This window comes from Sus scrofa, chromosome 5 (genome assembly GCF_054392235.1).
Source record: "Sus scrofa isolate SSC_HxYL_T2T_F1_AM1 chromosome 5, Sscrofa_HxYL_maternal_Yorkshire_Landrace_v2.0, whole genome shotgun sequence".
Lineage (NCBI taxonomy): Eukaryota > Metazoa > Chordata > Mammalia > Artiodactyla > Suidae > Sus > Sus scrofa.
Window position 1 is genome coordinate 24,873,055 of NC_139387.1, and position 135,871 is coordinate 25,008,925.

Consider the following 135,871-nt stretch of genomic DNA (forward strand, 5'->3'; position numbering starts at 1 on the left):
GGTTTGATCCCTGGCTCCACTCAGTGGGTTAAGGATCCTGCATTGCCATGAGCTGCAGTGTAGATGGCAGACAAGTCTTGCATCTGGCACGGCTGTGGCGTAGGCTGGTGGCTGCAGCTCTGATTTGACCCCTAGCCTGGGAACCTCCATGTTCCACATCTGTAGCCCTAAAAAGAAAAAAATGCTTCCCTGAACCCCACTGATGTTCAAGCTGCCAAGTTCCCCTTGCTTGGCCCTCCAATAAAACTTTCTTCAGTCTGACCCCTGACTTTTTGTTTGTTTGGCCTGATTGCACATTAGGCACACAAACTTGAGTTGGACCATATACAGAGGCAGAAAATTTACAACTAAAACAGCCCATGCCTTATACTAGTTAATAAATAATGGAGACATTTTCAGAAATTATTGAAAATGTAGCAGCTATAAAGTTTGGCATATGTATCTCACATATTGAGCTGCATGTTAATAGGTAGAAGCATGAAGATAACCCATTTTCTGAGTCCATTTTCATTCTAAGGGAAGAAACTAAGCACGCAGATTCTTTGGCACTAATTGGGGCCCATCATTCATGTTAGATTGTAAGCAATTCTGACAGCAGGTTATAGTTTCTAAAAGCTATTTCCTGTTGAGAGGGAGCAGGGCTTCTTGGAGAAGAATTTTCCAGGTTAGGAGTAGGAGGCACACAAACTGAGTCTGAAACATCTTTACATGTCAGAAGAAAAGGAAATTTAAAAATTATGATACTTATCCATCGGTTCAATCTCTGTTCTCGCTCAGTGGGTTAGAGGATCCAGTGTTGCCATGAGCTGTGGTGTAGGCCGCAGACATGGATCTGGCATTGCTGTGGCTGTGGCGTAGGCCAGCAGCTGCAGCTCTGATTCGACCCCTAGCCTGAGAGGTTCCATATGCTGCAAATGCGGCACGAAAAAGAAAAAAAAAGGAAGAAGAAAAAGTCAGAAAGCAGCGGTGTGACCATAGTTACATAAGCTGATACCACTGAGGACTTGATATTCAGAAGGTAAATTCTATACCTTTCATCTTAGTGGTGTAGGTAAGCCAAGGAACTCTCTCCTGGAGAAAAAAAGCAAAGATTACATCTTAACTAAAGTGTGTGTGTAAATAGGTAGAGAGATGATAGATGATAGCTAGCTAGCTAGATAGATAATCGTAGATTTAAACTGGATTAGTAGCATAAATTAGAGCAGAATCACAGAAGCTCAGGAGTTCCCCTTGTGACTCAGCAGTAACAAATCCGACTATTGTCTGTGAGAATGCAGATGAAATCCCTGGCCTTGCTCAGTGGGTTAAGGATCCTGCATTGCGGTGAGGTGTGTACATCACAGATGCAGCTCATATCCTGCGTTGCTATAGCTGTGGTATAAGCAGGCTGCGTTGCTATAGCTGTGGTATAAGCAGGCTGCTGTGACTCTAATTTGACCCCTAGCCTGGGAACTTCCATATGCCACATGTGCAGCCCTAAACAAAAACAATAAATAAATAAAAGAATCAGAGAAGCTAAACATTTTAGAAATATGAAATTAAACTACAGCCATAAGCACAAGGTTAGAATACCTGCCCACATGCTTTTTTTCTGGTTGAAATCTGGAAGGCCACCGAATATTTTTGGTCAGAAGGGGCCTGAACTTGGAATGGCTTTCTTGAGCACTCTTAAGATTTTGAGAAAGTCCTGGAGGACTTTCTAGTGTCTTCATGGACTCACATTAGAAGTCTGTGTCATAGAGAACAGATTAGCACCAAAAAAATTGCCTGAAGCCAGACTATCCTCAATGAGGTTGAAGATCCAAATTATAAGGCCAGCTTATATTTTTCCCTCTACTCTTGCTTTTACTTTATTTTTCATTTTCAGTTGCTCTTTAATTCTGAATATTGGTAATCTTATTTATAATAGAATCATAGTTTTACAGTATATTATTCAATTATAATAATTAATACCACAGGTTATTACCATAGTACTAATATGTGTATAAATGCATTACATTTTAATTTTATCTTTGCACTTTGTTTATGATATGCATCTTGCTTAATTTTAGTACAAGTAGGGGTTGTTTTTCTTTTTAGGGTTGCAGTTATGGCATATAGAAGTTAAGGGCTAGGGGTCAAATCAGAGATGCAGCTGCCAGCCTACACACAGCCACGGAAATGCAGGATCCAAGTCGCATCTGCAGCCCACACCACAGCTTGCCACTTAACCTACTGAGCAAGACCAAGGATAGAACCTGCATCCTCATGGATACCAGCTGGATTCTTAACCTGATGACCCACAACTGGAACTCATACTAGTAGGTATTTCTTGAGCTGTTCCTTGAAATCATCCCGATGCCTCTGGAGAAGCAGATACATTTAGTTGAACAAATAGTTCCTTTCAAAATCAATAAAACGAGTCATAAATCCTGGTTATGCCATTTGCTAGCAATAGCTCACTTTTTTAAACTTTTATTTCTCCACATTTCTCCAGTGTAAATTGTGACTATACATCACTTTTAGGATAATTTTCAGCTTAATTATTATTATGAGTTTTTAATACATTTTGGCTTTTTTTCTATTTTGATTTAAATTTAAAGAAATTTTTTAAATAATTTAATGATACATACCATTACCCCGCCTTTCTTTCATCTTTTGTTCACAGATTAATGCCAAATGTTAACTTTTGTATTTTTTATTTTCACATAAAAATTCTCATTTTGCATTATCAGAAGTATCAAACATCATATCTATGTATGACTGGGTCACTTTGCTGTACAGCAGAAATTGACAGAACATTGTAAATCAGCTATACTTTAATAAAAAATTTTTAAAGTATCAAACATCATGTTGAAAAACTATCTATTGCATAACTAATATTTGTCTGAATGTCAGGCATAAAGCATCCTAGAACCTGGTATACTAGATAGACTTCTCCAAGGTATTTACTATATTAAATTAGAATAAGGATAAACAAACATGAAATTGTAGTTTTGTAAGAGATATGAGAGCATCAGATAAGCGATAACGTAAATGTGGATGAATAGGACTAATCCAGGCTTTCTGGTAGTGTTGGTAGAGGATTAGTAACACAAGGACACCGAAGAGCCCCTGTGGCAATGCCATTTAAACCAGAAGACCCTGAGATTGGGTGTTTGAAATAAGTAGAAAATTCCTGCCTACCAGGGCATCATATGATCAGGAGCCTCAAGTAAGAGAGCAACGATCAGAGGAAGTTTAAATATGCTGGCCTATAAAAGTTCAAGTTGGTGAAGAATTTAACGAGTAATTAAGTGCTGATTTTTCTTTGAGGGCTGTCTCTGGGTGCAAATTTGAACTCTTGAAATGACTGAAGTTTTCATTTTCAAGAAAGATATCATTTCATATTTGTAAACAATAAGACCAACAAGGGATTAATTTCCAAAGAGTACAAATAGCCTATACAGCTCAATTAAAAAAAAATCAAAAAAAGAGGCAGAAGATCTAAATAGACATTTCTCCAAAGACAAAGATGATCAACAAGCACATGAAAAGATGCCTAACATGGTTAATTGCTAGAGAAATACAAATTGAAACTGGAATGAGGTGTTACCTCATACTGGTCAAAATGGCCATCATCAAAAAAAGTCTATAAACAATAAATGTTGCAGAGGGTGTGGAGAAAAGAGACCCTTCATACACACTTGGTGGGAATGTAAATTGGTGTAACCACTATGGAAAGTAATATGGACATTCCTTAAAAAGACTAAATATATAGCTACCATATGATCTAGCAATCGCATTTCTGGACATATATATCAAAAACAGGAAAACTCTAATTCGAAAAGATACATGCACCCCAAAATTCATTGCAGCACTATTCACAATAGCCAAAACATGGAAACAACCTAAATGTCCATTGACAGATGTATGGATAAAGAAAGTGTGGAACATATATGCAATGGAATATTATTCAGCCACAAAAAATAATGAAATAATGTCATTTGCAGCAAGACTGATGGATCTAGAGATTATCATACTGAGTGAAGTTAAGTCAAAAACAACTATCATGATATCACATATGTGAAATCTAAAAATAGTGATACAAAGGAACTTATTTACAAAACAGAAATAGACTCACAGACATAGAAAACAAACTTATGGTTAGGAAAGGGGGAAGGGAGGGATAAATTAGCAAGTCAGAATTAACTGATACACACTACTATGTATAAAATAGATTTTAAAAAAATAAGTACCTACTATATAGCACAGGAAACTATATTCAGTATGTTGTAATAACATATAATGGAAAATAATCTGAAAAAGAATAGATGTATATATAACTGAATCACTTTTATATACACCTGAAATATCATAAATCAACTACCCTTCAATTTTTTCAAAAAAGCAAATCATTCCATTGATATTAGTATTCATATTATAATCTTTTTTCTCCATCTCCTGTATATTTGACTTGATTATTTTAATTTAATACATATCCTGCTAATGATTTTTTAGTAACTTTTGTATTGAATTGGATCCATTCGACAAATATGTAAATTGAGATTCTAAAGTTACCTCATTACTAAATGCTTTTTTGAAATCCTAAATCTTTATACTTATCCCTAGTTTTAAAATATATTTTGGGATTTTGAGAATTTTTTTTCCTTGTTACACTTAAATTCTTTTTAATATTCTTTTTTTTTTTTAACATGCAAACAAACATTTTTTCTTTTTAAAGAATAAAACAATCACCTGGTCAAACATTAAAACCATACAGAAGGATATAAAATAAAAAGCAAGTCTCCCAGTCTCCCAGCTCTCCTTCCCAGATATGATCCTGTGTAAATTACAACTTTTTATTTCTGAAATATTGATTATTAATGTGATGGGGATATTACACAGACCACATTTCTTATAAAGAGTAAGTTTGACTTAGAAGCTGAGGCTAAATTCGGATCTAAATAGATTCAATTTAAGAAAAATACTAATATGTATATATTTTATATATGTTTTCTAAGTCAGATTTCTTTTTTTTCTAATCAAGGCAAAATAAACTCTTGAGAGATAAAAATAGCACAAGTTGGCAGTCACCTGGAAACAATTTATCATCAACTAATCAAGCCTTAAATCCATGAAGAAAAAAAGCACCTCAAAAATGCAACAACCATGATATGAGCACCTAAATACCTGTCTTGACAAATCAATAGCTCCTGGCAAAATTCCTGATACTTAAAGGAGATTTAAAAATAAATGCCCTGTTCATTTCAACATTGCCTGGGAGCAGATCTCAACTGATCCTTAGAAGATAAGGTTAAGATGAATGTAACTGCCCGCTGGCAGGGGTGGTGGGGAGGCTGAAATAACCTGGGAATAGCAAGAGGCGGGAAGTAATCCAATGAACAGAAGCACTGAAAATATGTCATCGTACAACAAAACGAGTGCCACTTTGAAAAAGTAATGTCTGTGGGCATTTTCTTCCCCAAATAGGGAGCAGAGTGAACGGGGGAATTAATTTTTAACAATATTCCTAGGACCTAAGGGCAACGACACGTCTGGGGCTACTACACTCTCCAAAGCATGAACATTAAGAAGTTCTTCACACGGTAATTATTCTCATACTCATATTTTAAATTTTCAAAAACTGATGCAACCTTGCAAGAGCCAACAAACTTAAAGTCTTATTAATCAACCTCTAGTTCTGCATATTCTGTCCACAAAAAGAGAGACATAACTGTGCCCTTTAAAAAGACGCAATGTGCCCGTTGTGCACATGAAGCTCACCTGCTGGCCTCAACAAGCAGCGCCTGTCACGGGGCACGAAACCAAAGGTGGGCAGAAAGGCAGGCGACACAGTCATTTGGCCTGGATGCCTCTTTTCAACTGGAGGGAGCCAGTGCTCTAACACTTAGGACTAACTAGAGAGCCGGCTCATAGGGCTCACGCTAGCAGAGGAAAGGGGCCTTTGGACCTGAGGAAGGGCTGGCCAGGCTGTTCTTTTATCTCTGTTTCTCTCAAGGAAAAGAGTCCTCAGAGGTAAGCCAAGGTCAGTAGCTTATTTTAACTTAGAGCAACTTTCTGCTGCTTTACGCGTTTTTAGCCACCTACTGGGATTCTCCTAACTCAGCTTTCATCCCAGCAGTGCTCCACGGCCTTTAGGGAAGCGCCCAGGGAAGCAGATGGAATTAATTAGGCGAGAGCCCATCAGAGGCAACAAGGAAGTATTCTACCAGCTACGCACAAGGACCTTGCCCCGAGCACGCCAAAGACCATGGAAGGATTTTTACCACAGGGGGTTCCCCGTCCTCGTCCTCCTCGACCCTGTCCTCCTTTCTTTAGCTCTCTGCCCTGACCACTACCTCAGCCTGTCTTTACCAGGTTTCTTCTCCAAAGCACAAGAATTTCTTTTTAGCTTCTTTTTGAGGAAGGCTTATTTTTGTGGTTTACCAAAGCAGCCACAAAATCAGGCCTGTTGGGACAGAAGGTAAAGCCAAATAGACAATCCTTTGAATGTCTGGGAAATGGCTGCTGGGCCTTTCGACTTCACAAGACCCTGGAGCCAACTGTGCTCTTCTAGGCCAGGTCCTCTTCGTCCATTGTCACGTCATCACTGGTATTTGTCTTCGGCTCTTCGCTCTCCTCCACCAGCAGCTGGATCTCAACAGCAGTCATAGGTCTGTGATTCAGCAGCTGAAGCTTTTCAGCTTTGGTCAACTTGTGGTTCTTCATTGCTGTGGGAAATTCTCTTACAATCTCAGGACTCTGGTGCCTACATGGTGTTTTTGATATGTATTTTAATGTTTCCTATGTGATAGTATTCAAGTTCTGCTGCCCAGAACTGTGTTTATTCTTGCTGCTTTCTTTGCGCTGCTCTTTCAGATCAGTCAGTAACTGGAACACCTCGTAGTTACTGAGCAGCGCAGAATTGGCGTCCTCCACTGCCATGTCGTCCCCACCTCGTCGCCTTCAGCCGGACACAGACCCTCACCGCCCAGCCACTGCTCTCGCCGCCTGTGCGAAGCGCCCACTTTAATATTATTCTTTCTTGGAGTTCCCGTCATGGCTCAGTGGTTAATGAATCCGAATAGGAACCATGAGGTTGTGGGTTCAATCTCCGGCCTCGCTCAGTTGGTTAAGGATCCATCGTCCACGAGCTGTGGTGTAGGTCACAGACAGGGCTCGCATCTGGCATTGCCGTGGCTCTGGCGTAGGCGGCAGCTACAGTTCCAATTAGACCCTTAGCCTGGGAAGCTCCATATGCCGCAGGTATGGCCCTAGAAAATTTTGATAGAGACAAAAAAAAAAATATTCTTTCTTTTTAACATTATTTCTCTCCATAAGGAAAAATAATTCCGTAAGTTTTTTTGTTTTATGTTTTTTTGTTTTTTGTTTTTTGTTTTTGAGAAATGATGTGTAATCCTTTCAGCACTCATAAGGAAAGGTTAAGAGTGAGGTCATCCTTAGATTTCCTGAAACAACTGTTTTCATTTTTTTATAAAGGTTATCATTCTCAAAGAGGTTGGGTTATAAGAGGACAATAGGAGTGACTTGATCAAGATCAGTATAGAATGGAAGTCTAACTATATTTCAGAAAGAGACAGGATAGGACAGACACACAAGAAAACGTCTTAGGGATCCTGACTTCAACATTCCCCTAGTTCTTTGAGAGTGATATAATTCTTTGGACTAAGTCGTTGAAGGCTTGTTTCACTTGTTTGTTCCTCAGAGTATAAATAAATGGGTTTAACATGGGGGAAATGGAAGTAGTGAGTATCGTCACTCCCTTATTAATGGTCATTTCATCTTTTGCTGAAGGTTTGATGTAGACAAAGATGCAGCTGCCGTAGGTGATGGAAACCACAATAATGTGGGAAGAACAGGTAGAAAAGGCTTTTGTCCTTTGCTGGGCAGAGGGGAATCCTAGAATTGTTCTGATGATATACACGTAGGACAAAACCACACATACTAGAGTCAGGATAAAGATCAGCACAGAGCCAGCAAGAGTCATCTGTTCAATGAACCTTGTCTCTGAGCAGGCGATCTTCAGGAGTGGATTAACATCACAGACAAAGTGGTCAATGACATTAGAGTCACAGAATTCCAGGGCCAGTCCAAAGCTAAACGGTGGGGAGATGATCAACAAGGTGGCCATCCAACAGCAGAAGACAATCCTTCGGCAGACCCTCTGGTTCATGATGGTCACGTAATGCAGGGGTTTGCAGATGGCCACGTAGCGATCAAAAGACATGGCGGCCAGGAGAAAAAATTCTGTTACTGCAAACATGTATGTAAAAAATAGTTGGCATGCACAAGCGTTATAGGTAATGGCCCTGTCACCTGTTGATATACTGTACAAGAATCTAGGAATGCAGGCAGAAGTGAAGGAGATTTCTAAGAAGGAAAAATTTTGGAGAAAAAAGTACATGGCAGTTTTGAGATGAGAATCCACTAATATGAGGAGGAGGATGATCAGGTTGCCAGTTAGACTCAACATGTAGGTGAGAAGGAGAAATAGAAAAATCAAAATCTGCATGTGTGGGTCATCTGTCAATCCTAGGAGAATGAAACGGGTTAGTGACGTGTGGTTTCTCATTGCTGGGTCCCGAGTTCTGCCCAATCTGCATGTAAAACTGAGGAAGGTAAGATCTGAGAAGAGGGTGAGAAAAACATATACAATAACTTTTGTTTAGAAAAGCCAGGCAATGTATTTTACATGCATTTTTGTTTTACTTGATGGTTTAAAATAATTCATGCTTTCAGCTCTGTTGATATGTCATTTGATAGGTTAGAAAATTGGCTTTCAAACAGTTTTGACCACAACATATAGTAAGATAGACATTTTATGTGACAGTCCAGTGTACATGCACACACACACCAATGTATACTTACATATGTCTGAAATGAAAATGTCAATAAAATTAGACGTTCTGCTTTCTGACATTTTCCTTATGATCTATAAAAATATTAAGTCACAGTGTCATACATCTTTTTTTTTTTATGGCCACACTCGCAGCATATGGAAGTTCCTGGGTGAGGGATTAAACCCGCACCTCCACAGAAACCTGAACCACGGCAGTCAGGTTCTTAACCCACTGCACTACAGTGGGAACTCCTAACAGTTGCATCTTAGATGTCATCTCTTCAAATGTTAAACATCTTCACCTGCTGATTTCACCCTCTCTCTAAGTGAACATGTTCGCAATGGAATGCCTCATCAACTGCTCCTCCTGCCATAACTCCTGCCATACTCCTTGCTCACTACACTAAAACCAAAGTCAACACTGATTGCCCCACATTAACAACTGAGAACAAGCTATCATTCTCTTCTTGTAACAGTATCTTGCAATTCTATTGACAATGCAGGTATTTCACTTAATTTTGCTGTTTCCCTGACTCAAACAGGGGGAGGTTTTGTCTGTTGGTTGGTTGGTCGGTCGGTCTTGAAGTTATGGAGAGTAGCTCTAAAAGCACACCATGGGGAAAGTCAGGTATTGTAGTCATCTTACATGGACTACCTGTCTGGAAAGTATTGTCATCTAACCATTTGTGTCTCTCACTCCCCCTGCTGATTCTGATCTATACCCAGCATCCAGGGACTTGTTCCTCTGTTTTCTATTTAGACTTCAGAGGAGTCTCCAAATCTCCCAAACCACATTAAGACCTTTCTATGTGTTTTGTCACACCTTATGCTCTAGAGAGGATGTAAAAAAAAAAAAAATTATTATTTGAAGTTCCTATCATGGCTCAGTGGTTAACAAATCCGACTAGGAACCATGAGGTTGCGGGTTCAATTCCTGGCCTCGCTCAGTGGGTCAAAGAAATGGTGTTGTCGTGAGCTGTAATGGACTCAAATGTAGAAGAAGATTGTATATACAGCCCACCTATCTCTCTTTGCTTCAGTCTTGAGACTTCTAGACTTACACAGCTCTGAAAACTTCAGGCCCTGTCCCTGCTCCTAAATATATTGAAAATTAAGTTGACACAATTGTTTGGTATGTTTTACTTCCCTTGCCTTTTAGACTACTGAACATTTTAAAGAGGCAAGGTTCTTAATCATATCGGCAGATAATTTCCAGTTCAAGGCTGCTTCTAGAAGTCCCTCGCTGCACTTGCTTTTAGGTTGTCTGCTATTTATTAATGCATCAACCCAGCCTTAGTCGCCTCAATCAATTCAACATTATGAATTATTGTTTCTTATAATCAAAATTTGATTAACTATCCACATCTTTCTAATTTTGGTCATAAACATCAAACCGTTTTTAAGAAATAATCATTTTCAGAGTTCCTGCCGAGGTGCAATGAGTTAAGAATCAGACTGCAGCAGCTAGAGTTGCTACAGAGGTGCAGGTTCCATCCCCAGCCCAGCACAGTGGGTTAAAGGATCTGACATTGCCACAGCTACAGCAGAGGTCGCTGCTGTGGCTTGGATTTAGTCCCTGGCCTGGGAAATTCCATAAGCTACAGGTGCATCCATTAAAAAAGAAAGAAAGAAGAAAAGAAAAAATAATTTTCTAAGTCTCTCCAAGACCACAGACATAATGGTTTCACTTGGTTATTTATTTCTGAGGTTTAGAAGGATGAAAACTATGCATAGGCTTGTATGTGGACTTCTAGGGGTCACTCTTACTCATCCACCCATACTCACCTCACAGGCAACTCTGGGATGGCACTGATTTATCAGATTCTTTCATTTCCACCTTGTGGCCAAGACTTTCCTACCAAAGTATTTGTGTTATTTTGAAAGGTTATTGCGGATGCAAGGTCTGGAGGAATATCGAGAACTCTCTCCAGTTTGGAGAAACACAATAACTGAACCTTCCTAGACAAAAATGAGAATTTCTGACAGTGAGAAGATTGATGATTGTTTCATGTGCCAAACATGAAACCAAGTGAATAAACATGAATCCTGGGTAAACTGGGTGTTAAAATCACTTATGAATCTTCTGAGCAATCATTTGGCAAAAATCCTGAAACATGCAGCCATAGGGACAGTGTCCTCAGAGAGCTGAATATTCCACGATGAATTCGACACAGGAATTTTACATAAAATAAAACTAAAACGACAAAGAATAAGTCTACATTCTCTTCCTCTTGTTCAAAAACATCTATAGTTACTAATAGCTGCTAACGGAATAATTTTCCCTTCCTTCATTTAATTATTTTTACCTTAAGTAATTGCTATTTATTATAAAGTAGATACAAAATTTTATTTTATTTGGGGTTACCCTCAATATATATTTTTTGGTTTTTGTTCATACTTTCCAGTTCTATTTTTTATAATTGTGGTAATTTATACATAACATAAAATTTACTATCTCTATCAATTTAAAGGTACAGTTCAGTAGTATTAAGCGCATTCCTATTATTGTGTATTACCCTTCATATTTAACACACATATTTTTTCTTGCAATATCTAGTAATTGCTTTTTATTATAAAGAGTAAAGTAATTTCTATTTATTGTTTAAAATTGCTATTTATGGAGTTCCCATTGTGGGGCCGTGGGTTAAGGATCCAGCATTGCTACAGATGTGGCACAGGTCACCACTCTGGTTCGTATTTAATCCCTGGCCTGGGAACTTCCATGTGCCTCAGTTGTGGCCAAAAAATAAAAAAATAATAAAATACGAAATAAATAAAATTAAACTAACAAAAATAGAAAAGGTAAACCCAATATAATAACCACCCATAATATCTCGGATTATACCTTTCTAGAAATTTCCTGTGTAAGATTACTCATATTAATTGGTATATTCACAAATGTGAAAATTTTAAGTTGTTCATCAAACTAATTAATAATTAAAAATTTGAATAAAATTTTTTATCTCAATAATTATAAATTCGCATCATCATTTGGGAAACTAAGCAATATTTCTTTTTTTTTTTTTTTTTTTTGACTTTTCTAGGGCCGCACCTGCAGCATATGGAGGTTCCCAGACTAGGGGTCGAATTGGAGCTGTAGCCACCAGCCTATGCCAGAGCCACAGCAACGCGGGATCTGAGCCGCGTCTGCAACCTACATCACAGCTCACAGCAATGCCGGATCCTTAACCCACTGAGCAAGGCCAGGGATCGAACCACAACCTCATGGTTCCCAGTCGGATTTGTTAACCACTGCGCCACAATGGGAACTCCTACCCTTAATACTTTAACACACATATTTAATTTTGATTTTTCCTGTAATATCTAGGAAGAGTTGATATCTAGGCCCCCATTGCTAATAAGGCAAATCACTTAGCCTTATTTTTTTTTTCTTCTTCCACTTGTTTTGGACTATTTTATTAGAGACTATTAACTGATGTCTTATGAGAGAGATGGTAATATTTTCCTTTTATTACTAATATTATTTTAGTTTTAAGAATAAGTGTTATTCATATCTGTAACTACCCTACTCCTGTTACCCTAAAGATATTTTCCTCTCTTGGGTGAATGCATTTTTTTCTTTCTTGCTGGAATATACCATTACCTAATTCTATTGGTTACAATAAAAGTAAAACATTTTGATTGTTTTTATTTCTTAAGTTGAATTAATTTGGTCTCAAACTTGAATGGTTCCTTTCTCAACTGTATAATTTTCTACGAGAAATAATCTTCCTGGAGCAATTTCATCTTCTTTACTAGGAATTCCAATGATGAACCTATGGCATATATTGATCCATTAATGCAATGAAATACAATACATTGAGAGATAATTATTCTTAAGAAGTATTTAGGGATTTTTTTAATTTTTAATTTTATATTTTAAAAGTGACTTGAGTAGATCACTTAAGGGTGTCTTATAACAAAATTCATCGGCTGACCCCCAGCATTTAGATCACGTAAAAAGAACACTATGAGAATCTGATTGTCATTTTATCATTTGACTTTCTTTTTGCCCTGCAACTGATGCTATTATGATTTCATTTCTCATCTCTGTGGACACTGCCATACAGGTGCTAATTTTTTTTTCTGCCAAAGTTAATTTTACTATAGGTTCATTGGTGGTTTTGAATAGGGTCACCAAGAACATTTTTGTTTGTTCCCTCAATTGATCCCCATGCACTTAAGCAGAGAAAACCAAGAAAACACCTGCCATTTCTACTAATGAAAATGTATAGAGTAATCCATATCTTTGCAAAAAAAGCTCAGCGCATCTTCACTTCACAGCCAGGGAGAGTTGCTAGCATTTATTTACTATTGTTTTCCATTCTTTCGATCACAGAATTTAGAGAAGTATTTATAATAGTCACATGAGAGACAGGCACTCTCATCAGATTCCATTTGCTACGTGGTGATGTTTGGTAGCTCACTGCCCATTACCTTGCATTTGCAGACACTCTTACCTGGAAGAGTATGCAGGGCAAACTTAGCTCAAAATTATAGTCACTAGCACCCAGTATTTCTCAGACTCATGAAGGAACTTTGGGTTAAATGTCCTGAAAAGTCATAGGGAACCATCAGAAAGTAAGTATGAAATGTTTGTCATTTTTGTGCCTAAAAGTTCGAAAACTGGAACCAGGGAAATTGTGTAAAAGCAGCCCTTGGGGAAAGGCACTGAGTTTAAAACTTTCTGCTGGAAAATGTGAGTATAAGAAGTACCTTTGTGTTCAGAGAGGATTTGAAAAGTAATCTTTGAGCTGCCACTTTGTTCTATGTAACATGATAATCAATCTGAACATGACTCTTGGGTTGTGATCTTGGAAGAGATTAGACTTAAGGGTAAGACCAGATACGTACACAGCAGTGTTGGCACTGCCATGGCATAATGAGAGGGGCCAAAAATGAAGCTCAAAAAATATTCCTCATGTTTTCATAGACCCTTACAACATGAGGGTTAGAAACAGCCTCAAAGGGGCAACCACCCCTTTCCATTACTCTGCTAAATGGTTATTTAACTTATCCTTAAACATTTCCAGTGCATCCCTTGGGCTGCCTCAGTTCTGTCCAAATCCATAATAATTAAAGTCACATTAATTAGGTCAGACTACATTTTAGGATTTTAGAGCCTCTGATGTTAATTGTTCTTTTACTAGTGCAACTCAAATAACTCACATAGGTAAATATATAAAAACAAACAAAAAAAGTAAAGTAAAGGAGTTCTCTGGTGGCTCAGTGGGTTAAGGATCCAGCATTGTCACTGCTGTAGCTCTGGTTATTGCTGTGGCCCGGGAACTTCCAAATGAAGCAAGTGCCACCAAAAAAAAAAAAAAAAAGGAATGTAAAATAAGCATGTTTGTTATTAATTGAAAACATCATAAGGTCAGATAAACATAATGGTGATGATTTTGAAGTGAAATGACTATGAATTAGAATAAAGTGGCAAACTTCACAAGAAGAATACCAATTTTAAAAAATCAGGATTATCTTGTTAGTAAAAGTATTGAAAATAATATCCAGGAGTTCCCATCGTGGCGCAGTGGTTAACGAATCCGACTAGGAACCATGAGGTTTCAGGTTCGGTCCATGGCCTTGCTCAGTGGGTTAAGGTTCCGGCATTGCCATGAGCTGTGGTGTAGGTTGCAGACGTGGCTCGGATCCCACGTTTCCGTGGCTCTGGTGTAGGCGGGCGGCTACAGCTCCGTTTGGACCCCTAGCCTGGGAATCTCCATATGCCGCGGGAGTGGCCCTAGAAAAGGCAAAAAGACAAGGAAAAAAAAATCCAAAGCAGTAATGCTCAAATCCCTAAGGCTTCAGAAAATAGAGATTCTCACTTACAAATAGCGGAACTATACATGAGGACAAATTTCCTAAAGGACTGGCTTAGCAGTAAATATGGGGAGCCCTTTATTCAATGTTTCTTTTTGACCAGTTCTTAAATGTGAAATTTGATGAGTTAAAAAAAAAAAAGTTTTATATATAAGAATGCCCACTAAAAGATTATTTTATAACAAATGGAAGAAATTTTGATGATCAATATTAAAACTACTAACTTTATCGTTTTCTCCTTTATATGTTTGGATATAATAAGCAAAGTTGTGTTTTTAAAGAATATTTAATGACATGAGGAAATACATTCTAAGTACTATAAAAACAATTGCATGAATAAAGGTGAGGTTAAGTGAGGAAAATATCAAATGTTATTTATATATGAAATTAATTTCACAAACTATATATAACTGCCTTTGTACATAACTAATATATGTACAAACAGATTGTAAATAAATTCAACAAGATATGAAAAATGATGAACTCTGTACAAGGTGATTTTAGGAAATCTTGCTTTCTTATATTTGTCTCAGTTCTAGGTGAATGTAGAGAATAAATACATATTTTTATTTTATAGTGAGGGATTAAGGTAATGTTATTATCTCAAAAGACAAAAATAATAAATAACAATTCTTCATAATTTAAAATGATTACTTGAGAGCAGGAAGTGAAACAGTCATAGCCTAAAACTACAGAATTAAATATAATTTCTTTCTATTATGATTTTCCTCTTAAAGCAGTCATTCAAACAGTAATGTGAAGTTCAATTGCGAATCTCATTCCACCATGTCCTCTGAACTGAGGCACAAGGTTATATATTTTTATGGTATGCAGCGGTGTACCACCCCGCAATGTTAAGTGGGAGTCAGTGTATTGGGCAGCATGAGCATTGGGGTCCATGGGTAGAAGGAGCTGAGGACAACTTTGGAGGCACTAAGTGGGAAGATGTGTGGCTCTCAGGAAACCATCACATCAGCCTCAGAGAGCAATCCCGGCACAGGCACACCTTATTTAAATGTCGTCAACATGTAGGCAAACCCTTTATGCTGTAAGCAAAGGTCAGCAGACTTTTCCTAGAAAGGTGTCCTATCACATTCTGGCAACCAGCCTAACAGACAAGACAGGATACCTTTCCTGGGCCAGGAGGGAAACAGCACACAAGGTACTTCGTGGGGAATATTTTAAACATCACATAAAAAACGTTCACATTGCAAAGGAATTTATCTCCTAAGGAAATACCATTCTAGTCACTTACTGAAGTAACCCAGATGCCCTGGAGGTACCATTCGCAGCTAGGAAACATTTGAAAAGTTAACATTTTAACTAATTTGTGACTATGAGAATTGACACAGGACGAGCAGTTGCCCCACATCCTAAAATGACAACTTTCCTGGAAACATGGAATCTTTGGATCCAATTTGAACTGGCTTAAATTCCAGCACTGATATTTCTTAGACGTTCAATATACCCTCATCCCTGGGAGAGTGAGTAAATAGATGAGAAATGTGAGAAATGAAAAACTGCTCAAGGGCTTCCTGGAAAGTGATGAAATGATGGCTGCTTGCCATGATCCTCAAAGGAAGCAACACAGGGAGGCAACCTTGTAGGGAAGCGCCTAAGGATGGATTGTGGATTTTCAGCTTTTAAGAATAGTCACACTTAATAGCAAGTTTTATTTATTTTCTGTGTCATATTTAGTCCTTGTTAATGTTAATGCCTGACAATCCCCGTTCTTTGGAGGAATAAGCACAGAATATAAGTCTCTTCTTGGGCCAGGCTGCTGAGAACAGAGATGTCCTCAAGCATTGATAGGGTAGCAGTGATTAAAGCCATTCCCAATAGTAAGGTGTGTCTTCAGTGAAAGAAATCATGGCAAAGAAAGCAGCGCTTCCCCCAAGAAATATCCTCCCTCTTCTACATCTTGGAGGATATAGATTTTATGTTATTAGGGAGCTGGAAAGCAGCCTCAGAAGGCATTTGGGAGCTGAAGTAGGAGGTTCTGTAAGGATTGTGCAAAGCCTAAGGGCAGGACTCTGTTCCCTGGAGAAAACGATCAAAACATTCAATTTGTTAGGGTTCTGGGAAAGCTTAGGACAGGTGGGACCTTAGACAATGGATGAACGTTGAAACAGGAATTCAAGAAAGGACAAAAAACAGAGGCTGGTCAAACTGATTCACAAGAGAAACACAAATTTCACAAGAAAAACACGAATATGCTATTATTTCAGCATGTTATCTATCATGAAAGGAGTGCAAAGAAGTTCTGGAGGAGGATGGGACTCAGGAAATTTCATGATAACTCGTGATACTGCTCCCAAGTCACCCAAACAATAAAAGCTTCTCTAAGATGTTGAGGGATTAAGAAATTATTTGAAGGGGACATGTGTTGCAAAGCACAGAAAATAGTGTGAATAAGCCATTGTTGGTATTTTATGACCCTAAGGTATGAGAATGATACGTTGACAGGCTTTAATAGCAAGTGGATAAAACAAATTTTTATCCATTTTTTTATATTAATGGTCATTTGTGGATCTCCTACTCTACACTGAGGACTGGAGACACCAGGATGGCTGCCAAATCTCCGGGGACTGTGAGATCTACATTTAAATTTGCGGGAGCAGGAGTTCCCATCGTGGCGAAGTGGTTAACGAATCCGACTAGGAACCATGAGGTTGCAGGTTCGATCCCTGCCCTTGCTCAGTGGGTTAAGGATCCGGCGTGGCCATGAGCTGTGGTGTAGGTTGCAGACACGGCTCGGATCACGCATTGCTGTGGCTCTGGCGTAGGCTGGCGGCTACAGCTCCGATTCGACCCCTAGCCTGAACCTCCATATGCCGCGGGAGCGCCCCAAGAAATAGCAAAAAAAAAAAAAAAAAGACAAAAAAATAAATAAATAAAAAATAAAATAAAAAATAAATTTGCGGGAGCAGACATGAAATTTCAGATGAGTATTTTTCATAAACTACAGTCTGAAGAGCAAGGAAGGGAAAACAGACTCCAGGGAAATGAAGCACGATGTGCTCACTTACACCGTGATCATTGATGATCAAGTAAAAGCTCTAAAATGTGCTTCTACAGGCTTCTTTCGCGACTTTTCTATACATAGCTTATTGAGATATTATTTTTATATTTTATTCCTCAGATTCAAAATTTATGATTTATTAATACAGACTTCTTATGTATCTGACGACTGTGATGAAAAATCATTCTGCTATCACTTCCTTCATCCTACTAGGATTAACAGATGACCCACGACTCCAGGTGTTTCTTTCGGTATTCCTGTTTCTGACCTACATTTTCACTGTTGTTGGAAATCTGGTCATCATCCTCCTCACTCTGGTGGACTCTCACCTTAAAACACCCATGTACTTTTTCCTTCGGAATTTCTCCATCCTAGAGATAATATTTACAACTGTCTGTGTTCCTCGATTCCTGTACAGCATGACAACTGGGGACAAAAGTGTGAGCTATAATGCCTGTGTCATTCAGTTATTTTTCATCATCCTCATCGGAGCAACAGAATTTTTTCTCCTAACGGCCATGTCCTATGACCGCTACGTGGCCATCTGCAAGCCCCTGCACTACACCGCCATCATGAATGGAAGGATATGCACCGTTCTTGTCCTTGGCTGTTGGCTGATTGGGTTAATTGTCGTACTCCCACCTCTCAGCCTAGGAGTTCAGCTAGATTTCTGTGACTCCAATCTCCTTGACCACTTTGGCTATGATGCATCTCCTCTTCTAAAGATCGTGTGCTCAGACACTCAGTTTGTAGAACAACTTGTTTTAATCATGGCTGTGCTGACCCTCATGGTCACACTCGTCTGTGTGATTGTGTCCTACACCTACATCATCAAGTCCATTTTAAGGCTCCCTTCAGCCCAGCAGAGAAAAAAGGCTTTCTCCACCTGTTCTTCCCACATCATTGTGGTCTCCATCACCTATGGAAGTTGCATCTTTATCTATATCAAGCCGGCATAGGAAGGAGTGGCCATTAATAAGGCGGTGTCCCTGCTCAACACTTCGGTGATTCCTCTGATGAACCCTTTCATTTATACGCTACGGAATAAGCAAGTCAAACAAGCCTTCAGGGACCTAATAAAAAGGATGGCTTTTCTTTCAAAGGGTTAGGCAATGATTGTAAAAATTTAAAATTTACACACATAAATATTTCATCTTTTACTGTGTTCTAATTCAAATCAAGCATACAGTCCTGAATTTAGAGCCTAACTTGCCACCAAAGCTTCTTTTCTATTACTCTGAGGACCATGGACTGAAGAAAGCACTGTAGCCTTAATTCAAATAGACCTTTCTGAAAAATAATGGCGGTGGGTACATGTATAACTGAGTCACTTGTTATAAGCAGAAATTATCACAACATTGTAAATCAACTTCAATAAAACTTTAAAAAAAATAGAACTTCCATTGTTGTTCACTTTTATAAGTGAGCATGAATATAAATTTCCAGAAGGTCCAAATAATACCTCATCTTCCTTACATCTGAAACACAAAAATGCAGTAACAAAAAAAAAAGAGCTGTCCTTTTCCATTCATTTCTTTAAATTTATGTTCTTCCAGGTCAAAAATTATTTATCTTGGGATTCTTTCCTAGCATCCACTGTTTCAAAAACAAGATAATGTGTAGATGTAATTTGTTTCTCTCTCTTTTTTTTTTAATACAAACCACCTAGCTACAGACTAAGATGGAACTAATTTATTATTAAACTGAAACTTTTTTTTATTTTTGACATTAGAGACCTTTATTTTTTCCAATCTTATTATATATAATTGACAAATAACATTGTATAAGCTTAAGGTGTACTCCATAAAGATTTTACATGTGTGTATATTACAAAGTGATTATCATAAGTTTAGTTAACACCAGTTACCTCTGTTTTCTATAATGGCTGTACAATTTTTTTCCTGTGTGAGAATTTAAGATCTAGTCTCTTGGAAACTTTCATTAAGTACAATAGACTATCATTAACTATAATCATCATACTTTACATTTCAACCTCAGGACTTATTTATCTTGTAACCAGAAATTTGTGTCTTTGACCAGCTTCACCCATTTCCCCCAGCCACTGGCAAACTTCAAATCTGGTCTCTGTTCCTATGCATTTTTTTAGATTCTGTCTTTCTCTGTCTGGCTTATTTTACTTAACATACTGTCCTCAAAATCTAGTTGTGTTGTCAAAAATGGTAGAATTTTCTTATTTTTTTGGCTGAATGATATTCCTTTGTATATACTTCCTCTTCTTTACCCATTTATCCATCTACGACTCAATTGGTCTCCATATCTTGGCTGTTTACTCATGCTTGGTTAATTTACTAAGGCTGCAATAAACATGGGAGGGCAGATATCTCTTTGAAATAGTGATTTTTGTTGCCTTAGAGTATATACCCAGAAGAAATACTGCTATATCATATGAGAGTACTATTTTTAGTTTTTAGAGGAAACTCCACATTGTTTTCTGTAATGGCTGTACCATTTTACTCATTCCCACCAACAGAGTCCCAGGGTTCCCTTTTCTCCACATACTTATGAACACTTGTTATCAACAACTGTAATATTTTTATTGCAGCAGGTGTGTGGCTGTATCTCATTGAGGTTTCCATTTCCATTTCTGTGAATATTATTGATATTCCACATCTTTTTATGTACCCGATGGCCTTTTTGGGGGGAGGGGCTTTTTGTCTTTTTATGGCTACACCTGTGGCACATGGAGGTTCCCAGGCTAGGGGTCTAATCGGAGCTATAGCCTCCAGCCTACACCACAGCCACAGCAACACCAGATCCGAGCCACATCTGCGACCTACACCATAGCTCACGGCAACGCCGGATGCTTAACCCACTGAGCAAGGCCAGGAATCAAACCCATAACCTCATGGTTCCTAGTCAGATTCATTTCTGCTGCAACACAATGGAAACTCCCTGATGGCCTTTTTAAAGTCTTCTCTGGGAAAATGTCTATTCAGATCCTTTGGCCTTCATTTAAATCAGGTTGTTGAGGGGTTTGTCATTCAATTTTAAGAAATCTTTATATATATATTGGATATCTGATATATAGTTTGCAATTATTTTCTCCCATTCCATAGACTGCGTTGTCATTTTATTGATTGTTTCCTTAGCTGTGCAGAATCTTTTTAGTTTGTTTAGTCTCACTTGTTTAACTTTGCTTTTGTTGCTTGAGCTTTTGGTGTCATATCCAAACATAATTATTTCCAAAGCCAATGTCAAGGAGTTTTTCACTACATTTTATTCTGGGAGTTTTATATATTCAGGTCTTAAGATTTGAGTCAAATTAATTTTGAGTTGATTTTTATATATGGTGTAAAATAAGGGTCCAGTTTCATTCTTTTGCATGTAGATATCCAATTTATCCCACCATTTATTGAAGAGACTATTCTTTCCCCATTGTGACTGCCCATCTATTTTAGTCCTAGAGGCAGCATGATAATTTAGCCAACACCAGACATCACTACAGATCAAACCTTTCAACCCTATTGGACACCGTGGCAACCACACTTATCTCTCGAGTTTAAGTGCTGCCACCACCTGGCCCCTACTCTCTAGAGTTCCCTCATCCCACTGAATTTACGGAGCTCTTTTCGAAACCACTGTTTCCCATTGTCATTCCTGGACTTTAAGAATAGTCACTACAGAGCACTTCAGGAAGCCAAGTCTCCTGGTCAACAATGTATTTCTCAAAGGCTGCTGAATGGATTATCCCTTGGAATTTCCTGGACTTTTGTTAAAGAGTAGACAAGCAAGTCTTGCATAATAAATCTTCTCCAGTAGAGACTTTGGATGCTTTCCTCAACAGCATACGGAGAAAGTTCTGGAATTTCTACTTCATTCAGTGTAGGGCACATGTGGGCCAAGTAGGGCCAATAGAAGGATCACAGAGAGGTGTGATGGGACGTGTCTATTCCGTGTGGGAAACCCCTGTAAAGTAATGAGCAGCCTGAGGAGGGGAACAGCAGAGACACCTGCTCCACTAGAGGCCGTTCCTACCTCTGCTCCATCATTTGACACCAGGATCAACATGAGCAGCAAAAGCAAGAACGTTCAGAAATGACAGCAGAGATAGTCAAAGGAAAAGCTTTATTCATATTCGTGGGTCGGGAATAAGGCACAGCAAAACGAGAAACAGATCCTGGAACCAGGCAGGTTTTATCCAGTACATGGGAGGACAAACTTTGCATTAATTCAAATACCAGGAGTAGTTTCTTTGCCTACCTGGAAAGTCATAAGTAGAAGGAGAAAGGGTGAAAATAGAGGTGGGTTAGCACTAGAACATCAAGTTTGAAATTTAAATGCTATGGAGGCTCTTAAATGTTGCAACTGCTGTCTAGGGTAGTATGGAGGAAGAAGCAGGATCTTTGAATTCAGATAAACTTTTGAACAAAACCTGCCACACCCGATGGGCATCTTGACCATTCATTTCTCTGATCCTTAGTTTCCTCATCTGTGAAACGAGGGAGGGGTTTTTATTTTTCATTTTATCTGATATTTACGTCAAAGGTAAATAACATATAGAAAATGCCCAAACTGGCTGATTCTAGGAAACAATAAAGATTCCACAAAGAAATCAAAACGGCATTCAGATATCAGACCACCCGCAGCGTCTCTGAGGACACTGTTCCCATTGCTACCTGTGTTTTTACCTTGTTTATTAGACTGCTGCCAATTCATTAGTACCTTTTGCAACTGGGTCACTAAGGACTATTTTGTTGTGAATTCAGAGGTTCCCTGTGCACGCCTAGCAGACTAAACCTATAAAAGAAATATTGCAATTACAGAATTTGCAGGGAGACCTGCCTCCCTGCCCAGGAAGATCAGCTAGGCCCTCAAAACTCAAGAGAAAGCTTCCTTATCCCTGCGCCATCTTTTTTTTTCCCTTGAGTTAGCAGAAAAACTAGGAATTGTAGTGTCAGGTGTAGTTTCAGGCTTGGTGAAGGAAGAGAAAACGGAGACAGGGCTCATTACACCAGAGGCCTTGAAAATCCAGGAGAATTCTGTCGTTTGTCAAACTTGCCTGTGAGAGAGGTGTGTGTGTGTGTGTGTGTGTGTGTGTGTGTGTGTGTGTGTGTGTGTTCACATGGGCTTGTACGGAGGGTGAGACTGGGAGCTGGGGCAGGTGGACTGTGAAAGTGGAAGCAGAAGTGGACACGAACCTCCTCTCCAACACAGTGCTCCTCAGACTGTGGTTCCCTCAAAAGCCTCTGATAAAAAGCTATCAGAAAAGTAAGTATGTAATTTGTCATGATGGCTTTTTCCATATTCTCTGACTATAGGCAGAGAGTGAGTTCAGTCAGTTTTAAAATGTGAATTTCCGTTTATTATAATTATGCAGAAAGGTAAACCACACTCATTTCTGATATGTTGTTATTCTGAAGGGACATGAAATTAGAATTTTCCTGCCCTGGTCGCTTTAGCCTTTGGAAGGCACAGACAAAACCATCAGTTAGGGAGCTGTTACTGCTAAAGAGACAGAAGAAAAAGAGGTGACGGAAAAGACACCATGACCCAATAATACACAATAATACACTCTAGCATCATAGAAATCAAATAATATCAGTGTCATAAGTTACTTCATCTTATTACCTGTTATTTAAGTCCTTTTGGCCACTGTTTGGTGGAAGTTGCGGGGATGGGGGCACAGATTTGCTTCTCGAATCTCTGTCCCGAATGAAGACTGACTGAGCTTTGTTCCATATGTAAGTTCAAAGTGTCTCAAATATATTGTTTTAATTCACTAAATAGGGAGTTGATGAAGGAAAAACCCAAATCTCAATCACTCTTCTAGGTCCCACAGTGACAGTGAGAGGAGGTAGTTTTGCACAGTTTGTCTTCAAACCCTCCATGTTAATGTTAATTGAAAAACATTAATTATAGGAGGAAGGTAGTAAAATTCATCATGTATTCAATGAAACAGTTACCAAGTTGATCCAAATTAAAAAGAAGTATTCTCATTTTCCCAGGGAAATCTTCCCAACACAATGTAGAATATTGGTATGACTGGGGGTAAACACGAAAAAAAGGCAGTCGTGTAGTCAAAGGATCTGTTACCACAGGCTTGACTGCAATGCCAGAAGCACAGTGCTTCATGAATTATTTGAATGAATAAATGTAGGTTGTTTCATTGGACAATAGGAAATAAGTGGAACCTCGGGTATTTTTTATTCTCTACTCAGAATGCACACATTGGGTCAGTTGGAGCAATTGTTTGCACACATAAGAAATCAGTTCTTCCTCTTATGTAGAAGCATGTAGGGTTTCCCTGCAGACTTTTCCATTATTCCTAAATTTGCTCCTTTAATAATAATAACCCTCCCTAATAAAACTCTAGTGCCTATTACAGGTCAGTATTTTACATTATTGTTAAGAACTGATATCCCCGGTAAGAACACATTTACTCGTTTTCTTTTACAGGATGGAGACCTGAGAGTAAGTTGCTTGAAATATGAATCTCCCATGCAGGTAAATGTTGACATGAAGGAGAGGGGAATTTCCTGAAATAATGGGATTCCTGAAATAATATAAATTAGAGTACAAGGCAGCTTAAAACTCCTGGGAGGGAGTGAAATGGACCGTCATACAGGTCAATGAGAAAGACAGGGTACTTTGTTTACAAAGATTGGCTCATATGGGTCCCTTTGTCTCTAGCTGGCACTTGGTCAAGTTACATATGTCTGAACTCAGAGAACATAAGGGAGCAGGTTGGTAACTTAGGGGGGAGAGGTGATTTGGGGAAGGTGAACAGCAGAAATTGTTCAATCGGGAGGTCACCAAGCTGGACCTGAGACAGACTCTGAGGGCTGCCGGCTGTAAAGAGCACAGGGTTGGTCAGGCTGGCAAAGAAAGCAGCTGCCTCAGGCCATCCCCCTCGGCTCTGCCTGTGACCCAGAGCACCACAGCAGGGTTCGGTCTGCTTGACAGTCACATTCCAGAAATGTTTTCTGTATTCCACTTTAGGAATCCCTCTGCTTAAGCTGTCCCCAAACTGGCATAGAAATACTTTCGTTTGCCTAAATATAGGGTGACTGAGCAAAGATGCACATTTTTTCTCCCTCTTTAGAGATTCTTTGAAGGGCAAAGAGAAGAACTAACATTTTAAAGTGAATGTCCTGCTATTAAAGGTTGGTGTAATCACATGAGATGATCAACATAAAATGCTCATCATACGTTTGTCCAAACCCCTGGACATACAACACCAAGACTGAGCCATAGCGTAGACTAAAGGACTTGGGGTGATTGTGATGTGTCCCTGTAGGTTCATCAGTTGTAACATGAGCCACTCTGGTGGGAGATGTTGATAATGGGGAAAATATGCGTATGTGGAAGCAGGAGGTATGTGGGACATTTCTGTACTTTACCTTCTATTTTGCTACGAATATGATATTGCTCTAAAAAATGCTCTAATTTAAAAGACCCCAAAAATACTAATGAACAGATCCTTCTTGGTTTTGAAATTGGAGTGTTTTGGTATGGTGTGGTATGGAAAACAAAGACAGATGAGGATGGGAGAGAACAAATTTCAAATGTGATATCACTTTCTTCAGAAGGACACACAACATCAAGGCAGTACTGTTGGAAAACTGCATATCAGACACATTATACACTTGTTTCTATATTTGTACATATGCTTTCGAATCAGAGAATTATCTATCTAATTCTATGCTAGAATTATCAATCTCTCTTATAGACATAAGATCTGTAATAGATACTGTCTATAAATGCCTCTTAGTAAGATGTCAAAAGCACTGCTATGTTAACAAATTTATTATTAAGTAAAGGAAGAAAGCGCATGTGAGCTGGCTTGCTGGGATGATTCATTCAGATCCAAATACCAGCTTCTTACAATGCTTCTTTCTTCAGGTGGAATCCCCCTTGACTTAGCAGGAGGCAGTGATGAGAAATCATACGGTAATAACCACATTCATCCTGCTGGGATTGACAGAGGACCCAAAACTCCAAGTTCTGCTTTGTGCATTTTTGCTTCTCACCTACATGTTGAGTGTGGCTGGGAACCTCATCATTATCACCCTCACACTTTCGGATCCTCATCTTAAAACACCCATGTATTTTTTCCTCCGAAATTTCTCTTTCTTAGAAGTCTCATTCACGACTGTCTGTATTCCCAGATTCCTGTATACTATGACAACTGGAGATAATACCGTTAGCTATAATGCTTGTGCCACTCAATTATTTTTTGTTGTCCTCTTTGGAGCCACAGAATTTTTTCTCCTCGCCGCTATGTCCTATGACCGCTACGTGGCCATTTGTAAGCCCCTGCACTACACAACTATCATGAACAACCGAGTCTGCACTACCCTCGTTCTCTGCTGCTGGTTTGCCGGCCTGTTGATCATCCTCCCGCCCCTTGGCGTGGGCCTCCAGCTGGAATTCTGTGACTCCAATGAGATTGATCATTTTGGCTGTGACACATCTCCCGTTTTACAGATAACCTGCTCGGACACTGTGCTCATAGAGAGAATTGTCTTGAGTTTCGCTGTGCTGTCTCTCCTCATTACCTTAGTGTGTGTGGTCCTCTCCTACACATGCATCATCAAGACCATTCTAAGATTCCCCGCTGCCCAGCAAAGGAAAAAGGCCTTTTCCACCTGCTCCTCCCACATGATTGTGGTTTCCATCACCTATGGCAGCTGCATCTTCATCTACATCAAACCTTCGGCAAAGGAAGGAGTGGCCATTAACAAAGGGGTGTCTGTTCTCACCACTTCAGTTGCCCCTTTGCTTAATCCGTTCATTTATACACTTCGAAATAAACAAGGGAAAGACGCCTTCAAAGGCACAGTAAAACGGATGGTATTTCTCACAAAAAAGTAAGAGACTCTTGGTGAGTTTTGAGACTAAGTTAAATTTAAATCTGAAGGACCCAAGAGCAACATTCTTGAACTCGCAAAATAAAAAGAATTTCTTCGGAGTTCCCGTCGTGGAGCAGTGCTTAACGAATCCGACTAGGAACCATGAGGTTGCGGGTTCGGTCCCTGCCCTTGCTCAGTGGGTTAACGATCCAGGGTAGGTAGGTTTTGGTTAGATAAGTTCTCCAATATCCACACTTACATTATTCCTTGATTTAAGGAGAATGTTAGAGATTAGGAGGATTGATCAAAACATCAAAAAAGTTCATAATTTGGGGAGAACGTTCTTTTTTTTTTTTTTTTGTCTTTTTAGGGCCACACCCACAGCATATGGAGATTCCCAGGCTAGACATCGAATCAGTGCTGCAGCCACCAGCCTACAACACAGCCACAGTGACGCCAGATCTGAGCCGCGTCTGCAACCTACACCATAGCTCAGAGCAACATGGGATCCTTAACCCACTGAGCAAGGCCAGGAGTCAAACCTGCATCCTCATGGAGGCTAGTCAGATTTGTTTCTGCTGGGCCACGACAGGAACTCCTGGGGAAGACAATCTAAGGAATGTTTGGTTGCTTAGCCTACCCTGACTACTGAAGATTAAATCCAGGTATTATGTGGGGGGAAAATGAAAGAGTAGCGGGAGAAAGGTGGACAAACAGGTAACAGTCATGCAGGGACCTTGGACCAAATAATTAAAATTGTTTCTTTTCACTGATAGTCTTTTTACTATTTCCTAGCTCTGTAATTATGAAAATAAAGTTTTGTGCTTTCACAGCATTATCTGTGTTTATTAAACCTCATCTACTTTCTCAAATGTACTTTTAATTTTGATATTTACAATTGTTCATTCCAAAGTATGTACAAGTTTCTTCTCTACTTTGAAAATATTTGGGGAAAATAGGAATCTATTCTCCCAAGGCTTTCTTCTTTTTTATTTAAAATTTCTAAAACACAAAAAGCCCATACTGATATAAATAAATGGTTGGATAAATTACCAAAGGCGAGAGAAGAGACAAATCTCTGATGAAAAAGTATTCCGAAAATTTATACTGATACTCCATTCCTAATATCATCAGTTGATTTCCAACTGTGGGGCATCATACAAAATACCTGACCAGTAATCCTCAAAACTGTCAAAGTTCTTTTTTTTTCTTTCTTTTTTTTTTTTTTTGCTTTTTAGTCCTCACCTGCAGCATATGGAAGTTCCCAGGCTAGGGGTCGGATCAGAGCTACCACAGCCACAGCAACGCGGGATCCAAGCCACGTCTGCGATCTACACCACAGCTCATGGCACCACTGGATCCCTAACTCACTGAGCGAGGCCAGGGATCAAACCAGCATCCTCACGGTTCCTAGTTGTGTTCATTAACCACTGAGCCATAAAGGGAACGCCTCAAGGTTTTCAAATAAAAGGAAGTCTGAGAAATTGTCACAGTCAGGAAGAGCCTAAGGAGACATGACAACTAACTAATGTCGTGTCCTAGATGAGAACATGAATAGAGAAAAGACTAGGTACAAACTAAGGAAATCTATGTAAGCTATGGACTTTATTTAATAATAATGCATTAGTTCATGAATTGTAACAAATGTATCATAATAATATAAGATTTTAAAAGGAGAAACTGGGCACACACTATATGGGAATCATCCCTACTATTTTCTCCATTTTTCTGTAAATCTAAAACTGTTCTTTAAAAAAAAAAAAAAAAACCTATTAACAAGTAAACACAATCCTCGATTTAAATGGCAACGATTTTCTCCATGCTGAGCAAAAACCTGTGGCCACTCAAGTGATGGATTTGAAAGAATATTAAAAGATCTCTTTTGCTGGCTGCTCAAAACAAGGATGTCATTCAACCCCATTGTTCCATCTCTCATTCTTCTCCTTAGTCTGCTGATGACCTGTGTTTGATACTCTCATTGCAACTTTCTTACCCGTCTCTCTGGAATGACTTCTCTATTTCACTTTTGTTCTTGGAGATGGCAACAAAGGATCTTTATTATTCCCTCAGAACCAGGGTCCCCAGGGAATGTATTGTTTGTCAGCACAATTGATCCCAAGGTGGCCACTCTGAAGAGAGGGGAAAAAAAAAGTTACTTTGGATATTTAAAAACCTCCAAAAAGTGAATGTGTCCCTTGGGAATATAAAGAACCCTAGAAATCCTCTGGCCTTTAACTCATGTTTTGTTTATAATTTAATAAATATTTAAATATATGTCCAGCATTTTGCTGTATGGTATAAAAAATGCAATAAAGCTGGGAGTTCCCGGCGTGGCGCAGCAGAAACAAATCCAACCAGGAACCATGAGGTTGCGGGTTTGATCCCTGACCTTGCTCAGTGGGTTAAGAATTCGGCATTGCCGTGACCTGCGGTGTAGTTTGTAGACACGGTTCGGATCTGGCCTTGCTGTGGCTGTGATGTAAGCCGCAGCTGTAGCTCCGATTGGACCCCTAGCCTGGGAACCTCCATATGCCGCAGGTGCGGCCCTAAAAAGAAAAAAAAAATGCAATAAAGTTAACCTACCCGAGGGCAACAATGCCATACAAAAAATATTCAACCATGAAAAGTTAAAAATACAATAAATTTCACAAAGGGGCATGTGTAATTTTTTTAAGTTTTGTTGAAGCACAGTTAATTGACAATGTTGTATCAGTTTCAGGTGTACAGCAAAGTGAATCAGTTACACATACACATATATCCATTCTTTTTCTGATTCTTTCCCCATATAGATTATCACAGAATGGCGAGTAGAGTTCCCTGTGCTATGCAGCAGGTCCACGGTGGCCAACCATTCCATATACTGCACTGTGTATATGCCAGTCACAGAGGGGTCGAAGTGCCATATGAATGCACAGATCAAAAGTGCTTTCAATATAGAAGGAAAACCCCTGAGGCAAGTAAAATAATAGTAGCATTCATGATATTTACTATGAGCCAGACATTGCTCTAAGTAATATGTATGGTAATAATAGAATCAAATAAAACTCTGTATGTTCATTATTATTATTATCAACATAGTATTATTAATTAATAATAATATGCTATTAGTGTCATTCTTGTATTGCAAATAGAGAGACTGTGCATAGAGCCTAAGACACAAAACTGATCGAGAGCCTGAGATTTGAACCCAGATAATCTGAATCTAGAGCCCAGGCATGTAACCAGAACACAATAGTGCTTTCTATTCAGGCAGAATCTATGAGGGTATTGAACTCTCCTTAGACTCAGAAAAGATTTAGAAAGGTGGAGAAGTAAGCAGAGAGCCTTTTTTATAAGAAAACTGGATCAAACAAATGTATGAGACTGTCCTTCAAAACTCTTTGGGGTAACTTCTCTATCTGGGCAAAATGTTTAGGGCAAATATGAAAATTAGAAATAATGATATTTACAGACATTAATGTGAGATGAAAGCAAAGTCTGAATTTCTTGTATGGTTTAAGTCTGGATGACTGGAAGTAAACTGCTCTTAACACAAATAGATAATTAACATGGAGAATCAGCATTGTGCTTTTTGAATTTTTATCCAAATTGGTCTTCCTTTTGGATTTCCCGTCATGTCTCAGTGGTTAACGAATCTGACTAGGAACCATGAGGTTGAGGGTTCGATTCCCAGCCTTGCTCAGTGAGTTAAGGATCTGGCATTGCCGTGAGCTGTGGTGTAGGTCACAGACACGGCTTGGATCTGGCGTTGCTGTGGCTCTGGCGTATATGATTTCATATAATCCCATAATAACCCTTTCCCCCTACTTCTATAGTACCCGTACCCCGTTCCCTCTCCCCATGAGTTTGTTCTTTACATCTGTGAGTCCACTTCTTTTTTGTTATATTCACTAGTTTGCTGTACTTTTTTAGATTCCACATATAAGTGATATCATACAGTATTTGTCTGACTTATTTCATTTAGCATAATGAAAATTCCATCCACATTGCTGCAAATGGCAAAATTTCATTCTTTTTATGGTGGAGCAGTAGAGCAGTATTTTTTTTCCTTTTCAGGGCCACACCTGCAGCATAGGGAAGTTCCCAGGCTAGATGTGGAATCAGGGCTGCAGTTGTCGGCCCGCACCACAGCCACAGCCATGCCAGATCCGAGCTGCATCTGCAACCTACACCGCAATGCCAGGTCCCCAACCCACTGAGCAAGGCCACAGATTGGACCCGCATCCTCACAATCCTAGTTGGGGTCATTACCACTGAGCCACGACAGGAACTCCTGGCTAAGTAGTATTCCATTGTGTATATATACCACATCTTCTTTATTCATTCATCTGTTGATAAACACTTAGGTTGCTTCCATATCTCAGCAATTGTAAGTAATCTACTATGAATATTAGAAGGCATGTATTTTTTCGAATTAGTGTTTTTCGATTTTTTTATACTCAGGAGTGCAATTGCTAGATCATATGGTGGTTCTATTTTTAGTTTTTTGGTAGGGCACTAAATGGAGGAAATATTCTATAAAATGTATTGATTAATTTTTTAAAAATAAAAATCTTGTGTATATAATTATAATCCTTCACTCCTTGTATCAATTTTTGTTTGGGATTAGACTGAAACTGACCTTTTTAAATAGAAGTTGCATATATATAACATATATAACACGATGATTTGATACACAAAGTGAAGCTATTGCTACGGTCAAACTAACAAATGTTCTCTTCACATTTATGTGCGTGCATGTTTGTGTGCAAGTGTTCATATGTGTGCGTGTGTGTGTGTGTGGTGAGAACACATGAAATCTATCTTCTTAATGAAGCTCCAGTATTCAGTACAGCCATCATACTGTACCTTAGACTCTGGATTTATTCATCCTGCACATTTGCAATTTTGGACCCTTTGACCAACATGGACAGTAACAGACCTTGAAAACAAACACAGGAAAACTGAACACAAATGCCCCTAATCCTTTGTGATGTCTAATGTGAAGAAAGGTCACCAGAAGAGAAAGCTGCTGAGAAAAGAGGGAGGGACTATTTCCGATGTGACACAGAGGGATAGGCGTTCATCTAAACCTGCCTTCCCTCTGGGAATTCTGAGCAGCTTCCCTCCAGAGCTCAACTGAACGACGCCTGTGCAGTGTGGACAGAAGTGACTTCAGACTCTTCCTCTGACTCCCTCTGTGGTGCACATGACCTACTGTTGCATCTACCTGTCTCCAAAGACACTCCTCCCACTGATACGTGATTAAAGCTTTTATTTTAAAGAATTTCTTCAAGTTAATTACACTGAAGATTAATTAGTGACTTTTGAACCTGAGCTCCCAAGGGAATCTTTTGTTTGTTCAGTCAGTTGATCTCTCCACACTTGTTGCAGACTCTGTGGATATAACTACCGCTCTCTTGCAAATGCAAATTTTAGGGAGAGGCAGGTCTCCCTGTTTGAAAAGCCCAGAATATCAATTTCCCAAACTGGAGAGAGTTCTAATCACTTTCCACAGTCTTTCCATCTTCTCAGGTACCCAGAATACATGAACAGTTTTTCCTACTGATAGAGAAGAAACATATAATGGGATTTTGTTTCTTTTCAACTTCTTAAGAGAAAAGGTGACTGGAACTTATCAAACCTGGTTTACTGAGGAGAACTTTCCCACTCACAGAATTTTTGTGAGTACGTCTGTGGGGATGCACACAAACAATTTGTTGAGGTCCACACCGACTTGCTTCCAGTCATCCATTCCTGCAGCGCTTTGAGTCACACTAAGGACTTTTGTGGTTAAAGCACACTCGGGAGCCATGAAGGACCATCAAGGAGGTGAGTACAACCAAGGTGGCTTTACCCAATATTTACCACCTGAAACTCATAGAATCAAATTTGGGTTCTAAAAAAAGTTGGCAGTATTCTAGAAGAACCAACCGTTCTGAGAAATCACCTTGTTCTATGATATGTGGCATGACTTTGAACAAGATCTTCGAATAATGTTCATGGAAAGGACAAGAGTTAAGAATAGAAACAGGAGTTCCTGTCGTGGCGCAGTGGTTAATGAATCCGACTAGGAACCATGAGGTTGCGGGTTCGATCCCTGCCCTTGGTCAGTGGGTTAACGATCCGGCGTTGCCGTGAGCTGTGGTGTAGGTTGCAGACGCGGCTCGGATCCCGAGTTGCTGTGGCTCTGGCATAGGATGGCAGCTACAGCTCCGATTCAACCCCTAGCCTGGGAAACTCCATATGCCGCGGGAGCAGCCCAAGAAATGGCAAAAAGACAAAAAAAAAAAAAAAAAAAAAAAAAAAAAGAATAGAAACAGATATTTATGGAGGATATAGTTACCAGCAAAGGTTCTGAGAAAGCCCTTTACTTTCAATCCAGTGCAAATGGCTCACTCATTGTTCTCTACTATACAATTTGAATTTCCAAGCTGAGGATATAACCTTCTTTATATTTTATATTTTATAACACATTTGTCCCCAGGTACCTACCTGATCAAAGTATCTGTCAGTTACCTATTTGTACCAGTGTACCAATACATGTAACTATTAGGGCCAGGAGTAGTCAGACAATTGCTCTTAAAAATTAGGCTATTAGTCAATGAACACATTAAGTTAGGACATTTCTATGCTATTGCACAAGGGTTTATTAATTTATTATCCAGGGGACATTGAGATTTGGAGGAAAAAACAGGAACAATTTCAGGGCCCATAAAATAATCCAAGGCAAGGTACCATATGAGGTCTTGATCAAAAGTAAGACATGAAGAGACTTGTGGCTGCCTGATGGGAGGGGGAGGGAGTGGGAGGGATAGGGAGCTTGGGCTTATCAGACACAACTTAGAATAGATTTACAAGGAGATCCTGCTGAATAGCATTGAGAACTTTCTCTAGATACTCATGTTGCAACAGAAGAAAGGGTGGGGGAAAAAATGTAATTGTAATGTACACATGTAAGGATAACCTGACCCCCTTGCTGTACAGTGGGAAAATAAAAAAATTATAAAAAAAAGTAAGAGATGGAATTAGGTATATACGATGGAAAAATAGTTGGGGTCCAGAGACTTGATCTCTCACCTTTAACATTTGATCTCCTATGGTCATTCCCTGAGTGACTCTGTATTACCTGGAATGGCACAAGCTAGAAGGTAACAAAAGCCAGAGGCCATTCTGCTTCCCTGTAATGCTGTCTGAAAAGCAAGGGAGGGGCTATACGGTGCAACTGGACACAGTCCATCCCTCACTGAGAAGTAAAAAGCCATGTTTCCCTGGACTTGGGGGATATCAGGTAGGCAGAGGTAGCATCATATAAAAAAGACTATCCACTCAAAAAATAGAGGCAATGAGGGCAGGGAGAAATCAATTATCCATGTTCTTCCCTTTGCCCAGTCATGTAGAGCTTATATGTAGGTGAAGTAGAAAGTTAAAAAACGATATTTTGAAATGTTTAAGAACTAGATCTCTGGAGTCTAATTGTCTTCATACCCCTGCTTTACTATATGCTAATGGATGGCAGCCTAGATGGATAAGTTTTAGCTCCCCTAATACTCATGAGCCACAGGTTCCTTATCTGCAAAATGTGAATTATAATACAACATGCCTCAGAGAAATGCTGTATTATTTGAGGTACACCAGGTAAAGTGTCAGGCACATATTAAAAGTTTGAGAAATGTTTGCTATTAGCCTAGTAAGATTCAGAAATTACTCTGAAGGGAGAAAAAATGGATTTCCTTATTCAGAAGTATTGAAACACATCATCAGAGATGTGCTTTTCAATTAAAAGCAAAATATCTCTAGAATCTATAGCTCAACGTCATTGCCAACTTTTGAACCTTAGTATTGATCCATTTTCCAATTCTACCACAAGAAAGCTGAGAGCAGCTTTCTGAATATTGTGACACACTCACTAAGTGGTTAACCTTTTGCATAATAAATTATTCACTTCTTAATTTCTCCAGGAGGATTTTAGTGACTGAGAAACAGGAATAAGTGGACTGGCAATCATTTGGAAGATATAGAATACAAGAGAGGTAGAAAAATCTGAAGATCAGAAAAAACAGACTCCTAAAACTTTTACCCCACATTATTATAGTAAAGAAAATATGTAATTAGTATTCAGAGGACAAATTTATTTTCCTGACATTAACAAACCAATTATATATACTTTTTCAGTGATCTATTCTCAGCCTCAGAATTAGGTACAACATTATCAGCTGCATTTAAGATTGTATCAATCTATTCCTAATCTATAGGTAATAATTTTATATAAAGGGGACTGGTGGTCATCAAGCCTCAGAGTGGTTTTTTTTTTCTTTTTATGGCCACACTCATGGCACATGAAATTCCCCAGGCTAGTGGGGAATCAGAGCTGCCGCCACAGCCTAAACCACAGCCACAGCAACACCAGATCCTTAACCCACTGATCAAGGCCAGGGATCAAACCTGCATCCTCACAGAGACAACATTAAGTCCTTAACCCACTGAGCCATAGTGGGAACTCCATCAAGGCTGAGTGTATTTTTAAATAAAGAAAGAGACAAGAGACACAAACTGAGTGTGGAAGAGACAGCTAAGTTAGTAGGCAAGTTTAAATGACATATTCTGAATTGGCACAAGGTTTTGAAGGGTCGGGGCATCAAGGCAAAAGACAATGCCAGAAGATAATTTAAAGGCTATATGCAGTTGGGGGATGAGTTCAAAGAGAGGTGGATGGATTAAGAAATAGTGTCAACATGTTACTCTACAAATTGCAAAGAGTAAATGACAAATACTAAATGGACTTGGAAAGAAGAGAATACTGGGTTTTATATCAATTAAGAGCTCTGTTAGTGAATAGGCTTGTCAAGGAAGCACATCATGTGAGATTCCAGAACTCCTCATAATATCAGAGTAGAAGCTTTTATGGAAGTCTGAGAGATATATTGAGGAGGATAGCTGTGATTGCAGAATGGATGGAAAGGGAATCAAACTTCACTTAACCAAAGAGGAAACAATATTAGGCACCATGGCAGGAACAACTCCTATTCAAGGGAAAAAGAAGAAGAAAGAGTAAAAATAAAAATATTCAGCATTTATTTAGTATTGATAAACTCCCTAAAACTATGCTAAGAACCATAGTATTTAATCTTATTTAATCCTCACCACAATTCAATGAGGAAGACGGATTAATATCCACATTTTACGGAGGATGAAACGAAGGCAGCAGAGTACTGCAGAGCCATTATTTGGATCATTGATGGGATCTGACTGATCAACACTTTTGTCTGATTTACTCTTTAGCCCAGGCAAAGATATCTGCCTGCTGTCTAATCAGGGGACTCACTGGTAAAATGACCTCTTTACTGTTCATGCCAAAAATAGTTTCAAGAAGTTTAGAGATATTGTTGGAGTTAAGTGACTATCTGAAAGTGGATGAATGAGGTTTCAGTAAAAGTGAAATTCAGCAGATTTATTTCCATGTATAAAATGATTGGTCTCATGTATTAACTTAATAAATATGTATTTATTTCCTCCTGAGTGCCAGACATGTTGCTGGGCAGTCCAGTGTGAGTAGTGAATAAAATAAACACAATCTGGGTCCTTATGAGCCTTGCAATCTAGTAAGGAAATAAAGATGAACAAGTTGAAAAGAAAATGTGTAATTACAAAGAGTAAAGTGGTGCCGTAAGAAAAGCAGTGCAGTGGAATACTGAAAAACCCCACGTTCACAGAAGGTTTGTGTGGAAGAACACAGAACCTCCTCTCTGAAGTTGGAGGAACTGAAAAAGGCCACTATAAACAGGGCATTCTGAGCGAGAGAAAAAGTATGAAAGCTGAGGTTGGAGAGATACACAGGGGCCAGATCATGTAGGAATTTTCAGGCCAAAGTAGAGAATGTCACTTTTATTCCAAATTCAGAAGGAAGCTGTTGAAGGGATCGAAGCTGAGAAATGATATCATTCAATGTATCTGTTTAAAAGAACATTATGGTTTTATGTAGAGGATGCTTTGTTTCATTTTTTCTAGTTTTGAAAGAAAAGAGAGTTGAAAGGCAATAGTTATTTCAATTTTTATTTTTTATTTTTTATTAAAGTATGGTGATTTACAACTTTGTGCCAATTTTTGCTCTAGAGCAAAGTGACCCAGTCATACATACATACATACATATATATATATACATATATATATATACGCATTCCTTTTCTTATCTTCCATCATAGTCTATTCCAAGAGATGGGATATAGTTCTCTGTGCTATAGAGTAGGACTTCATTGCTCATCCATTCTAAATGTAGGCATTTGTATCTATTAACCCCAAACCCCCAGTCCTTCCCACTCCATCCCCCAGCAATAGTAATTTTAAATGAGCATATTTGGTTGTGGAATTCAGAAAAGACAGGGATTAATAGGAGAAGTTTTAGGAATTTCACATCTTTTGTTATAATCAACTCTGTTTACATTCCACTGAAAGAAGATATACAGAAATTATGACCAGGTGGATTACCAGCATTAATTCTAAAGACTTGTAGGATTTCTCTAGTGACTCAGCAGCCGCTCAGGTAGAGCAGATGTGGTGCGAGTTCGATCCCTGGCTCTGGAACTTCCACATGTAGTGGGCATGGCCCAAAAAGCCTCATATAGAATAATAATAATAATAGTAATAATAGCAGTAATAACAGCAGAAAACCCTTGTATGGTGTTTATTCTATTCCGGGCAATTTTCCAAGTGGTTTGAATATATTTACTCATGTATTCCTTTAAGGACCCTGTGAAATAAATTCAGTTATTCTTCATGGTTTAAATATGAAGAAATTGATGCACAGATATTAATAATTTGCCTAAAGTCACAAGCTGAATGAATCATAACTTGAGCCCAGACAATTAAGCTCCAGAATCCATGCCCCAAGCCACTGTGCCCTGCTACCCTTCTGGTGCCATTATATGATTCGTGATACATAGCGCTTTTGTTTTTGTTTTTGTTTTTCTACCTGGCTGATATCATCTGAAAGAATTTCATCCCCAGCCTTTGTTTGGGGTTTTTTTTGTTTATGCCTTTCCTTTTTTTTGCAGGGGGGAGGGGGAGTTACTCTAGAAGTCCTCGTACCATAGTCTTCTCATTAACATAATGGTAAGAATGTTTAATACCAGCTTTCTGGCCACGCTATTGTATGAATCTTGGAGTAGCATGAGCCACCCATACGAGCACATTATCAAATAAAGTGATATTGTCCTGCCTGACATTCTCACCTTACTCCCATGTTTAATTCGTGTGAACCCTACTGATGTCCCATTTCTGCCTTATTTTTACCAACAGAATATGCAGAAGCCAGAGGTCAGTGATGACAAATTACACTGTGTTAACAACCTTCATCTTGGTGGGACTGACAGATGACCCAGATCTTCAGATTCTGCTTTTTATCTTTCTGTTGCTCACCTATCTGCTGAGTGTGATTGGGAACCTCACCATCATCACCCTCACCTTTGTAGATTCCCGCCTTAAAACCCCTATGTACTTCTTTCTCCGGAATTTCTCCTTTTTAGAAGTCTCTTTTACCACTGTCTGTATCCCCAGATACCTGTACACCCTTGCCACTGGGGACAACACAGTGACCTATAATCCTTGTGCCACTCAGTTATTTTTTGTTATCGTGCTGGGTGTGACCGAGTTTTTTCTCCTGACTGCCATGTCCTATGACCGCTACGTGGCCATCTGCAAACCCCTGCATTACACCACCATCATGAGCAGCACAGTCTGCATCAGGTTCCTTCTTGGCTGCTACGTGATTGCTCTGATCATCGTCCTCCCGCCCTATGTAATGGGCTTGGACCTCGAGTTTTGTGACTCGAATGTCATCGATCACTTTGGCTGTGATGCTGCTCCCATCCTGAAGATTACCTGCTCAGACACAGCCTTCATAGAGCGATTTGTCTTGGTCCTGGCTGTGCTGACCCTCCTGTTCACCTTGGTGTGTGTAATTCTGTCCTACACCTACATCATCAGGACCATTCTCAGATTTCCTTCTGCCCAGCAAAGGAAAAAGGCTTTTTCTACCTGTTCTTCCCATGTAATTGTGGTTTCTATCACTTATGGAAGCTGCATTTTCATCTATATCAAACCACACGCAAAAGAAGGGGTTGCCATGAATAAGATGGTGTCAGTATTGACAACGTCAGTTGCCCCCGTAATGAATCCCTTCATTTATACTCTGAGGAACAAGCAAGTGGTACAAGCTTTCAAAGACATGATCAAAAGGGTTGCAGCTATTTCAAAAAACTAAAAAAATAGTGAACGTAAAAGATCGAAATGTAAAAGAACGTCCTGTACCTATTTTAACAGTCTTGTTGAGACATAATTTAACTAAAATTTACTACAAAATTTACCAGCTGTAACTGCACTGTCAATTAAATCCTAGTAAGTTAACAGAGTTGTGCCAATCACCACCAAAATCCAGTTTAGAGCATTTCCATGACCATACACATTCTCCTGATGACCATCAGCAGTAGATGACCCCCTTTATCTCCCAGCCCCCAGTAAAACCACTGACTTGTTTTCCATCTCCTATAAATTTGCCTTTTCCAGACATTTGTTATAAATGGAAACATAATATGTATTTTGTGTCCACCTTCCTTCCTTTAGCATAATATTTTTGAGGTTCAACCACGTTGCAGCATTTATCAATAGTTTATCCTTTTTTATAGCAAATAGTATCATTGCATGTTTATTCATTCACTAGCTGATGAGTATTTGTTTCCATGTCATTGTGAGACATTTGTTTTCATTCTTTTGTACCGAAAGTGGAATTGTTGAGTTGTAGAGTATCTATAAATCTGTTTTCTAAATCTGTACCATTTTATTCTTCCCAGCAATGTTTGAGGGGTCCAGTTTCTTCACATACGCACCAACACTTGAATTTGACTCTTTTTAATTATGACTATTCTCATAAGTGTGCAGTGGCACCAGATTGTGGGTTTAATTTGACTTTCCCTTTGATAAGTGACATTGAGCATCTTTTGTGTGTTTAACATCTATTTGTGTTTCTTTGGTGAAATTGCTATTCAAACAATTTGCTCATTTTTTAATTGAATTGCTTGTCCTCTTACTGAGTTGTAAGGGTTCTCTATAAATTTGATTGAAGCCTTTTATCAGATATGTGATAGGTACATATTTTCTTCCAGTTAGTGGTATGTAAATAAATGTGTGAACTGATATCCCTCTAAAGTCATTCATTTCATCACTGCTTGTAATAGCAAAAGAATTACAATATCTTTCAAAAGAAAACTATTCTGTTCAACAGAAGTTCCATTCTATAGAATACCTTACATCTGCAAAAAAATATTTTAAGCTCTTTGACATAGAAAGATTTCTATTATGATGGATAGTAAATGCCAAAAAATGCAAAACTGAGCATATATCCTTCATGTTTAGAAAAAGATGGAAGTTCCCTGGTGGCCTAGTGGTAAAGATTCAGCATTTTCACTGCTGTGACTGATTCAAACCCTGGCCCAGGAACTTCACATGCCTCAGGCATGACCAAAAAAAAAAAAAAAAAAGAAGAGAGAGAGAGAGAGAGATGAGGAAGTTCTCATCGTGGTGCAGTGGAAGCAAATCCAACTAGGAACCATGAGGTTGCGGGTTCGATCCCTGGCCTTGCTCAATTAAGGATTTAGTGTTGCCATGAATTACGGTGTATATCGCAGAAGTGGCTTGAATCTGTCATTGCTGTGGCTGTGGTATAGGCCAGCAGCTACAGCTCCAATTAGGCCCCTAGCCTGGGAACCTCCATATGCTGTGGATGCACCCCTAAAAAACAAAAAAAGATGAAAACATCATCAAATTTTTTGTATGCCTAAAAATGCATAATAAAACCCAAAAATAGTGGAATTATACAACATATTCATCAACAAATGAACATATATATTATATAAAACATTTTTCTATTTAATTTATATTCAAATTTTAAATTCATATTTATTCACAGTTGTATTTAATCCATATTCAAATTCATACAATTTCATTTGTAATGCATACAATTCATAGTATGATGAGTTAATATTCAATGTATCTATCATAAAACTGAATCCCAATAGTACATATTTGAACATGTATCATGCACTGAAGTTATTAATTTGAGGGATACTTTATATCTTAAATGTACATGTTTGGGAAAGATGGCTGAAGTTAAACTTTCAACTTTAGTGGAATTTTTAAAACTCTAAATAAAAGGAGATATTAATATGTAAAGATAGGAGCAGAAATTAATGAAATGGAAAACAAAGATACAGTATGAGGGAAATTAATAGAGCTTCCCCCCCCGCCGAAAAACTAATATGGTTTTCATCTTCTAGTAAAATTGATAAGAAATAATAAAGAGGATACAAAAAATATTAAAAATGGAAAAAGCTACTTGACAGATACAACTTAGACAAGAAAGATAAAAATCCCATAAAAACATTAACTAAAATTTAGCAATTGAACTGCTTCCTCTTTTAGTAAATGAACTACTTCCTCTTTTTAAAATGACCTCTAAAATAAAATAAAAAACTATATAGCGGTTTAAAATTTAAAGAAATTAATCAATAGTTTTAAATTTTCCAGCAAAGAGAACACTAGTCCCAGATATTTTACACTTAATACTTTAATTATCAAGAAACAGATAATTTTTTTAAAAAAATTTAAGGACCTGGAAAAAATGTAATTATTCCTCAATTTATTTTGGGAAACTAATATAACCTCCAACTTAAAATATGTAGGAAAACTGCAAGAAAGGAAATCTGAAAGACGAACTCACTCAAGAACACATATACAAAAATACTAAGTAAATTAACCCCCCCCAAAAAAATACTAAGTAAAATATTAGCAAGTTGAACTTTTTCTAATTTAAAAAAACAATGACCATGGATGTGTTTACACATATAACTGAATCACTTGGTTGTATAGCAGAAATTTTCACAACGTAAATCAACTATACTTCAATAAAAAAAGTTTTTAAATGATGACCAAGTTTTGGTTTCTTCCAGGGATGAAAACATGGTCTAACATTAGTAAATCTACTAATATCATGTCATTACCTCCAATTACAAAAGGAGAAAAATTAATTTATTTTTATAGATACACTAAATTTATTTTATTTTCACTAATTTACTAGTTATAGAAAAAATTAATAAAAGTCAATACATTCATGATAACTCTCATCAAGCTATGAATGGAAGTGGATCTTGGAGTGTCCAAATGGACCTGAAATATTTAGTTTTGCTCCTTTCCACTCAGGTTAATTACTATTAATCTGACAGTAAAGTTTATTGCAAACAGTGGGACAGTGACTGTACAATATCCTGAGTATTCACAGCAATGAGTCATATAATTGAGCAAAACACACGTGAGGTGAATGAGTGCCCCAGGCCAGGGGAAGAGCTCTTTCTCCTAAGGCTTCACCCTAGTCCAGCATCTCAGGGCATCCCTGAGAGGCTTCTTCTCTAAACTCAGCAGAAGCATCCCTTCAGCAATGAGAAGAAAAATGGAAAGAAACCACACTTGTGTACAGCACAGGGAACTATATCCAATTACTTGTGATAGAACATGATGGAAGACAATATGAGAAAAAGAATGGATATATATATGTATGACTGGATCACTTTGCTCTGCAGCAGAAATTGATGCAACATTGTAAATCAACTGTACTTTAATTTACACAATTTTTAAGAAACCATACTTGTGATTGGTCAACAATAAACACTTACTGCTTTGCCCTTATTTCCTATCCTATTTTTGCATCTTCCTTTCTCCAAGGACACAGTCCCAACTGAGAAGTGTTATTTTTTTCTCACTAAGTTCATGGCACAATAGGTTAATTAGCAACTTTTGAACCTAGGATCCCAAGGGGTCCTATTGTCTGGTTAATCAGATGATCCCTACACACCTATTGAGGAGCAGATATAACTCATACCATTCTTGTTAATATATAATTTTCAAGGAGTCTTCCTCTGAAGAGGTCAAGATATCAACTTTGCCAAAACCAAAGAGAATTTCTCACCATGCCAAGAGTCTTTAATTCTTTCAACTATACGGAACATATGAGTATTTTTTCCTAGAATTTGAGTCAGAAAATATTCTTTACTTGGTATCCTTTTCAAGACTATAGAAGGCAAAGGACATTTGGGAAAGACCCCGGGAAATTGTGGGCAATGAAACCCTAAGAGACCTCTGCCCACTCACAGACGTGCCAGTGAGTGCAAGTGTGTGGGTGCCTGAAAAATATTGTAGGACGCACCATCGCTAACAAGCTCTTCTCACCTCTGAGTTATCCTAAGGATCTTTGTGGTTAAATTGCTCACAGAAGCCATGAGCAGCAATCTGAAAGGTGAGTATGATTTATTTAGTCATACCAGTTGCTTACCCTCCAAAACCCAAGTAGTTCAAAGTTACAGGGCAGAAGGCTTTGACCTACGTGTTTCAGAACTTGGGTGCTGAATAATTAGGAAGATGGTTTCACAATAGGAATCAATCGTGATACCCAGATGTTACTCTATTCTCTAACTAATGACATTTGAATTTTAGTAAGACTTCAGAAAGATGTTCTCTGGAAAAATTCCAAGGGTAAGACAGTAAATTTTTAGGAGAAGAAAATGGTCATCCGTGCATGGGATCCAGGGAAAGTCTTCCTGTTCTCCTAATCCAGCAACAATGCTTCCCTAATGTTTCTTTTTTTGCTACACAACTTGAATATCTACCATTAGAGAGACTCCCCAATATTTAACAAGCAGTACCAGAAAGCATACTTGAAGAGTAAAGCAATGAGTTATTAGTAAGCCACCACAATAAATCAATGAACTCTCATATGCTATTCTGCATGAGTTTACCCAAAATGTTCCAGATGAGACTATGCTACCAATGGATTTTTGCAAGGACCAAAGTTAGAATGTTATGGGTGCATGGGGCTTAGCCCAGGTGGAGGAGAGCTTGGTAGACACCATGTGTGGGAATCCAGATCAGAAGATAAGGAAGGCTAATAGGAATGCTACTCAACTTCAACATCTAGTCTGGTGTGGTCATTCCCTGAGTTGTTTCGCTGTACCTGAGAAGAAAGCAGTTAACAGACTAGCCATTTGTTACACATTCAAGTTAGACTCGTGTCCATAAATCCAGGGACAGAAGGCTCTGAAGTGTGATCTGAGCACATTTTTGAAAACGATACTGCACACTCGCTGGGAAGAGAAGAGCCACCTTTCCCCAATCTCAGGGGAAACTCACCTCAAGATCATCATAGGAAATACGCTGAAACATCCAAGAGAAAACCATTCATGTTCCAAACAAATTGAGGTCTCCTGGGAAGATCCTGTTCCATGCCAGTGATGAGAGAAATTAAAGCCCTAGAGATAAAGACTATAAATGGAAAACTTTCCAGTTTCTACAAATGTAATTATTATTGTTGAAGACCATCTATCTCTCTACCATAACCCCTACATTGATCCACTTCATTCCCAGAAGGTTACTTGACATATAGCATCAGAAAGATAATGTTGGTCATTTTCTCAAAATAAAAAAGAGCATAAATAAATCAGTCAAATAAATAGTTGAGAAGGGAGTGTTCTGTAATAGTTATGAGTTGGCATTCTGCGGTCAGGCTACTTGGATCCAGACTCTTGCTTTACTACGTCCAAGTCAATGACTTCGGGCACAGTTCTAAATATTTCTGGATCTTGGTTTCCTCAGTTCCAAGATGAAGACTAATTTACAACCAACCTCAGAGAGTTGATTTGAGAATTAAATGAGGTGATCTAAAGGTTAAACATAATAAGTAACATTTAGTATCTGCCTTAGAAATGTTACCTATTATTACCTTCCTTGGAGAGGTTTGTGAATTAAATTGAATGCACATGAAAGAGGAAACTTGGCCCTAGTATCTCCATTAAAAACCTATTCTTATCCCAGAAGTTTCTTCATTATGGTCTTATTCTTCAATTAAAAACATAACTATACCTGATGTGAGTAACATAAATATGATTCTCAGCTTCTAAGACATTAGGTGAATTTATTTTCCAGATCTCCTATAGCCCTGATGGTAAATTTTCCCCAAAGTAAAATAGAGACTAAGGAAACAACTAGAATTTTCTGGGTGCTCCGGAAAGATAAGAAAGCACATTAGATGTGGCAAAATTCCTAATGGGTGAGTAGAAACCAGGGAAACCAAGAAAAAATTCCTGAAATTCTCTCCTAATTCGGAAGAATGGGAAAAACCATGGAAATCAGATTGAGGAAAGCTTGATTCTTCCCTAGACCTTGCTCCTAATAAGCCTGGTGACCGCTCATCCTCTGATTTCTACCTTTCAACTTAGGGGCTAGGCAAAAATAATTATTAAGGTGCATTATCTCTCTCAATTAATAGAGCTCTCTTAAGGCTTGAATCATTTTATTTATAGTAACCTGGCACCCATTTGACTTAGCTTTTTTTTTTTCTTTCTTGTTCCTTTAAAATAGTTCAAAGAGAAAGCATCAGATGGCACATACAGGGCATAAAAGAGATTTCTTATAAATTAGTGGGGAGAATTGCAAGGAAGTTCTCAAGTAAGGCAAGGGGATGAAAGAAGAAGAAGACCCTACAATAATAAGCTCAGGAGAGACTACGACTGTGGTGACTGAGAGGATATGAAGTGAATATCCCAAAGAACAATGTTCAAACTAAGAGATTTGGGCAGGGAATCAAATTAGAAAGTACGAACCGTGTAGATTATAAATGTAAAAGAAATTCAGGGGATGAAGTCACATGTTGTATTGAATGTAGCTGAATTACATCCATGAAGAACAGACGTTTCAACAAATGTTAGGTTTTTTCAAATGTAAGAGGACCTTATAATTTTGAATTTAAGTTCAAAGATAGCAGAAAACTTAAAATACATATACAGAACGTAGCAAGGAGAGGAGCCCAAATCTAAGGTAAGAGAAAGTGTGAGACAGTAGGCGAACCCTGTTCATACAGGGAGAGGCAGCAGGTCCTGGGGGAAGAAAGAGAAAGAGTAAATAGAACATATTTAATGTCTGTCCTATTCCAGGAAGGATGCTAAGGGCCTAAAAGAATTACTGTATGTAATCTTTATACTAACCCATGAAGAACACACAGCTATTATTTGCATGTCACAGACTAGGAAACAGAGCCCATTCCTGAACTTCCTGAGGTTTCATGGCCATGGTTTGGACCCAAATATCAAGCCCTGGTGCCTATCTTATTCCAGAATCCACATGCTTAACTCCTACCTCCTCTAATTAACCCAGATGGGCTCAGAGGCGACCTAAGAGCTAGGTCTCCACTGGCCCCGGACAAGCTCCTTCTGAGAAAACGGGGCTAAGAGATGAACAAAAATGGAGACCTTACTTCTAGGCCGCCTCTTTCATCTACAGTCCTCCCTCCAGGACGCCGCTCTTATCCCCAACTAGCTTTAAAAGATTAGTTCTTATTTACTCTTAGATAGAAATGAAATTACCCAGTATCATTATAGGGAATTGTGACTGAAAGCAACCATTTATTCTTCTGATTTCTAAAATTGCCTCAGGAGTTCCCTTCGTGGCCTAGCAGTTAACGAACCCGACTAGGATCCATGAGGATACGGGTTCGATCCCTGGGCTTGCTCACTGGGTTAGGGATCCCGCATTGCCATGAGCTGTGGTTCAGGTCGCAGACGCAGCTTGGATCCCGCATTGCTGTGACTGTGGTGTAGGCCAGCGGCTGTAGACCCCTGGCCTGGGAATTTCCATATGCCCCAGGTGCAGCCCTAAGAAAGCAAAAATATAAAAAATAAAAAATAAAATTTCCTCAATATACTGAGGTCCTTAATTGAAAATCTAAAATGTAAATAGACCAAAGATGTAACTTTTCAATTACACGTTTAAATGGAATTAGTCAATCAGTTATCAAAGACAAAATGCCTGGTCTCATTTACTCAAGAAAAAGAGATTGATTATCTGCTATGTGCCAGGTAAAAATTTAGTCCTGTATTTACAGTGGCGGACAAAATAGATAAGCCTGAGTCCTCGTGGCGCTTGCTCTCGAGCAGCAGATGAAGGTAAAAAGGAAATGAATTCATAATTACAAATTATTACAAAAGATATAAACAGAGAATGTGCTCATCACTTTGGAGGTAGAAAGAACACAGATAGGCTTCTCCAGAAACACATCTCCAAGGGGTTATAATTAAGTTGGCAGTTGAAAAATAAGATCCATCCATGCAAGAATGCAAATAGCATTTCTAGGAGGGAGAAAACATTGCAAAAGACCTGGGGTGGAAAAAACTAGGCATCTTCAAGGAGGCCAGTAAAGCTGGATAAGCAAGAGACAGATTAGGAGACTTTCATGGCAGTGAGATCATGAGCTTTTAAATCAGAGTAAGGAGTTTGCATTTTATTCCAAGGGAAATGGAACTCTAGAGAGTGTTTTAAACAGAGAAATGGATCTCATGGAAGGTTATGAAAAATTACTCTGGCTCTGTTTTTAAAACAGGCTTACAAGAATGCTTTTGTGCAGATAGGTGAGAGGTACTTTAAAGGAGATGAGTGCAGAGAGATGAGAGGAGCTTTAAAGGAGAGTGTGTATTACCATCACAAGCTAGGAAGCAGAGGCTAAGAGGAGATAAATTTTAACTTCACAACCTTAACTATAATCACCCCGGCATCTCACATGGGACCAAGATGATGAGCACACTTTAAGGTATTATTTTCATGAAATTACAAACCATGCATATTTTCCTTTGGCCATGCTCTGGCATATGGGAGTTCCTGGACCAGTGATAGAACTCAAGCTGCAGCAGTGACAACACCAGATCCTTAATCTACTGCACCACAGGGGAACTCCAAACCATGCATATTTTTATGATAGTGTTTTTCCATTCATTAACACAGATAGTAAAATTTGGCTTCATTTCCATGAGGTTGTTAATCAAATAATCCCTCTACTATTGAATTAATACTATATCAATATACTAATAAGAATCTTTAATAAGAGACTTCTGGCTGGCATCCAGTGTAATGCTCAGGAGTGGAAGTCCACCAGCAATCAATAATTAACTATCAATTAACTGCCACTCCAATAGCATTCTTGATTAACAGGTAAATAAAATAAAATCTTGGCTTAGGTAATATTTTCATTTCATACTAATTAATGACCACTAAATAGTGCGATCGTCTCTTTTTCTGATCTAATTTCTTTCTCTCTTTTTTTTTCCACACAGACCTAGCCACAGTCAGGAATCAGGGATGAAAAATTCCACAGCAATAACAACATTCATCCTAGTGGGACTTACAGATGACCCAAATCTACAGATTCTGCTTTTCATCTTTTTGTTTCTAACCTACCTGTTGAGTGTTGTTGGGAACCTGACCATCATCACTCTCACCTTGGTAGATTCCCATCTCAAAACACCCATGTATTTTTTCCTCCGGAATTTCTCCATCTTGGAAGTGTCCTTCACAACTGTCTGCATTCCCAGATTCCTCTACACAATGGCATCAGGGGACAATACTGTTACCTACAATGCATGCGCCACTCAATTATTTTTTGTTATTGTGCTGGGTGTGACCGAGTTTTTTCTCCTGACTGCCATGTCCTATGACCGCTACGTGGCCATCTGCAAACCCCTGCATTACACCACCATCATGAGCAGCACAGTCTGCATCAGGTTCCTTCTTGGCTGCTACGTGATTGCTCTGATCATCGTCCTCCCGCCCTATGTAATGGGCTTGGACCTCGAGTTTTGTGACTCGAATGTCATCGATCACTTTGGCTGTGATGCTGCTCCCATCCTGAAGATTACTTGCTCAGACACAGTCCTCATAGAGCGATTTGTCTTGGTCCTGGCTGTGCTGACCCTCCTGTTCACCTTGGTGTGTGTAATTCTGTCCTACACCTACATCATCAGGACCATTCTCAGATTTCCTTCTGCCCAGCAAAGGAAAAAGGCTTTTTCTACCTGTTCTTCCCATGTAATTGTGGTTTCTATCACTTATGGAAGCTGTATATTCATCTATATTAAACCATCTGCAAAAGAAGGGGTAGCTATGAATAAGGTTGTGTCAGTGCTTACCACCTCGGTGGCACCGGTAATGAATCCCTTCATTTATACTCTGAGGAACAAGCAAGTGGTACAAGCTTTCAAAGACATGATCAAAAGCATTGCAGCTATGGCAAAGAACTAAAGGACTACTGAGTTCAGAATGACACATTGTAAATAAATTCCCTAGCTCTATTTTATTTTTCGCTCTTGGTATGTTAGTCATGGTTTTATATATCACAACCCCATTCTGTTACATTTAGTGCCTACTATTAGTACATGTATTAATAATCCTTTTTCGCTCAATCTAGTCCCAGAAATACATGGCCAAAACTTTGCTATAAATATTTAAAACAATATACCTATTACTAGTTATAGAACCAGGAAATGTAAGCAGCATCAACTTACCATTATATTGCTGCTCGGCTATTCCTCTTTTACTGGCTGGTATGTCCTGATTTGAGTCCCAAATCTCCCAGGAACATCAGTGATGATGGTTTCATGGGTGTGTGTCTATGTCCAAACTCATCAAATTGTATACCTTAAATCCATACATTTTTGTATATCAATTATACTTTAATAAAGCTGCTTTTTTAAGGAAAATTATTTTTGAAGACAAATGCACAGATTTATTTCCTTCTAGATGTGTTTCCTTCTAGGATGCTTTCTGTCATTCACCTGCTTGCTGGCCACTTTGATATTGATGACTGTATCTCTAGAAAACATAGTGTGGTGATTAATCATAACACCTCAATGCATTCTCCTTAATAGACAAACCTGAACCTTAAAAAAATGTGAAGAGAAAAATAATAAAGTTTCTAGATGAAAATTAGCAGAGTATTTCCATGATCTTGGGATAAAGAATATTTCTTAAACTAAAAACAGAAAGCATTAATCATTAATCAAAAAAAGACTGGTAAATTGAACTGCTTTACAATTAGGAAGGTTCTTTTCATCAAGAAATTAGAGAGTTCCCATTGTGGTTCAGTGGGTTAACGACCCAACGTTGTCTCTGTAAGGATGAGGGTTCAATCCCTGGCCTCACTCAGTGGATTACGGATTTGCCCTTGCTGCTGCACAGATTGGAGATTCAGCTCAGATCTGATATTGTCGTGGCTGTGGCATAGGCCTCCGGCTGCAGCTCTGATTGGACCCTTGGCCCAGGAACTTCCATATGCCACAGGAGCTGCTGTAAAAAGAAAAGAAGAGAAAAGAAAAGAAAAGGAAGGAAAAGAAAGAGCAGAGTGAAAAGCAGGTATATATGAATCTAGAAGAGCATAAAGATAAAGGCTGGAGTATAAATTTTCCCTAGATTTTTTATGTTTCCTATAAAAGGCCATAGATTTTTTTATGTTTCCTATAAAAGGCCAAGACTCTTCACCTGTCTTAAGAACCAGGTTTATAGCCATTTATCTAGTTAATTGCTCTGGTCCAAAAAGGTAATAATTTTTTTATTATCTCCCCTAGAGAGTCAGATGTTACAGCCAAGAGCAAGGTCCCAAGATTGGTCCCAAGGTGCCAAGAAAACTAGGACTATCTCCCTAATTATTCACAAACCAAGGAAGAATGAAACTCAGGAACTTGGAGACATCTCTACATTGTAAAATCTAAGACTTGCATGGGTCTACCTCTTGGAGATATTTTATTTACCTCCCAAGTGCCTGGAGGAAAGAGAAGACCCTTTCTGGAAGGGAGAGGACAGTTGCCTCCTTTCCCCTTATAAGAAAAGAATCATTTTTCCTCATCCTTTGCCGATGGATGTACGGCTCCTCACACAGGATGTCTGGCTTGGCTGTCATCATGTTGCCCAGTGATAAGACCTAAGGTGAGGGGATCCAATATATTTTTTATTTATTGAGAGGTAATTAATAAGACATCCGTCTCTGATCTAGAGCACTCCATGGGTATACTCAGGATAAAAATTAATAAAGATAAATATTAAACACCCAACAAGAGAATAGTATTAGAGTTTTAATACCACAGTTTCAATTTAAAGTTAGTGTATTTTGTATCAATGACATATCTATATACCAAAACAAACCAGTAGAATATGAAACTGAAAAAGAGATACCATTTAAAAATGAACTAGTTATGAATAAATATACACAAGATTTCTTGGAGAAAAATATAAATTTTTATTTGGAAATTTTTTGGCCATGCCCATGGCATGCAGAAGTTCCTGGGTCAGGGATGGAACTGAACCACGGCAGTGAATTCTTAAACTTTAGGCCACCAGGGAACTCTTATTTGGAGATATTTTAAAGATCTAAATACATGGAGAGACGTATCATACCACAATTATGAGCTAGAAATTTTAATGTCTTAAATATAACAATTTTCACAAGTGTACAATAGATTCAGTGCAATCTCAATAAAAATTCCAATTCTTTTTTTGTAAAATTGATAAGAAACATTTCTGATAAAAAAAAGAAAAATTTCTGGTTAGTTACAAAGGACAAAAAAGAAGGACACATTCTAAAAGAAGGATAACAAAATGAAGGAAATTATTGTACCAGAAGTCAATAATTATTCTAAAACTATATCAATTAAGACAGCACATTACTTTAGCAATTCTGGTTTTTTTGTGGTTCCATATAAATTCTTGGATTGTTTGTTCTAGTTCTAAGAAAATGTCATGGGTAGTTTGATAGGGATTGCATTGAATCTGTAGATTGCTTTGGGTAGTATGGCCATTTTTACAATATTAATTTTTCCAATCTAGGAACATGGAGTATCTTTCCACTTCTATACATTTTCTTTAATTTCCTTGATTAATTGTTTTATAGTTCTCAGCATATAGGTCCCTTGCCTCCTTGGTCAGGTGTATTCCCAGGTATTTGATTTTTTGGGGTGCAATTATAAAAGGTATTGTGTTTTTATATTCCTTTTCTAAAGTTGCTTTGTTATTGTACAGAAATGCTACTGATTTCTGAATGTTAATCTTATATCCTGCTACTTTGCTGAATTTGTTGATCAATACTACTCAGCCATAAAAAAGAACAAAATAATGCCATTTGCAGCAACATGGATGGAACTAGAGACTCTCATTCTGAGTGAAGTAAGTCAGAAAGAGAAAGAAAAATACCATATGCTATCACTCATATCTGGTATCTAATATACAGCACAAATGAAACTTTCCACAGAAAAGAAAATCATGGACTTGGAGAATAGACTTGTGGTTGCCCTGGGGGAGGGGGAGGGAGTGGGAGGGATTGGGAGCTTTGGGTTAATGGATGCAAACTATTGCTTTCAGAACGGATTAAGAATGAGATCCTGCTGTGTAGCACTAAGAACTATGTCTAGATACTTACGAGGCAGCATGACAATGGGAGAAAAAAAATTATGTATACATGTATGTGTAACTGGGTTCCCATGATATACAGTGTTGGGGGAAATTACAATAAAAAATAAATTTAAAAAAAAAGATAGCACATTATTGTTGCAGGAATACAAATAGACTGATGGAATACAATTGATCCTAGAAACTGATTCATATATATGTGAGGCCTTAACTTATGGTAAAGATATCGTTGCAATGGGGAAAGGACAGTCTTAACAACAAACAGTACCGGAAATATTCAATGTCTATGTGGGGAAAAGTGAAATCGGACGTCAATTACAGGAGAAGTCAATTCCAAATGAACTATTGACATATACCTGAAAGGCAAAAAATTTAAGAAGATGATAATAGGAGAATATTTTCATGACTCTGGGGTAGAAAAGAATTTCTGAAATCAGATAAAACAAACAACTGATGAACTGAACTGCTTTAAAATTAAGAATCTGTTCACCAAACAGAACCCACCGTTAAGAGAGTGAAAAAGAGAAAATATCTGCAACTCACATGGCCCCAAAAGTAATTATATTCAGACTATATAAAGAATTCCAACATATCAATAGGAAAAAGACAGACCCAGTGAAAAAGTGGACAAGAGACTGCAACAGGAACTTCAAAAAAAAGAAATATAAATGGCCAGTGTGGGTATAGAACATTCCTCGCCTACGCTAATGACCACAGAAAAGCAAAGAGCACGTGAGTTCCACTGCACACCAGTCAGCCAGGTAACAGTGACGATCAAGTACCAGGTAAGGAGGCCACAGAGCGGAGAGCAATTGGATACACGAGAGGTGGTGATATCGTAAAGGATTCAGCCACGTTGAAATCAGTTTGGCATTACTAGGAAAGTTGAAATTATGTATAGCCAATAACCCAGCAGTTCCACTCCAGGATATATTTCAAAGAGAAAATTTCAGATATGTGTTAGTAAAGCTGCTCATTTCATATTTCCCCCAAAATGAAAACTACATCCCTATCAACTGAATGAATGAAGTGTGGCAAGTTCAAAAATGGAATTCTATAATGTAAATGAACGAGTCACAGAAACGAGATGAATATTTATCCTAAAACTGAATGAAAGAAGCAAGACAGGAAAGAATATATACAATGTAATTCCGTTTTTATAAAGTTTGAAAACAGGCAGCACTAAACGATATTGTTTAAGGATCTGTACTTAGAAGATAAAGTTGTAAATGTAAGCAATCTTATTTGCTGAAATTTTTTTATGTGTAAATATAGATAAAAATAAGACCAGGCTCAGAGTTCCTGTGGTGGCTCAGTAAAAACAAATCTAATATCCAAGAGGACGCATGTTCAAGAAAGTACTTAATAAGTATAGTTATTCACATTGTTCTCATTGGTCTTGCTGTTAATATTCCTGGTGTTAGTATTACCACTGATTTTTTTTTATCTTTTGAAACTTCTGAAAACACAATCTTTATCCAAAACAAAGTTTTTAAGCCACATGTTTTCTCCTTTTTGAGTATAATCTTTGTACTTTATTCTTCTAATATCAAATGAGGAACCAGAAGAAAGGAATGGACAAGAAAGTAAGATAATATTTGTTTATACTTTGGGGTAGATAATGGATGAATGACTTAATCATAATTGGAGAGACAGCTTGATTTCTGATGAATTTGCAAGTACTTTGCAGGGCCACTCAGCTCCCTGCAAATGACTGGACCTCTGATTTTGTGGATTTTACAAAAATAATTTATAGTCTATCTTGAGAATGTTGGGCTCTTTGATAACCCTCCAATTGGGGCAACAATTCAATTTCGGTGATGACCAAGTGATAATTATTCTAAACATCCTCAAAGTTCTCACCCCATTGCTTTCAGATTCTCTTTCAGATTTAAGCTGTAGCTGATTCTCTCATTGTACTTTCTTTTTTTTTTTTTTTTTTTTGCTCTTTTCTCCAGGTTTATTGAAAATAATTGACATATAACATTGTGTGACTTTAAGATGTATAGTGTCATAATTTGATATTTCTCATTGTACTTTTAACATAGTCTTCCTGACCCTTCTTCTCTCAGATATGTATCTACAACTCGCTTACAATGTTATCAACAACTGATGTTCATTAGCACCTTCTGAACTTGAGTCCACAGGGCACCTTTAGTTCGTCAGGAAATTGATCCCCATGTGCCTACTCTGAAAGGAACAGATAAACTCTGGGTCACGGGTCATCCTGGCTAACATGGAATCTGCAGACAAGTCCATATCTTGGCTTCTAAGGACAGCAACATAATGTATTATAGATCAGAAAACTAGGGGATTTGCAGGCTGATAAATTCTCCTTTTTAATTCTATCACTGCTACTCTTAAATTTTCTGGTTTGCTGTCCTCCTAAATAAAACTTTATCTCTCAAGAACTGAGACTTAATTCCAGTTTGACTTATTTAGAGAAATATAAAAAGGAATAATTCCTTTCTTACTTAGGTAGCCCTTATAAGGTTAGGCACGTCCATGAAAAATCATGTCAGGGTATGATCAGAGAGAATATAGAAAATAAGCTGATTTTTTTAACCATTTATAGACTCTTATGTGACCGCTCACCTTTGGTTCAGATTTTAGAATCAATAAAGTTAGCAGACCACTGCAGTCAGATTGGAAGAGTAGGGACACTTTATGTTTCTAGTTTCCAAAAACACTGATGTGATCATTTTGGGGACATAGACCATGAAACTATACCACTCTAAAGTCTGGAAGAAATTGCAAATCTACTGTTAAAATTCATAGGGGAGTGCAACCAGGAGTGAAAGACCCTGAGAAAACCAGATCAAAGTTTAAACTTGCTTGGCCCCTCAGTATTCATGTATGGCCATGAGGGAAAATATCAATGACACCTGACAATAAGTGATTTTTCTAAATAACTTCGTATGTGGATTAGAGGATCCCTTAAAATATCCTTTGTCACAGGAATCTTCATAATCAGATAAGGCTAAAGATGGCAAAAAAAAAAAACTATCAAAATTTCTTTCCCTGTGGACCACGAATTTACCCACAAAGGACAACTGTAATCAATAATACTAGTCTCAATTTTCCAGGTCTCTTTGTTCTAAAATTAGTGGAAATACCAATGTTTGAGATTATAACCAACCTCTACCCCTAGGTACCATTCAGGACTCTTTAAAGCATAGAGAAAAATCCATTCTGAGATGTGTCCTAGGACTGCCACAATATCCCTTCCCAGTGGGGTGCCAAATCGGAGCCCAGAAGACTCTGAATGTGACCACGAAGCATACGACAATGTTTATCAATGCAACTTAGTGATGGCAGAATCCTGGACATGGGGAAAGACTTACAGTATAAAAACGACAGAGTCCTGAAACAACAGTCTCAGAATCTTAAAGGCCAATTAGACATTCATCCTAAAAAATGCAGAGAGAGAGTAAAAACTCAACTTTGGATGTGGGATCTATAGCATCATCTGTATTGGGAGAATTTCCACAGATTGCTTAAAAAGGAAATCAGGAAACTAGACTGTGAAGGAAATGAGGGTCAGTTACAGACATGATGAAGTGTCAGTTAGTACATGAAGGGGAACCCAAAGGAAAAGACAAACAGAAAGAAACAATGATACTAAGAACATAGAAATGAGAGAAAACTAAAGTCAGATAAAAATACATAAATGTAGGAAATTTATGGATATTTCCTAAGAAAGGACAAGTACAGACAAGAGTCGGTCTTATGTGACATATCTTTGCTAAGAACCCAGGAGTAGGAGAAGTGGCAAAGCTTTATGAATCAAATCAATATTTTATATTGTGATATCTTTATTTTCTTGTATGAATTTTCCATGCACATTTCTGTGTGTGTTTTAGATGTGTTTTAGTCTTTGTGTTTAAATCAATTAATATTCATGTTTTAACATGAAAATATTAATTCATTAAAATATTAACTTGCAAAAAAATTAAAACCGTATGAATGGAGCCACTTACATACGGGCCCTGGGGCTTCCAACGAGCTAAGCCTAGTACGATGGGATGACAGCTTGGGCCCAGCTGGAAGAGGGGTTGATGATATGACCTGATTCTGTTGATTGCAATTAACTTCATTTTCTCTTACCATGAGAAACTCTTCAGTTTTTACCACTGTCCTTCCCTTTTTTCCTGTAGATCTACCGAAGGTCCACAATGAAAAACCGAACAACAATTACTGAATTTATCTTGCAGGGCTTCACAAATCAACCTGAGCTCCAGGTGGTGATATTCATCTTTCTGTTCCTCGCCTACCTGCTAAGTGTCTTGGGAAATCTGACGATCATCATTCTCACTCTGTTAGACCCCCACCTCAAGACCCCCATGTACTTCTTCCTCCGAAATTTCTCCTTCTTAGAAGTTTCCTTCACATCCATTTTTATTCCCAGATTTCTGACCAGCTTGACAACAGGAAATAAAGTCATCAGCTTTGCTGGCTGTTTGACTCAGTATTTTTTTGCCATCCTCCTTGGGGCAACAGAATTTTACCTCCTGGCTTCTATGTCCTATGACCGCTACGTGGCCATCTGCAAACCCCTGCACTACCTGACCATCATGAACAGCAGAGTCTGCATCCAGCTTGTGTTCTGCTCCTGGCTCGGGGGAGCCTTGAGTATCTTGCCACCTTTCATCATGGTAAGCCAGATGGATTTCTGTGCCTCCAATGTTCTGAATCAATACTACTGTGACTATAGACCTCTCCTAGAGATTGCCTGCTCAGACACAAGCCTTTTAGAATTAATTGTCATCTTATTAGCAGTTTTGACTCTGGTGGTTACACTGGTGCTGGTGACACTTTCTTACACATTTATCATCAGGACCATTCTGAGGATCCCTTCTGCCCAGCAAAGGACAAAGGCCTTTGCCACATGTTCCTCCCACATGATTGTCGTCTCTCTGTCTTACGGAAGCTGCATCTTTTTATACATTAATCCATCACCAAAAAAAGGAGGAAACTCTGACAAGGAAATATCTCTGCTCATGACTTCAGTTAGCCCCTTGTTGAATCCCTTTATTTATGCCCTAAGGAATCAGCAGGTGAAGCAAGCTTTTAAGAACACAGTAAAAAAAATTGTGAAGTCTTAATAATCAGAATTTATTATTTTAATGAATAAAATTAAACCATGAAATATTTGAGTTAATACATATCTATTAAGTGTTTACTATATTTCAAGTGACAGGCTGGGCAATGAGAATAGAAATACAAGAAACATGATTCTCAATTTCTAAGAACTTCCAGTCTAGTATCATAGAGAGATATAAAAGCTAATAAATTATAATCAAACTTATTAAATGCTATTACAAAGGGATAAATGAGATGCCATAAAAAAAGATTTGAGACAAATAACTTTACTCTTGATTTCATGACATTTCACTTTTGAGATGACATGTGAGAGGCCAAAATAGCTTATAATGGGAACAGTAGGAGGATATTAATTTAGAGTGAATTGTAGGAACCAAATAATGAAGATATTTATCACACATTTAGGAGTGAGCCAGGCAATACTGAGCCAAGAGAAACTATTAGAAAGTAGTATTATCAGTTTGGTCTTCTGAGGAATATAATAGAGCAGAGATTAGATCAACTCCTATGAACAATATGGGTGACAAGCAATTCATCAAGAATAGCATTCAAGGGAGTTCCCTTGTGGCACAGCAGGTTAAGGATCCAGAACTGACAGCACAGTGGCTTGGGTCCCTGCATGGCGCAGGTTCCTCCCCTGACCTGGGAACTTCTACATGCCATGGGCACAGCCAAAAAGAGAACAGCATTCAAGCAAATGATGTAAAAATTCTTATCATGGTCCATGAGAATAGAGAAAAAGGACACAATTATAATCTCAATTCAAACAATTTAGTGGATAGATGACAGAGGTGAGATAGTTTTCCAGCTCGGAAGGCTGCATGGTGGATAAAGCCATAAACCAAAAGCAAGGCTTAAAGAGGAAAATATTTGTCAGTTTAATCACAAGTTATATTTAATCACGTTTGTTTAGAAAACACAGATGAAAAAATGAACGAATTAGAAGTATTTATTTATCAGTGTCCCATGGACTCAACTTCAGAACATGTGAAATGTACGATTAGCTTGAAAGTAAATTCGGGCAAGCAGTGCAAGGAGAAACATGAGGTTTGGACAGAAAGACCTGGCTTTCGTCTCAGAGTAACTTAAAAGCACAGAAACAGGAAACCCCCTTAGAAGTAGCTTTTAACCAAAGATATTCTGAAATAAAGCCTGCCCATAGTAGCCATCAGATAGATGGAGGAGGAAGAGGAAGAAGAAGGGAGAAGAAGCAAGAGAGGGAAGGAAGAAATAGATGCTCTAGAAAAAAAGTAAAACCTCCCCCGGAAGTCAGGGATCATACCCCTAAAAATTGTCAGAACTGGAAGCAAAGCCAGTAGAATTGGCAGCATTGTGTCTATAAAGCTCCTATATTCTTTCAAAGTTTTCTAATCGAAGGTCAGAATCACTTCAGTCTAGCAATGCCAGAATACTACTGGTCATAGGGAGAAGAAAAAGACTGTCATACCTAATTTAAAAAGAAATGAGTTTTAGACATTCAAGGTGGACACTGAAGGAATTAATGGAACAAGAAAAATCTTGACTCTCTAGGTAAATTCATTAAATGTCAACATTTTGCCTAGCAAGTAGAAGAATTTAGTGTGCCACTTGCCATAATAGTAATCTGCCATCTGTGCTATTTGATATTCCTTCTAGAATTAGTGTCTTTTGATTCTTTCCAAAGAGTTTCCCCAGTTGTGTTTTAAACCTACAGATGGGAGACTTTGAACATTTTAAAGAGATTAGCCTCAGTCTTTGCTTACGCCTTTCCTCAGACCTTTCTTAGACCTGACAGATAATTATATCTTAGATGAGCATAATCAATTACACATATATTGTTTCAAAGTCATAAGTGCATGTATTTAAAAAGTCAAATAGTAATCAATGCCTCTCTATACTCAGAGCATATCTCAGATCTACCCCTTTCAATGTCTTCAACTCTTTCTTCTGTTGGTCACATTTATGTTTTAAGTAATGAATTCAGAGAACTATTTCTTGATTTTAGACATATTTCCTGTTATAAAAGATGAGGTTTCAGCCCTCGTATAAAATTCTCCTCTCCTACTTCCTTGTATTCCTAGTAATACTAATATTAGGTCATTTTTGAACAGTATTTACAATGTTCTTATATAAATCAAGTTCTCTGCTCACCATGAAGACAAGCAGTGCCATACAATTACGTCTTTTCTTGAAGAGCCCTTTGATTCTCTAGCAGCATCTAATTACCTTTTTATTTGGCACTATTTGCCATATCTTGTTTTCAAATGTTTAAGTCTATTATGTATTCTACTGAGTCCTCTTTCATCCTAAAGCCCTCACTCCTAAAGCTTCCTTCTTCCTACTCCATCTAGACGAGGGGCCTTCTATGCATGTTCAATAGCCATCCTATATTCACTGCTGGTTAATGGATTAAAATGTGAATTGAGATGTAATTTTTCAAAAGAAGATAATGGGATATAACCCCTCAATAAGAATTACAATAATGGGAGAACATTACAAAAAGATTATAAATCAAAACCTATGACAAAATAAATTTTTGTTATAAAATTAATCAATAAGATGTCTCAACATGTAGAAACAATTCTTGAGACCCATAAAGAAAGATAATCTATTCTCAAATAAAGATTATATTAGATGCTACAAACAGAGTAGCTATTATTTTCCAGATTAGCACCTCAAGAAATAGTGAGTGGTACCCACCAACAATCGACTGTTACCCAGGATTCATGTAAAATTTGGGAAATCCTTATCATTATTTTCATAAACTCACAAAGATTGGATTGTACAAAAAATTGAATGTCTAGTCCCTTCAAAGCTAGCAGACCTCTAGAGTGTTCATATAAAATGTATAGATATAAAGTTTGGAATGTTCTATTGATTGCTATGAAGTCCTCCAGTCATTCTGATCCACATAAGAATATATTCATTCTATATAGTCGAGGAATTTTTCTGGACAAGCTAGAGACGGAGATGAAAACAAGTAGACCAGCATTCATATAATTAATCCCCAATCTGCCCCTTCTTTGTTGGTTAATCCTGTGTTTTGGATTCATCGGAGTATTTCTTCAATGGCATTTTGTTTACCTGGGAGAACAAGAATGTTGCAAGGGAGGTAGGTGCATAATGAGATTTCTTTTCATTACATCTTCCAGAGATGGGCTTAAACCTTCTTTGGCTTCTGCTTTCGGAAAGTGTTTTAAAAACTTGGAGAGTGTAGTCTAAACAGATCGACCTGAACCTTAGTAGGCTCACCACCAATCATGGTGCCAATGTCTATGGAATGTTCAATCAATAAAGAATAGATGGCTTTGTGGAGTTCCTGCATTGTGTTTTGCTGAGAGGTAAAGACAAACTGTCTCAGCTATGGAAGGAAAACAACCTCAGATTTACTTCAGTCAAGGCAGTGTATGTAGCACTGTAAACATTTCCTGCTGTACAAAGATAAATTATTCTAGCAAGGTCAAACAAAACATATCCTTTTTTTTCTTTTTAAGGCTGCACCTGCAGCATATGGAATCTCCCGGGCTAGGGGTCAATTCAGAGATAGAGGAGTTCCCGTCGTGGCACAGTGGTTAAAGAATCTGACTAGGAACCATGAGGTTGCAGGTTCAAACCCTGGCGTTGCTCAGTGGATGAAGGATCCGGCGTGGCCATGAGCTGTGGTTTATGTCACAGACGTGGCTCCGATCCCGCATTGCTGTGGCTGTGGCTGTGGCTGACAGCTATGGCTCCAATTAGACCCCTAGCCTGGGCACCTCCATATGCTGCAGAAAGCAGCCCTAGAAAAGGCAAAAAGACCAAAAAAAAAAAAAAAAATCAGAGATAGAGCTGCCAGCCTACGCCACAGCCACAGCAATGCCAGATCCTAGCAGCATCTGTGACCTACACCACAGCTCACAGCCATGCCGGATCATTAACCCACTGAGCAAGGCCAGGGATTGAACCTGCATCCTCCTAGAAACTAGTCGGTTTCATTTCTGCTGAGACACAAGGGGAACTTCCTGTCCATGTTTTAAAACACATGGTTATCTAAGATAAATCCAAATAAATTATCCAAAAACATGCTTTTGTAGCCCAGATTTGGAAATTTTGATTATAACAACTAAATAACCTGCAAACTTTAGTAATAACTCTTATCTCAGAGTTTGTCTGACGACATACATGAAATGTAATATCCAATATCTTCAAAGTTGAGCAGCATGTGCCATGGCAAATGATTCAGCAATTGGATCATCCAATATAAAATACAAGAAGAGGAGGAGTTCTCTTGTGGCAGAGTAGGTTAAGGATCCAACGTTGTGACTGCAGCAGCTTAGGTCAAAGCTGTGGCATGAGTTCAATCCCTGGCCCAGGAAATTCTACATGCTATAGGTGCAGACAAAAGGAAGAAAAAAAATAACAAGAAGATCTATGCTTTGGGAGATTGAAATGACTCCTGCTGAAAATTCAGTTTATGATCACAGCCCACCGAACAACAATATAGGACAAACTGATCACATACACAGACTAAAAAGAGTCTATTTTGCATTACAGACTGGCAATCAGATAGTGTGAATGCTACAATTTTGTTATTCTTTGCAAAACTGTTTAGACCTTCCAAACAACAGCTTTCAAGTTCCTTTGCCTTTCCTTATATCTACACATTAGAATCCATTATCGATTGATACCCACCAAAAAAAAAAAAAAAAAACCTGCTAGGATTTTGACTGGGTTGCTTTAAATGTATAGATCAAGTTGGGAGGAATTCATTTCTTAAAAACGGGACTTCTTTCCACTATAGTTGTTACAGAGGGCTGCCACTGAAGGAGGTTGGGGTTCCCCAAAGGCCAGGACCTATTTCCCAGGACCTTGTCCAGACATGGCTTATGCAGTGCAACGACCAAGATAGCCTTCTTACCTAAAATTACACACGTATTACAGCTATGATACAGAAAATTCAAACAGAGATACAAAAAGCTAAGACAAATCATGAAAAAAATCTAACATCAAGAAATAAACATTATTGTTCTGGTTATTTCCTTCCAAACTTTCTCCATATTTACATATATTTTAAGTAAAATATTAATTATGACACAGCATTTTAACTTACTTTTGCATAAATCTGTATGTAAACATATTTCTATTTCAATAAAAAGAGATACAAACAAGTATTTTATATTTCACTATGGTGTTTACTGTAGGGTTTTTTTTTTTTTGTACTTGTTTTGTTGTTGTTTGGCTGTGCCCACAGCATGTGGAAGTTCCAGGGCCAGGGATTGGACCTGAGACACAGCAATAACACCACCAAATCCGCAATCATAGGCCACCAGGGAATTCCATTTTTTAATTGAAGTATAACTGATGTAAAATATTATATGTTACAGGTGTACAATATACTGATTCATAATGTTTAAAGGTTATACTCCATTTATAGTTATAAAATATTGGCTATAATCCCTGTCATACAGTATATTCTTGCAGCTACTTTTATGCATAATACTTTGTACCTCTTTATCCCCTGCCCACATACTGTCACCCTCCCCTTCCCTCTCCCACTGGTAGCCATTAGTTTGTTCTCTATATCTGTAAGTCTGTTTCTTTTTTTGTTATATTCACTAGTTTGCTGTATTTTTTAGATTCCACATATAAGTAATAACAAAGTATTTATCTTTGTCTGACTTCTCTCATTTGACATAATACCTTCCATGTCCCTCCATGTTGTTTCAAATGGCAAAATTTAATTCTTTTTATGGCTGAATAGTATTCCATTATATATATGTACCACATTTTCTTTATCCATTCATCTGTTGATGGACACTTAGGTTGCTTCCATGCCTTAGCAACTGTAAATAACACTACTATGAACATTGCAACACATGTATCTTTTTGAATTACTGGGTTTTTTTTTGGGGGGGGGGGTAAATATATTCCCAGGAATGGAATTGCTCAGTCATAAGGTAGTTCTATTTTTAGTTTTTTGAGAAACCTCCATAATGTTTTCCACAGTGGCTGCACCAGTTTACATTCTCTCCAAAGTGTCTGAGGGCTCCCTTTTCTCTACATCCTCACCAACATTTGTTAATTGTGTTCTTTTTGATGATAGCCATTCTGACAGATGGGAGCTGATATCTGACTCTGGTTTGGATTTGCTTTTCCCTGATGACTAGTGATGTTGAGCATCTTTTCCTGTGCCTGTGGGTATAACTTCTTTGGAGAAATGTCTATTCAGATCATAGGCCTATTTTTAATTCTTTGGGTTTTTTTGATGTTGAGTTGTATGAGCTGTTTATGTATTTTGGATTTTAACCCCTTCATCGATCACATCATTTGCAAATGATGTGATCACATCATTTTCTCCCATTCAGTTAGTTGTCTTTTCAGTTCATCAATGTTTTCCTTTGCTGTGTAAAATTTTAAAGTTAAAGTAGATCTCATTTGGGTTTTTTCTTTTTGTTTTCATTTTGTTGGGTTTTGTTGATTAAGGAACTTGATTTTTTTTTTTTTTTTTTTAGGGTTGCGCCTGCGGCATATGGATGGTCCCAGGCTAGGGGTCAAATCAGAACTACAGCCACTGGTCTACAGCGCAGCCACAGCAACTCAGGATATGAGCCGCATCTGTAACTTACACCACACCTCATAGCAATGCCAAAGTGCTGAAGGGGGAGCTCCCTTGTGGCAGAGTCAGTTAAGGATTCAGTGTTGTCACTGCAGCAGCCTGGGTCACTGCTGTGGTGCAGGTTAGATCCCTGGTCTGGGAACTTAGGTTATTGTTTAGTATTGAAGTAGCAATAAAGAATTTCTTAGACAAGCAAAAACCAAGAGTTCATCAATACTTTTAGCCTATCCTAAAAGAAATGTTAAAGGATCTTCTCTAAGTGGAAAAGAAAAGGCTACAACAAGAAGTATCTATAAGAAAGGAAAAATCCCACTAGTAAAGACAAATACATAGTAAAGGCTGAGGATCAGCCACTTAAATAAGCTAATATGAAGAGCAAAATATTTTAAAAATTATAAAATCAAATATAACTAAAAAATCAATAAAGGAACAAACATAAAGATGTAAGATATGTCATCAAAAACACAGAATGTGGGGACGGGAGTTAAAAATGTAGATCTTTTAGAATGTGATTGAACTTAAATGACTACATATTTAAAATGTGTAGCTATAGTTATAGGTCATCATAGATGAACCCCATCGTAACCACTAATCAAAAAACTATAATACAAAAAATTAAATATTTGGTGGTTAGTATGCTATAGGGACTACAAAATTAGACATGTAATGTTTACAATGAAAATTACATACTGGTGCAAAACAATACTCAAAAAGAAAGGGGAGTTCCTGCTCTGGTGCAATGTGTCAAGAATCTGACTGCAGTGGCTCAGGTCATTGCTGAGGCACAGATTCAATCCCTGGCCCAGGACAGTGGTTTACAGGTCAACATTGCTGCAGCTGTGGCATAGGTCACAGCTGCAGTTTGTATTCAATCCCTGGCCCAGGGACTTCCATATGGGGCAGGTGCAGCCATAAAAAGAAAGAAATTACATGTGTTCAGGCCCCTCAAATGTCCAATATGATTTCTCTAGCCTTAGGAAAATAAAAAATTTCTGCTAGTTCCTCATATCCCAAGTAGCCCTTTCTCTGCCCTGTTGTCTCAGTTACCAATTGCTGTGTTTAGGTCACTCCTAATGGTTGTATCTTAAAACATCAACTTGTTATTGCTCATGGTTCCAGAGGTTGACTGAGATCAAGAGGGTGGTTCTATCTTGAGTCTGCCATGGAGTTGTAATCAAATGGTAACTGGAGTGGGAATGATAAGAAGCCTGCAGTGGGCTGTTTGTCCAAGATGATGTCTGACACCACAGCTCAGATGGCTGCAAGAGATGGGATTGACCAGGCATCTCGCTATGTTCTCTCCATGGGTCTAGCATAGGCTTTCTCATTGCTTGGCAATATCGGGGTATTCAGATTTTTCACTTGGCACCTGGATTCTGCCCTCACCAGCATGTGTTCCAAAAAAAGAAGGTGAACATTGAAAATCTTACCTCTTAGGTCAAACAACTTCATTCCTGCCACATTCTCATGATCAAAATGAATTCATAGACCAAACAAGTTTAAAAGGAGAGGAAGTAAAGGACATCTCATGGTGGGGGAAAAAGGCATTGAAATTTTGAAACAATCTTTAATCCACAGTCAGAAAAATCTCATCGACATAAGGCTGGGTCCCTTCAGCATTCTTTCTTAAACATTCTCAAATTTCTTTAATATTTGCTCAAATACATCACTACTGTGGATCTAATTTCCATCTATATTCCAATAATGAATATTTTATTTTATTTGAGTTTCCGGTATGCTGTCCTGCTACTTCTTTGAATGAAATACAAATCTTTTGAGAGTGTCACGAAAAGACTTCTTTACTTGTTTATTTCTCAGAGTATAAATGAAGGGGTTCAACAAAGGGGCAACAGATATGGGGAGCAGAGATACTCCCTTATTAATGGCCACTTCATCTTTGGCTGAAGGTTTGATATACATAAAGATGCAGCTGCCATAGGTCATGGAAACCACAATCATGTGGGAAGAACAGGTGGAAAAGGCTTTCTTCCTTTGATGGGCAGACGGGAATCTTAGAATCGTCCTAATGATGTATATGTAGGACAGAACGACACACACAAGGGTCACCAAGAAGGTCAACACAGCACAGACTATGACCAGCTGCTCTATGAACCATGTATCTGAACAGGAATTCTTCAGGATTGGAGAAGCATCACAAACAAAATGGTCAATAACAGAGTCACAGAATTCCAGACGGAGGCTCAGGCCAAGGGGTGGAAGGATAATCAATAAGCCAGATACCCAACAACAGAGGATGAGATTCCTGCACACTCTGCTGTTCATGATGCTCATGTAATGCAGGGGTTTGCAGATGGCCACGTAGCGGTCATAGGACATCACTGCCAAGAGAAAATATTCTGTAGCTGCAAAGAGGACAAAAAAAAAGATTTGGCTGAAGCAGGCATTGATGGTGATGGTTTTGTCCCCACTGGATATGATGTGCAGATAGGTGGGCACACAGGCAGTTGTGAATGAGATTTCTAAGAAAGAGAAATTTTGAAGGAAAAAATACATAGCTGTTTTTAAATGAGAATCCACCAAGACCAGAGAAATTATGGTCAGATTCTCAATCACACTGAACACATATGTGATCAACAAAAAGGCAAAAACCAGAATCTCCAGTTGTGGGTCATCTGTCAAACCCAGTATGATGAACGTTGTTATGGTAGAATGGTTTCTCATCACTGACTTCATGCCCAATCTTCACATAAAAGTCACAGAAACTCGATTTGAGGAACAATGTCAAGTACAACAGGATCAAATTGGAACTACAAACAACAATTCGACAAGTCACATGTTTCTCCTTCTAAAACTTGAAAAATTGGTCTTTCATGAAGTGATGCCTTCAACTTCACCAAATATACTACAGAGAAGCTAGAACAAGTTCTTCCCATTGAAGAATTAAACAGGATCCCCATAGGACCAAATTGGCTTGGTGTCTAAAGATTTCATTGTCTTTTACTGTCCTCAATAATATCCCTGAAGCGTACATTCCCTACATCAAGGAAATGAAATTCACTTTTCTCCTTGTGATGTGAGTAGAATCAGCTCCCACTAAGTAGAGTTCTCCAGTACAATGCCAAGGTGGTAATATTATAAAAAGAAGGAGAGATGAGGGAAACATTAGCCTGGTCTTAAGAGACAGGTAGTTGGCAGGTACTACCGCTGAAAGAGAGGGAATTTTAAAAGCTGCATATTTACTGTTGGTAATTGAGATAAATGGAATAGACAGATATATAAATAGACACTTCATATATAAAGAAAGACAAAATGAGTGTTTCGAAGACATCTAGGAAGTTGTTTCCACATGCCAATCAAACCACTGTACCAGAGACTCCACCAATTTAATGATAGATGAAGGGAGTCCTGGCCACATTTCGATGTGATGGAAGTTCATTTGCTCCATAAGTAATCTCAGAAATTAGCGAAATATTTTAAGGAAACATCAAAGTTTGAAACTAGTACTTTATTTCTTTCCTAGAGTGAACATATGGTGTGAAAAAATACTGTACAGAATAAAACATAAAAATCTTGTCCATCAGTTGCAAATAGAAAAGTCCTAATAAAGCATACCTTTGACATTCCTCATTGTTTCACTTGTAATTGTACCTCAAATGGTTCACAATAAGTGAACCTCCAGTTGAACAAAAAGATACCAGTAGGAGCATCTAATTGTATTTCTCAGCTCTGGCCCTTAGGAATCCATCCTCACTGTGAATACATTTTGGTTTCTCAACTATGAGATACTCACCTTATTTTTATTTATTTATTTTTCTTTCTAGGGCCACACCCATGGCATATGGAGGTTCCCAGGCCAGGGGTCCATTCAGAGCTGTAGCCACCAGCCTACACCAGAGCCACAGCAACACAGGATCCGAGCCGCATCTGCAAACTTCACCACAGCTCATAGCAATGCCAGATCCTTAACCCACTGAGAGAGGCCAGGGATCGAACCTGCAACGTCATGGTTCCCAGTGGATTCATTAACCACTGAGCCACAACGGGAATGCCACGTCACCTTATTTTTAAATTAGGAAATATTTATATGCACTCTGTATAACTAAAGGGAAGATAACAGCGTTCAAAAGATAAACGGAAGTTAAGACACCTTTCTAGCTTTTCAAAAGTGGGAGTTCTGATCGTCTGTGTGCAAACAGATTTTCACAATAAAGACACCTTTTATTTCCTTCATTGACAATTGTTTGCACGAAAAAAACTGAATAAGAGGGTCCTTGGGGGCCCTAAATGAAAAAAGTTTCTAATGAATCTAAAATGTAAATTATTTTGGAAAAAAAAGTCCCAACCCAAGCCCCAATGGGGTTAATGTCCTTAGAGAGAAAAGGTGCAATAGTAGCAACAAACTAAATCCAGCCGTAGAAAAATAAGATTCTAATTACAAATCAGAAACTATTTTTCATTATATATTCACGCATGGTTTAAAGGTGCAATGAGTTAGAAAATAGCTTTCTTATCTAAATTGTACACATAATCATATTTAAAATAGAAAAATTCAAAAGTAGAAAAAAAGAGCTGAAAAATTTAGAACCTCTAATACTCAGAAATAAATATTTTTGTCTTGGCATTTGTCCTTCCAAATGTTGTCCATATTTATATACACATGTATTTTAAGTATAATATTACACACAGCATTTTAATTTAAATTTACTTTTTTACCTAAAAATGTACAGTAAACATCTATTTCAATTAAAAAAGACATAAGCTAGTATTTATATTTCAGTATGGTGTTTACTACACATTTTCTTTAAATGTGTTAATGAAGTGCCTTTCTGTTCCTAGTTTGCTAAGATTTTTGTAATCATTAATGGATATTGATTTTTATCCATGCCTTTTCCACATCTGTAGAGATCATTATGTTTTTACATTAACTCAGTTAAAGTGGTGACACATGAATAGATTTTCTGATATCAAACCAACCATATACTTCTGAGATGAATACACTGGGTCAAACTACACTATACTTTTAATAAGTTACTGACTTGGTTTACTGATACTTTCTTTGTGGGGGCCGGGGGAGGTATGGTTTCTTTTGGTTTTTTTTTTTTTTTACCTCAATGAATTTTATTACATTTATAGTTGTTCAATGATTATCACAACCTGATTTTATAGCATTTCCCAAATCTCCAGCCCATCCCCCCAACCCACCAACCTGTCTCCTTTGGTAGCCATAAGTTTTTCAAAGTCTGAGTCAGTTTCTATTTTGCAAAGTTCGTTGTATCCTTTTTTTAGATTCTATATATAAGTGATAGCATATGACGTTGTTGTCTCACTGTCTGACTAACTTCACTTAGCATGATAATTTCTATGTCCATCCATGTTGCTAAAAATGCCATTATTTCTTTCCTTTTTGTGGATGAATAATACTCCATTATGTATATGTACCATGTCTTCTTTAGGCAAGCCTCTGTCGATGGACACTTAGGTTGCTTCCACGTCTTGGCTATTGTATATAGTGCTGCAATGAATTTTGGAGTACATGTGTCTTTTTGAGTCATGGTTTTCTCTAGAGAGATGCACAGGAGTGGGATTGCTGGACAAAGTGGTAATTATATTTTTAGTTTTCTGAAGAATCTCCATAATGTTTTCTATAGTGTTTACACCAATTTACATTCCCATCAACAGTGTAATAGGGCTCCTTTTTCTCCACACCCTCTCCAGCACTTATTGTTTGTAGACTTTTGGATGATGGCCATTCTGGCTGGTGTCAGTTGGTACTCATAGTAGTTTTGATACGCATGTATCTAATAATGAGTGGTGTTGAACATCTTTTATGTGTTTTTTGGCCATCTGTATGTCTTCTTTGGAGAACTGTCTGTTTAGATCTTCTACACATTTTTTGATGGAGTTGTTTGGTTTTTTTGGGTATTGGGCTGCAGGAGATATAAATTTTGGAGATTAATCCCTTGTCAGTCCCTTCATTTGCAAATATTTTCTCCCATTCTGTGGGTTGTCTTTTTATTTTGTTTAGAGTTTCCTTTGCTGTGCAGAAATTTTTCAGTTTAATTAGGTCCCATTTATTTACTTTTTTATTGTCATTATTCTATGCGATGGATCAGAGGAGATATAGCTGTGGTTTATTCAGAGAGTGTTTGGGCTATGTGTTTTACAGTATCTGGTCTTATATTTAGGTCTTTAATCCATTTTGAGTTTATTTTTGGTGTTGTGTATGGTGTTAGGAAGTATTCTAATTCTAATTTAATTCTTTTACATGTAGCTGCCCAGTTTTCCCAGCACCATTTATTGAAAGGGTTGTCTTTTCTCCTTTGTCATAGATTAGTTGACCATGGGTGTGTGGGTGTGTGGGTTTAGTTCTGAGCTTTATATCCTGTTCCACTGATCTATATTTCTGTTTTGTGCCAGTACCATACTGTCTCGATGACTATGGCTTTGTAGTATAGTCTGAAGCCAGGGACCCTGATGCCTCCAGCTCCGTTTTTCTTTCTAAGGATGGCTTTGACCATTCTGGGTCTTTTGTGCTTCCAAACGAACTTTAAAATATTTTGTTCTAGTTCTGTGAAAAATGTCCTTAATAATTTGATAGAGATTGCGTTGAATCTGTAGATTGCCTTGGGTAGTATAGTCATTTTGACAATTTTGAGTCTTCCAATCCAAGAGCAACAACTCTAAACAAAATAAAAAGACAATCCACAGAATGGGAGAAAATATTTGCAAATGAAGGGACCGACAAGGGATTATCTTTCCATCAGTTTGTGTCATCTTTGATTTCTTTCATTAATGTCTTATAGCTTTCAGAGTACAGTTTACTGATACTTGCTTTGGGATTTCTTCATCTATGTTTTTGACTAAGATTCTTCTGTAATTTTCTTTCCTGACAGTACTTGTCAGGTTTGAGTATTGAGTTTGATGCTACAATGAGTTGGGAATACATATTCTATTTACTGGAAGAGTTTGTGAGGTAATTTCTCTTTGCATGATTTGTAGATCATGTTATTTCAGTCAAATAGGATGGGGGTGTTTTGTGAGAAGTTTTTTGACCATTTATTCATTCCCTTAATGAACACAACACATTTTTTTTCCATTTTTAAATCAGTGCTAAGCATATATAGCACATGCACAGCTATAATTATCAAATAAGTAAAATTATTATTATTGCTATAAGTAACAGATGCATAAATCAATGGAACAAAATAGGGAGCCCAGCAAAAACTGACCCAAAATGGTCAATTAATTTATGATAAAGGAGCCAGGAATATACCATGGGGAAAGGACAGTCTCTTCAATACAGTAGAAAAAAAATAAAAGGTAAAAACTAAAAACTAAAAAAAAAAAAAAAGAGTATTGGAAAAACTGGACAGCCACATGCAAAAGAATGAAAGTGGACCCCTGTCTTCTACCATACACAAAAATTAACTCAGAATGAATTAAAGTCTTGAACACAAGATCTAAAATCAAAAACTCCTAAAAGAAAACATGAACATTAGTATTGGCAATGAATTTTTGGGTTTGATACCAAAAGCAAAGGCAACTAAAGCAAATATAAACAAGAGGTCACCTAGAGGGTGTGACCATTGCTTGACTTGTAAGCTGGACCCTGGGAATCTGAGGCTCCTTACCCCTCTGTTATCCTTGGAATGAATGTTCTGCACACCATTCCCATAGCTGGAGCTGTTTCAGGGATGAAAACTTGAGAGAATGTGCTGTTGAGACCATCAGGACTGAATACATGACTGAACCAAAGTAATACCTCCATAAATTGTTAAGATCTTGGTGGATGGGTGCCCAAATCTACTCAGCGTATGGCCAGCCAACACAAGCCTTGTATGGAAGTTCTTTTATTTATTAAAACCACCATCTCCCTGCCCTCCATATGGGAGCCAGTTTTGAATTTCAATTGGACTGAAAAAAAAACCTCCTAAGGTTGTGAACCAACATGGGGCTGCATCTAACTGAAAAGGAAACCATCAACAAAATGAAAAGGCAACCTGCTGAATGGGAGAAAATATTTGCAAGTTCTATATTGGATAAGGGGTTAATATCCAAAATTAATAAAGAACTCCAAAAGAAAAGGAAGAACTAATACAACTCCATAACAAAACAAAAACAAACAAACAAAAATCCAATGTAAAAATGGGCAGAGGATCTGAATAGACATCTTCCAAAGAAGACACACAGATGGTCAAGAGGCACAGCAATGCTGCTTCTGAGCACGTCTGAGACCTACACCACAGCTCACGGCAATGACAATTCTCATTTTTACATTTTTAACTTCCTTTGTCCAGAACAAGACCCCATTTTAAGCCATTACTTGAATAGAGTTCACATTCTAAAGTCATTTTTCTCTACAGGATGTTTTCATTTTAGTACTTAGGCTGCAAAAAGGCAAATGACTAAAAAGAATTTGTAGCATAAATGCCAATTTACAATAACTGTCTAGAGGCTTCCACACCAAAGCCTAGAAGTTGCTATACTACAGGTGAGAACTAACATGATTCTTCCATATGCTCAGACCTCCTTCACTAAATAATACTGTCATAAGGTCCAGAAAAGAAACCTTAGTGCCTTCCAAAGCTGCGTAATTTTCCAAACGATTTTCCTCTGGTTGCAGAGCCTGTCCATTCCTTCAATCTTTTTTCAGTCGTTTAGCTTTTGCAATATTTTCTTGACGTTTTTGTTTCTTCTTTTGCTCCTTTTCCCTGGCCTCGATCACCCTGGCCAATTTCCAGGACAGTACAGCACTTGCTGGAAACAGTGGAGTAAGAGCCAAAATAACTGTTGTAAGGAAGCCATGTGGGCCCATTGCAGGCCATTCTACAATATACTCAGCCCAAGCTTTTATATTAAACATCTTTGTAGCGGTCTTATGCTTGAGTAGTAATTTTGTCCTGGGATTACTAGCCAATCACAATGTCAGGTGACCCTTAGTTATCATAGGCTTTAGTTCTACCATACGCTTCTGAGCGAAGGCTTAAATTCTATGTTCTGGTTGAGTTGAAAAGACCGACCCTCCACCCCTGGGAGCGCGGGCCGGCAGGGCTCGCACAGCAGGCTTTCCCCGGGTATGCAGGGTCATCCCCACCACACCTCGCGCAGCTGGCTCAGTACCCACTACCCCTAGGCATGGGGGCAAGACCACAGCAGCGGGTGCCACCAGCCTCCCCTACATCGCGCCCTGAATGTTGAGCTCCAACCCGCTCTCCCCACTCACCCTATAAATTTTATTTTTTTACTTTTGTTATACTTTATTTACAATGTTCTGTCAATTTCTGCTGTGCAGCAAAGTAACCCAGTTATACATATATATGCATTCTTTTTTTCACATTTTCCTCCATCATGTTCCATCACAAGTGACCAAATATAGCTCCTTGGGCTATACAGCAGTCTAGTTGCTCATCCATTCCAAATGCAATAGTTTGCATATATACTAACCCTAAATTTCCAGTCCATCCCACTCCCTCCCCCTCCCCCTTGGCAACCACAAGTCTGTTCTCCATGTCAGTGAATTTGTTCCTTTTTTGTAGATAGGTTCATTTGTGCCATATATTAGATTCCAGATATGTGATACCATATTGTATTTGTCTTTCTCCTTCTGACTTACTTCACTTAGTATGAAAGTCTGGTTCCGTCCATGTTGCTGCAAATGGCATTATTTTGTTCTTTCTCATAGCTGAGTAGTATTCCACTGTGTATAGACACCACATCTTCTTAATCAAGTCATCTGTTGATGGACATTTATGTTGTTTCCATGGCTTGGCTATTGTGAATAGTGCTGCAATGAATATAGGGGTGCATGTATATTTTTCCTTTTTTTTTTTGGTTTGCTTTTTAGGGCCACACCCACAGCATATGGATGTTCCCTGGCTAGGAGTCTAATCGGAGCTGTAGCTGCCAGCCTTTGCCAGAGCCACAGCAACGTGGGATCCAAGCCATGTCTGCAACCTACACCACAGCTCACGGCAATGCCAGATCCTTAATCCACTGAGCAAGGCCAGGGATCGAACCCACAACCTCGTGGTTCCTAGTCGGATTCATTAACCACTGAGCCACGACGGGAACTCCCTCATTGTAGTTTTGATTAATGATATTGAGCAGATTTTCATGTGCTTTGAGTCATCTGTCTGCTTTCTTTGGAGAAATGTCTGTTTAGATCTTCTGACCATTTTTTAACTGGTAAAGAGTACTATATCAAGTAATTTTTCTTAAACCTTTAAACAAAGAAAATTTTTCTGAAAGTTTTAGTACTGTCAACAGTTAAATTTTGCTGATCTCAGTAAATGTAGACTGTTCTCAAGTCAGCCTTCAAATTATCTCATTTAAAAAATGCACTTCTCTGAGGCGATTTAAGATGTGTGTACTGATATTAACACAACTTTGGAGTCATATAAAAGTGGATTTGATTACGAATCCATCACTTATAAAACTACCTAACCTCCAGGAGTCTCATTTTCTCAAAATGAAATATTGATTTCAGAATCAGCAATAATATATAAAAAGTTAGGCACTTAACAGTCTGACTGAAAACTAGCTTTCTTAATCAATCATGTCTTATCATTACATGTATGTCCACTACTATCATTCTTATATTATTTGAAAGTGCAATATATTTTCTTTGGGGTTCAAATTGTTTTTGATCCATTACTCCTATATCCAAGCCTTGTCTTTTTTTAAGATTTTAGTTAACATTTTTTGAATATGCTGTACATACAGAAAGGAAAAATCCCAAAACTCTACAGTTTGAGATTATTCATTTCTGTTTCTCCAGTAGCTAATATGGTTTCTCTAGCCTTAGGAGACCATGGAGTGTTCTGCTGGCTCCCTGTAGCCCACTAACCAGGCAAAGCACTTTCCCTCTACCTTGTTTTTGAATATCTGTTGCTGTGCAATGTATCTCCCCATATTTTAGTGGATAAGACAAAATGTTATCACTAGTAGTTATAAGAGTGGATGGGGGCAGCTGAGTGGTTCTCAAATGGCTCCTTCATTTTGTTGTAATCACTGGTGACTGCATGTAAAGACACAGCTGAGCAGATATCCAAGAAGGTTTCTGAGACACGTGTCACTACAGCTTAACATGGCTGGATGAGATGGCGGCTAACCAGATATCTCTCTCTACACCACCTCTCTGCAAGGCTATCTTGGGCTTCCTCATTGCATGGCAGTCTCAGGGTATTCAAGCTTCTCACATAACTCCTGGACTCCTACAGAGCATATGTTCCAAAAAAGAAGGCAGAATCCACATGTCTCCAGTGACCTAATCTATGAAGTGACACGACTTCACATCTATAACATGCTAATGGTCAAAATCAAGTCATAGGGCCAGTCGAAATTAAAAGGAAGAGAAAAGAAACTACTTCTTTTGATCAGGAATGTACAAAGAATTTGCAAAATGTCCTTAATCCACCCACAGTCATGAATCTGAAAATGACCTCGGGGGCAAAAGGAGCTATTTACAATCAGTTCATCCACGGAGTTCCCGTCGTGGTGCAGTGGTTAGCGAATCCGACTAGGAACCATGAGGTTGCAGGTTTGGTCCCTGCCCTTGCTCAGTGCGTTAACGATCCGGCGTTGCTGTGGCTATGATGTAGGCTGGGGGCTACAGCTCCGATTCGACCCCTAGCCTGGGAACCTCCATATGCTGTGGGAGCGGCCCAAAGAAATAGCCAAAAAAAAAACCAAAAAAAAAACAATCAGTTCATCCTTCCACAGTTCTGCCCTTTCCAGAATCTTAGCTTCTCTGGTCCCTTTTGTTTCAAACGCAGTCTGATGTCTCTAAGTCAATAGCTTTTGTGTTTTACCCATATTTGTTTGTTGTTTTTGAGACAATTACAGGCATGTCTTAGAGAGATTGCAGGTTCAGTTCCAGACCACCACAATAAAAGTGAATATCATAATGAGTCACAACATTTTTTCGGTTTCCTGGTGGATATTAAAGTTATGCTTACACAATATTGAATCCTATGAAGTGTCAAATTCCACTGTGTCTAAAAAAAATCAATGTACATATCCTAATTTAAAAATACTTTACTGCTAAGAAATGCTAACCATCATTTGACAACAAAGGTTTGCTACAAAACTTCAATTTGTTAAAAAGGCCATATCTGCAAAGTACAATTAAAGCAAAGCACATCATTGCAGTTCCCGTCGTGGCTCAGAAGTTAACAAATCCGACTAGGAACCATGAGGTTGCAGGTTCAATCCCTGGCCTTGCTCAGTGGGTTAAAGATCTGGTGTTGCCGGGAGCTGTGGTGTAGGTTGCAGACTCGGCTTGGATCCCGAGTTGGATCTGGCATAGGCCGGCAGCTATGGCTCTGATTCGACCCCCAGCCTGGGAACTTCCATATGCCACAGGAGCGGCCCAAGAAATGGCAAAAAGACAAAAAAAAAAAAAAAAAAAAAAAAGCAAAGCACAGCATCATTTTGCCTGTGCTCAGAAAAGGAAGTATGCCAAATATCTTTAAAGACTATTTGGCTATGTTTGTATTTATGTTATATTGGGGGGCATATGGTTTAATAAGTTCAGATTAGCAGAGGCAAGGAATATTATTTATTATAATTTTTGAAAAACCAGCTATTTATCATGAGGCAGGATTAATGAGGCATCTTCACCTGAAGATGAAGAGAACTTACAGTTCCTAAGAATCCATGTTTTTTATCCTGTTGAAAATGGAAAGTATTTAGAAAAAGGTTGTATTACAAAGAGGGGAAAGCACAACATGGAAAGAATAGATTCAATACAGAAGACTAATGACTAATGTATATTTGAGAAAAGTAAAATGAATGCATTGAAATGTAGATCGGGAAGACAGAAGTTTCAGAAAAGTAGAGAACTGTCCACCTGCATGATGCCAGGACTATCAAGGTTCTGACTTGCTTCTCAACTCTCTACTGCTCCTCAACATTAGGGGATTGCACAACCCCAGTGCCTCAGTTTCCATCCATACGTTGATGCTTATTGTTTTAATTTGAATTCCCAATATGAAGATCGAAATATATTTCAATCAAAATTTCTTTGAAAGATTGGCAAGTCTTTTAAAGGTGTCATAAAAGGACTGCTTTACTTGTTTATTTCTCAGAGTATAAATGAAGGGGTTCAACAAAGGGGCAACAGATGTAGGGAGCAGAGATACTCCCTTATTAATGGCCACTTCATCCTTGGCTGAAGGTTTGATATACATAAAGATGCAGCTGCCATAGGTCATGGAAACCACAATCATGTGGGAAGAACAGGTGAGAAAGGCTTTCTTCCTTTGATGGGCAGACGGGAATCTTAGGACCGTCCTGATGATGTATATGTAGGACAGAACGACACACACAAGGGTCACTATGAAGGACAGCACAGCACAGAATAAAATCACCTGCTCAATGAACCAAGTATCTGAACAGGAATTCTTCAGAATTGGAGCAGTGTCACAGAAAAAATGGTCAATAACAGAGCCACAGAATTCCAGACGGAGGCTCAGGCCAAGGGGTGGAAGGATAATCAATAAGCCAGATACCCAACAACAGAGGATGAGATTCCTGCACACTCTGCTGTTCATGATGCTCATGTAATGCAGGGGTTTGCAGATGGCCACGTAGCGGTCATAGGACATCACTGCCAAGAGGAAAAATTCTGTAGCTGCAAAGAGGACGATAAAAAAGATTTGGCTGAAGCAGGCACTGATGGTGATGGTTTTGTCCCCACTGGATAGGATGTGCAGATAGGTGGGCACACAGGCGGTTGTGAATGAGATTTCTAAGAAAGAGAAATTTTGAAGGAAAAAATACATCGCTGTTTTTAAATGAGAATCCACCAAGACTAGAGAAATTATGGTCAGATTCCCAATCACACTGAATACATATGTGATCAACAAAAAGGCAAAAACCAGAATCTCCAGTTGTGGGTCATCTGTCAAACCCAGTATGATGAACGTTGTTATGGTCGAATGGTTTCTCATCACTGACTTCATGCCCAATCTTCACACAAAAGTCACAGAACATCGATCTGAGGAGCAATGTCAAAATACGACCGAATCAGACAGCATCCATCAACACCAAGCGAACCTAGTCACACACACTTCCTTCTGATCGGGGGTTTTTTGTTGTTATTGTTGTTGTTGTTTGTCGTTTGCTTTTTGGAGCCTCACCTGTAGCATATGGAGGTTCCCAGGCCAGGGGTCAAATTGGAGCTACAACTGCCAGCCTACACCGCAGCCTCAGCAGCGCGGGATCCAAGCCACTTCTGTGACCTACACCACAGCTCATGGCAATGCCGCATCCTTAACCCACTAAGTGAGGCCAGGGATCGAACCTACATCCTCATGGATCCTAGTCAGGTTCATTAACCGCTGAACCACTAAGGGAACCTCCCCATGATGGGGTTTTGATGTGGTAATTCCCTCAAATCCACCGAAATCTACCACAGGGGGAGGCTAAGCTTATGGGAAATTTCTCTTGAAAATTACTGCTATTGAAATTGTTTTCAATATTCTAAGATCTCCCAGTTCACAGCACTATTTCCAACTCACTTTCTTTTTAAGTCCATACTTTGAGCTTTCTCCTATTGGATCAGGAGTTGGCCACTGTTGAGCTATTTTTTATGGGTCACAGAGGGCTTTTCTTCCAAAACACTTGTACTCAGAAGCTAAATCCTTAAAATTCCTTTTCTTAAAGTTGTGTTACCTGATAAAATGTAAATACACAGAGGATGGCATTATGGCCTTGGTACATAATCTCTCCAGATTCCTCCTCAGCCCTCCTGAAAGGTCAAGTGAGATTTCTCCCAGAAAATAAGTCATTCAATGGCCCTGTCTCCTGAATTTCTCTGTTATTCCCTGATTTTCCATCTCTCTCTTCAGCAGAGGGCTTTAATGCATAATTATTTCAATTTTTTAAAGGGTTAAAAGGTATAAATAGCTGTAGGATATCAAGACATGCTTTGCTTTCCCTCTTTGTGACAACAGAGGTGGCACAGGGTTTCAGCAATGCCCAGGGGTTACGTGTATGAACCTTGGAACAGTCTGTCTGGGACCAAGTTTGCTCTCTCCCTACTGGCTGAGTGACCGTGGGCAAGTTATTCCACCTCTCTTTACTCCTTGTTTCCTAATCTGTAAAGTGGAGTCTCCAAGAATACTGCATCATGGGGTTAAGGTCAGGTTTAAAGGAGATAAACCATATAACAATTGTACTTAGCACATAATTAACAGTATATGTATATTTTTTTTCTCCTGAAGCCAATCTCTCATGATCCAAAGAAGGCATTTACCTCTATGAGAAGCATATCTCTCTCCCTCTCCCCTCTCCCTCTCTCCCCTCTTCCTCTCCCCCCCCCCTTTTTCCCCCCATCTGTCTCTCTCTCCCTCCCTTTCAACCCCTCTATCTCTCTTCCTCTCTCTCCCTCCCCTCTCTCTCTCTCTCTCTGTCATACACACATCAATTTCTTCCACATTTCTAGATTCATTTCATCAGCATTCATTCTCTCGTAGGACCTATACTTAAAAAAAAAAAAAAGAATAAAAAAACTAGCGGGGAGTGACACACCCATCAGTATACACTTTATATAGCTTTTACTTTAGGAAACATATTAATCTACATATTCAAATGTAGATATGATGTCTTCCAAGCAAATAATTGACCTCTCATTTTTCATACAATTTCTACTCAACTTATCTTTCAAGGTGATATTAAGTACACTCCCTAAATACTTACCCATATCATGTACACATAATAGATAAATGAGAGACAGACAAAGAGAGAGAGATTAGGAAAGATTTTCCTGTGTGTGGATCAATCACTGAATGTGGGATTGCACCAACTTGATACATAAAATGAGCCCTGTGCGTATTTTCAATTAGGGAAGATTCATGAACTCTATGAATAATCTCAGGAATAACTGGATTTCTTAATAAAATATCAAAAAGAAATACTGAAGTTAGTAATTCTTTTTTTTTTTTTTTTTTTTACTAGAAGGAAACATAATCACAAACACATGCTGTATAAATTACCTGTGCGAATGTGCCTGCTAGAAAACATCCCATGACTGACCCTGGACATTCTTCACTGTTTCACCAGAAAACTCTACCCCAGATGACCTTAGTGAGCTTCACAGATTAACAAAAAAGGACCAGTATGATTATCGAACTGCACTCCTAGTCCCCTGCCCCCAGAAACCAGTGGTCACTACACACAGACACACACACACACACAAACACACACACACACACACATTTTCTAAACTTGTAAGAAACATCATCCTACTTTAAAATTAAGACATACTTCTGTGCCTTCTGGGTAATTGAAAGAAGACAAAGTCCAAAGAGCAAGGAGGAGTTAAGAAGCCTTTATGCCTCTGCAAAAGTAGATGTTCTGATTTTCTCTGGTCAGTTTATTTCCTTCAGCTGCAACAGGTGTGAAGAAAACACTGAATTAAAAAAATCCTTGGAGAACCTGATCCAAAACTCTCTATTGAATTTAAAATGTAATTTACTTTACAAAAAAAAAAAAATCCTAGACCAAGCAACAATGAGGATAATTTCCTTAGAGAAAAAGATGAAATAATAGCAACAAAATCTGTCCAAACGTTTAAAAAAAAATGATTCCAGTGATCAATCGGAAAATTGTTTTAATTATTTGTTCATACATGGTATATGCAGTGCAATGAACAGAGAGACTTCTTATCTAAAATAATATCCATAAAAATATTTAATATAGAAAAATAAAAAATAGATTTTAAAAACTAGAAAAACCATAGAAACTGTAAATTCCAGAAATAAAATTATTTTGTTTGTCCTTCCAAATATTGCATATAGTACTATGTAACTGCTGTACTTCCTATGACTAGTTTATTATAAAGGATACATCTCTGGAAGAACTAGATGGAAGAAATTCATAGAGCAAAGTGTGGGGGATGGGGAGGCATAGTTTCCATGCCCTCTCCTGGCTCAACCCTCCTGGCACCAACCTGGAAACTCCCCCAAATATCCTTGTTCAGAAGTTTTTATAGTATTTAAGCATTAATACCATCTCTCACCCACCCTCCCCAGAGATCAGTGGACAGGGCTGAAAGCTTCAATCCTCTAGTCACTGGGTCTTTCTAATGACCAGCCCCATCATGAGGCTACTTAGGGTCCCCATCTTAAGTATCCTCATTAGCTTAAATTCAGGGTAACAAAATACTCCCCAGCCAATCAGAAAATTCCAAGAGTTTTAGGAGCTCTGTGCCAGGCATGTTACTGAAATTTGGCCTCTGCTTGCCAGTGCCAAATATAAACACAGAGACAGAGTTTGGGGTAAAGGAGAAAGTGATAGCTTTACTGCTTTGCCAGGCAAAAGGGGCCACAATGCTTTAAAGACTGTGTCCCCTTTCTAAGGAGTTAGGAAGTGGTTTTATACTTTGGGGAGTGGAATAAGGAGGAGAGCCATAGATAAGGCTCAGGGTAGAGGCAGGCTTGCATTGTCTTTCAAAGCTGGTGTTTAGCAGCCCCAGGATTGGCTCTGGTGGTCCTCCTTCTTCCAGGAATGAAGAATGCTTCATCAAGGAATTCTTCCATTTCTTGGGGGTTTTAGCCCCACAGAAAGGCTCAAAGATATCGTTATGTACATTCCTTGAGGAAGAACCAGGACCCTGCCCCAAGACCGCACAGCTCCTCCCTGGTCTCTGCATCTGATTAGCAACGGCACTTTGGAACTCAGGGAAGGTCATGGAAGCTGAGGCTTATTCCCTAAAAACAAGAAAAGGAGGACAGAGAAAGGCTTGTGTGCCTAGGAGCCCCACAGGGCACTAGCTTGGTTACAGGAATAGGGATAAAGACAAAACGATTCTTATAAGCGCAGCAGCAGAGCAGCAAGTTTTTTGAGTTTTGTTTTGTTTTTACTATTTCAGCCACACCCCGGGCATATGGAAGTTCCCAGGCTAGAGATCAAATCTGTCCAAGTCATTGTTGCAACCTATGCCCTACGCTGAAGAAACACTGGATCCTTAACCCATTGTGCCAGGCCAGGATCAAACCCGAGCTGCCTTCAGAGACAATGCCAGATATTTAACCCACTGCACCACAGTGGGAACTCCCAGAGTAGTAAGCGTTTACTGTCTTTCTCTAAGCACTTAACAGAAAAAGAAGTGAGTATATAATATGAAGTTTTCTTGCCTTTTTTTTTTTTTTTGAAGTAGAAAATGGATATATTTATAAGTGCAAGCAGGTAACCAATCGATTCGAGAACACAATATGAAATCTCAAGTTGGCCTTGACAACCTTCTGCTGAGCTCCAGGGTAGAGCTTTCCTCGGCTCTAACTACCAGGTGGCATGGACCCAGCCCCTCTTTTCATACCCCCAGAAGTTTTTAGAGCCACACCCACAAGTTCTGACATAGTTTATACTCTATCAACTTAGTTCAGCTGAACTAAATTGTTTCAGAACTTCCTTCTCTGTGTAGTCCTTAGCTAACATTCCCGTTAAGACTTGGAAGTGAAGGGACAGCCTGGCTTTTGCACAGAAGATCCAGGTCCACTAACTTGTCCTTACCCCTTGTCCTAAAAACCTTTCCCTGAAAGCTGTGGGGAGTTTGTGATATGAAGTTTGATCAATATAATCTGGATCACAGTGTCAACTTTTAAAAATGCACAACATAGTTTTTGTTTTATTAGTTTTTTGGACCAAATGAGGACCATAGCCCAAGAGGCAACATTTCAAATAACCCTGAGAAACTGCTTTGAGGAGGCAAAGGATGAGCTAGGATATATAGGAGTTTTGTAACAAAGGGCATGTAATAGGAACAAAAGATAACTGTTAACAAAAGAAAACCGGATGTCTCCAGTCAAGGAATTTGGTGCTTTTCTCTGTGCAGGAAGATATAAATTCTGGGCTCACTGAAATCTTTTCCTTGATATACACCTCAACTACCTGGGGCCAGTATCCTGTCCTTTTCACAGCCTGAGGGCTCCCCCTTGGGAGAAGCCACAATCTGATGGCTAAGAGATGGCAGGTATTCTTGGTCTCCTTGGTCTCCTTGCTGAGTTCCCTCAGGGCTCACCGGCTCAGCCTTGGAGTTGGCTGCACTTTCAGATGACTGAGATCCATTGTTTATTGATACAGGAACAGAGCAGGGCCCTGCGGGGCTCCTGGGCACAAAATCCTTTCTGGGTCCCCCATTTCTTAGTCTTAGGAAATGGGCCTCATTCAACCACCATAGCCTCTCCTGAGCACCAAGGGTTCAGACAGTTGCTACTCAGGGAAGGAAGGGGATGCAGAGACAAGGGAGGGAGAGTCAAGAAACAATAAGACAGCCTTGGGGCAGGTTCCTGGTTCCCTCTCAAGGGATACACATAATAATATGGGCATCTTACAGCCTCAGAGAAAAGTTATATTCCTTATGCTCCTTTTAGAAATGCATACTTTAAAACTGAACAGCTTAGAGTCCTTCCTTGACTTCTCCCCGGCTTAATTGCACCCTAAACACAATCCCCCATAAACTAAAGATTAGGCACCCTGAGCACAATTGCCTGTGCGTTAAAGATTAGTAACCCATGATGTTGAGCAGGAACTTTCCTAGTTTGTTCTAATCTCTGATCAAGATGCCCTTTTCACAAGTGCTGTTGTTCTAGGCAATAACCCGGAAGACCACCATCAGGATCATGACGAGATCACCCGGCAACGGCTTTGATGACTGAGGTTCCCCAAAGAAAGAAGAAGGCATGTTTGTCCCAATCCTGATTCCTATCTGAAAACCTGTTGCTATCCTTTTTTACTATAAAACTCCCCTCATTTCTTCCCAGAGGTGGGGGTGTGGGGGCTGGGCACAGTCTATGCTGTGGCCTCCTTTGCCTGGCAAAGCAATAAAGTTTTTTCTCGTTTACCTAAAACTCTGTCTCTGAGTTTCTATTAGGCACCTGAGGACAGAGGCTGAATTTCAGCAACAACATTGCAGGCAATGTTTTATGGCTCAATAGATAGATGTAGAAATGCATACGAAAGGTGAAGAATGTAGTTTTCTTGTTTAAATGATATTTCTGATAAGAAAATTTTTAAAGGAAAGGGACACAACTGTTTTGAAATAAAAATCCCAGGAGTGCCCGTCGTGGCACAGTGGCTAATGAATCTGACTAGGAACCATGAGGTTGAGGGTTCGATCCCTGGCCTTGCTCAGTGGGTTAAGGATCCGGCGTGGCCATGAGCTGTGGTATAGGTTGCAGATGTGACTTGGATCCAGCATTGCTGTGGCCCTGGCATAGGCCGGTGGCTACAGCTCCGATTAGACCTCTAGCCTGAGAACCTCCATATGCCACAGGAGAGGCCCTAGAAAAGGCAAAAAGACCAAAAAAAAAAAAAAAAAAAAAACTCCTGGAGTTCCCGTTGTGGCTCAGCAGTTAACCAATCTGACTGGCATCCATGAGAACACAGGTTCGATCCCTGGCCCTCACTCAGTGGGTTAAGGATCTGGCATTGCCATGAGCTGTGGTGTAGGTCACAGACGTGGCTCAGATACTGCATTGCTGTGGCTGTGGTATAGGCTGGCAACTGCAGCTCTGATTCCACTCCTAGCCTGGGAACCTCAATATACTGTGGGTGCGGCCCCCCAAAAAAAGCAAAAAATAAAATAAAAATACTCCAAGATGAGAAAGTTTATTGTCAGATTTCCAAATATCCTCCACACATATGCAAAAAAAATGGAAAAAAATCTAAAACAATATCTTAAGCTGCAAGCATTGTATAAGTCCAACCATGAGGAATATTATTGCTCTGTGTTTTCTCACCACTGACTTATTGTTTTCTGTGTAATCTATAGACTGAGGTCAATGAAACTGGATATGAAAAGAGTATTATAAAATTAGGTAGTGATGGATGTGGCCACAAGAGGAAAACCACAAAGTAGTTCATTTAAATTTTTTCTGGTTTTATTGAGCTATAACTGACATAAAACAAAGCGTAAGTATAAGTTGTACAGGGTGATGACTGGATATACATATATGTATGCTGTGAAATTACTACCACAATAAGTTAACATATCCATCACCTCAAAAATTATGTTTTTTGAGGGTTTTTTTTGGTGGTGTGGACACTTAAAATCTATCCTCTTAGCAATTTCAAGTGTACAATACAGTATTGTAATCTACAGTCAGTGTTCTGCACATTAGATCTCTGAAACATATTCATCCCGTAACTGGGAATTTGTACCCTTTGACCAATATCACCCCATTTCCCCCAGTTCCCAGCTTCTGGCAACCTCCAATCTACCCTTCGTTTCTATGAGTTCAGCTTTATAATTTGAACACACAGCTGGAACTCACGTGTATTTTGGAATTTTCAAGTTTTCCTCCTGTTATTTATTTCTAGTTTCACACCATTGTGTTACAAAAGACACTCTACGTCCTTCTTTAATTTGTAAAGACATTTTATGGCCTAACATATGGTCTACCTTGGAGAATATTCCATGTACATCTGAGAATTGTGTATACTGCTGCTGTTGGATAGAATGTTCTGTATATATATTTTAGGTTCATCTGGTCTGCAGTGTTGTTCAAATCTACTGTTTTCTTATTCTATTTCTATCTGGAATATCTAGCCATTGCTGCAAATGGGGCATCAAAATCCCCTACTATTATTGTATTGCTGTTTATTTCTCCTTTTGTCTTATATTTAAATGTTCCATTGTTGTTGCTAAATATTTTCGATTGTTATTTCTTGATAAATGGACCCCTCATTATTATGTAATGGCCTTATTTGTGTCTTGTGATCATGTTTAGCTCTAAGTCCACTTTGTCTGATGCAACTATTTCTGGTCTCTTTTGGTAACCACTTGCTTGGAATATCTTTTTCCATCCCTTTACTTTCAGCTTATGTGGGTCCTTAAAGTGAAAATGAGTCTTTTGTAGGCTGATGTCATTGGATCTTGTTTTTTATCCATTTAGCCATTCTACGAGTTTAACTGGAGAATACTTTTACATGTATAGTAATTATTGGTAAGTAAGGACTTACTATTCCCATTTTGTTAATGGTTTTGACTGTTTTTAGTTTCTTTCTTTCTTTCTTCCTCTCTTGTTCTCTTTGTGATCTTGATGCCTTTCTTTTTTTTTTTTTTTTTTTTTGTCTTTTTTTAGCTATTTCTTGGGCCACTCCCATGGCATATGGAGGTTCCCAGGCTAGGGGTCTAATCGGAGCTGTAGCCAGGATCCGAGCCGCATCTGCAACCTACACCACAGCTCACGGCAACGCCGGATCGTTAACCCACTGAGCAAGGCCAGGGATCAAACCTACAACCTCATGGTTCCTAGTCGGATTCGTTAACCACTGCGCCACAACGGGAACTCCTCTTGATGCCTTTCTGTGGCAGCGTGCTTTGATTCTATTATTTAATCTTCCTGTATGCACTACAGGTTTTTCCTTTGTGGCTATAAGTGCCTGGAAATTAGCTTTTCTGATTGTAATGTAAGTGCCTGACATCAAGGTTTTGATATCCATCTCAAATAAACACATTCCCAGCTACATGACTAGCTAAAGAGCTAAGCCACCCCAGCCACAAGGGGGCCAAGAGAAGAGATGGGAGTACATATATCAAATCCACCTCCTCAAAGGTTGGGGATTTGGGATATTTATGGGATAAAGAAGCAGAGTGGTCTCAGGAATGGGGAAATATTATTGGAGGCAAGAAAAAAGTAATGCCATTGGTACCTTCTGCAGGCATATCTGAATTACATGCTTCTTCACAGAATGCATGTTCAGAAAATGGCAGCACTGGCATAATCTGAAGGTGGCATTTGGGACCTTCTGATGTTAAAAACTTCTCCATCAGACACTTGCATAGGCCCAGTCAAATAGTGGGTGGTCTCAACCACTTTTAACTGGGCAAGACTAGCTGCCTGTTCCTGAAAAGCAACTTAGGCAACCATTACATAGTAACCCATATGTCAAAGATGTTGCCTATAAGGAGTTAAAGGAGTCTTATGATATATTTTCAAAGCTACATGAAGCTTGGAGAGTATGCAATTTACAAAAACAGAGCAAGAATGGTCAGTAAAGGCAGGTTACAGAATATTATTTATTAAGCAAGTTTTATTTTAAGGATCTAACCGATGACTGTCTTCCCTTCCAATGGAAGTCAAGAACCATCCATTCTACCTTCTTGCTCAATAGTTTGTAATAATAGACTTTATTACCATATAAATTTAGGAACTTGAATGTAATAATAATCTCTCATTATCCTCTAATTTCTGAACCAATACGTGAAATAAATAAATCAGAGAGAGATCAATTAATCAACCACATTTCTGGAGTAGAGAGCTTAGATTTAAAGCCAGAGTTAATTTCAACATTCCAAACCCTTCGTTGGAGTCATAGAAGGAGAAAATAAAGTGGACTGAAAGAATATTCAAAGAAATAATGGCTGAAGATTTCTTAAATTTGACAGAACACAGATTCAAGAAGTTAAACAAACCCTAAGTAAGGTAAACCAAAAAACAAAACAAAACAAAAGCTATGCCAAGACACATCATAATTAAACTTCCGAAAACTAAAAAGAAAAATCTTGAAACTATCCAGAGGGAAAAGACATATTACCTATACATCAATACCAGTTTGAAAGACAGCGGATTTCTCATCTGAAACACTGGAGTCCAGAGGGAAGCGTTACAAATTCTGCAGTTGAAAGAAAAAAGCTGTAAACGTCAAATCATATACAGGGTGAAACTCTCCTTCGGGAATGACAGAGTACTAAAAATATGCTCATGCCAAAAAAAAATTATCACCGGCAGACCTACCATTAAAGAATAGGTAAAAGAAGTTCTTCAAACAGAAAGGAAATGATAAAATAAAAAATTGGGGGAAAAAAGAAAGAAATTTTGGAAAGAAGAAAGAACAATGGAAAGAGAAGAAATATGGGTAAATAGACTATCCTTATCCTCATGAGTTTTATTAATCATATGTGATGACAAGAAAAATATATACCTAAGACAATGATATTTACAAGTGAGGAGGGTAAGATTTCCCGTTGTGGTGCAGCAGAAACAAATGCTACCAGGAACCATGAGGTTGCCGGTTCAATCCCTGGCCTCGCTCAATGGGTTAAGGCTCTGCTGTTGCCATGTGCTTTGGTGTAGGTCACAGATGCAGCTCAGACCTGGCATTTCTGCTGTGGCGTAGGCCTGCAGCTGCAGCTCTGATTCAACCACTAACCTGGGAATCTCCATATGCCGTGGGTGCAGCCCTAAAAAAGGCAAAAAAAAATTTATTTTAAAATTTATTTTATTGAAGTACACTTGATTTATAATGTTGTGTTAATTTCTGCTGTGTATGCCACCGTATATAAGGAAGCCCTTTGTAAGACATTTGTGTAGTAGGTGCTCTGTCCCTAATTCTGGACAAGGCTAGCAATGGTTTTTCAGGTGCTTTTACTCTATTGATAAATATGTGGTTGTTCTGATAAATTAAACTGCCATGAAAGCCTTTGGATGGCAAAGAATTAGCCCTCCCAGGTCATATATGCATATCTTAACAAGTTCTTCACTACCTTAAGCTTGCAAGTATTTTCTCACTGGTTTTATATTTCATTTATGCATACTCTCCAAAAAGATGAAAACTGCTGCTTCCTGTCTTTAGCCAGTCTATAAATAGGCTCATTACAACCAGGCTAAAAATGCTTTAAAAAGGTGACTTTTTAGGACATTTGTGACTTGCAAACATTTCCACTTCAGCTGCTTGCCCACAGCTGAATCCAGCTATGCCCACCCACAGGGGAAAGCCAATGCCATGACTTGACTGTCTTCCTCTTATCTGCAGCTGATGCTCCTTTGCTATGCCTTCCACCACCACCTCACCTCCCAGCTAGTCTCTTTGGACCTTCACCCCTTAGCCATGTGTTTAAAATTTGTTCTCTGAGTTGTTAACAGAGGATATTCATTAACCTGTTCCAAACAAGAACCCCCAGGGTAACACGTGCTTCTTTGCTCAAATGATTCCCCAGTGCACGCTCTCAATAGAGCAAATATAACCTCTGTCACTCTTGGTTAAAGTATGAGGTGAGGTGGGAGGGGGAGTTCATAGTTTGCCTCCTGAGGTCCTCAATCTCATTTTTCCTGGAACAGAAAAATCCAGGATGACTCTGCTCCTCAAAGTCCTTCTTTTATTGGCTCCACATTAAAAAGACACGATATCCAAAAACTCTGACTCGACTCCAGTCTGAATTAGTGGAAAAGCAGAAGTAGACAAATCCCCACTAAACTGGTAAGAGACAAGAAAAAAAACTATTTTTTACCAAAGGAAGCCCTGGAAGTTTTTGTTATTTCTATGAAATGCAGGATAGGAGTTGATGACTGATAACATAGAAAATGCAATACATTTTACATTTTGTAACTATGTAGTCTTATAATTTTTATACCTCTAAGAGTATTTAGGATTAAAGCTCATTCTTCTATGGCCATTCGGAAAGTTAAGTGAGGAAGTATATTCCCTGCTTATAGTTTCATTGGTTTTACTTCTCTGTGGTTGTAAACCCTGAGACTGACACAGATGTGACTATTCAATGTTTCCCTGAAGATTTCAGGTTGGTTACCAGGAGGGCAAGGGCATCCAGGGCACTGTGGAACTATCTTGGTCCCTGATTCCAGCTGTGAACCGCAACTAGTGGCTCACGGAATCAATTTAATAGGTTACAATTTTGATACCTTAATGAGTAATTATTCATTGTATCTTAACCACTAATTCATTTTTTCACATGCAACCTCAGTGTATCACTTAATTTACTAATTTTTTTAATTTACTATTTTTTGACTGCACCTGCAGCATTTGAAAAAAATTTTTTAATTCCAAATTGTATCACATGTAGTAAGGAGTGTTCTGTAAAGTAAGTTTAAATTTCTGTGTTCAGTAAGTTTAAGCCATATAATGTGATTTATAAGAACATAAGCTCAAAAATCAGTAGCATCTTTTTTTTTTTTTGTCTTTTTAGGGCCATATCCACAGTAATATGGAGGTTCCCAGGCCAGGGGTCAAATTGGAGCTGTAGCCACTGGCCTATGCCACAGCCACAGCAACACCAGATCTGAGGCGCATGTGCAACCTATACCACAGCTCACGGCAACACTGGATACTTACTCCACTGAGCAAGGCCAGGGATCAAACCCACATCCTCAGAGAGTAGTCAGGTTCTTAACCCACTTAGCCACAATGCTCTTGAAGTACCTAAACATGAAGTCTCCTAGAAACCCCTGGATCATAGTTTTTATAAAATTTCCCCATAAAATTTCCATACCCATGTGCCCCAAATGGTTTACACTTGACTTAGTGGATTCATACACATGGTAAATTCAATCTAGGATTAATGGATCCTCCTGCTTTAAACATTCCCAAGCTCCTAAAATTTCCTTGGAATGTAATAGAATTTCCCTGTCCTTATGTGGAAGCAAAACTTTAAGCAGAATCTAAAGATTTCTAAATGGTTTGTGTAAGTAAATGCAGATTTTTAATCCTAATTTAATATTTGCTGAACCCCAGACAGGTGTGCAGAATGGTTCAAAGGACACAATGGCATAATCCTAATACATGGATCTTTGAACTCTAATGGACAGACAAGGGCAGAAAAGCTTGGAGGGTCCATTGGGAAGAAATGAGGACCTGGTACTTTTTGGCAACAAGGGGATGAAGGGAGTTGAACAGGAAGGAAAATAAGAGGCTGCTATAATTGCATGAAAAATAAAAACAAAAATGGCAGGAAAGAGAGAAAAACAGAGAGTCTGAGAAGGGTTAGGCAGACAAAGGCAGTAAGGCAACAAAAAGAATCAATGGAAAGTCAGGAGACTGCATATAAGAGAAAGAACATGAGTAACTATTGCGGAAGGAGGCAGCTCCTGGAGACATTCCTCTATTAACTCACTCCACAAACTTTTTAAACATCATCTATGAGGCAGGCTCATATCATACTGGCACTGGGGAGAGTACCATGTAGGGAAATAATGATACGAACTTTTCTATGCAGGGCAAATGGGACTGACAAGGATCCAGCATCATCAAATGGGCCACTGGGCTGGGTTATGTCATCACAGGAAGAGTTCGTGGTCCATCTCCTTTTGTGCTCTTCAGATTTCATCTGTCCATTTCAGGACACCTCTTCCTTTCTCACTTTTATCACTATCACCATTTTACCTAGAGACTCAAACTTACTCAGTGATGAAAAATACAACTGTGTTGACTGGGTTCATCCTGCTGGGTCTAACCGATGTCCCTGAACTCCAGGTGATGGCCTTCACCTTTCTGTTCCTGGCCTATTTACTCAGCATCATTGGAAATATGACGATCCTCCTTCTCACCTTGCTGGACTCCCACCTTCAAACTCCCATGTATTTCTTTCTCCGGAACTTCTCCTTCTTAGAAATTTCCTTCACAAACATCTTCATTCCCAGGGTTCTGATCAGCATCACAACAGGGAATAAGAGCATCAGCTTTGCTGGCTGCTTCGCTCAGTACTTCTTTGCCATATTCCTTGGGTCAACAGAGTTTTATCTTCTGGCTGCCATGTCCTATGACCGCTATGTGGCCATATGCAAACCCCTGCATTACATGACCACCATGAGCAACAGAATCTGTACCCAACTGGTTCTCTGCTCTTGGCTGGCTGGGTTAATGGTTATTATACCACCAATCACTCTGATGAGTCAGCAGGACTTTTGTGCATCCAACAAACTTAACCATTATTTCTGTGACTATGAGCCCCTTCGGAAACTCTCCTGTTCAGACACAAGCCTCATAGAGAAAGTTGTCTTTCTTGTGGCATCAGTGACACTGGGGGTCACTCTGATGCTAGTGATTCTCTCCTACACATTCATCATCAGGACTGTTCTGAAGCTCCCCTCTGCCCAGCAAAGGACAAAAGCCTTTTCTACTTGCTCTTCCCACCTGATTGTCATCTCTCTCTCTTATGGAAGCTGCTTCTTCGTTTATGTGAAGCCCACAGCAAAAGATTTGGACACATTCAATAAGGGGGTAGCTCTACTCACTACTTCAGCTGCACCTTTGTTAAACCCCTTCGTTTACACCTTAAGGAACCGACAGGTAAAACAAGCCTTCAAGGATGCAGTCAGGAAGCTTGTGAATCTTTAGAGAATTTCACGATGCAAGGCTTAATGGATGAGTTTTTACTAGGTACCAGACTCTCTGCCAGTTACAAGGTATCCAATAAAGAGTTAACGTCTAGGCCAGTGAGGAAAAACTTGGAAATAAATAAATTACAATTTGTTAAGTGGTCCTATAAAGAAATGATTCGAAAAAATAAATAAATAAATAAAGGAGTTCCTGTCGTGGCTCAGTGGTTAACGAATCCGATGAGGAACCATGAGGTTGCAGGTTCGATCCCTGGCCTTGCTCAGTGGTTTAAGGATCCGGCATTGCCATGAGCTGTGGTGTAGGTTGCAGACTCGGCTCAGATCCTGCGTTGCTGTGGCTCTGGCGTAGGCCAGTGGCTACAGCTCCGATTCGACCCTTAGCCTGAGAACCTCCATATGCTGCGGGAGTAGCCCAAGAAATGGCAAAAAGAGAAAAAAAAAAAAAAAGAAAGAAAGAAATGATTAGGTCTTATCAATGAAAAAGCAGCTTACTCTGAGTTAGTGAGTCCATAAATGTTTCCAGGGGAGGTGCCACTTAAAATGAGTCTTAGCAAGTAAGAATAGGTCAAGCAAGCAAAAATAGAGGAAGAAACTCTGGTAGAAAGATGGTAGAAAGGATAATGTTGGGAGGAGAACAAAATCTCAGTCCAACAGGACTAAGTAAATGTTATCATTAGTTTCAATGAAATTAAAAGCAAAAGAGTTCTGGCGATAATAGCTTTAGTTTTGAATTACATTCAATCCCATTATAAATAAATTAAATGCTCACAATGTGAAGTCATCTGGGTTTGAGACAAGATCTATGGATTTAGAAATCCTTACCACAGTGGGTGGCAACTGAGGTGAAAATAGAGGAGGTCACGAATAGAAGCAAGTATAGAAGTTCAAATATTAAACTCTAAGCATCCTCTCAAAATTTAAAGCAAAGAGGCAGAGGAGATAATAAGAAACTCAATAGATCTGTGAAATTCGTGAGAAGAGACTATCTCGAGAAACATAAGCAGTTGGCAACGTGAAAGGCTGCAGAGAGCAATTACTATAAAGAATGAAAGTATGAGAACTGATGATTAGAGTGGGTTTTTTCTTTTCTTTTCTTTTTCTTTTATTTTTCCTTCCTTTCTCAGCCACACCTTCGTCATATGGAAGTTCGGGCCAGAGATCAAATTTGAGCTGCAGTTGCAATGTCAGGTCCTTAACCCACTGTACCACAGCAGGAACTCCAATTACAGTGTTCTTATTGATCACAGCTATTTTCAAAAAATGTCGAATTTGGAGGTGGGGTAGGAAAAAGTCAGATTGTAGTGGGATGCTGGTGGGTAAAAACTGAAAAGCTGGGAATGGTAAAATGGAATTTCAAAAGCAGAGAAATGTAAATAAGAACAACCTCCAAGTCATAGTCTCTATGGTTTCTCATTACTGGTATCTGTGCTTTCTCTTCCATGGTATAAAACAGTATATATTCCAGTAATGATTATATCACAGTTCCATCTGCAAAGCCAACCAATGGTAGGTGTTCAATAATTTGTTATTGAATTGATGAAAGAATAATAGACGGGTGGATGGATGCACAAACAAATGAGGGAATTGAGAGTTCCCGTCGTGGCGCAGTGGTTAACGAATCCGACTAGGAATCATGAGTTGCGGGTTCGATCCCTGGCCTTGCTCAGTGGGTTAGATATCCGGCATTGCCGTGAGTTGTGATGTAGGTCGCAGACGCGGCTCAGATTCCGTGTTGCTGTGGCTCTGGCGTAGGCCAGTGGTTACAGCTCCGATTGGACCCCTAGCCTGGGAACCTCCATATGCCGCGAGAGCAGCCCAAGAAATGGCAAAAAGACAAAAATAAATAAATAAAAGAACTATTCATAGGTAAATAACTTAAGAGCAGAACCAAATTTTCACAAAAGCAGTCTAAGAATGTTTTCAGAACACTAAGAGACACGTATATAACCCTTTTAAAAATGTATTCCCCATTAATTATCTTTTATATCTCCAATATACTATTAGGAAGTAAACTATTTGATTTTAGGTCTTTCTTCCTATTAAATGCAATTAAGGGAGTTCCTGTTGTGGCTCAGTGGTAATGAACCTGATTAGTATCCTTGAGGACATGGGTTCGATCCCTGACCTTGCTCAGTGGGTTAAGAATCCAGCATTGCCATGAGTTGTGGTGTAGGTCGCAAACATGGCTTGGATCCCACGTTGCTGTGGCTGCGCCATAGGCTGGCAGTTACAGCTCTGATTCGACCCCTAGCGTGGGAACTTCCATATGCTGTGGATGCGGCCCTAAAAAAAAAAAAAAAAAAAAAAAAGATGCAATTGAGAAGAGGTGTACCAGCGTCCTATATAGTAGCAAACATCCCCAAAATTTCAGTGTCTCAAATAACAAATTTATGACCTCTCATTGTATGTTCAGTGTGAGTCAGCAGGGAACTCTGCTCCTTATGGTCCTTCACACTTCCTGGATTCTGCACCTAACACCAAATCCCAAAAGGGAGAATATAATTGACTCTTGTCTAAACCTAGTTCCTTCTCCTCTGGCCAAATTCTAGCACAAGGAGATGTGGAGTGGGAGTAAAATAAGGTATATCATATCCATTATAAAATTATCTCTTTTATAGTCTCTGACATCTAGGATTACCCACAAACAAATGCCCTCTCCCCTAAAGCTCTAAACAAGATCGCATTAATTCCTTCTTCTTAAATTATACTGTTCTTGTTCCATTATCCATCTTTCTTGCCTTTTCCCTGTACACCTACGGTCCTAGTGTACATGTTATTGTCCTCCTGTAGTCTCTGGGGACTATGTTTGTCTTTCCTGAAGAGTTCTATCTGCTATAATGCTGTATGACATTAGCATTCTCAAAAATCCATATATGCCACACTCATCCATTCAATCTGTCTAAAGCCAAACTGGGAACAGAGGGAGAAACTGCTCACACAAGTAGCTAAAGGCAAGTCTTCTCAATCACAGACTGATTGTCTAGGAGCAACTCCAGATAGAAACATTCCTCTCACCAAACACACTGAAAATTAATGCTGCACATAGGATCTCAGCCAAAGCCAATCACTGATCCCTCCAAGATCATACTCCTCTGCTCCATCTAATCTGAAAATCCTTTTGTCAAGGATATTCATATTTGATAACTCTTTGGGAGCCACATGACAGTTATCATATCCATGTAAAGATTTAGAGATTGAGTGTGTGTGCATGGGTTTGAAGAGGAGTATCACAGAAAAGAAACCATTAACAAAATGAAAAGACAACTCACAGAATTAGAGAAAACATTTCCAAACAAAGTGACCAAAAAGGGATTAATCTTCAAAATATACAACTAGCTCATGCAGTTCTATATCAACAAAACAAAAACTCAATCGGAAAATGGGCAGAAGGCCTAAATAGACATTTCTACAAAGAAGACATACAGATGGCCAATAGGCACATGAAAAGATGTCCAACATCACTAATTATTAGAGAAATGCAAATCAAAATTACAATGAGGTATCACCTCATACCAGTCAGAATGGCCATCATCAAAAAGTTTGCAAACAATAAATTTTGGATAGGGTTGGATAAAAGGGAACTCTCCTACCCTGTTGTTGGAAATGTAAATTGGTATGACCACTATGGAGAACAGTATGGAGGCTCCTTTAAAAAAAAAAGTAGAACTACCATATGATCCAGCAATTCCACTCCTGGGCATCTATCTGGAGAAAACCATAATTTGAAAAGATACATGTACCCCAATATTCACTGAAGCAGTGTTTACAACAATCAAGACATAGAAGCAACCGGGAGTTTCCGTCGTGGCGCAGTGGTTAACGAATCCGACTAGGAACCATGAGGTTGCGGGTTCGGTCCCTGCCCTTGCTCAGTGGGTTGACGATCCGGCGTTGCCGTGAGCTGTGGTATAGGTTGCAGACGCGGCTCGGATCCCGCGTTGCTGTAGCTCTGGCGTAGGCCGGTGGCTACAGCTCTGATTCAACCCCTAGCCTGGGAACCTCCATATGCCACAGGAGCGGCCCAAGAAATAGCAACAATAACAACAACAACAACAACAAAAAAAGACAAAAGACAAAAAAAAAAAAAAAGACATAGAAGCAACCTAAATGTCCATTGAGAAAGGAATGGATAAAGAAGATGTGGTACATATATACAATGGAATATTACTCAGCCATAAAAAAGAATAAAATAATGCCATTTGCAGCAACATAGATAGACCTAGAGATTATCATACTAAGTGATGTAAGTCAGAGAAAGACAAACATCATGTGATAGCACTCTATGTGGGGGGTAAAAAAAATGATACAAATGAACTTATTTACAAAGCAGAAACAGACTCAGAGTTCCCTGAGTCCTTAAATGGGTTAAGGATCCAGCATTTCACTGTGGAGGCTCAAATCACTGTTGTGGTGTGAGCAGCAAAAAACAAAAACAAACAAACAACAAAAAAGGAGTTCCCATCATGGCTCAGTGGTAATGAACCAAGCTAGTATACATGAGGACTTGGGTTCGATCCCTGGCCTCACTCAGTGGGTTAAGGATCCAGCATTGCCATGAGCTGTGGTGTAGGTCGCAGACACACAGCTCAGATCCCACGTTGCTGTGGCTGTGGCGCAGGCTGGCAGCTACAGCTCCGATTTAACCCCTAGCCTGGGAACCTCCATATGCCACAGGTGCAGCCCTAAAAAGACAAAAATTTAAAAATTAATAAATTTTTTAAAAATTAAAAAACAGCAACAAAAAACAGAAACAGATTTAGAGATTTCAAAAACCAACTAATGGTTTACCAGTGGGAAAAGGTGAGGGGGGATAAATTAGGAGTTTTGGATTTGCATATACACACTACTACATAATCAACAAGGACCTACTGCATAACACAGGGAACTCTACTCAATAGTCCATAACCACCTTCGTAGGAAAATGGTCTGAAAAAAAATGTATATGCATAACTAAACCACTTTGCTTGCTGCACACCCGAAGCTAACACAACATTGTAAATCAACTATATGCCAATGTAAAATAAAAATTAAATTTAAAAAAAAGAAAAAGATGGTCAGCGAATATGTGGAGGAATCTTAAGCCCTATCAAAGAAAGAGAGAAAGGATACAGGGCCTCCAATCTTCTATCAGAAAAGAGTTTTCAAGGCACAAAAGACAGAAGGGAAGGGAAAGGGCTAAGAGGGAAAATGCTAAACCCTCCACATAGCTCATGTTACTTGACCAGTGCAAGATCACAGCAACAGAAGGCAAATGCCCTGCTACCGTCTTGCTCTTTAGGGGCATCCGTTGTTCTAAACATACGGCAAACAAGTAAGGTATATTGTCTAACCTTATACATAATATAATGAAAGTGTATTGTTTAGCATTATGCCCAGCACACACAGTAAATGGCTCAAAAAACGTTGTTCTGTTTCCTATAATTATATTTCATCATTATCACTGCTGCAGCTTCCACAAGGCTTTTGTACTGTATTGATGTTCTCCTGTGAACGTCCTCAGAGTCTCTTTGGAATTCTTCCGCAATCCCTTATTAAAAGCTCGGTTCCAGGGTTCTCAACCGATAGGGTTCATTAGCATGCGCTCTGAATGTGGGTCTCCTGGGATCCTTTCTTTCCTCCACTGACTATGCTGAGGTCTCCCCTGAATAGAACATTTAAAATATGCCTCAGTCTGGTATAAATTCAGATGCAGCCCATCTCCAGGCTCAGGTGAGTCAGAACAGAGGAAATAAGACTTTGAAGGGTGGGTACTTTCTATTATGACTACCATAAATATGTTTGACTTACATAAATCATATCTCAAAGGATTACTCACTGGCCAGGGTGCATTTTAAATTAATGTGGAAATAAGAAGTGGCATGTGACAGCTAAGCTGATACAGAGCAGGAAGAGCGGGATCTTTTTTCCTACAAAATTTTCATAAATTTGTGAACTTTTGTGAATAATGAGGTCAATAAGTAGTAGGGGAAAAGCAAACGAGTTCAGTTTTATGGCACCCTTGCTCCACATCTGACTTCTGTGATTCATCCCACAGACATGCGTAGGTAAAATCCTACAGAACTTGCCCTGAAAGTCAAGGGTAAGTATATTCTCTGCTTACAGTTATATCAATATTACTTGTTTGTGATTATAGAGCATGGAATCACATTACTGTGATTTTTTTAATTAAAAAGTAACTTATGCCTGTTTTACAGCATTCATGTGATACAGACGAGTATAAAGGAAAAAGAGACAGCTCCACCTATGTCCCCTACTTCCTCATCTAACGCCATAAAAATAATACTGATAACAATTTTCCCAAACTTGTGTGACTATGCACATAAAAACATATAGTTTTAGAGCATATATAATGTAAAATAGCTTTTTTAACCCAAATCGGTTGCTTTATTCACAGAGCAGGATATCAAACCAATCTTCCCAAGAGCATCCACTTAAATCTTTCCCATTTGTTTTATTGGTTTACTTTATTTCATAGTTTGGATGCACCAAAATTATTTAGTCATTTCCCTATTGATGGAAATTTAAATCGTTGCAAAACTTTTACATTTCAAACAAGTTTACAATGAAGAGCTTTGCAAAATTATCGAAGCAGCATTATTACAGAATTTGTGTGGAATATAATAAATGTGAAGTTTTGGATGATAACAGCTGTTCACCAAGGACCAAACATTAATGACCAGGAAGTGCAAGAGCCTGGACATTCAGGTCCTGGATGATATGACCATGTTCTGTACAACCTTGTGATGAGGACATTCTTAGGGACACAGCAGAGATGTCTCTCTGGTGTTCCAGTTAGGCACATGGACCAGGGATAATGCGAGAGGGGCTTAGGATTTTTTTATTTTGTTTTGTTTTTTGTCTTTTGTCTTTTTAGGGTGCACCTACAGCACATGGAAGTTCCCAGGCTAGGGGTCAAGTCAGAGCTATAGCCTACACTACAGCCACATTCAACGCCAGATCCGAGCCCCATCTGCAACCTACAAAGCAGCTCATGGTGATGCCAGATCCTTAACCCACTGAGCAAGGCCAGGGATCGAACCCACATTCGCATGCGTAATAGTTGGGTTCGTTAACCACTGAGCACAGTGGGAACACCCAGGCTTAGGATTTCTTTATGTCAGGACCTTAAAAGATCAGAACAATAAGCAGATGACTAAAGGACTCTAGAAATGGGAGGTTTCTTTCTTGGGATAAATGCCAACATTTCTGAAAAAGAATATAATGATCAAATAATCCAGTAGCTCCTTTCCTGGTTCTGTATTGAGGCTGTACCTATATCCCAAGGAAAATGGCTCAGCCCACCCAGGAGGCTTAGAGAGCTTAGGACGGAGGAGTCCGGGTGCAAATGAATGCTACTCCTTAAGTGTCAGTGATAAGAATTTTAAGTTAGTTCCTGAAAGCCCCTCCTGAAATCATCTGGTATCTGAGGTTTCTCTTTCCATCGGTGATAGCTCAGTGTTACGAAAACTAAGCATAAGGGAGATCTGTACCCAAATTTTCTGGGTATATAAGTCATTTTAAAACTTTGTATTCCCCTCATCCTTAATAACAAATAATAGAAATACAGATTTTTATTATTTGGCAATAGAAGAGCACCAACTATGAACAAGAAAAATCAAAAGCTCTTTAAAAGAATTTTAGTAGCTGAATTTGTGGATATTTTTGGAGCTTTTTTTTTTTTGGTTTAAAAAGATTAACACAATGGGGATTCCCACTGTGGCTCAGGGGTAATGAACCTGACTAGTGTCCATGAGGATGTGGGTTCAATCCCCGGCCTTGCTCAGTAGGTTTAGGATCCAGCATTGCTGTGGCTGTGGTATAGGACAACAGCTACAGATTCAATTTGACCCCTAGCCTGGGAACTTAGGTGTAGCCCTAAAAAAAGAAAAGAAAAGAAAAGATGAACCCAAGCCAAGATTTCAGGCAAGCAATGAGTAAGAAATTTCCCCCCATCTTGGAAGTTTATTATAAATCCATTGAACACTCTGATATGTCTGGAACCAGAGAGCAAGATCAAGAAAAATGACTGAGCAGCAAAAATTAGGAATCGGACCATCAATTAAAATTTGCCTTATTTCATAGTATCAGGCAAGATTAAAATTCCAAAGTTGACATAGATGGATTTTAGAATATTTAAGGTTTTATTTTTAGACTAGGAAGTTGATGGAAGGTTTATGATGTTATAGATGGAGTTTTGTTTACTACTCAAAATAAAGTGGTTCTCCAAAAAAAAAAAAAAAAAAAAAAAACTCCCCTGTAATTCTGAATATATAAACTTTTCAAAATAGATTAAGTAGTAAAACATCTATTTTTAATATTTATTATCTTTTCTTTTCCACTATAGTTTTTTTTGCAGGATATTGGATATAGTTCCCTGTGCTATACAGTAGAACCTGCTTCTCTGTTTTATAAGTAGTGGTTTTTGTCGCCTTGTCCCGAGCTCCTAATTTGTCCCCTTCCCTCCTGCTTTGGGAACAATAAGTTTGTTTTCTATGACCCTGAGGCTGTTTCTGTTTTGTAAATAAATTCATTAGTATTTATTATATTTTAGTTCACACATTTAAAATCGCATTATCTAAACATATATTAACCAGAAATGTTGCTTTTATCCATTTTCACTTTACCTGAAACAATATTCAACATCTACATCATTGTCTCTGGTACTAGCAGAGCCACCTTGGAATAAAATTCATGATAAAATTTAAAAGAAAACAATTATGTATTTTGATTATACTGTCTTTGCACTGATACCGGGGAGTAAAAGAATACCAAGACAGAGGAATAATATATTTATAAAGAACCTAGCATAAAACCGACACTATAATCTTTCAGTAAGTGTTGGTTCTCTTGCCCTTCCTTCCTCTGCTCTTGAGGAACTTGCAATCCTCTTTTGGAAAGATGACATTACATGTGAGATAGAAAATGGGTGACGCCTGAACAGAATGCATCATTTATGTTCATTCTGATCTTAGAATCAGATGTCTCTCTGCATTTATCCTGTGTCATAGATATTCAGATATTCGTTTTGATGTAAAAATTCCACGTAAGTGCAACCACTATGGAAAGCAGTGTGGCAGCTTCTAACAAAATTAAAAATAGAATTTTCATATGATCCATCAAGATCCATGCTGCTGGGTATATATCTGAAAGAAATGAAAGTAGAATTCTTGAAGATATATTTGCACACATGTTTATAGCAACATTATGCATAATAACCAAGAGATGGAAGCAACCCAAACATCCATCGGTAGATAAGTGGATAAAAAAATGTGGTATATACCTACAATGGAATATTATTCAACCTTAAAAAGGGAGGAAATCCTCGCACATGGTACAATATGGATTAACCTTGAGAACATGAAGCTAAGTGACATAAGCCAGTTACAAAAAGAAAAACATCGTCTATTTCCCCTTATATGAGGTGTTTGAAGTAGTCAAACTCATAAAAAGAGAAATTAGAAGGGTGGTTGCCAGGGGCTGGGGAGAAGAGGAAAAGGAGAGTTGGTATTTAATGAGCATAGAGTTTCAGTTTCACAAAATGAAAACATTCTAGAGATCTGTTGCCCAACAATATGAATATAATTAAGACTACCAACCTCTGCACTTTAAAATGGTTCGAATTGGGAAACTAAAGCGGGGAAACCACTCTGAAGAAAGTGTGTTTGGGAGAAAGAAGAAGAGCCAGATTAAGAGGTGCATCATTAGAGTCTGAAAAGAGGAGGAATAATTAGGAAGAAGCCCCTAGTTAAAGGCAGAAATTAAAAAGATGCTAGAAGAAAAAAATCAAAGATAAGGTGTAGGAAAAATATATGTAAAAATATGTGAATAAATATGCAGGCATTTTTTAAAAACATGCAATCACTGTTTCATAAATTTATTAAGAAAATGGCATAGTAGGTTAAGGACCCAGTGTTGTCACTGCAGCAGCTCAGATCAGTGTTGTGGTGCAGGTTTGATTCCCGGTCCGGAAATTTCCATATGCCCTGAGCACAGCCAAAAAGCATAAGGGGAGTTCCTGTCATGGCGCAATGGAAACAAATCCAACAAGGAACCATGAGGTTGCAGGTTCGATCCCTGGCCTTGCTCGGTGGGTTAGGGATCTGGCGTTGCCATGAGCTGTGGTGTAGGTCACAGCCGCGGCTTGGATCTGGCGTTGCAATGGCTGTGGCGTAGGCTCGCAGCACAACCCGGATTCAACCCCTAGCCTGGGAACCTCCACAGGACACCCACGGGTGCAGCCCTAAAAAGAAAAAAAAGAAAGAAAGAAAAAGGAAGAAGCAAGTCTAGTCCACACATATTTTAGAATCAGAAGAATTTGCTAGCTGTGTGTTCTTAGCCAAGTCGCTTAAACTTTCCCAGCCTAGATGTCACCGTCACACCATCATTATCCTCTCAGTATCACCAATCCACATGGTTTCACCTGTACGTCTGCAATAATTATCATCACTCTAGGTCAGGGTGAGGAAGGGAGATGAGCACAGCATGGTAGTTATGTGTGCAGGTAGGAAGTCAGGTGACACTGGTCCAGAATCCTGACTCCACAGTATATAGTAGCTTCGGGATTTGGAACAATTCATCTCCTCCTCCAGACTTCAGTTTCCTCATCTGCAAAATGGGGATAGCAATAGCACCTATCTCAACAAGTCATTATGGGAATCAAACAGCAATGCTTGGCATACAGTAAGTTCCCAATTAATGACAGTTATTATTTACTATTATCATAATTACAACCAAATGAAGCAATGAATATGAAATGCTTTTTAATTGAGAAGATGGTTAAAAAATACATGGTACTTCTTTCTTTTATCAAGAGTCAGGAAGGGACTGACCTTTGACACAAGAAGAGTCATCTACTCTTTTGAACAGAGAGGTTAGAAGATGAATGTAGGGGTAGAAATACTTGGAAAAAGAAAGGTAAGTGAGGAAGACCATGTCAGAGGAAGTTTTAACAAAATGTAGGTCAGTTATCTGCTGGAAATAGCTTTGAAAATTTGAGAACTGTGGAGAAGTTGAAATAAAAGTTATACTGTAACTTACATTTGACGTTTAACTTAAATTTTATTATAATAGCTACGTAAATATTCAGAAACCTCTTCCTTATCGATAAACAAAAACTAACTACCCAAATTCTCAAAGTAGGGTATAAATAGCCTCCTTATCATTCAAGTTCATCCTTAGAAATTTCTAAATAAGGCTTATAACTTTTGACTTCAGTTATATTTTTCCAGCCAGAGTAAAATTGCATAATTTTTTAAATTTAATTTCTTGGAATTTTTTTAAATTTTTCTCAGAGTGGATTTACAATGTCCTGTCAATTTCTGCTGTACAGCAAAGTGACCCAGTTACACATATACATGCATTCTTTTTCTCACATTACCCTCCATCATGTTCCATCACAAGTGATTGGATATAGTTCCCTATGCTATACAGCAGGATCTCATTGCTTATCCACTCCAAATGGAATGTTTGTATCTACCAACCCCAAACTCCCAGTCCTCCCACTCCCTCCCCCACCCCCTCCCCCTTGGCAACCACAAGTCAGTTCTCCATGTCCATGAGTTTGTTTCTTTCCTGTAGATAGGTTCATTTGTGCCATATATTAGATTTCAGATATATGCAATACCCTATGGTGTTTGTTTTTTCTCTTTCTAATTTACTTCACTTAGTATGAGAATCTCTAGTTCCATCCATGTTGCTGCAAATGGCATTATTTTGTTCTTTTTTATGGCTAAGTAGTATTTCATTATGTATATGTACTATATCTTCCTAATCCATTCATCTGTTGATGGACATTTAGGTTGTTTCCATGTCTTGGCTATTGTGAATAGTGCTGCATTGAACATTAGGGGTGCAAGTATCTTTTTGAATGAAAGTTTTGTTCATATATATACCTAGGAGTGGGATTGCATTTCAAACCATATGATCTAGCAATGAACATTCTTGTGAATTGTCATGTCCATAGAAAATATCAGGAGTTCCCTGGCAGCCTGGTGGTTAAGGACTCAGCATTGTCACTGCAGTGGTATAGGTTTGATCCCTGGCCTTGGAACCTCCACATGCCATAGGTGCAGCCAAAAACAAAAACACAATGTAAAACTCATTTAAATCAAAATGACCGAAAAAAAGGCATTAACACCAACTCAACAAGATAACCTTAGCCTCTCCTAAGTGTTCCTGAGATCCTCTTCCATTCTCAACGCTGACTTCTTTCCTTGATATCTTCTTAGGCAGCAAAGGGTAGCAATGAAAAACCAAACCTACATGACAGAATTTATTCTGCTGGGACTGACAGACATCCCAGAGATTCGACTCGTAATCTTTGGACTTCTCTTCCTCACCTACGTACTCAGCATCTCAGGGAACTTGACAATCATCACCCTCACTCTCCTGGACTCCCACCTCCAGACTCCCATGTACTTCTTCCTCCGAAACTTCTCCTTCTTAGAAATTTCCTTTACAACCACTTTTACTCCGAGGCTGCTCTTCAGCATCTCCACTGGGAACAAGAGCATCAGCTTTGCGGGGTGCTTCACTCAGTATTTCTTTGCCATATTCCTCGGGGCCACAGAGTTTTACCTTCTGGCTGCCATGTCCTATGACCGCTATGTGGCCATCTGCAAACCCCTGCATTACACAACCATCATGAGCAACAGAGTCTGCATCCAGCTGGTTCTCTGCTCCTGGCTAGGTGGCCTCCTCATCATTCTCTCCCCAATCATCATGACCAGTCAGCTGGATTTCTGTGCCTCCAATGTCCTGAATCATTATTACTGTGACTATGGACCTCTCATAGAAATATCTTGCTCAGACACACAGCTCCTAGAGCTGATTGACTTTATCTTAGCAGTTGTGACCTTGGTGGTCACACTAGTGCTGGTGATTGTCTCCTACGCACGCATCATCCAGACCATTCTGAAGATCCCCTCTGCTCAGCAAAGGCAGAAGGCTCTTTCCACGTGTTCCTCCCACATGATCGTCATCTCCCTCTCTTATGGCAGCTGCATCTTCATGTACATAAAACCTTCGGCAAAAGAAGGAGTTGCCTTCAATAAGGGGGTAGCTGTACTCAATACCTCAATTGCCCCTTTATTAAACCCTTTCATTTACACTCTGAGGAATAAACAAGTAAAACAAGCCTTCAATAATGTGGCCAGAAAAATAGCGCATCTTTATTCATTTTAGTGGTATCAAAGTAATGGAAATTTTGAAAGCTTCATGAAGTTATGGTAACTGATCATTTAAGCTCCTGATAGTTCCTTTTGTTAAAAGTTATTGCTCAGATAAATCGACTTATAAGCATAGGTCAAAATTTTGCTTCAAATCTACCAGCAAGAAAAGGTATTCAAAGAAGGCCAGTTCAGAGATTTTTTTTTTCCTGGTAGATATATTTTATTAAATAAGGAAAAGTAGGAAAATAATATCTTGAGAGTCTGTCCAAAACAGAACATTTGATTTAAAATGATTTTACGTATCATAAATCTGGTAGTCATGTGAATGATTAAACAACCTTCCTATAGACTTATCAATGACTATCAAAAAGTTGTAAACATTTTGGGGGAGGTTTTTTGGGGGGGCAGTTAGCCACACCCGTGGCATGTGGATGTCCCTGAGCCTTAACCCACTGAGCCAAAAGAGAACCCCCCAAAAATTGTAAACATATTTTATCAGAAATTCCTGCATACATCCAAGAAGAGATTCTTCATGATGTCACCAAAAATAAAATTCTACTTTATATAAACTCTTAACTTTTAAACAATTGTCCTCTCCTTCTGACAATTCTTAAAGACTGCCTCTTTCTGGCATCTCCTATGGAAAAGATTTCATATTGTAAAGTACTGTATAGACTGTCTTGATTGCTCATAAGGACATTTTTGACGCCCATTTGAGCACTGAAGTCAGAATGAAAACCATTAGACTTCAAGGAGGAGTCTCCATCATGGCTTTGCAGAAACAAATTTGACTAGGATCCATGAGGATGTAGGTTCGACCCTTGGCCTTGCTCAGTGGGTTAAGGATCTAGCATTACCGTGAGCTGTGGTGTAAGCCAGCAGATGTAGCTCCAATTGGACCCCTAGCCTGGGAACCTCCATAAGCCGCGGGTGCAGCCAAAAAAAAAAAAAAAAAAGCCACTCAACTATATCTGTCTTTTCGCTACATGAGATAAGTTCCTTTTTCTTTTGCCGTGCCCACAGCATGAGGAAGTTCCCTGGCTAGGGAGAGAACCTGTGCCAGAGCAGAGACCCAAGCCACTGCAGCGACCACCCCAGATCCTTTAATCTGCCATGAATTGGAATTCCAATTAGAGCCTCTTTCTAACCTACCACACTGGTAGGCCCTCTGGCTCTCACACTTAGCCACTAACTGCTTGTTAACAGCCCCTAGACTCACTATCCCTCTTCAGGGCATCAGTACAATTTAGCAGCAACCCATCAGCTCTCCTATCTTTGTATGCATTTTTTTTCCTCTGTATTTTTCTAATCCCTGCAACATCACATCTGCCACTTCACTCCCTCCACTGGAACATTTTTCCATGTCAACCCCAGTGAAAATTTAGCCATTGAGCCACCCCACCAAACACAAGATAAAACCAGCCCACAATTGAAGGATTTTGAAGCCTGTAATACACTGAAATTACTGATAGCAACAACTAAAACTAAACTCAGCTCAATTCCTGACTTGGTAGACAAGCTATCAACTATCAGCCTTGCACAACAAAATACATGCCCATTTCTGTGTACAAATATTATTTATCTCAGTCTCTGCTATTTGTCTACACATGCTATTAAACATGCATTCAGAAAGTACAAGAGGGAGTTCCCATCGTGGCGCAGTGGTTAACGAATCCGACTAGGAACCATGGGGTTGTGGGTTCAGTCCCTGCCCTTGCTCAGTGGGGTTAACAATCCGGCGTTGCTGTGAGCTGTGGTGTAGGTTGCGGACGCGGCTCGGATCCCGCGTTGCTGTGGCTCTGGCGTAGGCCGGTGGCTACGGCTCCGATTAGACCCCTAGCCTGGGAATCTCCATATGCCGCGGGAGTGGCCAAGAAATAGCAAAAAAAAAAAAAAAAAAAAAAAAAAAGAAAAGTACAGAGGAGTTCCTGTTGTGGTTCAGTGGAAATGAGTCTGATTAGCATCCATGAGGACAGTTCAATCCCTGGCCTCACCCAATGGGTTAAGGATCCAGCGTTGCCTTAAGCTGAGGTGTAGATTGCAGATATGGCTTGGATCCACAGCGTTGCTGTGGCTGTAGCCAGCAGCTGCAGCTCTGATTCAATCCTCTAGCCTGAGACCTTCCCAATGCAGAGGGTGCAGCCATGAAAATAAAAAAGAAACAAAAAGGAGTTCCCATTGTGGCACAGCAGAAACAAATCAAACTAGTATCCATGAGGATGCTGGTTCGATCCCTGGCCCCGCTCGGTGGGTTAAGGATCCAGCATTGCTGTGAGCTGCAGTGTAGGACGGCAGCTGTAGCTCCAATTCCACACCCAGCCTGTGAACTTCCATATGCCATGGGTGTGGTCCTAAAAACAAATAAAAATAAAAATAAAAAAGAGAAAAAAATTACTAAAGGAAACAAAGATGAGAATCTGAGCAGACTTCTCAAAAGAAATTATGCCAGCCAGGAACAATGGGCTAGTGGCTTTAAAATATAGAAAAGAGAAACTGTTAACTCAGAATTTTAAACCTAGTAAAAACATCTTTTGAAAATAAGGGCCAAAAATTTCTTTCTCAGCACTGCCTACAGAGGTGGAAGCCATCTCCTACTCAGCATCGTGGCCACTCTCAGACCCCTGGGGAAGCCTGAGATCCTAAGAAAGAGGACCAAGGAGTTCATTTGGTAACATTAAAAAAAAAAAAAAAAAAAAGAATGTTTGTACATGTATAACTGGGTCACTTTTGCTATACAGCAGAAATTGACAGAACATTGTAAATCAACTATAATAAAAAAAATGTTAAACAAATAAACAAAGGAAAAGCAAAATTCTTAGGACCATATATTAAAAATAAATAAATAAATTGCAAAAAAAAAGAAAGAAAGAAAGAAAGAAGTTCATCTGACGCCAGTTAGACAGACGTGTCAAAACTAAGTAGAACTGATGAAAACCCAGAGGCATTGACAACAGCGTGCATAGAAAGCTTAAGCGCCAGATCTTGATGCCCAGCATCAGTTATGGGAGCACCAAAAAACAAAGCACATGCTGCCCAGCAGCTTCCAGAAGTTTCTGGTCCACAAAGTCAAGGAGCTTGAAGTGCCTCTGATATGTAAAACAATCTTACTGTGCTGAGATTGCTCAAAAAGTCTCCTCCAAGAACCACAAAGCCATTGCGAAAAGAGCAGCCCAGCTGGCCATCGGAGTGATAAATCCCAATGCCAGCCTGCGCAGGGAAGAAAATGAATAGATAGCTCATGTTCACATTGTATTTGTGTTAATAAAACCATGAAACTTGAAAAAAAATAATTAAAATTAAGCAATAGGCAGGCATAAAATCCAGGATACCAGGGTCCTAACCCCCCCCCCCGACCCCCTCCAGCAGACTGACACACCAACTCCAGGACTTCCAGAACCAAGCTCTGCGTACCAGTGAGCCAGCACTAGCCCTGGGATTCCCTGGGCCTTGTCCCTACCCACTGGAGAACCAGTACCAGCCTTGGACCAGCCTTTTATACTAAATGGACAGCACCAGCCCATGCCCCCTAGACTCTTGCCTTATCTACTAGGGAATGGACACCAGCTCCAGGGCAACTGCAGCCCTGCAGCATGCTGTGGAGGACACAGCCCACCTTCTAGCATGCTGGCACCAACCCTGGGACACAATGGTCCCTGGATAGATTTGGCATGGGTCACTCCTGCAGCTCAGATTCGATCCCTGCCTGGGAACTTGCATATGCCATGGGTGCCAAAAAAAAAAATATCAAGGAGAGGGAATCAAATGTGTCAAATATCCATTGGACTTGGTAACCTAAGGGTTATTGGTGATCTTGATAAGAAGGAATTACAGGAATTCCTGTCGTAGCTCAGCAGTTAACGAACCCAACTAGCATCCATGAGGACACAGGTTCAATCCCTGGCCTCATTCAGTGAGTTAAGGATCCGGCATTGCCATGAGCCCTGGTGTAGGTCGCAGACACAGCTCAGATCCCGTGTTCCAGTGGCTGGGGAGTAGGCTGGCAACTACAGTTTCTATTGGACTCCTAGCCTAGAAACCTCCATATGCTGCAGATATGGCCCTAAAAACAAAAAAAAACAAAAACAAAAACAAAAGAAAGAAAAAAAAAAAAGGAAAGAAAATATTTAAAAGGGAACCAAGATTTCATGCAGAGGCCATAAGGGAGGGAGATGCTCAAATTCCATGTCATTTTTGACCAAGGAGACTCTGATGAGTGAGGAGACAAAAGTCAGCCAGAGAGGGAACAAGAGGTGAGGAAAGGGAGAAGGCAGTAGCTTGGCCAAGACGAATGAGATAAGGAGTGGAGAAGTCATCAGGGACCCGGACAGAATCACCTGGCCCATGACACTACTTCATCTCAGAGTTACTCAGAGAAACCCCAAGAGTCAGGGCCTCCCAGGTCCCCTGGGCGTGGAGGTACAACAGCAGGTGGAGAATAACTGTGAGACCACAGAGACTGAGTCTTCCAGAGGAGGAAGGGACAGCAGAGGCCAAGCCTGTGCCTGTCCGCCCCTGCTCTTGCAGGGTGGCCCTTCCCACCTCCCCCAGGGAAGAGCCCCACACAGTGCTGGGCAGCCTTGGGCCTTTCTTGACAAGGCTAGACCCTGCCAGGGATAGAAAGGTAAGAGGAAGAGGGTTGATCAGAGCCCAGTCAGAGCCTGACAATCTCTCTCTCTGGGCTGGAAGCCAATACCTGCACCTGGTCATGGGAGAAGGGAGTCCAGGGCTGGGTTCCCAAATATCTACTATGGCATTTGCAGAAATGTGACTCAGACACCACCAGTCTGGCAGGACAGGGAGAAGGGATGAGAAGGAGACAGGGAGCCCTAGACAATTTCTCCCAGAAAAAAACTGCACATAATTCAGCAGACAAGTGTGTTTCTATTCAGACCATGCAAACCTTTGAATGTGTGATGTGAGTGGCTGTGCTCTGGGATCAGCCATCGGTACCATGAGATAAGTGTGGTGATCATGTAATATGCATGTTTGTTGTGCGTCTAATGGGGGAGGTTGTCGTGACAGGGTGGGTTGGAGGCAGTGGGTAGTGAGTGCAGGTCTGTGGGATGACAGGTGGCAATCAGGTGGGCATTCATAGCCTCAAGCTGTCTCTGGTCATGTCTGATGAAAACTCGGAATATTCTCCTCAAGTTCCTGTTACTGGTCCTAATTTCAGAGCCCACAGGGGGAACTGGAAGCATCCTCTCTCTCTTTTTTTGTCTTTCTGTCTTTTAGAGCCACACAGGAGGCATATGGAGGTTCCCAGGCTAGGGGTCCAATCGGAACTGTAGCCACTGGCCTACACCACAGCCACAGCAGGGTGGGATCCGAGCCATGTCTGGGACCTACACCACAGCTCACGGTAACACCGGATCCTTAACCCACTGAGCAAGGCCAGGGATCCATCCCACTCCCCCTACCCCTTGGCAACCACAAGTCTGTTCTCCATGTCCATGATTTTCTTTTCTGTGGACAGGTTCATTTGTGCCATATATTAGATTCCAGATATAAGTGATATCATATGGTATTTGTCTTTCTCCTTCTTTTTTTTTATTTTTTATTTTTGTCTTTCTCTTTCTGACTTACTTCACTTAGTATGAGAATCTCTAGTTCCATCCATGTTGCTGCAAATGGCATTATTTTGTTGTTTTTTATGAAGACCACTCTTTTTTAATGTTATATTAGAGTGTAGTTGATTTACAATGTTACATTAGTTTCAAGAATACAGCAAAGTGAATCAGCCATACCTGTAAATATAGCTATTCTTTTTTTATTACAAACTATTGAGCAGATGTTTCTGTAGGTTCCCGTTAATCATCTATTTTATACTGTAGCATGTGTATGTTATTCCCACCCTCCCAATTCTTCCCTCCGGCGAACAGTTTCAGCTATGGTAACCATAAGATTGGTTTCAAAGTCTGTGAGTTGGTTTCTGTTTTTTTAAATAAGTTCTTTTGTATCATTTTTATTAGATTCCATATATGTGATATCATATGATATTTGTCTTTCTCTGTCTCACTTACTTCCCTCAATATGATAATCTCTAGGTCCATCCTTGTTGTTGCAAATGGCATTATTTCATTTCTTATGGCTGAATAATAGTCCATTGTGTATATCTATCACATCTTTTTTCACTTTTTATTAATTTTATTTATAAAATTATGATTTAATTTTATAAACACTTTTAAGAATTTCTTTTTTATTTTTTAATGATTTTTATTTTTTCCATTATACCACATCTTCTTTATCCATTCTTAAGGCCACTTTTAATCCCAAAATGCCATGGGTGTTTATTTCTGACCAGGAGGAGCAGAGAAGCTGCAGTAAGGGTGGTAGATAACTTGAGCTTGAAGGATGAGTGGGATTTTAATAGGATGCATAGAAACACTCCCTGCAGAGGGCACTCTATGGAAGTGCCTGGTGGCCTGGGAGAATGGAGTGTGGACAGCTGGTATCACTGATCACAGGGCCCAGATAAAAGGAGAGTGGAGTCCAACATGGGCAGTCCCTACCCTACTCCCCTCACAGGGCAGGTGCCAGAACCTGATGAGCTATGAAAAAGGGCATAAAATCCTACCGCATGAGACAAGTGGGCAGTATTATCCCACACGCAGTCACATCACTGCATGACATTCTAAATTCATAGCCCATCATGGTTATCATTAGATATAGGCTTAGGACAGTCCCTAACTGAGTCCACTGTCAAGGGGTGGAGGGGTGTTGTATCATTTCTTTCAGGCTGGGGTTTCTGTCCAGGGCATACAGAGGCCTAGGATGGAGTAGCTGCTCCAGCCCCACTCTGGAGAAAGAATCAAAGTACACGTGGGAGTCAGGCCTTGCACACTGGACCCAGAGCGCAAGGAACAGTGGGAAATTCATGGACTCTGGAGTCAAGAAGCCTAGATTCAAGTCCATGCCTGCCACTCCCTCCAAATGACCTCCAGCAAGCATTTTAACCCTTAGCTATGTAACCCATGGCCTCATCCATAAAGATGAAGACCCTAACTCTCTCAGTTTATTCGAGAGGAACTTAGGAAAAGTGTTTTTTACTTACAGAAAAACTGATTGTTTCTACATAAATGTTATCTTTCTTGGGTGTGCCATAGGGTCCCGCCTGAAGGGATGGCTAAAGAAAATCAGACTCTGCCTGAATTCCTCCTGCTGGGATTTTCTGACCTCAGGGCTCTGCAGGGCCCCCTGTTCTGGGTGGTGCTTCTGGTTTACCTGGTCACCTTGCTGGGGAACTCTCTGATCATCCTCCTCACACGGGCCAGCCCCGCCCTGCACTCCCCCATGTACTTCTTCCTGCGCCACCTCTCCGTGGTGGAGATCCTCTACACCACCACCATCGTGCCCAGGACCCTGGCTGACCTGGCCTCCCCGCACCCCCGCGCCATCTCCTTCCAGGGCTGTGCGGCCCAGATGTATGTTTTTATCGTCCTGGGCATCTCAGAGTGCTGCCTGCTCACAGCCATGGCCTATGACCGCCATGCCGCCATCTGCCGGCCGCTGCATTACTCCACCCTCATGCGCGGGCGGGCCTGCATGGTCATGGTGGCTGTCTCCTGGCTCATGGGCATCGTCACAGCCACCACCCATTCCTCCCTCATCTTCACCCTGTCTTTCCCCAGCCACCCAATCATCCCTCACTTCTTCTGCGACATCCTGCCGGTACTGAGACGGGCCAGTGCGGGGAAGCACGGGAGCGAGATCTCGGTGATGACAGCCACCGTGGCCTTCATCATGGTCCCCTTCTCTCTGATTGTCACCTCTTACACCCGCATCCTAGGTGCCATCCTGGCCATGACCTCCACCCGGAGCCGCCACAAGGTCTTTTCCACCTGCAGTTCCCACCTGCTCGCGGTCCTCCTCTTCTTCGGAACGGCCAGCGTCACCTACATCCGGCCGCAGGCAGGTTCCTCTGTCACCACGGATCGCATCCTCAGCCTCTTCTACACAGTCATCACGCCCATGCTCAACCCCATCATCTACACCCTTCGGAACAAGGAGGTGACAACGGCCCTGAGGCTCATGGTGAAGAGGCAGGTCCCCTCACCCTGAAGGGACTCAGGGGTTGTCTGCTCCCTCACCGATTGCTCCCCTTCCCAGCCTCACAGAAGCCATGCAGCTCCTCAAAGAGACCAGGCTTCCTGGAAGAAAGGGTTGGCTATAAAAGAGGTAAATCTATATCTTACGGCCTCCCCCACACCCCAGACTCATTATCGGAGCACAAGTTATTAGGACAGGGTAGAATGGAAGGGAATGCTGCCTATGGGGAAGAGCATTTAACAGCTTCTAGATTGTTCTGGATCCCTGAGCAGGGTCATTGCCATGGCAACACCAGTAGTCAGAGGTCCATGTCAGTCATGAAGGCAGATGTCTATGAACTTGAAATCCAACTAAATGATCTACCCAGAGCCCAGGACAGGGTTTAGCTGGCCTTTGGATTTCGTTTTCTCCCAGAAACACAGTGTAGTCTTACACCCTGGATGCCTTATAGAAGAGAAAAAACTAATACCTCCTTGAACTAGTCCACATGAATATTCCCTGCCTCTCCCCATCCTTGACTTCTGACATCATCCTTAAGTAGTGATAAGACATCCAACTGAACAAGAGCATCTTTCTGGCTTCCCTGTTCTTCTCCCAGCAAGTGCCATCCACTTGATCCCATACCTCCTTCTCCAGCACCTCAGACTGGGTGAAACCCTGAGGCCATCCTGGATGAGAATTAGACAGTGGACACTGGACAGTCATTGTGGGGAGTTCCCACTGTGGTGCAATGGGATTGGCCAGAACGCAGTTTCCATCCACGGCCCAGCACAGTGGGGCATTGTGGGTTAAAGGATCCAGCATTGCCGCAGCTGAGCCCTCGGTTGCAACTGCGGCAGCTCGGATCAGCATATGGCCCTGGGGAGTCCATATGCTATGGGGTGGCCAAAGAAAGAAAAAGAAAAGTGTAGCCCTAAAAATTCACAGTTCCCATTGTGGCACAGTGGGTTAAGAACCCTGCTAGTATCCATGAGGATGTGAGTTCGATACCTGGCCTCACTCAGTGGCTTAAGGCTCTCGCATTGCTCTGGTTGTGGTGTAGACCTGCAGCTGCAGCTCCCACCCAACCCCTAGCCCAGGAACTTCCATGTGCAGCAAGTGGGGCCCTAAAAGTCATTGTGGCCACCAAGCATTTGACTTTCCTTCAATGTCTGGAAGATTCACCACTTTAGACGTCTCACTGGGGGGAAAAACCACTTCCCTCTGCAAGCTGAGAACGTTTCCCAGCCCTCTTAGCATGTCACCCATTTCCACCAGTGGGATGGACCCACACCTGCCTGCCTGAGAACCAGGTGCCCAAAAGAGACAGAGAGCAGCACTCACTCTCAGGCAACGGCAAAGAAGCTGCAGCAGAAAGGTTCTGGCATAGAAGTGGCAGCTGGTCCCTGGCGGCAGCACCATGGTTTTCTTCAACTGGCCAGCTCCTTTTTGGGAGTTACCTCTGGAAGCTTCGCCTCTGACGTGGTCCCCTACCCTGCCAACAACACTATATTTTTGCTAATACATTATTTTTCCATTTCATCATCCAGGCAGCTTCTGTTGCTGTCAAGAATTTTGACTGATACAATCGATTTGGAAGCCAGAGGCAGCAGAGGGAAAATCTTAACCCTGGTGTCCTAGGAATGAAATGGTCTAGAGTCTGTTTAGAGAAGACAGCTAAAGGGAACTTCAGGGTCAGAGAATATCCTCAGACAGAAGATACAGAATCAAGAAACCAAGAACCGGAGTTCCCGTCGTGGCGCAGTGGTTAACGAATCCAACTAGGAACCATGAGGTTGTGGGTTCGATCCCTGGCATTGCTCAGTGGGTTAAGGATCTGGCATTGCTGTGAGCTGTGGTGTAGGTTACAGACGCGGCTCGGATCCCGCGCTGCTATGGCTCTGGCGTAGGCCAGTGGCTACAGGTCCGGTTAGACCCCTAGCCTGGGAACCTCCATACGCCACAAGTGTGGCCCTAAAAAGACCAAAAAAAAAGAAGAAGGTTAATGATTGCAATCTGGAGGGGTTTCTGGAAGACTTCCTGGAGGAAGTGACTCAATGCAGTCAAACCTTCTCACGTCATGGTGCACATAGAAAGTGCTAACATTTGAGTGGCACACCGGAGTAAACTGAAGGGGGGTTGGAGGCATCTAGTTAGAATTTGATGGGAAAAAATTTGATGCACTCTCTTTTTACTATATATGGAATTTTTTAATACTGGTTTTACATAAAACTTCCAAATAAAATATTTAAATTTTTATAAGAAACTTGGCTTGCCTCTGTGAACATAATTTTTATATTGGTTTTTGTGCTTGAAAAATGACTCAATACCTCTTGATCAAAATAAATTTTTTTTCAGCCGTACCCACAGCATATATATAAGTTTCCAGAGCCAGGGATCCACGGCAGCAACCCAGACTAACTCCGAATCCTTAACCCCTTGTGCCATAAGGGAACTCCTTTGTTTATTTTTTTAATTGAACTATAGTTGATTTCATGACCACAATTTTCTTTTTCATTCTTTTTTTGCTTTATAGGGCTGCACTCACGGCATACAGACGTTTCCAGGCTAGGGGGTCTAATTGGTCGGAGCTACAGCTGCTGGTCTACACCAGAGCCTCAGCAATGCGAGACAGAGCTGCGTCTGTGACCTGCACCACAGCTCACAGCAAAGCCGGATCCTTAACACACTGAGCGAGGCCAGGGATCCAACCGGAAACCTCACAGTTCTTAGTCAGATTCATTTCCACTGCGCCACAAGGGGAATTTCCACGATTTTCTTAAAATAACCATTGTCATCAGGAAAGAAAACTACTCAGGAAATGTAAAACCCGGAATTCCTGCTGTGGTGCAACAGGATCAGCAGTGTCTCTGCAGCGCCAGGACTCAGGATGGATTCCCAGCCATTCACAGAGGTTTACAGGATCCAGAGTTGCCACAGCTGTTGCATAGATGGCAACTGCAGCTTGAATCTGATCCCTGGTCTGGGAACTCCATATGCTTCCAGGCAGTGTCCTCAGCAGTGCAGCAAGGATGACATTCAACACGCCATGGCGTCAGCTACAGTATCCACAAAGCTGACACCGAAGGCTCAGCTCATATAGCACTGCCCAGTGCACACCGATGGCTCTTAGTGGCTCTTGGGACCAAAATTCACAGCCCTGCCACAGCTGCCCCCAAGAGCCAATCATCTCTTCCACATACTCTCCAGATTGTAAATTCTGTATCTGTCCCAAACCAAAGTATCATGCAGATGATTCCAGCTGGAGGAATTACAGTCACATGCTGATGCCTTAGCTACAAAGTTACTGGGAAAGCCAGTTTTCTGGCTGTTACTTTGGGGAGAGGGAGCTCATAAAGCAGAAAACTTCCCAAACATTAGAGAGCTGCTCAAAAAGTGCTGGAAAACATGACAATTGTCCAGGTGATTCTATCACACTCTCCATTGAAAAGAAGGAGGAAAAAAAATAACAACAAAGATTAGATGCTCTTTGAATGATCAAAAATTGATTGAAAATTGTGTAATGAGTTAATGTAATTAGAACATTACGTTTCATTTCAAACTGCCTAATTTTTGAGTTTCGAATTTGTACATTGATTTCTGTAATGTATGCAAAAATAGTCAATGCAAAGTCATTAAAATATTGCTTATATTTTAAAAAAAGAAAAGAAGGGAGAAATACAGTAAATTTGTTGCAAAAAATAAACAGTTAGGTCTGGAACAGGAAGCACAGAAAGGCAGTGGCACCTGAATAAATAGTAATAATAATAGCTAGGTTTGTAAATTGTTTAAATACATACTATGTCAGTGTTGTAACACAGAGAAGGTCAGGGAGGAGAGAGACAGAAATTACAACAGATTGCAGTTAAAATACATTACTTTGCAATTTTAATAAAAACAAACGACCCTGGGAACACAATTGCTAAGAAATTCCTGGCCATTTTAAGGAGCTCATACAAGTGAAGAGCTCCAAAAGCTTAAGCTTCACAGCAAATCTACTTCTAAGTAGACTCAATTATTATATCAATTTCAACAAGGTGAGGAAACCAAGCACAGAGATGGTGAACAAATTTCCCTGAGAAACACAGCTAGGAAAGAACGGACTTGAGTTTCCAAACCTAGCGCCCACCCCTTTAACTCTCTAGACTATTAATTCTTCTCCTGATGTTGTGAGTTTAGAGAAAGTAGGAAAATGAATATATATGGGAGCTAAGGAAATAAACAGAGGGGAAAGTGGGAGGAGGTTAGTAGTACAGAGGAGGAGGAGCAGGACAGCCTGGACCAACTGTCAGGAAGCCACTTCTCCCCCAGGCTAGGTGTGCAAATATTGAGTAAGAAAATGCATTTTTCCCAGAGTTCCCTGGTGGCTCAGTGGGTTAAGGACCCAGCATTGTCAGTGCTGTGACTTGGGTCACTGTTGTGGCGCAGGTTCACTTCCTGGCCTGGGAACTTCCACATGCTGTGGGTGTGGCCAAAAAAAAATTTAGGGTCCTGTCACCTTGGTGAAGGTTTTCTGGGTATGTCAAGACATCTCCTCAAATATTAAGGATAAGTTGCCTCAGCTTTTTCTCTCTGCAGTAAGACAAAGACCTCCTATGGATCTCTGGATTTACAAAGCAACACACAGCCCATTTGGGCGTGTTGCTTCAAACCACGCAGCACGATATCGTACAAACCAGAGCAAGAAAAGCCTCTCTAGCTGGTCCAGGCTGCAGTTCTGCCATCTGGAGCTTCTGAACTACCCAGACCTTAAGACACTCAATGTCAGTGGCGCTGGAACCTGTGACAAGTCTGAGAAGAAAATCATAGATTTTGGGACCAAATCCAGTTTTTGAGAGCCCAGCCTATCCCTTTGGGGCAAATAATTAGCATCCTTTAATGAAACTGTTCTTGAGCTTGTAGGCAAGAGCATGTACTGAACCCCTGACCACTGAACACCAGGTGACCATTGAACAGTATTGCTCGCCATAGACTGGGTGCAATTGATCTATCCAGCCTAAAACTAGGTACTTCCAGTGGCACTTCATCAACAAACAGAGTGCCAAATTTAGCTGGGGCCCAAGCATGTCCTGAAGACACAAGAAATTTGCTTCTATCCCCTCAGCAAATCACACCCAGTTTTTTTGGTTTGTTTTTTTTTTTTTTTTTTTTTTTTTGGCCATGCCTGTGGCATGCAGAAGTCTCCTGTCCAGGAATAGAACCCGCACACAAGAGTGACCCAAGCTGCAAGAGTGACCATGCCAGATCTTTAACCCACTAGGCACACCAGAGACCTCCCCACCCAATTTATTCTTAATGGACCTGCAAAAAGAGTATTCATAATGGCAGGAAAGGGGGCCGTGTATGAACTCACAAAAGAGGCTTCTCCTCACCAACCGACACACTCACTCCCACTTGCCATTTACTTTGACTTGGTGGTTAAGAGTTGTGTGGAAGACAGAACCCCATCTTCCTCTATCCAAGCCAAAAAGGCCAAGATACTGGCTTTCCCTAAGCTCTGGCAGCCTAGACCCAGGCCTGGGATCTTCGCTAGTCCCAGTGGATTTATCTGCCTGAGATTTTAAATCAGGTGCAAGTGATACAAAGAGTAGAAGAAAGTTTACAGTTCAGTTTGATGATGGCAGTGGCGACATCCAGGGCCCAGAGAAGTCACCAACAACCAGTGGTGGCAATACCAACGGCATCCTAGCCGGACCACTCCTGGGGTATGACCTTGACCACAGTTCTGGTCTCTTCGTTTCTCATGGTTCCTGATCAGTTTCTAAGCCTGGTTCTCCAGGATTCCTATGACCTCTATGAGCCAACGGAGTCCACGTTTCTCCACCCCAGAACTATTCACTTGCTACCTCTCCCCTTCTCTCCCAAGGCCCAGAGGGAAGGGCCCATCTGACCCCTTCTGAGTTATCTCCAATCACCCCCAGGACTTCCTCATTTCCAAATCCCCTCCCCTCCAAAATCACACACACACACAGAGTTTCTTCTTTACCTCTCTTCAACCTCACACATTTTAGATTTTCCAACAAATTTACAGGAATTATTTTTAATGGAGAAAGTCCCAAATTTAGAATATCTCTAAAACCTCAATGAACGTTTTCATTCATTGAAAGTTCATAGAAATGCAAATGACAGCAGTAGCAATCATACTAGTAATTGAAATAAATTAACATTTCACTATTTGCCGTGACCTGTGTTGAGCAGGTTTTTAATATTAATTTATTTTTTCAACAAATATTTTTCTCTTTTTATTATAGTTGATTTACAATGTTTCTTGGGCTTCTGTTGTACAGTAAAGTGACCCAATCACACACAGTTCCCTGTGCTGTACGGTAGGGCCCCATTGCCCATCCTTTCCAAGTGTAACAGTTTGCATCCAAAATATTTATTTTGGAGTTCCCGTCGTGGCTCAGTGGTTAACAAATCCGACTAGGAACCATGAGGTTGCCAGTTCGATCCCTGGCCTTGCTCAGTGGGTTAAGGATCTGACATTGCCGTGAGCTGGGGTGTAGGTCTCAGACACAGCTCAGATCTGATGTGCCTGTGGCTGTGGCATAGGCCGGCAGCTATAGCTCCTATTTGACCCCTAGCCTGGGAACTTCGATATGCAACCCTGAAAGGCAAAAACAAAAACAAAAAAATTATTTTTACTATAGTTGATTTACAATGTTGTGCCACAAGAAATATTTCTTGAACATGCCAGGCACTATTCTAGGCGCTTGGAATACACTGACGAATAAGACCGACAGCACCCCTGCCTTTATGGGACATATATTTTAGTGACAGGAGAAAAACCATAAACAAACAAGTTGATTTCAGCTAATGCTAAGTGACTATGTAATAAAGAAGGATGGGGCAGATGGCCAAAAAGCAGATGAAAAGATATTCAGCATCACTCTTTATTAGAGAAATGCAAATCAAAACTGCAATGAGGTATCACCTCACACCAGTCAGAATGGCCACCATCAAAAAGTCTACAAACAGGGAGTTCCCGTCATGGCTCAGTGGTTAACGAATCCGACTAGGAACCATGAGGTTTCGGGTTCGATCCCTGGTCTTGCTCGATGGGTTAAGGATCCCGTGAGCTGTGGTGTAGGTTGCAGACACGGCTTGGATCCCCCGTTGCTGTGGCTGTGGTGTAGGCCGTCGGCTACAGCTCCAATTCGACCCCTAGCCTGGGAACCTCCATATGCCATGGGAGTGGCCCAAGAAATGGCAAAAAGACAAAAAAAAAAAAAAGTCTACAAACAATAAATGTTGGAGAGAGTGTGGAGAAAAGGGAACCCTCCTACACTGTTGGTGGGAATGTAAATTTATACAACCACCACGGTACCGGTACTATATGGAGGTTCCCTGAAAAACTAAATACGGAAGTTCCTAACAGTTAAAGATCTGGCACTGTCATTGCTGTGGCTTGGGTCACTTAAGTGGTACAGGGTATTTGCATGGGGTTTTTTAGGTTTTTTTGTTTTTGTTTTTGTCTTTTTAGGGCCACACCTCGGCATATGGAAGTTCCCAGGCTAGGGGTCGAATCAGAGCCGCAGCCGCTGGCCTGTATGTGGCGCAGGTTTGATCCCTGGCCTGGAAACTTCCACATGCCAAGGGCATGGCCAAAAAAAAAAAAAAAACTAAATATAGAATGACTATATGATTTAGCAATCTGGAGCATATATCTGGAGAAGGACAAAACTATCATTCAAAAAGATTCATGTACCCCAGTGTTCACTGCAGCACTATTTACAATAGCCAAGACATGGAAGCTACCTAAATATCCGTTGACAGATGAATAGATAAAGAAGATGTGTTATATATATCAGCTATAAAAAAGAATGAAATATGTAAATCAACTATAATTTTTTAAATCTTTTTAAAGAATGAAGTAATGCCACTTGCAGCAACATGGATGGACCTAGAGATTATCATACTAAGTGAAGGAAGTCAGACAGAGAAACACAAATATCATATGATATCACTTATATGTGGAACCTAAACAAAAATAATACAAAAGACTTTATTTACAAAACAGAAACAGACTAGCAGATTTTTGGGGGGGGTTTTTGGCCACACCCATAGTATATGGAAGTTCCCAGGCCAGGGATTGAATCAGAGCTGCAGCTGTGACATAGACCACAGCTGTGGCATGCAGGCTAACCCACTGCTCCACAGCAGGAACTTCCAGACTCACAGATTTTGAAATCAAACTTATCAAATGGGAAACGGGGGGAGGGGTAAATTAGACGTTTGGAATTAACATATACACACAACTATATACAAAATAGATAACTAACAAGGACCTCCATTGTATAGCACAGGGACATCTACCCAATATTCACAATAACCTATACAAAAAGGAAATCTGAGAAAGGATAAATACATGAGTGTGTATAACTGATTCTCTTGCTGTACACCTGAAACTAACACAACATTGTAAGTCACCTATACTCCAATAAAGTTGTTTTAATTCATTTTTTTATTTTTAGAAAAAAGAATGACTAGGGAAGTCTACCTTTAGTCCTCACAACTATCTTGTGATGCATAGAAACTATTGTAATCACTGTTTTGCAGATTAGGAAATTAAGGCATAGAAATGTTAAGAAACCACCCAAGAGTGTACAGATAGTATATTGAGGTCAGCATTTGGTCTTGGAGCTTCCTAGCACCAAAGCCAAGCTCCAAACCACAGCGCCGTATTGCCATCCATAGCCTGCCTTCTGGTCAACCCTCCTCAGCCTCCGTATTCTCCAGTCCTAGACTTTTCAATATAGTAAGGATCCTATTCCACTCTTTAACATCATTTATTCTCAAGCATAGACATGGGCTTCTCCATCCCCACCCTTCCATATCTTTTTCTGCACTTATAATAAGGCCAACATTCACACAAGTACCAAGAGTGAGTCTCTGGTCAAACGAAGGGCTCACATCAGAGGAAATTACTCTTATTTCCCAAGTGGTTTCCTTCTTCCTGAATGGAGATTATCAGAGCTCACTACTTAGATTCTCACCTCCAACTGCAATTCACACCCTGTTTGAATAACACCTGGGGATAGATTTTCCCAGATTTGGCAAATGAAAGTACAAGACACCTAATTAAGTTTGATTTTTCTGATGAACAGTGAAAAAAAGTTTAATGTCTATATGGCCCAAATATTTCTTTCCCTAGAAAGATAAAACAGTGCTAAATCCATGTGGCCCAATAGTTCATGAGACGCAATTACTTGTTTAAAACAAATTTTTTTATTAAAACAATAAAAATTTTTAATTTTTAAAAAATTACTTGTTGTTCACGTGAAATTCAAATTTAAATGAATAGCCAATGTTTTTCTGGCAACTCTGTCTAGGGGGACCCTGAAAATAGGGGACCTCGGCCACCAGAGCTGATGGTCACCAACTCAGGGAGAGAAGCATGAAGCCACTTAGGGCTGATCCAGTCCCATCTCATCATGTCCCCCTTCCTCCTGCCTTCACCCTCAACACAGAACATGAGGAAAAAATCCCTCCCCTTGTCTTGTTCAGATACCAACTCTATCAGGAAGTCATTCCTTGAGTCTAACTTTGATACCTCATGTTGCACCTGCAGTCCAAGTATGTCTCACCCAGTCCTTGGCAGCCTAAGAGACAGTGAGTTCATGGCCTTCTCATCTGGCTTTTTATGCATTATAAGAATACTAAATATATGTACCATTCCCATCCTGCTCTTCCCTGGACTGAGAAACTAACTCAGGAATTAACCCTAATTCCTTCTTAACTTTCAGTCCATTTCCTTACCCTGAAAATTGGACTGCCCTCAATTGGACATTTCTTTTGGAGGGCAACTTGTCAGTATGTTTCAAAAGCTCTAAAACTGTGCATATGTTTTGACTCAGCAATTCCATTTCTAGAAGTTTGTGTTCAGAAAAGCATAAAAGTATACAAAATATAAGTGCAATGATATCTATCTCTGCAATATTTATAACAAAAAAAATTTAATTCCGGAAGTTCCCTTGTGTCACAGCAAGGTAAGGATCTGGCCTCGCTGCAGCTGTGGTTCGATCCTTGTGCTCAGGAACTTCCACGTATCATGGGTGTGGCCAAAAAATAATAATAATAGACAAAAAATGTTTATGTTTAATTCCAACAGTAGGAGGTTTCTTTAAACTTTAGTATATTAAAATAATGCTTTAGGGAGTTCCCATTGTAGCTCAGTGGTTAACGAACCCGACTAGCATCCATGAGGATGCAGATTTAATCCCTGGCCTTGCTCAGTAGGTTAAGGATCTGGTGTTGCAGTGAGCTGTGGTGTAGGTCACAGATGCGGCTCGGATCCTGGGTTGCTGTGGCTGTGGTATAGGCCAGCGGCTATAGCTCCGATTCGACCCCTAGCCTAGGAACCTCCATGTGCCATGGGTGCAGCCCTAAATGACCAAAAAAAATAATAATAATGTTTTAGGAGTTCCTGCTGTGGTGCCATGGTATTGAGGTTTTTCTGGAGTGCTGGGACAAAGGTTCGACCCCTGGCCCAGCACAGTGGGTTAAGGATCTGGCATTGCCCCAGCTGTGGCACAGGTCACACCTGCAGCTTGGATCTGATCCTTGCCCCAGGAATTCCATATGCTGTAAGGTAGCCAAAAAATAAATAAAAATAAAAATAAAATAATGCTTTGGAAGCCTACTTTTATGATAAAACATTATGATATAATTTAATAAAGTGGAAAACATAATTATGAGCAATTCAGGCAATATAATCCCATTTTCAGTTTTTAAAAATACGTATATAGAGGGAAACCAGACCACAATAATTTCCCAAGGACATTATAAATGCCAAAATATTAATAATTGTTGTCTTTTCTTCTGGGTGCAAAATTCTCTGCAATGAACAATATTACTTTCATAAATTAGAGAAGAAAAATCAATGCTATTTTGAAGGCCTTCATGTATTGTGCCTTGAGAGCGATTTTTCTGCTCTTACTGCTCTGTCTCACAGCTTACTGCTAAAGGAGAGTTTATGAATAAGCAAGAACATGCTTCTCAAGAAAAGCGAAATGGTGCTAGATCCTCCTGGCAGGCAAAGCAAGGTGGCTTCAAATAGAAATAATGGGCCGTTTGCAAGAAATAAAAGCATCACCTTGGGAGTCAAGGGGCCAGATCAGACCTTCTGATCAGAGTCAAAGGCAAGAGATGTATGTGGGTTTCTACCCTAGGAGAAGATGATCAGATTGATCCACATTGGCCCCAATTGGGCGAGGAATAAGCTAAGTAGAGAATACCAGCATCTCAAGCATCCCAGGAGAGAAGCTGTGACTCAGCAGCAAAGTGACTAGACAGATGCTTTCAGAACTAAAGCAGCACCAAGCAAGACTCAGCATCTGAACCACCAACATCAGACCAGATCATTCCCTGCCCTGTTCTCACCCAGGTCAGACCTTACACCTAGAGTAAAGGAGCTCATGTTGGAGCAGAGGTGACTGATGGGACAGAGAAAGGCTTCCAGCGAGGAGTCTAGAAGAAGGAGGAAGAGCACTGTCTTCAGGGAATCACAGCCTCAGGAAGGTGCCACGAGCCTCAGGAAAGACCAGAATGGCTCCACTGTTGCACAAGACCCGCCCAGCCGCCTTCCCTCCCAGCCTCCCCTCAAGTGTGTGTCTCTCCAGCTTTGTACCTCCAAACAGGTCAGGTCAAGGCCATAAGAACAAGCCCCAGAAGCCAAGCCCTGAGCAGCACATCAGAGCCCTGGGCCCTGGAGCTAGGCAGGCCAGGGACCCCAACACTCCACCCAGGGCACGGGCTCCCAGTTGCTCCCTCTTCCTTGAGCATCTCCAAGGATCTCCAAGGATCTGGCCCTTCTCTCCAATTACTTGAGGGGGTCAAGGGCTCCAAAGGTATCTCTTCATGAGCCGTCTCATTGCCCCTGTGACCTCCTTGTTCCTCAGAGTGTAGATGAAAGGGTTGAACATGGGAGTGACCACCGTGTAGAAGAGAGCAAGGATCTGGTCCCCGTCCTGGGAGGAACCTGCCCATGGCCTCATGTAGGCAGCAGTCCCCGTCCCAAAAAAGAGAATGACCACAAACAGGTGGGAGGAACAGGTAGAGAAGACTTTGTGACGTCCCTTGGGCGTGGCAACTCCGAGGATGGTGACAAGGATACAGGCATAGGAAGCCACAATCAGGGAGAAGGGTGTCAAGATAAAGGCTATGGTGACAGCCAGGTTGCCCACTTCACCCCAGAAGGGGCTCCCACTGGCCAGTCTCAGCACAGGCAAGATGTCACACAGGAAGTGATGGATCGTGCTGGCACCGCGGAAGGGCATGGTGAAGATGCAGATGGAGTGAGTGGTGCCGGTGACAACGCCCATGAGGTAGGAGGCGCCCACCATGCCCGCACATGCTCTCTGGCTCATCAGGGTGGCATAATGCAGCGGCCGGCAGATGGCCACATAGCGGTCACAAGCCATGGCAGTGAGCAGGCCGCATTCAGCGATGCCAAAGAGGGCGAAGAAATAGAGCTGGGTGAAGCAGCTGGCAGGCGGGATGGTGGGGCAGGGGGAGAGGAGGTCGGCCAGCATCCTGGGCACGATGGTGGTGGTGTAGAGGATCTCCGCCACGGAGAAGTGGCGCAGGAAGAAGTACATGGGGGAGCGCAGGCCGGCGTCTGCCAGCGTGAGCAGGATGATCAGTGCGTTGCCCAGCAAGGTGACCAGGTAGACGCAGAGCACCCCCCAGAACAGGGGGACCCGGAGGGAACCCGATCCTGAGAACCCCAGCAAAACAAACTCAGTTACTGCTGTGCCATTGCCACCCCCCATGTCTCCAAGGCCGGACTGGAAGGAGGAGCTGGGAGGGGGGTCAGGCAGCACCGGGAGGCAGCCCAGCCAAGATAGAGGCTCTGGCGGCGGCAGGAAAGGCGTGGACCGGTTCACCAGACATCTCGGGGAACAGGAGTAGGACGGGCAGCGCCTGGGCTGCTGGCCATTCCCTCCCAGAAAACCCCACTGGACAGAAAGAAGATAAACTGGGGGAGCTGAGCGGGGTGGCAGACCTTCCTGGAGGCTAGAACTTGAAAGACGCCGGAACAGTTGAATCCACTCATCTGAGTTCTGGGTTCTGGGAATAGAGAGCTGGGGCAGGTAGAGCGGCTCCCTTGGAGAAAGTGGTGGAGGATGTGGGCAGAAAAGTGGGTACACAGACGGAATAAATGAAGCTGGCGGAAGGAGATTGGAAGAAAAATGGCTCCAGCATGAAGCAGGGGCAGAGCTGGAGGGAGAGCAAGAGCGGGAGAGAGAAAGAGCAGACACAGCCTGCACTGCTTTGGAGAGAAGGCAGGTGGGGCTTTTACCTGCACGTGGGTCCCCACGGCCCCCAGAATGCCCCTCCCCCGGCAGCACAGGAGGGAAGCTCAGTGCTCCCTAGAGCCTGGTTCCCTGAGCAGAGATGGAAAGGGCAGGAGGCAGGGAAGCAGAAGAAAGGAAGGGAGTTGCCTGGCAATGGGGGAGATGGAAGCAGCGCCTAACCCTCTGAGTTCCTGGGGTCAGGCCTGGGCTCTGGTGTCTGCATGCACCCGAAGGACAACAGAGAAACCACAATGCCAGGGGGCCTGAATGAAGCCGGGCTCAGAAACCAAGTGTTCCAGCTCCATAGCCTGTATCTCAGCACAGACCTGCTCAGCCCACTGCCCCAGGGGCTGCCCTCTGCCCATGGCCCCTTCCAGAATAAGTCCTCTAGGCTTCTCCTTTCCAGCGTCTGAGGAGCAAGGGAAGCACTTTTGCAAAATCCTTTTTTGTTTGTTTGTTTTTGTTTTGTCTTTTTAGGGCCGCACCTGCGGCATACGGAGGTTCCCAGGCTAGGGGTTGAATCAGAGCTGCAGCTGCTGGCCTACGCCACAGCCACAGCCACAGCAACGCCAGATCCTTAACCCACTGAGTGAGGCCAGGGATCAAACCCTCAACCTCAAGGTTCCTAGTCGGATTCGTTTTCTGCTGCCCCACGACGGGCACTCTGCAAAATCCTTTTGTAAAACAGGGCTAATGCTCGAAGAAAATAAATTGCTGACATGGCAACAGGTCTGACTTCTGACAGAATTTCCAAACCAGGAGATTGGCGGGGGGGGGGGTCCATCTGCTCCCCAGCTGCTGAGGAAGATGTTAGAAATAAGAAACAGATCTCAGCTGGGGTAAACGACATCACCAACAGCAGTGGATGACACAGGGGACCAGAAATGATGCCTCAGGAGTTCCCGTCGTGGCGCAGTGGTTAACGAATCCGACTAGGAACCATGAGGTTGCGGGTTCGGTCCCTGCCCTTGCTCAGTGGGTTAAGGATCCGGCATTGCCATGAGCTGTGGTGTAGGTCGCAGACGCGGCTCGGATCCCGCGTTGCTGTGGCTCTGGCGTAGGCTGGTGGCTACAGCTCCGATTCAACCCCTAGCCTGGGAACCTCCATATGCCGCGGGAGCGGCCCAAGAAATAGCAACAACAGCAACAACAACAAGAACAGACAAAAAGACAAAAAAGACAAAAAAAAAAAAAAAAAAGAAATGATGCCTCAAGCCCTGATGGCTCAAAGTATAAGGACCAGAGAGAAATTCCAACCCTGAGAATTATGTGTCTCACTTAGCCAGGAAAGAAGCCTTCTTTGCCAAAGGTTCACCTCCTGGTTTTTTTTGCTTTTTGGTTTGTTTGTTTCATTTTTCCTTTTTGGCCACCCAGTGGCATATGGAGTTTCTGGACCAGGGATTGGATCAGAGCTGTAGTTGCAGCAACTCAGGATCCCTGTGCCGGGCGGGGGATCAAACCTGCATCCCAGCCCTCTCAAGATGCCACTGATCCTGTTGCGCCACAGCGGGAACACCTCACCTCCTATTCCGAGTTCTCTGAGATCCTCCTAATTCAAGGAAGCCTCTTGTTTATTTGGGTCATTTTCTTTTTTAGGCTGCACTAAGTTTACTAACGATTTCAAAAATGTATGTAGATAGTCCACCCTCAAGGAAGGGAAGCATAACTCCCCACTCCTTAAGGGAAGCATAACTCCCCACTCCTTAAGTTCTAAGTATATATTTATACATAGAACTTTCTGGAAAGAAGGGGAGACAAGAGTAACTTTACAGAGGAGCAGCCTGGCAAACATCACTCAGCCAGGTGATCAGATCGACATCAGCAGTATAAATCTGATGATAGTATGTATGTACCTTTTATCTAACGTGATTAGAACAGCACATCACCTCTGTGGCTTTCTTCTGAAAACCCCTAATTCCAGTCTAATCATAAGAAAAACATCAGACAAATTCCATTACAGGAACATGCTACAAAATATGCGACCCGTACTCCTCAAAACTGTCAAGGTCATCCAGAACAAGGAAGGTCTGAGAAACTAAGGGAACAACAACTAAATGTACTGTGGTATCCTGGAAGAGAAAAATAAAAGGATATTAGAAACAAACTAGGGAAATCTGAATGAAGCGTGGACTTTAGGTAAGAATAATATACCAGTATTGGTTCACTCACTGTGAGAAATGTATCATTGTAATTTAAGATGTTACTAATAACATCTTTATTAGGGAACTGGAGGTTGGGTATATGAGAACTATGTGTATCTCTGCCATTTTTCTGTAAATTTAAAATTATTCTCAAAGAAAATGCTTACTTTTTAAGTTAATTTATTGACATGGAAAGATGTTCACAACGTAGTATTAAGTAATAAAAAGCAAGGTAAAAAACAGTAAATTCTCAATAAAAAAATTATATTCAGATAAATAAATAGGTAGTTAAGATAAATATATACCAAAATATTAACAATAATATGCTCTGGATGGAGTGCACTTGGAGTGTCCATTATGTTCTTTTTACTTAATGGTTGTTTTTTTTTTAAATATGTCTTCGATCCATTAATCACACAATAGGAAAAATTCATATATGAAACATTAAAAGAAAAAAATGGGAGTTCCCGTCGTGGCACAGTGGTAAGGAGTCTGACTAGAAACTATGAGATTGTGGGTTCGATCCCTGGCCTTGCTCAGTGGGTTAAGGATCCGGCATTGCCATGAGTTGTGGTGTAGGTCGCAGACTTGGCTTGGATCCCACGTTGCTGTGGCTGTGGCGTAGGCCGGCAGCTACAGCTCCGATTGGATCCCTAGCCTAGGAACCTCCATATGCCGCAAGAGCAGCCCTAGAAAAAGGCACCAAAAAAAATGCATAAATAAATAAAGAAATAAATAAATGAAAAAAGAAAAAGATGGAATTTGTTTTAACGTATACTGGTATTTTTAAATGTCGAATTTATTTTCAGCCAATTATGCTTACTTATGCTTCTGGAAATGTTTTTATCATAGTTTAATTTTACGATTTGGTCAATAGTGAATGTGTTTGAATGTGTCTGATTGTCAGTCCACATTTTTCTTTTTCTTTTTTTTTTTTTTTTAAGGGCTGCACTCGGGGTACATGAAAGTTCCCAGGCTAGAGGTCGAATCGGAGCTATAGCTGCCAGCCTACACCACAGCCACAGCAACTTGAGGATCTGAGCCTCCTCTGCAAACTATGCCACAGCTCACGGCAATGGCAGATCCTTAACCCACTGAGTGAGGCCAGGGATGGAATCCGAGTCCTCGTGGATACTTGGCGGGTTTATTACCACTGAGCCATGATGGGAACTTCCAGTCCACATTTTTCAAATGTATGTGTCCTAGAAAGGCCATGAATAGAACACTTAGGTTTTTTCCAGATTTAAGACATTGGGCATTTCTGCAATTTTCAACTTAAAATAGTTATAAAGAGGAAGATCTCTGGTCATCTAGTGGTTAGGATTTGGTTCTGCTACAGTATTGGGTTCAATCCCAGTCTAGGAAGTGAGATCCCCCATCAAGCTGCTGCACACTGTGGAAAAAAAATAAAAAATAAAATAATCATAAAGGGGAAAAAAAAGGAAGGAGATGGTAGAGCACGTGGGAAATGGACCCCAAAAAGCTGAGGTTTTTTTCCCCTAAATAAAATAGCATGTCTGAAATTTGTTCAAAATTGGATTACATCGCCCTCTTGTGGTGAATTTATAAATAACCACGTTTAACATGGTCCCCTCTGAGCTGTGGGTGAGGAGATGGGGAAGGAGCCTTGAAGATCTGTACTTGTCCAATCTTCAGTCTACAGAGGAGGGAACTGAGATCTAGAAAAGCTCATTTGGTTTACCCAAGATCACTCAGTGAATTAAAGGCGGAGCTGAGCACTCCTGTCAGGGAAGAGCCCACTCTCGCCTCAGGTAGGACGTTTCTATCCAGGTCCACAGGTGGTGAGGTGATTCCCACCAAACCAGACTTCACATTCCTGGAATATATCTGCTTATTGTTCCCCTGCCTGAGAACATTTCTCCACTTCTCAAGTTTATGCCCTGTCCGCCTTTCCAGACCAAGCACAGACAGACACAGCTCCTCTAAGAAATCTCCCCTGCTTCTCCCAGAAAAACCACATTACCCCACAGCCTTCCATGTGTATTATCTCAAAATTTAGTTACGTAAAACAGTAAACACAAGTTCCTATTGTGGTTCAGTGGGTTAAGAACCCGATTAGTATCCATGAGAATGTGTGTTCGATCCCTGGCCTCGCTCAGTGGGTTAAAGATCTGTCTTTGCTGCAAACTGCAGCCTAAGTCATAGATGCAGCTTGGATCTGGCATTGCTATGGCTGTGGTGTAGCCGGGCAGCTGCAGCTCTGATTTGACCCCTAGCCCAGGAATTACCATATGCCTCAGGTGCAGCCCTAAAAAGAAAAGGAAGGAAAAAAAAAAAAAAAAAAGCAATAAGGCTTTGCTGGGTGCCTGAGGCTCTGACAAGATTGCCCTCATTCAAGGCTCCCCTGGGAGAAGCTCTCCTCCAAAGCTCACTCCCAGGGCAGGGCTGCTGGCAGGCCTCAGATCCTCACTGGATGGGGACACCAGTTCCTTGCCATCAAGTCCAGCTCACACCATGCAGCTACCTTACCTTCGAGTAGGAGGGGAGTGAGAGAGAGAGTGAAAAAGTAGATGCCAGAGGCTTTCATAACCTAATCTTGAAAGTGACAGCGCATTACTTTGGCCATAGGCAATCAGCTAGAGGAGAGTCCCTAATTCTAACTCCAGAAGGTCCCGGTTACAAAAAACTGACTAAGGTCTTGCTCATTCACCCTCCTCTGCTTGCTCAGAGGGAAGGCATCTGTCATGTAGTGAGCCCTACATGGCAAGGACCTGATGTGGCCATTGACTCAAGGGGAAGGGACTACGTGAGGGCCAGGACTCCAGGAGGTGGGGTGGCTGGGGGCGAGCTGTGGGGTTGCCTGCCGCATGCTGCTATGGACCCTGTGATGGAACATCTACTGAGACTTGTCCTAGGGTGACTAATCACTTTAGTTAAATCCCCTCATCTACCTAGAAAGCCAGGCATTCCTGAACTGACAGCACTTATTGGCTTGAATTTAGCCAGAACCCAGATTGGGGCTTGAACCCATGTGCCAGGACTCAAACCCAGCCAAAATCCAGATTGGGACTTGAACCCACAGTTTTTTTGTTGTTGTTTGGGTTTTTTTGTTTTGTTTTGTTTTGTTTGTCTTTTTGCCTTTTCTAGGGCCACTCCCGCGGCATATGGAGGTTCCCAGGCTAGGGGTCTAATCAGAGCTGTAGCCACCAGCCTACGCCACAGCCACAGCAGCGTGGGATCCGAGCGGCGTCTGCAACCTACACCACAGCTCACGGCCACGCCGGATCCTTAACCCACTGAGCAAGGCCAGGGATCCAACCCGCAACCTCATGGTTCCTAGTCGGATTCGTTAACCACTGTGCCATGACGAGAACTCCCCACAGTTTTTAAATTAGAATCACTCATCTGGTGTCTGGACTTACTGAGGTTCAGGCTCTTTGTGCCTCAGCAAAAAAAAAAAAAAAAAAAAAAAGAATTCAGCGAGAGACAATGATAAGCAAAAAATAGATTTATTAAGATAGGATGCTCAAAAAAAAAAAAAAAAAGATAGGATGCTTGTGAGAAATACAAGCCAGCAGGCAAGGAGGCTCTGCCCCCACCCCCACCCCCACCCCCCATCCAGGGGGCTACAGTTTTATCATCCGAGGGGAGTGGCGGTGGGAGAAGACCACCTCTTCCTCTTTCCCCTAGGTATCCCGTAAGAGAGTATTTGACCCTATAAGGTCAAACTAGGACTGTCATGGTGCTTATTCAAATCAGCAGAAGGGTGGTCCTTAAACTCCTGCCCTCAGTCTGAATCTGAAGGCAGGCCTCACCCCATTCCCTACGCAATGACTTGAGGCATATCTCATGCCTCCCCTAGTCCAGCAAGCTTGCCTTGTCCTGCTGGCACTCTTGGGTTGTTATTAACTTACAGTGATCTCATTGTGGGAACTTGGCCTCTGCTCACCAGTGCAAAATAGAAACACACTGACAGAGTTTTGAGCGAAGGAGAAAAAAACAGCTTTATTGCTTTGCCAGGCAAAGGAGCGTCAGAGCAGGCTAAGGCCTCAAAGACTGTGTCACCCCCTCCGTAGGAGATCCCAGAAGGTGGTTTTATGGTTTGAGGAGTAAAAAATGGCACAGAGAAGGATCAGGGCAGAGGCAAGCTTGCATTGTTTTCAAAGCTGGTGCTCAGTGGTCTGGTGGTCTTCTTTCCGGAATAAAGAATGATTCGTTAACATCTTCCATTTGTTGGGGGTTTTAGTTCTGGAGAAGAACTCAAAGACATTGCTATCTATATGCCTTGAGAAGAGGCCAGGACCCTTTCCCCAAAGCTATACTATTGTTTCTTGACTGCTCCTCTCCGGTCTCTGCATCCCCTCCCTCCTCTGATTAGCAACTCTTTGAACCAAACCTTTGGAACTCAGGGAAGGTCATGGAGGCTGAAGTTTATTCCCTAAAGACAAGAAATGGGGGACACAGAAAGGCTTGGGTGCCCAGGAGCCCACAGGGCCCTGCTTGGTTTCACTCCCCCAAAGTTCCCTGGGTTTCCCTCTCTATCTGATAGGGATGGAGTAGGCACAGGTAGTTGTAGAAGTCCCAATAAGAGACCACAGATAGAGGGAAACCTAAGGGACTTGGGGAGATCCCTATAAATTAATAACTCAGAACAAAGCAGGCTTGCTCGACTAGTGGAAGCGTGAGCTATGCCTCGGGTCGTTGGATGGGGGATGGGATGAGGCCTGTGTTCAGATTCAGACCAAGGGCAGGAGTTTGAGGACCAACCACCCTTTTGCTGATTTGAATATACACCTTACCAGATACTGAGGAGGGGGTTACTACACCGAGAAAGAGGTGGTCTTTTCCCACCCCCACTCCCCTTGGATGATAAAACTGTAGCCCACCGGATAGGGGGTAGGGGCAGAGCCTCCCTGCCTGCCCACCTGCATCTCTCACAAGCATCCTATCTTAATAAATCTATTTCTTGCCTCTCATTTGTCTCTAGCTGCATTCCTTCTACTTGGAGGCATGAAGAAACTGAACCTCAGTGAGTCCAGACACCAGGTGAGTGATTCTAATTTAAAACTGTGGGTTTTTGGAGGTCCCGTCGTGGCGCAGTGGTTAACGAATCCGACTAGGAACCATGAGGTTGTGGGTTCGCTCTCTGCCCTTGCTCAGTGGGTTTACGATCTGGCGTTGCCGCGTAGGCTGGCGGCTACAGCTCCGATTCGACCCCTAGCCTGGGAACCTCCATATGCCGCGGGAGCAGCCCAGGAAATGGCAAAAAGACAAAAAAAAAAAAAACTGGGTTTGAGTCTCCATCTGGGTTTAGGGTGGGTTCGAGCCCCAGTCTGGGTTCTGGCTAGGCTCCGGCCATTAATGCTGTCAGTTTCATATCTATGGTCATTTATTGGGACTTCTACAACTACCTGTGTAACTGTCCTCCTCCACCCCTATCATTATTTTTTTTATAGCTGAGTAATACTCCACTGTGTATAAATACCACATCTTCTTTTGTCTTTGTTGTTGTTGTTGTTGCTATTTCTTGGGCCGCTCCCTCGGCATATGGAGGTTCCGAGGCTAGGGGTCGAATCAGAGCTGTAGCCACCGGCCTACGCCAGAGCCACAGCAACTCGGGATCCGAGCCGCGCCTGCAACCTACACCACAGCTCACAGCAACGCCGGATCGTTAACCCACTGAGCAAGGGCAGGGACCGAACCTGCAACCTCATGGTTCCTAGTCGGATTCGTTAACCACTGCGCCACAACAGGAACTCCCACCCCTATCATTATTATTCAGTCTTTGCAGATGAGAAGGCCGAGGCCAGGAGACATGCATGATGGGTATAACTTTGCCAAAGTTCCATTGGTCAGCGATTGATCCAGGATTCCAACCCAAGCCTCTGACCCCACGTCCAATGCCCTTTCCACCCCAACTGCTGGCTACTGATCACTCTCCAGGCTGGACTCCTGGCTGCACCACCAACAAGCTATGAAACTGAGGGCACCCCTGTTCAACCTCTCATAGATGCAGTCATCTCACCTGGAAAACAAAGGCAATTCCTTCCTTCCTCGCAGGGTTGTCGTAGAGATTAAATTACACAAGGTATGCAAAGCACTTAGCACAGTGTCTGGTATGTAATAAAAATCAGATTATGTCACACACATCCCGGGAGATGGAGAAGGTGCGTTCACTGTGCCCCTTTCCACTCTGGGCTGGGAAGACAATAAAACTTCAAAACCAAAAAATAAAGCTACCCGAAGGATACCAAGATGGGAGAAAGTATGGAATAGAAGGAAAGTTAGTACTCTGAGTGGAGAGAAGGCTCTTCGCCAGCTTCCAGGGCGGGAGCTGTAAGCTTTCTCAGCATGACTCTTTTTTTTTTTTTTTTTTAAGGGCCGCAGCTGCAGCAAATGGAAGTTCCCAGGCTAGGGGTTAAATTGGAGCTACAGCTGCCAGCCCACACCACAGCCACAGCAATTCAGGATCCGAGCCACATCTGCGACCTACCCCACAGCTCACGACAACACCAGATCCTTAACCCACTGAGCGAGGCCAGGGATCGAACGCACATCCTCATGGATGCTAGTCGGGTTCACTTCTGCTGCACCACCATGGGAACTCCAGAAAAACATTTTTATTCAGGTGAAAATAGAAAATGGTTGGCTGCTCTCTCTGGAGGGGGGGTGTTGATGGGGGACACGAGAGGAATCAAGGAGAAGGAAATCAAACTGAAGAATAAGATGAAAATGAGAGAAATGGGATCTGTAGCCATCAGCCAACCCCTCAAAGATTCGATGATGAAACTGGTCTTACGCTGTAGTGGAAAACACCAGGAAACTAGAAATACAGCGGCCTCCACCCTAGAGATCAGGTAAGCCTAGGAAATCCATGAACCCTGAACTGCAGACCTTCCTCTGGGCACAGCTTTCTGCTTGTGGGGAAATGGGTGCCAGAGGTCTCATAGGTGCAAAGAGCTCCTGAGAGAGAGACCCTGGGCAGGAGAAGGGCCTCTCCAACCCCTGAGATCTGGCCAGCTCAGAAGGTCTAAGCAATCTCCTGCACACATCCCCATTCAACGTAATGATTAACAAATATTTTCTCCCCCGCCCCAGGGTTACTGCCTACGTTTTAGTTAGTCCCCAGGTGTCAGCCAAGGTCTCCCTCAGGCCTGCTCCCCACCCCTGCACCCCCTAGAGCCTCAGCAACACTAACAACCTCCAAGGAGGCCTCCACACGTACAAGGGTAATTACAGCCACAATCACTGCACAATTATTTTTGTTCCTCAACCTAAAAAAAAAAAAAAAAAAAAAAAGGAAAGGAGATGTTTGCAGCCTAGCAATGCATAGAGCACTTCACCTATTTCGTTATCTCACTCGGTCCTTGGATCCACCCTAGAGACAAGCCCAGCTGGTATTATTAGCGTGTTTCAGTGACAGGAAAGCTAAGAAGCCAGGTGACAGCAAAGTCCCTTGGCCCATGAGAGTGGCCCTGGGACTCGAAACCTAGAAGCCAGATCTCCGGCTCCTGATTTAGGACATCCTAATCCAGCACCCAGTGCTGCCCATCTCTCTGTGGGTTCTGTGCCCACATCTGTGACTCAAGAGGCCGTGGCATCCTACACACCATCCCACAGACAGCTGGCCTCCTCCAAGAATCGCCCTACTCTCTCACACCCTGTCCCCCACCCCCAACCACCCAGCCAGACTCTGGAGCAAGAACGAGGGCACCCTCACTATGCCTCAGTGACCACACCCACCACCCTGCCTGATGAACTTCCATCTGAGAGCTAAGGAGAAAC

The 135,871-nt window shown here is 40.5% G+C and overlaps 11 protein-coding genes and 3 pseudogenes across 11 annotated transcripts; 9 read left to right on the forward strand and 5 right to left on the reverse strand.

Moving 5' to 3' along the window:
* Positions 1-7,704: 7,704 nt before the first annotated feature.
* LOC146403269 (olfactory receptor 6C2-like) lies at positions 7,705-8,554 on the reverse strand (annotated as a pseudogene).
* Positions 8,555-17,839: 9,285 nt separating this feature from the next.
* On the forward strand, positions 17,840-18,775 carry LOC146403270 (olfactory receptor 6C2-like; annotated as a pseudogene).
* A 6,754-nt stretch (positions 18,776-25,529) lies between these two features.
* LOC100512033 (olfactory receptor 6C2-like) lies at positions 25,530-26,501 on the forward strand. Its single transcript, XM_013984123.3, has one exon. The coding sequence runs from the start codon at positions 25,563-25,565 to the stop codon at positions 26,499-26,501; it is 939 nt and encodes a 312-aa protein (XP_013839577.2). The 5' UTR covers positions 25,530-25,562.
* A 5,482-nt stretch (positions 26,502-31,983) lies between these two features.
* Positions 31,984-39,648, forward strand: LOC110260575 (olfactory receptor 6C2-like). The gene is made up of 2 exons (XM_021091231.2): positions 31,984-32,290; positions 37,754-39,648. Exon 2 carries the CDS (start codon positions 37,779-37,781, stop codon positions 38,715-38,717), a length of 939 nt encoding a protein of 312 aa, XP_020946890.1. The 5' UTR covers positions 31,984-32,290; positions 37,754-37,778; the 3' UTR covers positions 38,718-39,648.
* An 8,029-nt stretch (positions 39,649-47,677) lies between these two features.
* On the forward strand, positions 47,678-48,619 carry LOC100519659 (olfactory receptor 6C2-like). Its single transcript, XM_021093119.2, has one exon. The coding sequence runs from the start codon at positions 47,681-47,683 to the stop codon at positions 48,617-48,619; it is 939 nt and encodes a 312-aa protein (XP_020948778.1). The 5' UTR covers positions 47,678-47,680.
* A 7,331-nt stretch (positions 48,620-55,950) lies between these two features.
* On the forward strand, positions 55,951-56,880 carry LOC100525574 (olfactory receptor 6C4-like). The gene has a single exon (XM_085024870.1). The coding sequence runs from the start codon at positions 55,951-55,953 to the stop codon at positions 56,878-56,880; it is 930 nt and encodes a 309-aa protein (XP_084880996.1).
* An 8,318-nt stretch (positions 56,881-65,198) lies between these two features.
* Positions 65,199-66,134, reverse strand: LOC100519839 (olfactory receptor 6C2-like). The gene has a single exon (XM_003126229.3). It carries the CDS (start codon positions 66,132-66,134, stop codon positions 65,199-65,201), a length of 936 nt encoding a protein of 311 aa, XP_003126277.3.
* Positions 66,135-72,051: 5,917 nt separating this feature from the next.
* Positions 72,052-72,311, reverse strand: LOC100737049 (small integral membrane protein 15-like). The gene has a single exon (XM_013997608.3). The coding sequence runs from the start codon at positions 72,274-72,276 to the stop codon at positions 72,052-72,054; it is 225 nt and encodes a 74-aa protein (XP_013853062.3). The 5' UTR covers positions 72,277-72,311.
* Positions 72,312-76,426: 4,115 nt separating this feature from the next.
* LOC110260850 (olfactory receptor 6C2-like) lies at positions 76,427-77,393 on the reverse strand. Its single transcript, XM_021093121.2, has one exon. It carries the CDS (start codon positions 77,375-77,377, stop codon positions 76,427-76,429), a length of 951 nt encoding a protein of 316 aa, XP_020948780.2. The 5' UTR covers positions 77,378-77,393.
* A 13,167-nt stretch (positions 77,394-90,560) lies between these two features.
* LOC110260851 (olfactory receptor 2AP1) lies at positions 90,561-91,490 on the forward strand. The gene has a single exon (XM_021093122.2). The coding sequence runs from the start codon at positions 90,561-90,563 to the stop codon at positions 91,488-91,490; it is 930 nt and encodes a 309-aa protein (XP_020948781.2).
* Positions 91,491-103,735: 12,245 nt separating this feature from the next.
* On the forward strand, positions 103,736-104,674 carry LOC110260576 (olfactory receptor 2AP1-like). The gene has a single exon (XM_021091232.2). The coding sequence runs from the start codon at positions 103,736-103,738 to the stop codon at positions 104,672-104,674; it is 939 nt and encodes a 312-aa protein (XP_020946891.2).
* A 33-nt stretch (positions 104,675-104,707) lies between these two features.
* Positions 104,708-107,892, forward strand: LOC110260577 (large ribosomal subunit protein eL32 pseudogene; annotated as a pseudogene).
* A 3,047-nt stretch (positions 107,893-110,939) lies between these two features.
* Positions 110,940-113,457, forward strand: OR10P1 (olfactory receptor family 10 subfamily P member 1). Its single transcript, XM_021091773.2, has one exon. The coding sequence runs from the start codon at positions 111,781-111,783 to the stop codon at positions 112,717-112,719; it is 939 nt and encodes a 312-aa protein (XP_020947432.2). The 5' UTR covers positions 110,940-111,780; the 3' UTR covers positions 112,720-113,457.
* Positions 113,458-124,520: 11,063 nt separating this feature from the next.
* LOC110260682 (olfactory receptor 10P22-like) lies at positions 124,521-125,564 on the reverse strand. The gene has a single exon (XM_021091774.2). The coding sequence runs from the start codon at positions 125,457-125,459 to the stop codon at positions 124,521-124,523; it is 939 nt and encodes a 312-aa protein (XP_020947433.2). The 5' UTR covers positions 125,460-125,564.
* Between the last annotated feature and the right edge of the window lie 10,307 nt (positions 125,565-135,871).

Bases quoted from the DNA above. Each gene is read 5' to 3' on its own strand.
- LOC100512033 (XM_013984123.3), top strand. From the start codon at position 25,563: ATGAGAAATCATACGGTAATAACCACATTCATCCTGCTGGGATTGACA.
- LOC110260575 (XM_021091231.2), top strand. From the start codon at position 37,779: ATGACAAATTACACTGTGTTAACAACCTTCATCTTGGTGGGACTGACA.
- LOC100519659 (XM_021093119.2), top strand. From the start codon at position 47,681: ATGAAAAATTCCACAGCAATAACAACATTCATCCTAGTGGGACTTACA.
- LOC100525574 (XM_085024870.1), top strand. From the start codon at position 55,951: ATGAAAAACCGAACAACAATTACTGAATTTATCTTGCAGGGCTTCACA.
- LOC100519839 (XM_003126229.3), bottom strand. From the start codon at position 66,134: ATGAGAAACCATTCTACCATAACAACGTTCATCATACTGGGTTTGACA.
- LOC100737049 (XM_013997608.3), bottom strand. From the start codon at position 72,276: ATGTTTAATATAAAAGCTTGGGCTGAGTATATTGTAGAATGGCCTGCA.
- LOC110260850 (XM_021093121.2), bottom strand. From the start codon at position 77,377: ATGAAGTCAGTGATGAGAAACCATTCGACCATAACAACGTTCATCATA.
- LOC110260851 (XM_021093122.2), top strand. From the start codon at position 90,561: ATGAAAAATACAACTGTGTTGACTGGGTTCATCCTGCTGGGTCTAACC.
- LOC110260576 (XM_021091232.2), top strand. From the start codon at position 103,736: ATGAAAAACCAAACCTACATGACAGAATTTATTCTGCTGGGACTGACA.
- OR10P1 (XM_021091773.2), top strand. From the start codon at position 111,781: ATGGCTAAAGAAAATCAGACTCTGCCTGAATTCCTCCTGCTGGGATTT.
- LOC110260682 (XM_021091774.2), bottom strand. From the start codon at position 125,459: ATGGGGGGTGGCAATGGCACAGCAGTAACTGAGTTTGTTTTGCTGGGG.